The sequence below is a fragment of the Emys orbicularis genome, chromosome 15, assembly GCF_028017835.1.
Source record: "Emys orbicularis isolate rEmyOrb1 chromosome 15, rEmyOrb1.hap1, whole genome shotgun sequence".
NCBI lineage: Eukaryota > Metazoa > Chordata > Testudines > Emydidae > Emys > Emys orbicularis.
This window is the reverse complement of record NC_088697.1, coordinates 28,394,567-28,510,923: the sequence shown is the minus strand read 5'-3', so window position 1 is coordinate 28,510,923 and position 116,357 is coordinate 28,394,567. Positions and strand designations below refer to the sequence as shown.

At 48.1% G+C, this 116,357-nt stretch overlaps 2 protein-coding genes across 2 annotated transcripts; one reads left to right on the top strand and one right to left on the bottom strand.

Annotated features, from left to right (window-relative positions):
- The first annotated feature begins 8,257 nt into the window (after positions 1 to 8,257).
- Positions 8,258 to 57,556, top strand: CBL (Cbl proto-oncogene). Its single transcript, XM_065417446.1, has 16 exons — positions 8,258 to 8,404; positions 17,779 to 18,026; positions 40,130 to 40,276; positions 41,913 to 42,069; positions 44,111 to 44,232; positions 44,766 to 44,903; positions 45,868 to 45,955; positions 46,534 to 46,665; positions 47,206 to 47,409; positions 49,053 to 49,184; positions 50,056 to 50,433; positions 51,338 to 51,432; positions 52,127 to 52,282; positions 52,795 to 52,898; positions 54,021 to 54,203; positions 56,989 to 57,556. The coding sequence occupies exons 1-16, from the start codon at positions 8,258 to 8,260 to the stop codon at positions 57,267 to 57,269; spliced, it is 2,712 nt and encodes a 903-aa protein (XP_065273518.1). The 3' UTR covers positions 57,270 to 57,556.
- An 8,338-nt stretch (positions 57,557 to 65,894) lies between these two features.
- MCAM (melanoma cell adhesion molecule) lies at positions 65,895 to 100,976 on the bottom strand. The gene is made up of 17 exons (XM_065417052.1): positions 100,904 to 100,976; positions 78,014 to 78,141; positions 77,385 to 77,595; positions 76,798 to 76,868; positions 76,457 to 76,544; positions 75,934 to 76,113; positions 75,356 to 75,483; positions 74,688 to 74,844; positions 74,212 to 74,333; positions 73,754 to 73,895; positions 72,048 to 72,169; positions 71,698 to 71,836; positions 69,137 to 69,175; positions 68,730 to 68,747; positions 67,678 to 67,819; positions 67,006 to 67,123; positions 65,895 to 65,924 (listed from the first exon to the last, which is right to left on the bottom strand). Exons 1-17 carry the CDS (start codon positions 100,974 to 100,976, stop codon positions 65,895 to 65,897), a joined length of 1,908 nt encoding a protein of 635 aa, XP_065273124.1.
- Positions 100,977 to 116,357: the final 15,381 nt, after the last annotated feature.

Here is a 116,357-nt window from a genome sequence, read left to right as displayed (position 1 = left end):
GAAATCAGTCTGGACTAAAGTTAGAGTCCAGACTCCCAGACCCTCGCTCTGACCGTTAGGATCCACTCCTCCTGCTCGTCACATGCAACCACTTTTTCCATTTGCTGCATTAAAAGCATCAGTATTTTGCTTCTATTTTTGCTTACGTGGATCTCAGCGGAGCTCGAAAGGGAAAAAGGCTTTTAAACAGTAATTTCCGCTCAAGATACAATTAACTCCCCCTGAATACCTGGAAGTGAAAGAGCTTATTATTTCTTGATATGCCGCAGTTATCCAACAGGAAATGTAACCGACTCTGTGTGAGTAGCCCTGGGCAAGCCAATCAGCGGTGAGGAAAACCAGTGGCTTGGTGGCTGGGAGCCTATCCTGGCAGTGCAAGACAGGAGCTTTGCTAGGCAGCAGGCCCATTTGCTGCTATGGTGACTAAGGGAAGCTTGGCAGAGATGAGCTCCAGGAGGAGGGTTAAAGCACAATCAGGAACTGGCCGATTTGCAGCCAGGCTGCCTGTGAGCAGTCAGAGAAAATGTGTCCTTTACAGCTAAGGCGGTGAAATGGGAGAAGACACAGTGTCGCTCTGTGTCTCGCACACACGTACACCTACAAACAGTCCAACAATGGCATACCGTGACATGCACTGTCACACGAATGCACAGTGTCATGCTCAGTCTCGCTCACACACACACTTTCTACAGTTCAACATGCAGCATTGGCTGGGGAAAAAGCCGACGGTTCTTGGGGCCTTTTGTCACTGCAGAAATCTCAGAGCAATATTGTGCAGCAGCATTAATGGGATACAGCCGAATCCTCTAGACCAGAAAGGTAACAGAGCTTGAAAGCCACAAAGAGGAATGGCCCTAATATCAAAGTCTAGAGGGATTTTTTTTTTTTTCAAACTGATTGTTCTTGTGCTAAAGGTGGTGGCACTTGCTTTAGGTCTTGCACGTAAACACAGCATTGCACCCAGGAGTGTGGTTCCACGAGGGGTGAACGTGCTTTGCTTTCCGTGCAATATGGCCTTGGTCAGGTCACTTCCCCTCTCTACCTTGGTCAGATCACTTCCCCCTCTACAGTTTCTCCATGTGTCAAATGAGGATCAAAGTCATTCACCACCCAGGGGAAGCGTTAATGTCCATGGCGCACTTAGAAGATACAAAGTTCGATGCAATCTCAGCCAGTTCTTTGGCTGGAGAAAGACCTAGGCGTACTGATACTGCCTGAGGCTCTAGCTCTAAGTGTATTACCCTCAGTAGGTCAAATCCCAAGCCTTTACTCTGGTCTGAAATCACAGGAGTTTTGCCTGAGTAGGGGCTTCAGGACTGAGCCCCACATTTGTTAACTCTGGATGTATTACTTTTGGCAGTGCCCCCTGAGCCGCAGTGTTGTCACTGCCCCAGAGAATGCAGGAACACTCCAGCTCTCAGCTCATTCCCTCCAATCCGCTTGTCTTGGTTTTACACATTAAAGGCCTAGCTCTCCTCTCTCCTACATCGGTGTCAAGCAGAGTAACTCCATGGATGTGAATGGAGTTACAGCAGGGTAAAGCCAGGGTGAGATCAGAATCCAGGCCTTGGCTCTGTCTAACCAATGGGCCAGTTCCCCAGCTGCTGTAGAATGGCCCAGCTGCGCTGATGATTTTCCCCTTGTTGAGGATTTGGCCCAATATATTCCGCTCTCACACTGATTTTGTATCAGTGTGACTCTATTCACGTCAGTGAAGTGATGCCTGATTTACAGCGGTCTAACTGAGAAAGGAACTAGACCCTAACTATTGAATGTAATCCAACTATTGTATCTAAATCTGTCCACCACTCCTCTGTCCTTCTGGAGTGCTCCTTCAAACAGGCTCCACCCTTCTCTCCAGCCAAACCCTATTCTCATTAAAACATACTCCTTCCCTTGACTTTTCCTTCTTGTCACCAATATCCTCTTCTCACCCTCCCGTTCCTGGACTGTTACCCTGAGTCTTGGGTTGTTTAGCTTTTGTCATAAGCTTTCTGGGGCAAGGAACATGTATTAGTCCATGTCTCCAAAGCACCATATAAATCCATGGCACTATATCAATCGTTAATAATACTTACAGTGGATGAATACATATATTGACAGTGTATTGAATGCTACTGTAAAGTACTGCAGCAGTTTAATAATTGTGCTTACAAAGTCCTTTTCAGATGTAGATCTCCAGCACTTTACAAGCATCATTACCCCTATTTTACAAATGGGGAAACTGAGGCACAGATAAGTGAAGTGACCAAGCTCACAAAGTAGGTCAGTGACAAAGCTCTACCCTCACTTTAATTCTGGTTAAATGATAAGACCCTTATTGGAGATCTGAATGATGCCGGAGGCAGATGTGCCAGTAACACAATCACTCAATGTCTGCAGGGTTTGGCCTCTTTGGGTTAGATCTAAAACCCATTCCAGTCCACAGGAGTCTTTCCATGGATCTGAATGGGGTTTGGATCAGGTCCATAGTGGTTGTTATGTTTTGCCCAACAAAGAGAGCCTAATCCCCACAAGTTCTGTCCCTGGGGAGTGGTGGCATCATTGGGTTGCTCGTGACACCCTGTGGTGGTCACATGGGTTTGAGTATTAGCCAGAATGCATTAGTATCTATGGGGAAAAGCCTCAAGAACATGTCACTCAATTGATGTGGAAATATCTGAGGTCAGTATAATCCTTAGGAAAACTCTCCCAGGTAATTAAAGCCAGGCAGGGAGTTGCCTGTTACAGAAATATTTATCAGCCCCCGAAGGGCAATGGAATAAAGTTTGTGAGTTTCATGTTAATGTGCATTGATTTATAGGAGGTTAGCTGGCATATCCCCCCCCCGCAACTGAAATGTTTGAAAGCAGTCCATTGGCCTGTTGGTACAATGCATCGGATCAGGGAATGAAATGGAATCTTTACAAGGAATGAACATCCCCAGAGCAGAAGGTCAACGTGAGGTTAGTGAGAATGAAGTGGTGCTTAGACCGTGAGCTGATCTTCTGGGCAGGGGGAATTTCACTTACCGCAATGAAACCGTTGTAGCTCCAGGTTTGGTGGAAGGAATTGCACAATACATTGCTGCTAGATAAGCTGTGCACCATCATGCAATGTGTATGCAACACCTGTGGCGATATAAGGCAATGCACCACAATGTAGATCATGCCTGTGAAACGTTACTGTGGCATAAGACAATGGCGACACAATGTGGGCACACAACACAGTGTTGTGGTATAACCAAACGGCAGGGAAGTTGTAACCTGTCCTGTAACGGGGTGGCCTGCCCCTTTAAGGGGCAGGAGGGCTGCAGCCACTCAACCCTGTTCAGGTAGCACTGTCCTGCTATATGTGTGTGGGGTGTTGGTCTGAGGGGGAAAGCCTGCCCAGCAGCTGAGGCTGACTGGGGAGGAGAGTAGATGGACTGTGCCTGTGGGATTAGAAAGCCTCTAGGAGCTGTCTTCGGACTGTAGCCTGCCACAACGCTTTGTAGGAGGGGTGGGGGTAGACTGGATCCAGAGCCCAGGTACCCTTAAGAGAGGTTCTTGCAGCTGAGCCCTGCTGGTAAGGAAGAGGGCAGGGGCTGGGCTGGGCTGAAGAGTCCTTTGTTTTGTGCTTTCTGTTGTCTTTTGCCTGAGGACTCTATTACCCTGGAAGGGGTTGATCTGTCTAGAGGGGCCCCTCTGGAGCCAAGATATCTACAGTCGGAGTAGGTTGAAGAGTGTGGTGGGGATGCTAGGGTATAGTAGCTCCAATTTCACACCATGGCATGAAGGGGTGCTCTGAGATGGTGTGTCTTGAACATGTCCCTTGTACAAACTATGCAGCACTACATGTCCTTTCTATCCTGCAGGAAAGTTGCCGCCACTGCTAACTTGCAAGCAATTTCCACCGTTGCCATGGAATAGTTGAATTTCCAAGCAGAGGCAGGAGAAAGGAAGGTGCTGCTCTGAGTCATTTTTCCAGAACCCTCCAAAAGTGGACTTTACAAAGACAGAAGAGATCCACATCCCCAGAAAGGACACAATTTAATGTAAGCAAGCACTAGGATGTAAATAAATTATTTATTCAAACTAAGTTGCAAAAACTGCATTGCCCAGTTTGCAGTATTTGATGGGCTTTCCCCCTTAAAGCCTCAGCTCCTGGAGTCATGTTACTTTCTGAGAATCTCAGTTGTTATTTAAAAGTAAAAACTAAACTTTTAGCCCTCATGGCTGTGGAGAAAAACTTCCTAATGTTCCTTTAATGTTCAAAAACCAGAAGGCAAAGCAAAGAACCCAACTTTTAAAACAAACACATGATTATTTTTTTTTTAGCCAATTTCATGATTTTTGATTGCTTGCAATACTGCCAAAAAGTCACAGTTCTACCAGCTTTGTTCTTCTCCCCTCATAACTCCCTCGGTAATCTCCCTTGAGTGTTTTCAATTCTGTTTTGCACATATTCAAACCTGCTCTGACCCATTGCAGAAGGGGGTGGGGGAATGAAGAAAGAAGTTGTATTAATTCCAGAGGAGGTTTCGCTTTTGGTGCCATTGCGAAATAGAGCATCCTAAAAGAAACCAGTAACAGACTCCAGTATGTTGGTTTTAGAACACTTTATTAACTGGCCATGTTTATTACAGCTGGCATCACTCAGGAGCCATCAGTTTCACGTCTCCATGGCTGGCTTTTTTTGCTGCAGGAGGCTTTATTCTTTGGACATAGGTTTGGGAAGCCATTAGCTTGATTCTCATTCTCAGTGATGCTGCTGCAAATCAGGAGTGGTAACCCTATGGAAGTAAACTCCATGTTTTTTTTTTTTTTCTTTTCTTTTCTGGTAGAAAACTGCTGTAAAATGAGACTCGGGCCTGTGTGCTGTTTCCCAGATATACCTGATGGGATGGGGGGCAGAGGCAATCACCGAGTCTGTTCTCTGGAATTCAGTCATGCACCCAGCGCAGGATTTATTTATGTCTTGTTTAAAATTTTACACTTAGTGTTTAAGTGTAAAGATACACATTTTGTGATATCTGTGAGGACCATAGTGTGAATCCTCCAACCCCTGGTGACAAGAGTGATCTCATGAGCTTCATTGGGACCACTTGTCCTAATAAGGGCTCACACATAGGACTAAAGTAGTCACAGCTTGACCTGGAGTAGGACAGACTTCACCCATTTACACAAAGATGGGTGAATCTAGAGGGGCCTGATCCAAAGCTGTTTGACTGCATCAGACTACGGATTACGCATGACAATCCCGATCCTGCAAATAGGGTGACCAGACAGCAAATGTGAAAAATCGGGACGGGGGTGGGGGGTAATAGGAACCTATATAAGAAAAAGACCCAAAAATCGGGACTGTCCCTATAAAATCGGGACATCTGGTCACCCTACCTGCAAACCTACCTAACTTTGCTAGCATGAGCCGTCCCACTCACACTAATGGGAACTCTTCTTGGGAGCAAAGATCAGCACGTGTCAGGAGAGGAGCCATGGTCTCTTGGGACATGTGTGTTTTGCAGCTTGTCACAAGGTAAACCCAAGTGTGGTCCTGAAGGCTTCTATTTGCAGAAGATGCAGGGTCAGTGGTGTCCAACACACTGAAGGCCAGCTTCTATTTTTATACAATGTGTGGGAGGGGCGGGAGAGAAACCTCATGAGAACAGGGAAGTGTATGACTTTGACAAGAATGTCTGAGTATGCTGGTACCGTGATCTTTATTCTTTACAGAGGAATGGACAGAGATAAACACACCAGCAACGCCTGGGGGCCTCAAGGTGCAGGTTCAATTTAAGAGGAGGTAGCTTCTCTAGTCAACAGTTTCCCAAGGCAAAGTGAACCTGCAAGCCTTGCATTTCCCACACCCAGTGAGAGACTGTAATCTGCTTGCTTCATTTCCTGACTTTTCTTTATGTATTTACGCTGAAAATTTTCGATTTGAAGAAAAGGGAACCTGGCCTTTTGAAAAAGGGAAATGCTGCTCTCGTGCAATGGCTGTACAATAATTCTGCTCGCTGCAAAGGAAGATGGGGGTAGGTTGCTAATTGGGGAGGAGCGGTGGGGTCAACAATAAAACAAGCAAATCCTTTCTGGGTTGTTGCCTTCATAACACAAGTATAAGTGGGAGGGGATATCTTGGAGCCATAAGCATCAGGGTTTAAACCCTGAGTCCCTGGAATGTGCAGGTTCAGATGTTGGAGCCACTTCAGAAGCGGATGCATTGGGAACCAGGTGGTAATAGTGCAAGCCTCCTGTCTGCTCTGCATGGATATTAATGATCCCATGCAGCACTTTTTGGTAGGACGGGCATTTGCAGTTGAGTTCTTGGCCAACATTTCTCCTCCTCCTCCTCCTGGCCTGTAGGGTTCTATGTGCTGACTGCTGCCCTCCACCCTGAGGTCACTGCATTGCAGTCGTGCTGGTTATATGGGGCTCATGAGATGCTGTGATGGAGTGAAAGGTGCATTACATGGTGGGGGTTCAGCCATTTGTCCCTTGCCAGGGTACGGGGTGTGTCACACACACAGGCTGGGCTGGGTGTATAAAAATCAGGATTATTATTTTCAAATGTAAATCAGTGTTTTTATTTACATGTTGCTAGTTCTCTACTTTCCACTCACTTTGTAGTCAAATTGCTAACATGGATGTCTCATACTTGTTCCTTTCATTTTTCTAATTGTTAATACAAATTCAGGTTTTACATAAATTTATTTTCCTACTATGAAGTTTCACAGTTAAAATACTCATCAGTGCTGAAAAAGACAAGTGTGGGTCCTCTAACATCTGTGAGACTCCCACATAAGCAAATAGCCAAGGCTATATTTGCAACCAACATCACCTTCTAATGTATTAAATTTACCCAGAAAAACTAAGCTGAACTGCATTGACCAGGTTATGCTCCTTCATCAGGGTTTGTAGTTTAAAATCAAGAGGGCTTGTGTTCCCGTCACTCAAGCACTCTTGAAAATACATTTCTTGTGTACTTAAATAGGGCTTAGCCATCAGCAAGAGATTCCTGGTGCTTAGGCTGGGTTAGCCCTAATGTAGAGCTTGCTTCTTATAGAAGCTTCTATTACTTTTTGAAACTTAACATTGTAACTCATTTGTGTGTGTATGTTTAACCTGCTTCAACCTTGTAAATACCTCTCGTTTTCCTTTTCCTACTTCATCAATCTTTATTATGGGACTGGCTACAAGCATAGGTGCTGGAATTAGGGGTGCTGCTGCATCTCCTGGCTTGAGGTGGTTTCCATTACAGACAGGGTTTACAGTTCCGGTCAATGGCTTTCTGCACCCCGGCCTACGTGCATTGTCTTGGGTGTGAGAGCTAAAGTGCAATTGACCGGGGGGTAAGTGACTGGCTGTAATCTGAGCATTGCTGTGGTTCTCTGTGAGGGACCATCTCAGGCTCAGCTGGGGGGTAAGAGAGTACGCGGGGCACTCTCTGGGCTGTCATAGGGCCTAAGGAGGTTACACTCCATGACTGGTCGGTGGAAGCTCACTCGCCACCGCTTTGGGGTTTGTGCCCTGAGCCGGTACCGACTCCTGAGCCGCTGCGGGCACCACTACAGCATTATTTAAATCACCCTGTTCTAAACTGCTCCACCATGGGGTGTGGGGGCGGTCTGTCTCTGCTCCCCACACCAGGCTGCCCTACCTAGCTCCCCAGCTCCAGCCCTCCCACTTCCTTCTTTGCCCTCCCCCTCCTCCGGGCTCTTGCCCACACTAAGCATGGCTTCCTTTTTGCCTCTGTCACCACAGTGCGCATGCCACCCGGGTGGGAGCACGCGCAGTACAAAGCACCGGGAAATGGGGGCGGAGTCAGGACTAATGAGCTGCCGGCTGGGCGGCTCGCAAGAAGGACGTTCCCTCCCCCCCGGGCGGTAGCGGAGTGAGCCCTTCCCTCAATGCGCGCTGGGCAGGCCGGGGCAACCAATCAGCGCGGGTGCCTCCTTAGCGAGGGCGCGCGCCGGGGCTGTGTCCCAGCCTCCAATTGGCGCGCGTGCTTTCTTCACGGGGGCGCGAGTCGGGCCCCCTCCCACGGCAGCCAATCAGCACGCGGCATTGCGAACCTCTTGGGGCCGGGTCGCGCGCGTCCTCCTTCCGCCCCCCCTCCCCGCACCGAGGCGCGTCCCCGCTGTAGCCCCAGCTCCTGGTCCGGAGCTACCGCCTCCTCAGTCCCGTTCTCTCCGCCCGGCCGGGGAGGGAGCGGCCCGGGGGCTCAGCCAGGCGCCCTCGGAGCCAGCGGGCGGGGGGGCACCCTGACCCCCACCGCTCCCCGCAGCCCCCCACCCATGGCGGCCCCTCTGAAGAAGGGCCCGGGCGGGCTGATCGGGCTGATGAAGGACGCGTTCCAGCCGCATCACCACCACCTGGGCCCGCACCAGCCCGGCGCCGTGGACAAGAAGATGGTGGAGAAGTGCTGGAAACTCATGGACAAGGTTGGGGGAAGGGAGGGCAGGATTTGGGCTGGGGGGAGGGGGGCAGGAGTGGGCTGGGGGGGCGGGGCTAGAGGTGGGGGAGGGGCAGGAGCGGGCCGGGGAGGAAGTAGGAACGGGGTGGGGGCAGGATTGGGCTGGAGATGGGGGAGGGGGCTGGAGATGGGGGCAGGATTGGGCTGGAGATTGGGGAGGGGGCTCAAGATGGGGAGGGGCAGGATTGGGCTGCAGAGGAAGTAGGAAGTGGGAGGGTTGATTGGGCTGGAGATGAGGGAGGGGGTGAGAGTTGAGGACAGGAATGGGCAGGGGAGGGGGCGAGAGATTGGGGACAGGATTGGGTGGGGGGTGCGGAAGGGGGCTAGAGATGGGGCAGGATTGGGCTGGAGATGGGGGATTGGGCTGGAGATGGGGGACAGGATTGGGTGGCGGATGGGGCTAGAGACGGGGGACAGGATTGGGCTAGGGAGAGGGGGCTAGAGATGGGGGAGAGGAATTTAGATTTTGGAGAGGTATGTGCTGTCGGGAGAGGCTGGGGCAGATGGTAGTGGTGTTCAGGAGAGGAGCAATATGTCAGAGGGAAGGCTGGACTTCAAGGGGGTGGTGGTTAGGGCGCTGGGGAAGATGGAGAGCTTGTTGAGTGGTGGGGGGGCTGGAGTGGTGGTCAGCACCATGGCAAACATACATTGCAGACATATTCTTGCCTCTGACCTATTTGTGGTAAACAGTACCCATGTAACTAGAGGAAGGATTTTGCTGAGGTTGGCCCACTTGCTTGTGAGTTCCAGCCCACTGTTGAGCATGGTCTGCTCTCTTGATGGCAAGATAGAGGTCTGGGATACCTTGGCAGTTTGGAGAGCTCTATTGAATGAGTAGTGACAATGCACTGGGACTCAGCATAGAGGCTTTTTATTAAAACAGTGAGTTTTGAGTACTAGTCATGACACCCTGTATAATTCCCTCTGTAATAAAAATGCGGAGTTATGCTAAAATAAGGGATATGAAATCTCATGCTTCATGGCATAAAATGATTGCTGCAGGAATCAAAGGAATCACTCCCACAACTTCCAGCACTACATATCCAAGTTCATTAATTTCTTTTGCCCCCAAGCATCAGGGAGGTGGCATGCTGGACTAGTTGGCTTGATGGTCTGACCGAATGTGGTAAATTAAATCCTAGTACTGATGGGTATATTAGTAGAGGAGCCACTGCTTTAAATAGCCCTAGTCAGTGCTTAATTTTAATTCTAGAGAAATGTGCCATCCTAGTTTATACCTAGATGAGTGATACTGGCACTATTCTTCATGCCACAAATGGGCACAGTAATCCAGGAGGTAGGCTTAATGGGAATATATTTTCTTTATTATATTTTTCTGTAACCTTCGTTGTGACATTTTACTTTTCTGTTGTTAATTTCCATGGATAAGTGATGAGACTAAATTTGTATAGGATTGAGATATATTCGTATCTAAAATGAGTGACATATTTCATAATGCTAGGTTCAGTTGAAAGAATAGATTAGTGCACAATGAATGCAGTTAGAAAGCAGGTGGCAGTACTTTGGGGAGTGCTACACAATCCACCTTCCCCTCCGGGACAGGATGGGTAGGGCTGATGGGCAACCCTGCCGACCCATGCATTTCAGCTTTCTTCCTCTTTTAACAGACAGCATTTATTTATTTTGCCTGAACTTATGTTGGCTGCCAATTCTACAACCTCATTTTGAAATGCCTTTGTTAGTAAATAGTGGCTGAAAGCTCTAGTTATGTGCTTAATAATAGTTAAAATATTAAAATCAGACTAAGACCCTGATCTTGCAGACTGATCTACATGCCCATTAACTTCAGCAGTTCTGTATAGACGTAACAGTCTGTTTACACACATTCTATTACAGGATTGGGCCTGAAATAGAATATCTGCTTCTTAAGACAACAAATTGCCAACTGTTAACTAGGAATTGGTTGGGGAAAGTGCGAGGAGGTGGGGAGAACTTGTGAAAAATTTTGTGAAACTTTTCTGTTGTCAATTATCTGGCCATTTCAAATACGCACAAACTCAAATTGGTGTATAAGAAAATAGTTGATGGGTGCACGTATGGTAAGGGATCTTACAGATCAGACAGATATGCTATATTTGCATCTGTACAGTGACCTAAATTCATTAACCCATAAAATTAGTTGGTATCCTGCAAAAGCATTCAGGCATTGCTGTTCTTCAGGTGTGGCTAATGAATTTCCTACACAAGCGAACAGTTGTCCAAGAGCTGTATTCCATTCTCTCCGCACATTTTGACATGTGCCCAACTTCCATCTGAAGAAGTTTTATTTTTGTTTCATATTAATTTTGTCCCATGTTCTTCCCACAGTTGCCTTCGGTGACACATAATGAGGCCAAAGCTCCAGTGTTGGGCAGCGCTCCTTCGTATATCCAGTGGGATGTTCATCTTCAGTTACCTCTTTTTACTCTTATTTATGCCTTGGCTGTTGATGTGGGGTTCCGTAGTGAGGCTTGCATTCTTGACTTGTGACAAGGGCTTCATCAACTAGGATCCTCAAATTTTAACGAATAGCATTGTTATCTGTTAGAATTTGAAATAAATACTGTAGTTGTAGAGCTAATTATTTGACTGGTTACTGCACAGGCAACCAGCATATAATCCAAGTATTTAGAAAGTTCTGTTTTCAGTAAATCTCAAAATTTGACAGTTGCAAGAATAAATAAGCATGTCACTTTAAACAAAAATTGGACACTGGATAATCTCTTTCCAGTTGTTTAGATGGATCTCATTCATGGTATTCTGAGTGCATCTAGTATGTCAATGTTAGACGTTGTCTACACTGGCACTTTACAGCACTGAAACTTTCACGCTCAGGGGGTGTCAAAAAACACCCCCCTGAGCAATGCAAGTTTCAGAGCTGTAAAGTGCCAGTGTAGACAGTGCCGCGTTCCCAGTGCTGGGAGTTACTCCCCTCGTGGGGGTGGTTTTTTTTACAGCCGCGGCAACGCTTTAATGTTGGTAGTGAAGACATACCCTTAGTTGTCAGTGAAATCTTATGTTGGTTTGCCATCTGCACCCTCATAGCTTGTTTGGACTTCACTTCTGCAGCCCACTGCCTTATGTGAAAGCAGCCATTTAAATAACAAGTAAAATCACTAGCCAGATAAATGGTTGGTTTGGGTGTGGTGTTCAAAGTTTAGTTCACACTTTCGGGGAAAGTATACTCATACATTCCTTTTCAGCCCTTGGCAGGTCCTTTTGACACTTGAGTGCAAGCTGTGGCTTGTCTGAGTTGTGTGGCCTGGTGCACCTTGTTTAGGAGCTAAAATAGTGTTTGGGCTGTGCTAGGCCTCTTTACCCCTTCCAAAAAACCAAACCAAAAATGACTTTGTCCTGACATAGAGTATCACTGATTGGAACAGTTTTGTTCCCCATTGAAGGCCGCTTCTGTTCTATTTCATGAGGATAAAACAGTCCTTTTGAAAGCTGATGTATCTTCAAATATTTGGCCACTTTGTAGATTAATATTTATATATTAATTGCAGCTGGAGTCCCTGATCAGGCCCCTGTCATGCTAGGTGCTGTGCAGATACAGAAGTAGGTACAGTCCATGTCCCAGAGAGTTTACAGTATGTAGGTCAGACTCTTTAGGGCCACGCCACCTACAGTTTTGTTAGAGTATCTGCCCCACTCTGGTAAACATTAAAATAACAAAACCTTGTACCTTTAATATGTTTCAGTGCCTTTTGATGTGATTAAATAGGATCCTGGAATATGAGGTTGTAGTACAGTTTTTGAAACTTTGCTAAAGTAGGACAGGAAACCTTTTAAGTTCTTTAGGCAAGTATTTTGTCTTTGTTCTGTAAGACAAGAACTAGAGTATGATTGATTAAGATGGTTATAAACACAGTTTGCCTATTCAAGTATGCAAGATTACACATGCTGCTATATTATATGCAGTTCTGGCATATAGCATCTGTTATATTGCACATCTGTATATTACCGACCACCTTGAAATTTCACTCCTTTGTGTATTCTAGATGTTTGATGGCAACTTATGAACTTCATCTAAATCCAGCAGTTTGCTTTCTTATCTAGAGGTTGAATCATGCCTTTGAGGCTCTGCTGTTAGATGTCTTATGAGCCTTCAAAGTGCAGCGACAAATAGCACACTAAGCATCTCAGTCACTTCTTTGCACTGGCTGTAGCCATCCTATACATTTTTACTAGGCTAAAGTGGGAGGAACTGATTTCAGTCTCATTTATCCTATTTCCTCATCTTTTCACTGTGTTAAGCCATTAAAGCAGGGCTTAATATCAGAAAATTTATTAATGTAGTAAAGAAACTTGTTAGTGCTGCGTCTTGGCAGGAGGGAGTTGCTTTATATATTTTTGTCGATAATGCAATTGATAATTTATCTTCAGAACCTAATCTAGGCAGCAGAATAATACAAATAACATCCAGGGTATGTCTACACAGTGTAGCTCGGAGTGAGCCTCCCACCCCAGGCAGACAGACTTGTGCTAGCAGGGCTCATGCCGGCACACTAAAAATAGCTGTGTGGAGGTTGCAGCATTGGCAGAGGATTGGGCTAGGGTTGGCTTGAGCTAAGGTGGCTAATCCAAGACTCTGCCGATACCATGATGTCCACACAGCTATTTTTAGTGTGCTATCGCAAGTCTTTCTACCCAAGCTGGGAGGCTTGCTCCCTGCTGCAATGAAGACATTACCTAACGCTGTTCTTGGGCATTTGAGGAACTGGTTGTGGAAATTCTAAAATACTTAGAGGGGTTTTGTAACTGGATGGGACGGAAGAATAGTAGATTTCACATTACAGGATGGAGAAGAAACTGGTGGCGGCTGAGCTAAATTGGCAAACACCTCTCTAACCTAAATATGGATGTAATTCAGCACATTTTTATAATTAACATCTGGAAATTTTGTTGCAAGTCACCCCAATAGTAGTGATGTGGTCAGGTGTGGCTTTGGCGGAGGCTGAGAAGTTGATAGGTACTGAGTTGCTGATGTTTCAAAGAAAAAGTAGATGCTTGACTTTGGGGGAAAATGGAGCTATATAACTTTGTTGTTTAAAAGGAAGAAAACTTCAAACTCCTCATAGGTCTGTTTAGGAAAACAGTGTTGGCAGGGAAATAGGAGTTGGGAAGTCAATAGAGAGAGATTTATCACTCCTAGGTTGTTTGGGGTTTTTTTGTTTTTGTTTCAAGGTTACTGTCAAATCATAACTTGCAAACAAATTTTTGCACCTATGTTGTTAACCTCCTGAACTCTTTTTACTTACCCTTGTTACAAGTCCTAAAGAATAGAGAAGAAATTATTTTTTAGTTTTTGTTTTTTTTTACTTAGTGCTTTTGACAGCACTTTGTGAAGTCGGTTTCACTGTTTCCTCATTCTAGTCATAGTTCCCCTATTTTTGTGAGTCTTTAACATAGCAACAAGGAAGAGAGAAAAATTTAAAAAATAGGAAATGTGATGGTAAAACTACAGTGTCCCTTTTACAAGGCTAGAGGAAAATGTAGTTATTTATGCTCTTTGTTAATGTTTTTCATTTCTTTCAGCTTGGAAACGGAAAATCAATTTCAGTACTGTTTGTAGTCAGTTTAATTTTCAGGCGCTCCTTGCTGAGAGTTTAAAACATTGCAAGGGAATGTGTTTGATCACAAACAACTGTTTTAATTTAAATGATTAAAAATATAGAAACATTTCTGTTGGTAAAAGCTTTAGTTTTAAAATAGTTTTACAGAGAGACCAAATTTCAGTTGACAGTGTCCATTTAAGACCACAGCTATTTTTAAGTCACTTAAAAAAACAGAAATGACTTCTCTTTACTCTGAGCACACCTAATGTAAGGTATTTGTTGTCTTTCTGGATTCACTGTGGTAGCTGCCAATCATGGGGAGAGAATGAATGGAGTGCATGGTAACTTGCTAATACTCTGCTGGTTTCCCAGAGCTGTGAACATTCCTTTTAATGTTCTCATGATGCTGCAAGTGCACAGGTAGAGAAGTAAACAAAGTGCAACTTCTTTTTTTTTTCTGATGTATTAAGAAAAGTCAGTTTGCTAAACGACAGTTCGTAGGCAAGTAACTTTATATTTGAGTGCTGATATTGGTTGCTTTTAAAACCACGTATGGGGAGTTGTGAACTTCAGCTCTTGAAATAGGTGTCCGTTTGGTGAATAATTAAACTTATTTAAAATTCATCAGGTAATAAAACCAAAGTTTTTCAGCTTTTCTTGTCTGTAAACCATTTACTTTGGATATTCATACGGGGTATTTTAATGAAAAAGTTTTATAGAGGTTGTGAGAATATGACCTGTCTGCAGAATTTGTTGCTTTTCTGAGAAAACATGTCAGATATTAATATCAATATCAAATAGGTCTGTATAGTTACTGACATGCAGTAGGTCTGCTTCCTACATAGCTGGATAGTTTCAAGAGATAACAGCCTGTGCCATTTCCTATTATAGCTGACCCAGAGAAATGACTGTTCTGTGTTTTTGACTTGTCTGCTTCCTTCATGTGGTTTCCCTACAACACACCAAGAATAGTTTTAAACCCAATTGTTTAAATAACAAACTAGATCTGTAGGAGCAATAATGGTGCTATCTGTAGCTTGCTTTGGGGACATGTTTAGGATCCTTCCATGCTGCCAAGTGAAACTATGGTCTCAGAAGACAATTGTGTCGTTCCCTGATAAGGTTCATTTTACAATGTATGAAAGAAGCACCCTAAAGAAGCACCAACTGCAGCAGCAGTCTTGTGATAACTCCTCTCCTTGTGTAGATCTCCTAGTATTTGTCAGTTCAGAATGGAGGGGAAGTTTATTTGGCTAGATTATTTCCCACCTGTACATTTGGTGCTCCTCCAGAGTATAATTCCTTCTCATTATGAGAATCATATTCACCTGTCTGAGACTTGATGCAGTCAGTCAGTCATTCCTTTGATGGAAATTGAAGCCTCTCAGTGGAACCATGCATTATTAGAAGACGTGTAACTTCTCCACACTGTGTTTCTTGCACGTATCCTAGAAGGCTGAGTGAAATGCTAGAGCTCCATTTCAGACTAAATTAGTTATTTGGTTTAAATATTTACTTTTCAGTCACGGCTTGTGAGGCAAAAGTAATGGAATAAGTGTTTAAGTGTGTAATAAATATAGAGATCCAGTTAACTTTTTCAGAATGTTACCTGATAGCATCTAGTAGTTTTTTACCAGGTTTTGTGAAGGTGATGTTCTGCATAGTGGCACCGGGTTGTTCTTGGGGCTTTCTTATCTACCTTCCTAAAGCCTTCTGAAGAAAGTGATCTTCTGCAGCATTTTGATGAGATCTGCTTTGTAATACCTTTTGCACATCACTGGTGTCAATTTAGACCTCAGTCATGCCTTTTGATATTAGGAAGTCAAAACAGTTTTGACTGTTTTTACACTTCAGTAGAAAGCTTTAGGAAATTATGGCACCAGCCTTATTTTATGTTTGAGGTAAACGCTCCAAAGACTAGAGCTGTTAGTTGAGTCTTATTCCCAATTGCTTGTTTTTGTCTTTTTGAAAAGATGGCTTTAGAACAAAAGCACTGAATATTGCTTTGTCATGCTAAGCCAGTATTTCAGCACTTTGTTGGAGCTCAGAGAGCCCTAATAACTTAGAAAGTTGCATTATGTCTTCTGTAGCTAGCTTTCTCTCTCCCTTGACTGGGTAATAGAGAATCTTGGCTGTGATGGATACAGACAAGGCCTTTCTCTGTGAGGTGTATGATCCTTTTTTAATACTGTTTTTCCTATTGATTAAACTTGTTTTCATGAGCTTTGTCATGTAGTCGCTCTATTGTAGAGCACTAACGTTCAGAGAGCTGTCTGGTCATATACGGTTACAGCATCAGCATTCTCTTTGCAGGTTGAATGAAATTTTTCTATTCAGTTATGGTGCCTAACCTATTAAGTAGAAGCAAAAATAGATGCATATAAAATGGCAAAAAGTTTCCTTTCTGATAAGCCTATTAATTTGTTTTGCACAGTGTACTTGTGGAATAATTGACTCAAATTCTTACTAGCTAGGAATGTGTAGATAATCTTATTGCTGTAATACAAATTAGAAAACCTTTCCATTAGAAAGAGTAGGTATTAAGGTAGTAAGAAAAAATTAATCTCCAAGACATGCAAGGTAATTTGCTAGAAAGTAGGTTACCATCATCTAATTAACTTTCATTTCATCACTGACAAGTAAAACTAGAGCAGCGAGTGCTTTTGTGAACAGATTCTCACAAGGGAGAGAAATAACTGCAGAGGGTCAAATTCTGCTCTCACATTTGCATGCAACTTATGAAGTCAGTGGAGATGCATATCTGGGGACCCAGAACTATGTTCCTGTCAGTAAGCTGTTTACCGCTAAAGTTAATAGAGTATTTCAAATGAGATTTGGGGGTCTCTGCTTTCTGTATAGAAAACCTTTTTTTGTGTTCACTGTTGATAGCTGTATAGTTGCTTTTATGCTTGTCATTCATTGTAAATGTATACATTCAGGGTCAAGTTTTTCATTCAAGTGGACCCCAGTAGTAATGTATTCTCCATTATAGGGCTTGTGTACACAGGGAAATTTACTGGAATGATTATGTTTATGTCACATATAAACTAAACTGGAAAAAGACACTGTTATTCTGGAGCAAGAGTGCCCACGTGGGGAGTTATATCAGTATAGCTACAGCGGTATCATTATACCAGTACATTTCCCCAGGTAGACAAGCCCCAAGTCTGGATCATATCTTTTTGGCTGAAGTATCTGGCAAGACAGCAGCTTCGTCACCAAAGACTACCTAAATCAGTGGCTCTCAAATGTTTGTACTGGTGACCCCTTTCACACAGCAAGTCTCTGAGTGCGACCCCCCCTCTTATAAATTAAAAACACTTTTTTATATATTTAACACCATTATAAATGCTGGAGGCAAAGCAGGGTTTGGGGTGGAGGCTGACAGCTCGTGACCCCCCCATGTAATAACCTCGTGACTCCCTGAGGGGTCCCGACCCCCAGTTTGAGAACCCCTGATCTAAATGATCTAATGAAATATTATTGCATCAAATATTTTAAGATTAATTTTGTGAGAGATGTAACCTTCTGGAACCTAGACGTCAGTGCTCATGAAAACATGTTAGTCTGCAGATGGCGACTTTTATAATGGGAGGAAATCTGTTCAGGGACTAGTGCGTTTGGGCAGATGCAGTATAATGTGAAATTATTTATATTTCAGCGTATCTTCTTTTGCATTTCAAGCCATGTCACTGATCATCTATTTAAACAATATTTACTTGTAATTTTTAAATAGTCTTAAAATCTCAAAATGGTGACTTTTCCCATTATTCATTTATTGCAGGTGGTGCGTTTATGTCAGAACCCAAAACTGGCACTGAAGAACAGCCCACCCTATATTCTAGATCTGCTACCTGATACGTATCAGCATCTACGAACCATCCTGTCACGCTATGAGGGGAAGATGGAGACCCTAGGAGAAAATGAGTACTTCAGGGTCTTCATGGAGAACCTGATGAAGAAGACCAAACAGACCATCAGCCTCTTTAAGGAAGGGAAGGAGAGGATGTATGAGGAGAACTCTCAGCCTAGGTAATGGGGAAAAGTTACTACAAATACTTGTAGCACAAGTCTAGCTGAGTGGGTGAGACCTTGAATTGAACAGCTTGGTAGTTGGTATGTGGGAAGGAAGAATTCAGTGGTGAAGAGATTTAAGGTTAGCTGGAGAGGGTAAAGTTTGAAGTAAAATATTATTCTGTGCTGGAATGAAGGCAACGAGAGGACATGAATATGAAGAGAGATTCATATTCCAGATCTGATCATTCCTGGCTGTGACTTAGCTTTCATTTGAGTCACACTGGTATAAAGAATAAGATTTATGTTCTGAATCGGTTTTCAATTTTATGTATGAGATGTACCTGAGTACAGCTCCATGCCAAAGTAAAGAGCACCAATAAGGTTCTTTTGTATGTAAATCTGTAAAGACTTCAGAATAGCTTGTTCTGTGGTTTAAAAGTAAGTACTTAATATTGAAAGACTTAATTTTACAAACTTTAATTGTTGGAGTCGTGACCTCTCTCTGTTAATTTGATTGTAGTTCTGGAGGTTTGATGAAGGAAAAAAAAACACCCTGAAGCGTAGGAGGCAGAGGGAAGGAAATCAAGAGATTGTCCTACAATTCTCTCACTTCTCTTTCATACCATACTAGAATTTGAAGTTAGGGTGAAGCTCTGATTTGCACATAATTGATCTCTTTTGAAATTAAAGGAACCTGAGCATATTCAGAGGTCTCTGAGGGAGAGGCGTGTTCTTTTGGCAAGTCACTTTATCAGTGGCTTAGTAATGTCCTATTACTAAAAGTAGTATGCATATATGGCCGCTACTTTAGCTGTTTGATACAACTGAGAGCAAGGTTTTGTTGACTAACATCAACAAAGTAGAGATAGACAGGACTGCTCTTGGGTGCCTCCATTTGTTTTTCGTTGAAGATTCTTAAAGGGTAGCGGTGGGGAATTTTTCTCTTCCCTGAGAGTGCGGTTCTATAGGTTTCCATCTTGTCACCCTTCTCATTTAATCTGCATACTTGGGTGTTGCAATGTTTATTGGGGAAACATGGTGTTTTTGGCATGCTGATACTTTACATCTCATCTGACCCAGCTATAGTAGTTCAGTTTGCTGCCTTACCTAGTGACTTCTTGAGATTGGAGAAAAGGATGGAGGGCTAGACTCTGTCTGATAAAACATGGCGGTGGCTTGGAAAACAACCAGAAAATGTGATGAGAATATTTGCTCCTTTGTCAGTGAGGATACGTCTGTTTGCAGTCTAGGTGGCTGGTTAGACTTCTAGCTGCTTTTACATGGTCAAATGTCGGTAATACAGTGACTTCTTTTCGTCTACAGATGACCATGAGTTTGACTGTTTTGGATTCAAATGTTACACTTGTCATCCATGCCTTTATTACCTCAATTTAAACTACTTCATTACTGAAGCTGGTGCAGCATTTGGCAGACCACTAATTAAGTGAGGTATCTCACCATAAGCACGTTACACCAGTGCTCTGTGATCTGCATTGGCTGCCTGTTGGTTTCTGGGTGGATTTTAAGTGGTTGGTTTTGAATGATAAACTCTAAATAGACTGAGGCCTGCCTACGTGTGAGGTACCTCCTCCTTCCTTGTGCCCAGCTGTCACCGCTGAGATCAGCAGACACTTGAGCTGGAGTCCCCTAAGTATAAGAAATGGGAGCCGGGGATGGGGGTGGAAAGGTTACCAGCAGGAGGTCCTCTTTGTGGGCACTTTGACATTGGAACTTGCTCCCCACTTGGACCAAAATAGCCTGAATGTGAAGGGCATTGCAGCATGCTCAGGAGGTTATCTGTTTTCTCTGGCTTTTAGGGAGGGAGGAGAGGTATGGTCACTTTAAGTGGCAAGAGGTTGATGGAGGGAGGGAGGGGGAAGGGTTAATTCTAATTTATATTTATTTAGCCACTGGTGGTACAAGATAATGGAGGGAGTCGTAGAAAGTGTATATTTGTATTGAACTATTTTCAAAGGGCACCTAGGGCAATGGAATAGGTGCAGTTTATTTTTTATGTACAAACTGAAGTAAGTAGAAAAATGTGGAACTAGCTGGATCAGTTGAATTTAGTTGCAACTGAATGACTTAAGTGGATGAAGCCTTTGCAGCTATTTGCTTCTAATATTTTTGAAACCAAAATGGGAAGTGATGGAGCCACTTTGCATAAATGTTTCTTGATGATTTTTTATTTTAATGTATTCATGTAATATGGCTTCATTATTACTGTTTTGATTTCCCCCTTTCCATGACCACTCGGGGGTTTAAGTAGTATTCTGTTAAGTTATTTTACTTTTAGATGGTGCCTCACTAAAAATCTCTTCATAGCGATTTGAAGTTTTCAGGTAATTTCTTGAATGTGGGAGGGGAAAATGGAACTAAAAGCTGCTGTTTAGTATTGCTTTTTGGCAAATTTGTGATTTTGATTAGCAAGGATTATGTTACACTTCAGAGTTTGCTTCAAAGCTGTAAATCTATCTGCCTTTAAAATTTAATTCCAATTTTCTGTAGAAGGATTTCAAGGTTTGCGGCCAGTATAATGAGTGAAGCCAAATTAAACTACTGGATTGTCCCTTAAGGGAAAATTGCTGCTTCTATAGACTCTGATTCTCTCTTCATAGATATCAGAATTGAAACGAGGGGTAGGGCAGGGAAGACTTCTCAACTGGAAACACTTGAATATGTATGAAAAGTTAAAAAAAAAAAAAAAGTGGATGTAATGGGGAGGGGGCTTGAGCACGCATGCCTAGGGGATAACTCACTTTTAGCTTGACATATTATGGGAGTGAGAGTGTTCAATGTAAACCTGCAGTCATTTCGGCTTAGCTCAAATCAAAACGTGCATGATGCAAGAAGCATTTGTCACCATGGATTAACTGTGTAAACTGTATTTTAATTAAAACTGGCCTTTGGGTCTTTTGCTGGAGTTTTCTATCTTGCTGGAAAACCTTTTGGGACACTGGGAACCCAAGGTAAGACTGTAAACTGCTCTGCTGTGTAGTGAACTGCACAAACACTTCAATGTAAGGTTAATTTTAAACCTTTTGTTAAGAGCTTTTTGATTGGAAACTAGCTTGCTTTGGGCTCCTGTGCCATCACAAATGACCTTGTCCAGATCAATCCACCTCTAGTACTAGGCTCAGAAGTGGTACAGTACTGAACATACACTAGAGTACGCTAACCTGTTGATTGTTTCAGTACTCTGATCCATCATCTGAGCAGATGCCAACTGACAGGCAACATCAATTGTTTAAGTCCAAAATTTTAGCCACAAGAATTGATCTTCTGACTTCTGTTCCCCAGGTAGTTCCATAGCACTGACATGAGAGAAGCAAAGAAGAAAAAAAATAACTGTACCGAGTTAAAACAAAAATGCATATTTCAGCTAATATTCAAAGCACGTTAATTGACAAGAGGGATATTCCAAATTGGTACATATGAGCTGCAAAACGAGTGCTTTTGCAGGCAATTTTACTGTCTGCCAGATGGGATCCGACTAGCAGTCCCTCTCTAGAGTTGTGTTTCTGATGGATTGACAATCAGACACTACATCTGCAGAAGTGAAAATTTTTGGCCTGTCAGAATTGGTAAGCATGCTGGTATAATTAAATCACAGCCCTGCTTCTTTCACCTTCTCCTTCCTTACTCTCCATCCATCTCTCAACCCAGAAAGAAGTAGTCACTGTTGTGTGAATTAAGCAGTTTTCCTCGGACTACACTTTAGGTATGCTTTAGCCCAGGGGCTGGCAACCTTTCAGAAGTGGTGTGCCGAGTCTTCATTTATTCACTCTAATTTAAGGTTTTGCGTGCCAGTCATACATTCTAACGTTTTTGGAAGGTCTCTTTCTAGAAGTCTATAATATATAACTAAACTATTGTTGTATGTAAAGTAAATAAGGTTTTTAAAATGCTTAAGAAGCTTCATTTAAAATTCAATTAAAATGCAGATCTTATCAGTTTAGTGTGATCCTTGCCCTTGCTTTTCCTTGCTGAGTTTTCCCATGTCTGGCACCTATTTGGATACTTTAAGCTGCACACAGGCTTCTGAGTGATCAGTTGTTAACTGGCTCCAAGAGGGACAGAGGACAGATGTCATGTGTGAAAATACCTGTTCACACAGGTATGTGGATCCAAATGCTGAAAGCATCGCGAACGCAATTTTCTTCAAACAATTAAATTTCACTGGCAGGGACATCCAGCAGGTCAGAATAGAGGCCCCATGATCTCTCTCGGTAGCTTCAAGTGCCCTCTGCAGATCTCCAAATGTTGATGCCCACAATCCTGAGTTTTTTAACTGAATGAGCTGCATTTCGAAATCTTCAACACCCATCCACTGAAATACAGACCAATCCAAGTCACTTTTTTTGAACCAGGTTTAATTAGAAAAGAAAGCATTGGGCCAAATAGGTGGAAATCTTGAAATCTGTCAGAAAATTATGATTCCTGTTCTTGCACATACCTTCTAATCTCAACGTCAAACGCAGTGCGCTGTTCCACGTGGTGTGATAGTGATGTAAGCAGCAAATCTGGACTTAAAAATATCCCAGCACAGTGACGCTGCAACAATTTTTAAGGTGGGGGTGCTGAGCTGCGCCCCCTCTTGCCCCGTCTGTACCTCTCACTGCCCCAGGCTGGGGCCAGCTGCAGAGCCCCGGGCCGGCGGCAGAGACCCCTGGACTGGTGGCCGGGACCCGGGGCCGGCAGACGGAACCCCGGCTGGCAGGGGGCCGGCGGCCGATACCCCAGGCCAGCAGCGGAGCCCCCCGGACTGGTGGCCAGGGCCCACGCAGTGTGAGTGCCACTGAAAATCCGCTCGCGTGCCGCAGGTTGCTTACCCCTGCTTTGGCCAGTGGGCAGTCATGAGCATGGTAGCTCTCTCACTCTTCCCATATTTCTTCAATGGGTGAAAAGGCATGGTTGGTTAGAATAGTCTAGAACATATGAATGATTCAGGCACTAACTCAAGATATCACATGTGTACAGAATATGGATTCTCTGGTTCAGATGGGAACGCTTTCTGATGTGCTTGTTGAACCTTCCGTCTTCAGCAGTGTGCTCCAATCAGGCCAATTATTGCGTTCTAGCTTGCTGTCAGGTGTCATTTAGGAACTGATTACTGTAAATTTTGGAAATCAACCACAAAATCTTAGGAGATTTAAGGTAAACTGATTGTGCTTTAAAAATAAGCTGAGCTCCCCAAATTGTTCTAGAAGTTTGTCATCAGCTGTTTTAGAACAAGCCAAGAACCCTGAATAAGAGTCTGGCATTCTTGTTTGTACTTCTTGATACAAGGTAGCATTATATACATCCTCTTGGCAAGGAAAGATGTTTCTTATTTTGTTCTTTCTTTGTTTGTTTGCCCCGGACAGTTATAACATGTTTGAAAACATTCTGTTTTTTCCTATCTCAGTTTTGCTATCGTTCAGCCTATTAAATGTTGTTGCTTTCCATATTCTCCTTTACCCTGGTTTGCATGTTTCCTGTTTCCTGTAGTCCTCAATTTAAACATTTATCTTCCTTCCCATCTTCTGAATTTAGCAATCACTTTGTTTCGTTCCCCAAAATTTCTCATGGTTTAGAACAAATGAATTATTTGGACATTTGCACAACTAGTGTGCAAACTGTGCAGATGTTCCTTACCAATAAATGCAACACTAAGTGGCAAATGACAAAATAAGTCACTCTTTTTGATAAGAGAACTAGGTTTTTTTTAAATCTTTCTGAATTCAAACTATTTTTGATCTCCAAACCAAGGAACAGGTTTCCCCCCCAAGCAACTTAAAATGATCCCCAATGCATTCTTCCAAGAGCTGGACTGAGGCAGAAATGAAGAGGGCCTGTCTGGTTATGTGCCATTCAATAGAGTTACAGTGGCTGCAGATGTGTGCTGCATTATGACTTTATGCACATTGTGGTGTGTAATGCTTGGCTTTCTTGGCCAGATGGGCATTTTCCCTTTCGTTTGTTAAGTCTTTTGCTGACACTCTACAGAGCAACTTCATTGTGTGTCATCTAGTGCGGAGTCACTTTGCATTTCATGGTACACTGTACAATATATGATGCTTACAACAGAGTTGCGTAGAAGCAGAATATGGCTGCCAATTGTTAAGTGTTTACTGTAAAATGAAAACTTGGCTCAGTTTTTAAAATGTAGTAGCAGGAAGTGAGGTTAAATTTACATCTTAAGGGTTTAGAAAATTAAGTTTCAAAGATCAGAGCATGAACCCTTGATGTATTTATTATATCTAACCTTTTTCTTTGATGCACCTGTTCCTCTGTTGTGTTCAGGAAATCATAATAGACTTGTAGAAACACTCTGTTTAGGGATGGTGGCTGAATGTCTGGGCTCCATTAGATGTGATCAGAAAATCAATCAAATGGAATTTAACCTTTCTACACTATATACTAACAATTGTTATGCAGAGCGTATCCTCCTATGGTGGCTAAAACCAAGGTGAGGTTTATCTGACTTCCAATGCTCAGTGTTCATAGCACTTTCTTTTCTTAGGACTACAACGGCTGTTTTTTAGCTTGCAGCAATGTGGTTTGGTATAAAGTGCTTCAGTGGAAATTGCTGTTGGGGCTTCCATAAACTGTTGTACAGTATTTATATATTTGGTGTCATTTTTTTAACTCAGCTATTTCATGCTGACATCTTTAAAGATGTCATCTAAATTCTGCTTCAATTTACATGCCTGTTTAAAGATTACAGCAAAATCATGGCTGCTTTTTAAACTATGCAAGCACTACTTAACTGTGGTTGATACAAAGCCGTGAATATTTTTGAATTGGCACTGATCATGGAAGCAATGAACAATAGCTTGTGCTTCAATTTAGAAATGAGAAATCCCTAAGTATACTTTTAATCTTATGGGGATGTTACATCTCTCATGCATATAGTCAATCAGTTGTGGGAAGTGCGGCCTATGTGGGTTAAGTTTGTACTTGCTAGTCAGGAACCAGGTTTCTAAGTTCAGATTATGTATTTGGGAGTTCAATAAAACACAATTGCAGTATCTGCTGGCCCCTGATTTTGGAAACCACTAGACTTTGAAGGTTTACTTATTCTGGATTTTTTGGTCATATTAAACCCATGGGAAAATAAGGGTGGATTGCTAGATTTTTGTGGTTAATATTTGTTCTTTGTGTTCTGACCAACAAAAAGTTCCCCGGGATGGGAGTTGATCATTTTTTAGAAAAAAGTCAGTTCCTATTCTGTCTGAATATACAATATCTCCTGGTCATAGATGGGGGGAAGTTGGAGTCTTGTGGGGCCATAGATGGTGGGGGGGCATTTCAGTTATAGTGCATTGTTTAGTGGAATGGCATACTTTTCTGATTATATTTGTTTTCAGTAGCACACACAAACAAAAAGGCAGAGCTTAATCTAAAAATTGGAAATAGAGTAGTGGGTGGAGTGTATCGTACAAGTAAAGTGATCACAAGGTGACTGGCCACATTTTAATACATTTCTAAAAATGTAGCCTGTCCTAGGTACCCCACAGTCTTGCTGTAATCAGCCTGTTAGTCTCATATTTCACAGTAGAAGTGGGTCTCCATAAGGGATATGAGTGCAACAGGCTTTGTGGCTGAGTTCAGAAAGGTTGTTCCATGCATAGAGGGGATATGGAAGAAAACTCAGATGCTTGTAGGAGAAGCAACTCAATGAGGTATCAAGGTTGGTATAATTGGAGCAGAATAGATAAGGGCAATGTGAAGAAAGCTATCTACAGGTAAGTAGGGATGGGCAGGTCCTGAAAGGGGGGAGGGATAGCTCAGTGGTTTGAGCATTGGCCTGCTAAACCCAGGGTTGTGAGTTCAATCCTTGAGGGGGCCACTTGGGGATCTGGGGCAAAATCAGTACTTGGTCCTGCTAGTGAAGGCAGGGGGCTGGACTCGATGACCTTTCAAGGTCCCTTCCAGTTCTAGGAGATGGGATATCTCCATTAATTATTATTATAAAGCAGCTCACAAGGAGCTTAAACTTATCATGGTAGAGGGTGAGAAGCCAGTATTGAGATTTAGAGAGTGGCGTGTAGATCAGAATCAAGCAAGGAAGATAATTTTAGAAATTGTATTTTGTGGGGACTGGAGGGGGTCCATTAGGAGTGACAAGGAGGCCAAAACAGAAGTTTATAGTAGTCAAGGTGGAAGAATGAGAATTTTAATTATAGTGATAGAAGGAAAAAGGGCATATCAGTTGTACCATCCTGCAGTGTGTTTTCCCATATGTCTCCCTTCTTTTTTGTGTGTGTGGAATCCTCTTGAAGTGACTGTGTTTGAAATAGACTGAATTGTGTAATGAACACCTAGTGGGTTGCATGTTATATATCTGGACATATGGGACCCAGGAGAGTAAAGAAAGCTGGGGTATGGTACATCTGTGTTATTAACAACTTTAACCCTGAATGCCTAATTTGTATACACAATAGCAAATGTACTGCTTCTCTGGGGGCTAGACAAGCATGGAAGCGCACACCAAAACATTCATGTTCCTTTTATTTGGAAGGTGGTAAGCAAAAAAAAAAAAAAGTGCATTTCCTGCAGCAATGCAAGGTTTAGTGATTCCAGTTAATCTAATAGAATAGTACCTCTTCATGGCAATGCTGAACTTGCTTAACTGTTCATGGTATAGTTTTAACTCGCGTTAACTGCGGTTCATGTTGGAATGCTCTTATTTTTATCACAGAAAGTTACAGCTACCTGTTGTAGAAATGAAAGCTATAGTTTACACAAGAGTTGCTATTCATAAACTCCCCTTGCTATGTAAACTAGAAATGTCTGTTAATGAACTATCTTTTTGCAGTTATCTAATATCTTGCTTGGTTGAGAATATAAGAGAGGCAAATAATTTACTCCTCTATAAATATAGTTACGAAGTGTTTCAATTTGCTGGGTATTAATATCCTCTCTAAGTGGTGGAAATGGGCTGCTTCTATCCTCTGAATCAGTTGGTAGGACAGTCTACTGCAGATATAATTTCCATTTTATCTTTTTAAACAAAATTCAGCCTTCAAACCATGTCTAATACAAGTGCCACACTGTAGCGTAGACAGAAGGGGGTTTTCCATCACTGTAGTAAAGAGGCGATAGTTAGATTGACAAAAAATCTTCCTCTGACCTAGCGGTGCCTGCAGTAGGGATTAAGTCAGTTTAACTACATCTCTCAGGGGTTGACCTAAACTTTAGGTGTGGACCAGACCATAGTCTCTCCGTGGCTGAGGCTGGAGATATATATAGACTCTGTGGTGAAAGGGAGCGTTAGAAGTTGAGAAGGCGACTGTAGATGATATATTAAATAACTTGAGTATTATTTGCTTTCTTTTTGCTATTTGCATAGGTAGGCTATAAGGTTAAGGTACGTTAACTAAAAAAAAAACAACCCTGCTCTTCTGTGTGAGAATATATATTGATAGATCATGTGCTGACGATGCTAAAATTCTCTGAATTTAACATCAAGTTGCTGACTTGAGAAGTTGGAACATGTTTAATTGTCATGCCGTCTGACAGCAAGACTTAGGTGATGCTGCCTCAGTAGGATTTCATACTCTACGCTTGCTCCAGGGTATAGAATTACTAATCCATGCAGGAAGAAAGCTGTAGATATTTACTGTCTTTTGTAAAGGAGAGTACTTACATGTGTCTAAAAGGGGAAGGAAACAGACCCCACAGAAAGATATAAAAAAGCTTAGTTTGTTTGCTTTAAACCATTGATTCTTAGATTCTGACCCACAAAAAGTCCAACAAGAAAACTTCCGACTGGACCAATGGACTTGTCTCCTAACACTCAGGGGGAATGGGAAAGAATGGGGGGGGGACAGCTAATGAATGAGGTGTGAAAGAGGCCTCCTTCTGTCACTTCCTTCTGATGCAGCTAACACTTCAAAAAGAAAGAAAAAGGAAAAAAAAAAAAAGAAAAAAAAATACTTGTGGAGCCTACATCTGCATTTAAATGAGAACATCTTAAAGACAAGAGCAGGCTCAAAGGCTGTCCACAAGAAAGGCTTCCTTGCCAAGCTGCAGCATATAAGCCCTAATTGCCTGCTTGCAAGGAGAAACCATTACCATTTAAATTTCTGGGGGGAAATATTAATCTTTTCCTTACATTTGGGCTTTAATAGAGAGATTAGGTGTTGAATTTCATATTCAAAACTGTAACCAATTACAGCTATTGCCAATGGAATAGCATAAACTTTCATTATTTTCACTTTCCTCCCATTATAAATAATAACATTTTCATGCAGATGCAATTTTAGAAGTGAAATTGAGCTTTTGGACTATTGTACAGTAATAAATAGATGGGATTTTGATCTCTCTGGATGTGTTTCCTCTGTGTATCTGAGTCTAAAATAAGTTTTCTAGGAAATTAGTTTACATCATGGACTCTAGTTTTATGGCTGCCACTGCCGAAGCAATCAGCCAGTTTATCACAAAGCATTGGTTAAAATGTTGATCAATTTCTTGGGGTTTGAACCTGTTCAGTTAGCTGTCTAACATCTGTATTTTGTACATCTTAACTACTTTTGTGGGGCATTGTATCATGTTTTGGATTGTGCTGCAAGGTACTTCTCAGTTTGACAACAGATTGTGTCTTTGCAAGGTGAAGTTTACTTCAGCCTGATAGGATGCTGCTGAAGAATTGGCTGAGCTTCCTGACAGGTGGTAAGCTAAACTAGAACGGCTCCTTTCTAACATTTTGAAACACTACCTTGTGAGCTATAGAACAAATTCATGAGCCTGCAGACATTTTGCTTTCTTCATGAAATGGGGATAAGGTTGCATTTTCAGTTAGCGTACCACTGATTTGGCTGTGTGATTCATTGGCCACTGGCTGTCTCTAAAAAGCGTGGCTAGAAGTATAGTGGTGGCGTTAGCAGAGGTGGTTTTTTTTTTTTTTTGTGAAAAGTATAATGAACAAAAATGGATTGTTGATTCCAAACCTAGTGCAGGGGGAGGACTGTAGGTTGACACAGGCGCTAGGTTTCTGTACCATCTTGATTCTTTGTTTTCAGGTCTTCAGAGCTTTCCATTCAAAGACATAAAGTAGATTTAAATTTTTTGGGAAGTTTTATCCTTGTAGCAAAATGTTTTGTCTTAAGTTGTTTGGAGGTTTTAAGAGTGAAGTTGGGTAAAGAAACTTTTCAATGAAAGCATGACGCTTGCATCCCTCAGGCAGTCTGTTAATGGTATCGTGCAAGAACAAGGAGATACTACCCATCCTCAAGTTCAAGGGAGGGCAGAAAAGATTGAGAATCTGGAGAAGCTTTGGGCAGGAATAGGAGAACCCTATTTGAATTGAAAGTGGAGGGGTTTGGGTGGGGAGGGAGAAGATGATCCAGAATTGATTTTAGCTATAATGACTTATTGCATTGTAACACATAGTCAACATTGTGGTATGGTTCCAACTGTAATCCAGAGGGTAAGTGGCCTAAGATAGGTATATTGAGGAGTGTTGCTATTAAGAGATAATACAAGCGTCAGAGGTCAAGTCTTGCTATTATAATTCAGAGATCACCATAAAGGAATACATTTGTTAACTAGATATGCTATTGTCCTTTATCCTTGCAAATCCTCTGAGGAAGTGTTGAACTCCCTAGTCTAGTCTCTGATTTAGTCTTTTTAAACACTGGCTCTTCAGCACTTGTATAATTAAGCATTTTAAATATCCAAATCCAGCAGAAATGAACTGGTGATACGTTTTTTTTTCTCTTCACCATAGAAAGCGCAAAGTGGCCTGTTAAAAGTGATCTAAACATCAGGATTAGAATGTCAGGAGCTGAGCTTGTTATTCCAGGCAAAGCCAACCCAATGTTGTGGTTAGAATACTGGGTTGTTCAGGAGTCATTAAAAGCTGATGTCCTGTGTAGGCTCCAGATATCTCATGTCCTTATGCATAAACATAACATGTGAGCCAAAATTTTCTCACCTCCATCGTTTCACGGTATTTTGTGTAATACGTTAAGGGAGTTGTTGCCCTGTACCCCAATAGAGAGTTGCATTTCAGTGTTGCTGTTTATACAGTTTCTTGGATTGCTTTAGGAGACTGAATTGAAAGGGTGCATGCATGTATAGGGATAAATGTATTTAATATGCGTTTCTCTAGAAAGTTTATTTTATTTGCACATATGTAAAATTAAAGGCATTAGCCTATTTAAATTTTTGTAGTCTTTTGAAACACAACTTAGGAAGCTATAATTAAACGCTCAGTGGGGCTATCTGTAGCTTTTATTTTTGAGTGTTTTTTTCCAACCGCACTAAAACACATGCATTGTAGGTGTTAAGGTTTTGAATGCTGTGCGTAAAGACAAAGCTTTGAACTAGTAAACAGTCACTTTTTTTAGCCAGTTACTTTATTATTTAATTGCTAAATTAAAGTTACTTTAATTTAGCAATTAAACTAAGATTCCTTACAACTATGGAAATTGGTGACCACAATGAAAAGGGGGTTGTATGAAAAGGGAATAGAAATATAAAGTGTTACGCTTGTTAAATGTCCCCCCTTCAAGTCTTGTCCGGCACAAAAAAACGAGCATGTGACCAGAAGGAACAAATGCAGAACAAATTGTTACTAACTGCTTTCTGTAACTGTACAAAGAATGGAACAATGAATATTCAACTTTAAATGTATCTTTTGTGAAAACTTTACAAGAAAGTGGAGAGGGTGTTTTGAGCTATACCTTTTCTTGATAGCAGGTTTATTGCATCTAATTAACGTGCCAGATCCCCTTTTCCCATTGGTGCCTTAAAGAATCAATCCACAAAATCAATGCGATGTTAGCTGACTCCTTCTGTTAGTCTTAAAGGTGCCACAGGACCCGCTGTTGCTTTTTACAGATTCAGACTAACACGGCTTCCCCTCTGATCCTTCAAAATGGTATAACATGGGCATATAATCTGCTGGTTCTAAGGCTATGGCTTCACTACAAGGCTTTTAGCAACACGGCTGTACCACTAAACCTGCGCGCAGTGTAGCTGCTGTTGTCGGCAGGAGAGAGCTCTCCTGCCGACAAAGAACTTCCACCCCCCAGGACCGGCAGCGGCTTTGTTGGCAGGAGAGTGCTTCTGCTGACAAAGCGTTGTTCCCACTGGCATAAAACTTTTGTCCTTCGGGTGTGTGTGTGTGTGTGTTTTAACACCCCCTGAACGACAAAAGTTTTGCCGACAAAGTGCCAGTGTAGACAAACGCTTAAATGTCTATCTTGGTGGATAGTACGAGTAATACAGCAGCCGGTGGAAGTACTTCTAATTTTAAAGATCAGTGGCTCAACATTATTCTGGAGGTGACTTGTGCTGTTGAGTCAGTAGTAGTTAAATGGAATGTCATTCACTTCCTGCGCTGGAAGCTGTGTTGAAAGTAGTTCCGTTGTATCTATTTTTAAAACTGATTACTGTGTGCAGAGGACTCTGAAGCTGCCACTGAGATATAAATGTCATCTCAGGCTCTCTTTAAGCATTCCTACTCAGCATTTGTGTGTAAGGGTCAGTTATAAGAGCACAGTTGTTGGCTGACACAGTGGTAGGGGGTGGCATACTGCTATTCTTCCTGGAGTTCTGTGCAGCCATTTATCTGAGTCTGACTGACTGTTAATATCTGGCATATAAGCAGTAAAATATGACAGGGTATGGGCTATGTGATAGCCTCCCATTTTGGTGGCATCTGTAAAGTGCATTTCACACTCTTGCATGTTAGAGGTTTAAAAAAAGCCATTTCAAATGTTTGAATCCTTAAATTGTCAAAATATCAAATTGCAACATAGCTTAATTCCTAAAAAAAAAAATTCTAGACTAACTTTTCTATACTTGTCCAAACATATTAGGGTCTTGAACCCACAAGTATTAACAGAAGACTGGAAGTTAGGGAGACGTGAATTCTATTTTTCTCCTTGTGTAACTTGAGTCAAGTCACTTAACCTCTGTGTGCCTCAGTTTCCCCCAGCTAGAAAAGAACAACACTTACCTCATTGGGGTGTTGTAAAGCTCAGCTGATGCAGTTAGGGTTTTTTTTTTTAAAAATGTTGGGATCCTCTGATAAGTTTCTCTAATTGCAAAGTATTTATTAAACATTTGGGGAGAAAGCAAAGTTTTACTATAAACCTTCAATACTCTGTTCTTGTCACAGGAAAATCCAATTTAGTCTTAATTTTTCTGTAAAGAGTAGCTTTCTCTCAAGCTGTGGCAGAGCAAAGCAGTCTGCTGATCCACCAACTGACTACTTAAAATTGCTGTGCATGATATGAAGCACAGCAGAGTATGAGTTAACAGCACATGTAGGCAGTGTTTACAGCACCCAAAAAGACAGAGTACTTTTTGGATACAGCAGTTCTAAACTTGAGTGTGTGCTGCTGCATACCCATATTACTTGTTGAGACTTCTTTGTATAAATGCCGTCTAGTGTTCATTGTGTGGTGCTGATCTAAATCCCTTGAGAACTGCAGAGTTTCTTGCAGTACTTGCCAGAAGTACCTCATACTCTGGAGGAATGAACATGCAATTAGGAACCGGAAAGAGTTGTGATTGTACTTGACCACTAACTTGCTGTGTGGCCTTTGCCAGGTCACTTCATCTCTGCCTCAGCTTTCCCATCTGTAAAATGGGGAAAACGCCACCTTGTCTCACAGGAATATTGGGGATAAGTCAACTATTAGTTATTTGGACATGTAAAGTGATGACTAAATTCTTACCAAAGAGCTGTTTAAGCAAAACTGTGAAGGAGCAGGCAAGAACTTCCCAACCAGTGAAATAATTACCAATGAACTTGAACATCGCATATTCTTCTATGGAAGCAGAGAAAATGTCACACGCATTCGATACTTGCATAGCAGTATTTCAAAACTGAGCAGGAGCAGCTGGGCTGCAAGAAGCTGTTTAAAATGCAAATCGTCAGTAATATTGGGGAATAGCACAATGACTGGAAAGTGCTGTTACCTCTTTGTTTGGCTAAATGTTCTTCTGGTTTTCTAGCCATCCTTTTTGATGATGGACCCTTGTATTGTGTAAACAAAATGCTTGCAGGAAGGAAATCAACTAGATGGGCTGTCCCCAGTATATGTATCCGTGTCTTCCTCACAATATAAATAAGGAGCTAATAAATCTTTGTTTTAGAATTGCATCAGGTTTTTTTTCAAGAGCCTTCATTGCCTTTAAAAATCCATTAAAGAACTTAGTATTTAGAGATCAGGCTCCTCCAGCATTTTGTCAGGCTTCTTTTCTTCACCTTTCATTAGAGTAAAGAAGTGAATATTTCTCAAGTCTCATTTCTTCTTTTCTGGAGCTTTTTCAAAAGCACCTCTTTATTCATTGCTTCTAATTGGTTGTCATTAGCCACCTTTCCAGGTCATGCCCCTTTTTAATGTTCCACTTAAAATATGGCGCCTCCCCTTTCCCTTTCAGTTTTGCATAGACAGGAGTTGTACAATAACTTGGTTTTACTCCTCACAATTGTTTCCTCCCAGAGAACCATACTCTCAGGTCAGAATTATTGACTTATGATCTCTGCCAGCCTCAAAGTTTGTTGCCAATTTCATGAAATGACTTTAAAGAGAATTTTATCCTAAAATACGTTGTAATTATGATGTAAATCAAGTTATTTTTAGTTTAGATTTTATTTGACAGCCAACGTTGGTATTGTAAGTACATATTACATTTTGATGTGAACTTGAACATTGCTACATGTAAAAATGCACTCTGTTTATTGAAGCTGCTGAACTTGGTAAGTATTTTAATGTCCCTTGGTGGGTACTCGGAGTGCAATTTTCAGCGGTGCTGAGCACTCACAACCCCAGTGTACCTCAGTGGAAGCTGCAGATGCTTAAGCACCTCTGAAAATCAGGCTGTAAGCAACTGTTAAGTCTAAAAGAAAATTTCAAAAAGGAGAAATGAAGAGCTCTGGAATTGGCTAATCTTATGCTAAAAGAACGAGGGGTCCTTGTGGCACCTTAGAGACTGACAAATTTATTTGGGCATAAGCTTTGGTAGGCTAAAACCCACTTCATCGGATGCGTGCAGTGGAAAATACAGTAGGAAGATATACATATACACAGAGAACATGAAAAAATGGGTGTTGCCATACCAACTCTAACGAGACTAATCAATTAAGGTGCTTAACCTTATGCTGCATCCTTTAACTCCTTTCATGCTGCAGGAACTTTGGTGCACTTTCAATGGAGTAAGCTTCCCGGGATGATAGTATTGTATGCACACTTCAAACTATTTTAGCATTATAGCTGTGCGTAGTAGTGCTAACTGTATAAATCATCCTCTGGAACAGTCTTCCTGGTGCAGACTGCTGCACGCGAAACATAATGTTACACCAGTGCCAGGCTCTTGTTAGCACTGAGGGAGTGGAAGAAAGTAGCAAGAGGATAGCGATACCTTAGTTTTAGGAAGGCTTGTATAAAAGGCAGTTTATGAACTGCAGCAGTCATTGGCTATTTGTGCAGAGAGGTGGGTTTTTTGTAACTCTGTGGAATTTAAATAAGCGTAAAATGTAACTTAAAAAAACCACTGAGATTAAAGTCTGCCTCTACTATTGACTGTTCTGCAAGACTGAGCTCTTACAGTGGAAAAGTGCTTTCATCCAACAAACAGGAAACCGGAAAGGACCAGCCTGCTACAGGTCAGAGGGGACCAGCATCAGAAAACCAAACTGGGAGAAGCTGAGGCCCATAGAGAGGCCACTGTGAAGGATTTCAGTAGGACTGGAAGTACTTGATTGACCTGTTGACTTCCTGTGAGACATGTGGAGCAGAAACAATCATTAAGTGGGAAGGAAGTAGCATAACCATAGGGGAGGGGGAGGAGAAGGAGAATCAAACAGAGTATCTGTTCAGTCTTCAAAACCTTCCATGGGCTTAAAACTGGCTCAACACATATTAATTGTCTGACTTACTCAGTTATCTGATCACACTGTATTTCGCTATGCTATTTCTTTTTAGTCTCTCTACAAAAGTTACTTGAGGCTTGCCCCTTGAGAGACTGGACGCTATTAAAGGGAACAAAACTAAAAGCACAGTTCACACTGCAACTACCCAGTCTGCATTTAGTAATTCTTAAATGTAATTGTATGTATTATTAAACTATCTTTAAACATTCTGTTCATGCCTAAAGAATGGAGGCTCCAGGCTACAGCTGCAGAAGTTTATTAGCTAATAAAATACTTGAAGCTTTTTTAGTAAGTGCAGAAGTTGTTAGTTCTTTGAACCTTCCTTCTTTCAGTCTCTAGATTGCTTAATTTCCCAGCAATCAACTGTTCTCTGTCTCTGTCTCTCTGTATAAAATCTCACTAACAGAAGTCTGGAGTCCTATCTAACTTGCAGACACTTCAGTTTGAACCTGATGGTAACCACTGAACAGAAGCATCATGCAAATTTACTTCTGAAGCTTAGTTGTACTGTTGCAACTGAATCTACTACGAGTAGTGGAGAGATCTGACTTCTGCAATGTTTGCGGGCTTTGGGTGCCGTTTTCTAAAATGCCTAACTGAGTGAGATACCTAAATCCCATTGACTTTCAATGGGACTTGCACACTTGAGTCGCTTTTCTTTTAATTTCTTTCTGTAACTTCTTTGTGGAATTGCAAAGCACTGGCGGTTGATATATTTCAGCAGTTGGTCACCACATGTCAAAGAATGGCAAGTTTCAGTAGGCTCTTCAGAGAAGCTGTTAGAAGGGCTCCCCCTCCCTTCTTTCATTTTGATGTTTTAAGTGATGCTTGTCTGAAAGTGACAATAACTTCGACTGCAGCTGAAATTATAAATCCCTAGACCTTGGTAGAATTGTTTTGGAAACAATTTGTAGATCAGAATTTGAGAGTAGAATTGAAAAGTGTTGAAACTTAACTTTATTCAGCTCCAAGGCCTTTGTTATTCACCCCTAAGCCTGTCAGGATCCTTTTCAACATTCATAACCCTGCCTGCCAGCCACAGGGAGGTCAGTAGTCTTTGGGGACATTAATTTCCCCCCAACCCTTCATAAACTTCAGTGTGTATGTCCTGAGCCATACTTATAAACTGTGCTGTTTTAGTAGCAGAAATCTAGCATTACCAAGCTAGCTCATCTAATCATCTTGCTCAACTTTATGGTGTTACTTTCCTGGAAACTCTTTCCATCAGTGACGTGCAGTGAGGTGAGATACCGCTTTTCCTGTTACGATTTACACTTAACTTTACAAGAAGGTTCCCTGTATTTGCTGATGGTTTGAGTTAATTTGGTCACTTCTTCCATGTCAGGCTGTGGCGAAACTGACCATGTTGTTGGTTCAGTCATAGAATCATAGAATATCAGGGTTGGAAGGGACCTCAGGAGGTCATCTAGTCCAACCCCCTGCTCAAAACCTTCACTTTCCATTTGCTTTTATTTATTCAATTGGTTACATGCTCTTCTTCTCTAGCAACTGGGCATATCCTCGATAAAATGCAGATTCACACGGAACAGTACAAGCACCCCTTTCCTCCACACGCTGCTCCAATGTATGATGTAAACAGATACATGTCTTTAATCATGCGTTTGATCAAAAAGATGCTGTGTACCATCTGATGAAGATCAGTAAACTCAGTGGGCAGTCGGAGGGAATAGGTTGCATGGCTGGGGCCCCTTAACTCATTATGTCTCATGTCTGATTACAGTTTTTAGGGTCTGTCAACAAAAGAACCCGTCATGATCGTTAATAGAGATCCAAATCCCAAACCAAACCGTTCTTTATGGACTCAAACCAAGTCCCATTGCCCCTGGTAGCATATAGGAAGGCATCTAGTTTACAGAGTCCAGCTATACTTGGTTCTTCTGGCCTGCTGTAGAAAGCATGAAAACTTTTGTAGGAGTATATATTTTTACCCAGTGGAAATGAGGAAATTTTTCAAAAGCACCTGAATGGTTTAGAAGCTTAAGTCCCAGGCACCTGAGTTACTTTGGTGCTTTTGAAAATTTTATCCTTTGTGGGGGCTATGAAGTACTTTTCACTCTCTTTTGAGTACTTGTAACCTGACATTTTTACAGTTTCATGTATGTTGTTGAATGCAGTATGTGAAACTCTCAAACAGCTGAAAGGAGACACATTGCATTAAAAATAAACCTTCAGAACTTTTCTTTGTGTATCACTTAATACTTGTAACTTGATTTCAATTATATGAAACTTCCACTATTTACTTGGTTACAAACATGATTCAACTAGTGAGCAGCACCTGAGCAGCCAATATCTTTATGTACTGCCACAACATTTGGCATATATTTCAGACTTTCACTGACAATCTTCCTTTCTTAGAAATGCTGCCAGTAAAATTCTCACTTTTGCAGAGGCAGCCCAGCTTTCTAAAAATGCAAGGTTGAGTTACTGACGCTGCTGAATGTTAATGTAAGTTCCCTGCACTTGCCCCGCCTTCTGAAAGCATACTGCACTACTAAAGCAAAATGCACACACTAACAGTCTTCGCTTTAATAAGTGAATCTATATTCCCCTCTAATTGTATGCTTGTTCAGGTATCCTTTACCCAACCTCTGTACAATAAAGAAAACTGTACAGAGACTTGCAACATCTCGAACCATATGGTCAGTGTGTTTGTGCTACTTGAACATAAATCTTGGATGTTGTAATATGTCTAAATAAGACTCTATAAACTTGTGAGACTACTATTAAAGAGAGCTGCTTCTTGTAGAGCATCTGAGTGTACCTTCCCGCTGGTACTTGTGTTCAGCCTGAGCATCTGCTGGGATCACACCTGAAAAAAAGTGGAAGAGAGCAGATTCCTTTAATCCCAAACTAGCATGTTCCGTACATGTGCCAAACAACTCCATTAGCAGAGGCAGAAAATGAAATGCTTAGGAATGAGAACAAGACAAAGTGGCAAAAAATGACACTTTCAGATAGAGGCTCAAAATGTTTACTTTTTATGGCTATGTGGAATGTGAAATACTCTTTCCAGACTTTACAAAACTCCAAAATATTGGGGATTAAAAAAAACAGGTGAGTGAATATGGGGGTAATACAGAGAGCACAGTTTGGCTCCAGTTTGTGTTTGAATTCTGGGAATATTCGAGGAAAAGAAAACTCTCTAACTCGTGTTGAAATTGTCTCCCTCTGCATTTTGGTGCACAGGTTGATGGAGAAGTGTTTGCAAATGGGAATAGAAGGGAAAGTGAAGAAGTAACTAGCTCTCTTTATGGGCTGAAGCTAGAGTCCAGTTCTGAAGTGAGCCAGGATGGCAGAGCTTGCACTTGAATGAGTTTATTTCATCTAGGAGGGCAACATGAGCAGAGTGGGGACATCTGGCTGAAAACTACAGTTCCAGCTTAGTGACCGCAGATGGCATCGTTCACAGAACTAATCAAAACAATGAGTATTAGAAATTAGTGAAGAAGTAGCAGGTGCATCCAGACTAATACTGCATTCAAGGATGTATTACCCTTCAATAGTGTCCTTAAAGATAACATGTTTCAAAAATTGTTCCATGTGAGTGAATCCCACGCCCACAGTGGGTCAGTAGTCAAGGCATTTTTAGTGCTGAGGTGGGGGAGCTTGTTGTGCCACCTCCTGTGGCCGCTGAGCAGGCTGGGCAGCTCTTCTGCTGCTGAATCCCATTGATCGTTAGCGATCTGCCTCCATTGTCTTTCGAAAAAGCATTAAACAAAGCAGCACTCTCCCTGTTCTACCTGACACCAGCATTTGTGCCAGTAGTTCTTTACTGTCTCCCATGTGGAGGGGGACAGAAACTACTGGACTTCCCCCGTTCCTAGTCTGCAGCTCTGTCCTTCCTACCACCCAGTGGTGGTGGGGAGGAGGAAGAGAAAAGGAGCCTTCCTGCATAAAGTGTGGGTGAGGGAAGAAAGCAAATAAACACCCCTTCCATCCAGGAGCAGAGAGCCATCTCTCATGTTTCTATCGTGCCATCACGATCAGTTTAATCTAAGCTCTTGCTCTCAGCCAGGAAGAGTGTTATTTTGACCTTCTTTGGGGGTTGGAGGAGAGGGTGTGCTCTCCTACAAGACTTATGACTTTGGGGGTAAGGCTGTGCCTGAGTTTAGTTTTGCCTAACTAAAAAGTAGCATCCCTTACAGGCAACATGGTGTAAGGACTTGAGCACGAGACATGCACATGACTTATGAGGAGAGGCTGAGGGAACTGGGATGGTTTAGTCTCCAGAAGAGAAGAATGAGGGGGGATTTGATAGCTGCTTTCAACTACCTGAAGGGGGGTTCCAAAGAGGATGGAGCTCGGCCAGGGCCGGCTCCAGGGTTTTGGCCGCCCCAAGCAGCCAAAAAAAAAAAAAAAAAAAAAAGCCGCCATCGCGATCTCCGGCGGCAATTCGGCGGGAGGTCCTTTGCTCCCGGCGGGAGTGAGGGACCATCCGCCGAATTGCCGCCGAATACCTGGACGTGCCGCCCCTCTCCAGAGCGGCCACCCCAGGCACCTGCTTGCCAGGCTGCTGCCTGGAGCCGGCCCTGAGCTCAGCTGTTCTCAGTGGTGGCAGATGACAGAACAAGGAGCAATGGTCTCAAGTTGCAGTGGGGGAGGTCTAGGTTGGATATTAGGAAACACTATTTCACTAGGAGGGTGGTGAAGCACTGGAATGCGTTACCTAGGGAGGTGGTGGAATCTCCTTCCTTGGAGGTTTTTAAGGCCCGGCTTGACAAAGCCCTGGCTGGGATGATTTAGTTGGGAATTGGTCCTGCTTTGAGCAGGGGGTTGGACTAGATGACCTCCTGAGGTCCCTTCCAACCCTGATATTCTATGATTCTAAGTCAAGGCCTCTTGAATTCTAATCCTGCTATGCCACCTGACTTGCTGTGTAGCCTTGGGCAAGTCTCTTAACCTCTTTCTCCTAACTACAAAATAAAGCTTAAAATACTCCCCTACCTCAGAAAGGTAGTGAGGGTTAGTTTATTAGTCAATGTTTATCCAGCACTTCCAGAATGTAAATCTCTTTAAGTGCTATGTGCTGGACAAAATGTGCTGAGAACTATAAATGCATGTTTGAAAAGTCCCCCATTTGGGAGCATTTTTCAATCAGGGGGATAGAGTTTCTGGATTCCTTCAAGCTACTTCTGCATCTGTCTGACTTACCCACAAACAGTGTAAAGTCACATTTTTCTTTTTAAAAAGAAACTTCTGCTTTTGTAATCGTTTGCAGGCGTAACCTGACAAAATTGTCCCTGATATTCAGCCATATGCTGGCGGAACTGAAAGGCATTTTCCCAAGTGGCCTCTTCCAAGGAGATACGTTCCGGATCACCAAGGCAGATGCTGCAGAGTTCTGGAGAAAAGCTTTTGGGGAAAAGTAAGTTTCTAAATGTGCTTAATATGAGAGATGCAAGAACAAAATTCATAGGTGCATTGGTTTTAAATATTACTTCTGTTTTATGTATCAGAGGGGTAGCCGTGTTAGTCTGAATCTGTAAAAAGCGACAGAGGGACTAACAGAAGTATTGGGAGCATAAGCTTTCGTGGGTAAGAACCTCACTTCTTCAGATGCAAGAAGTGAGGTTCTTACCCACGAAAGCTTATGCTCCCAATACTTCTGTTAGTCTTAAAGGTGCCACAGGACCCTCTGTCGCTTTCTGCTTTATAGAGTATGATGATCTTTTGTCAAATTAATCATAAAATTAGTGATGGGAAAGACCTATTAGATCATCTAGTCTATTCTCCAAGGTCCAGTACGGGATTGTTCCCCACATTATATTTTCCAGTTCTTTGTCCAGTCTTTATTTAAATATGCCAAGTGATGGGGCTTTCCCCACTTTCTCTGGGGGATTATTTTATGTTATGAAGTTTCCCTGGACATTCAGCTTCAACTTTCCTTTTCTTAATTAATCCCATAACTTCCAGCCATCCTAAATAATTCCTCTTTCTTCCTGCCTGCAAATGGTTATCATGTTTCCCACATTAGTTGTCTGCTAGCCAGGCTGTTCAAATTAAGTTCTTTTAACTTTTCCTTCAATTAGTCTTTCCAGTCTCCTAATCCCTTTTTTCTTTCTAATAATATTTTAGCATTTATGTATTGCTTGTCTTGCTCAGTTTGCAAAATGGCCAAGTTAAGATGGAATAAAGGAGAAACTTAAGTGCAATGTATATTTAGGTACAGGCCAATGAAATGTCAGATTTATTTTTTAAATCTAATAAAACACTGACTATTAATTTTAGAAATAACTATATTAGAGGAGAAGGCTTAATGGAATGGGACAGTGACTTCAGACTAAAGACACACCATGTAAACAGTGTAATTAGTACATCACAGATACTAAATTAATAGGTTAACAGTTGGGAGTCAAAAAATGAAACCAGTTGGACTTGACCAAGAGATAGGAGTCTGAAGATTGGTAAGCTCTTTTCAGGGATCTTTTTATAGGCTTCCACTATATATTTCAAAAGGGAAAAACGCTCAGTTATACAGAAGGTTCAAGTTTTGGTCTCCAGCTACATTCAGGCAAATCATCTCTCTAGATAGCTGTGTGCTGTCGTTTGACTGTCTAGGTCTCTGCTCCAGGGAGACTTAAATTAACTCTTCCTGTGCCTGCTGCTGAAAGATGAAATGGCTCAAATGATGACATCATATAGCAAGTGCTGTATGTGCTGTTTTTCATTGTGAACTGTCGGTTGCACAGGCGTTAACGGGATGGGGGGGAAGGGAGATCAGAGCTGGGCTTGCAATTCCAAGATTTTACTTTGTGCAGAGCAGTGAACTGAAATATGGCTGTTTTGCTGCTGCTTGCTGGTGAAGCAGGGAAGTTTCTCCCTCATGCTTGACGAGAGTAATTTTCTCTCTGAGTTCAGTTGGATTTGTCTTTCTTTCCTTTTCTAATTGGGGGTGCCTGTGTGTGGATATATAATATATAGAGTGTAACACTGTGGCATTGCGTGATGCTGTTTCTGAGCTCCTTTCACACTTGCGGATTTTTCCCCTCCTCCCCCACCAGGACTATTGTCCCATGGAAGACCTTCCGCCAGGCCTTGCATGAGGTGCATCCAATCAGTTCAGGACTAGAGGCCATGGCCCTGAAGTCGACTATTGACTTGACATGCAATGACTACATTTCAGTGTTTGAATTTGATATCTTTACCCGACTCTTTCAGGTAAGAGCAGAGGAACGTGAGTCACTTGAAACCCATTTGAAATATATGTAGCCTACTGCTTAGACCTTCATACTAGAGTAAGCCATGCCTTAAATAACACTGGTAATACTATACTGACTTTTCTTTTCCCCTTATATGTTTTTTTAAGATTTAGAGCTCTGCTGTTCGGTAGCATTGTGTGGTATTTCTTGCCAAAGGGGGGGAAAAAGCTTTCCAAAAATAAATTGTAATTGTAGCACACTTTCAATATCCCTCCCCGAATCAATTTTTCCCACTTTAAAAGTCAGTTTTAAACTGAAGTTGTGACAAACTTCCATGAGCCAGGAAATGTGAAGCTCACTCTATCAGTCCATCCCTAACTCTCCCTTGTGCCCTTTTATTGTTGGATTTTTTTCTGTGGGGGCGTATTTAGGTCGGAATGACACTATGGAACTTCAGATTTCCTGGCTTTTGAGTTGCCACAACCAAAATGTTATATAAACATATCGTGTTTTCTTTATGAAATAAACATCTATATTGTTGAATGGAATCAATATTAATTTTGGGTGAAAACCTAAAAAAAAATCTGAGTCACCAGTAGTACTTGGATAAAGAGTGTAGCTTCTGATGGTGCAATTGGATATTTACAAGAACAAACACTTACTTCTTTGGCTCTGACCTGCCTTTTTCCCATGTGATAGGGTGGGTTGTAATTAAGATGTGTTTAACTGAAAAATTCCCATATGCAGTGTTGTAGTGCAGCTGGTCACATTGTGTACTTCTTTCTACTCAAGTATGTGAAGAGTGGTTTAGGAGTTGTTGTTATAGTTATTAGTGTATTGGAAACTGCTAAGCTTATTCTCTTTATTTTGTGTACATTAATAATAATAACACTTAGTATTTGTATATTGCTTTATCCATTCACAGCATTGTACAGACAATATTCTCACCACACCCTGGTGAGATTAGGTCATTAGGTATCACTCTCCATATTTTACAGACAGAGAAACTGAGACAGAGAAGTTAAGTCACTTTCTTGAGGCCATGCAGCATGTCAGTGACAGAGACGAGTCATAGTTTCTAGTTTGTAATTCTTTGCTTAATCTTCTGGATTCCTCGTCTCTATCCCTGTCTCACCTCTCAGTTAGTTTCCCCAGAATGGTTGTGGGAGTGGTAGCCATTCCTGGGCTGTCTTCCTTGTGAGCAGAATGGCTAATCCCTTGGTATTTGTTAAAGGTATATTGACTGGGATTTCTTTCCCAATGGTGTTTTGACTACTACATTGATAAATGTCTCACTTAGTGGTTTCTTCCCCTTTTTTCCCCTACTTGTTAAACCTTCTGAATTATCCATTCTTCCTCACCTTTAAGGTTGCCTATCCTTCCATCTATCTAAAGGGGAGACGGAAAGTGTTCTTTGATTTTGTGTTTTGGTCCGGTTGCTAGTTGAACTGAGTACACAGAGTTGCATAGTTTCCTTTCTGCGAGCACTAGTAGATAACAGCAATATTTATACCTCATTCTTCTCCCCCCCCCCCCCCCCCCCCCAGGGATGGCCACCAATCATAGCCTTGCATGGGCAGACTATAACACTGTTATCCCCAAGCTTTGCGATACTTTCTCTTGCTCCATCGCCTTACAGGCAACTCCACTGTAGCCTCTCTGACTGAATTATCATGGAGGTGTAGGGGAAAGGGGTTCTTGGGATGCCAAGACTTGGCTAAGGACACTTTTCCTGTGTGGTTAAGGGGAAAGGGCCAACGTCTCTATGACTGAAACACCTTGCTATCTACGTTTCTGGCTTTCACTGCTTCCTTTTTGTTGCTGCTACACTTTGCATGTTGGCAGGGTTTGTCACCCTCCTGCTGCTATTTTGTGTTGTCTCCATGGGGTGATACTCAAATCCGAATGCTGTTTGATTGTAAATTTAAATTTTAGCCCCTGCAGTGGAATAAGAACTCCAGTTTATTGAAGAACTGACCTCTTTAGATGCAGGACAATCATGTGCATGGGTACACCTCGGAAGTGCATGGTTAATGATATTTCTTTTGTTCTTTCTTTAGCCATGGTCCTCTTTGCTCAGGAACTGGAATAGCCTAGCAGTGACTCATCCTGGTTACATGGCATTCCTAACTTACGATGAGGTGAAAGCACGGCTTCAGAAATTCATCCACAAACCTGGCAGGTTAGTGCTTGGTAGCAGTTACCTTTTTGAGGACTCTTGCTAACTCCTCTAGTTAGTTACTTTTGCAGCACCTACTGTGTCAGTGAAGGTTCGGTCTGACAGAGGGGCCTTACTTGCTGGTCGCTATTACAGTGCGCTGTGGCAGGGGAGGGGATTACTGCCTCTCATCTCTGGAGACCACTGGTTGCAAGCTACTTTTAAAAATGGAAACCTTGTATAATCTTTTTAAAAACTTAATTTGAAACAGCAAGTGAGTGTGAGGACACTCATCCTTATCGCTATGGATTCTGTGTTTAATAGAGCACACACACGAGTTTTTAGATGCTTCACTCACTTGTATCAGACTGCAGGGTTCTCCCTTTGAGCTACAAGTGAGTAAAGTGGTAAAAGCTGGTAGAAATCTTCCAGCTACTTCAGCTTGTCTTTATCTTCCATCTTGACATAGCTAGATGGAGGCTACCTACTTGGCACTTAACTTTTTTTTGGCCGATCGAGCCCAAACTTGGAGTTTCTGTTCTTTTGTCTCTTTTCAGTTACATATTCCGATTGAGCTGTACGCGACTTGGTCAGTGGGCCATCGGTTACGTCACTGCAGATGGGAACATTCTCCAGACTATCCCCCACAACAAACCTCTTTTTCAAGCGCTGATAGATGGCTTCAGGGAAGGCTTGTAAGTAACTTTGCATTAGCCTGTAGCATGTTGTGCTTGTTCAGTCTGCGGTGAGTGTACAATGCACCCTGTTGCTGTGCATCCTATGATTTATCTGCCTTAATCCTGTCACTGATTAATGTATCTTTTGAAATGAGTGAGATGATAGAACATACCTAGTGGATTCTGTCACGTGTCACTGTGTCTGGTGGCAAGTGCAGCGTTTTGCAGCGGTCATGCAGTTGACAGTGACATTGTGTGGGTGGACATTGCGCAGTTCTTCCTCTTTATTTAAGCCCTGAATCAGCAAAGCACTTTTAAGCATATTAGTTGACCTGTTGAGGTCGATGAAACTGCTCATAAGCTTAATTGCTTTACTGAACTGCGTTCTAAAAGAGGGAATTTGACTCTTGAGAATATTCATAGAGAGCGCCATTTTTTTCATTGCTTGTCTCTCCTTCTCAGTGCCACTGTTGAAGGTACATGTCTGGCTTGTAGTTTCCTGTCAGCCTAGCCTCTTCTTCGATTTGACCCTATACTGATGTCACAAAAATTAGGATTATGAGTTATGACATCAGTTTTCTTTCTTCGGGTGTTACAGTTTCATCATTAAGACATAACTGCAGGGTGGGTCATATAAGAAGAGAAGATTGGGGGCTGAGGGTGCCTTTTATTTAAAAAAAACAGAATCATTTGATCATTGGCAAAAGGGAAACCATGACAGACTTCTTGTTTGCATATTGATAAGTGTGGTATAATAGGGGGCTTTCCCTGGTCCGAAAGTTCTGAGCTGCTCGGTCTTTGCATGGTAAAGTGCCCCTACGAGGGGATACCAAGCTGAACCTATAGGCAGACTTTTCTTTTGTTGAGTGATCAGTGTTCAAGCATAGTTGACTTCTGCATTTTTTTAAAGAGATAAAAAAGGGTTTTAGAAAGAAAGAAAAGTGCCTTTCTTTAAATCTTACGTTTTGTTTACTTGTTGTAGTTATTTATTTCCTGATGGTCGGAATCAGAATCCTGACCTGACCGGTTTATGTGAGCCTACACCTCAGGACCACATTAAAGTTACACAGGTGAGCAAGAGGATTCTGTCCTGTCAAACTAGCACCACTTCTCTCCATTTTCAGGCCTCCTCATCTGCTTAATACACTGGTTCCTTGTGTACGAAGCAGCTATATTAGGTCTTGTAAGACACAAAAAAATCTTTGAGTGGTTGGGTTGGGGAAGATAGATTGAAAACATCAAACAAAGCTTCATCTCTGTCTAGGGCTGATAAGTTTTGGGTTCCTTGTTTAGAGTAATATGATAGTGCTGGCAGAAGGACACACTAACTCATATGTCTTTTTATCCCTGACCTATGTGACCTTAAGTTGAACTTGAAGATCTATACTGAAAGGCTGCCAGGCTCTTTTAAGATAGCTTCAAGTCCATTTTTTTCAGAGCTTGACAGAAGCATTGCTTACAGAAGTCTCTAGCACATAAAATTGCAATGTAACCTTTGCAAACGTCTGTTTCTGTTGAGCTGTGGTTTGATGCTGTGATTTTTATGATTTTTTTTTCTCTGTGAATATTGGGGTGGATTTCTTGTAGTTATGACTAATGAGGTACATTATATTCCAAAGTGAATGATCTCTGTTTGCCTTCCCTCAAGGAACAATATGAATTGTACTGCGAGATGGGCTCCACGTTCCAGCTGTGTAAAATTTGTGCTGAAAATGACAAGGACGTGAAGATTGAGCCATGTGGACACCTGATGTGCACTTCCTGTCTCACTGCATGGCAGGTAAGGAATTGCCCCATTTGTGCACTCTTTTTGAGTGAAGTTGGTCTGTCTTTGGGCCGGGGTGATGTATCTTTTCCTTCCTTCCTTCTCAGAACTGTTTAGACCCTTATGGGTACTGATAATTTGGTAGTGGAGCTGAAAGCCTAGCTTGAAATTCATATCAATATATCTATTGTAAAGGATGCTAGAGTCTTGTCCCCGTAGGGTGCAGACTTTGGACTCTGTGTTCAAAACTGGTTCTACTCACTAGACTCTCCTACCTTTTCCTCCTTGTTTGTGACATAGTGACTACTTTCTTGCCTTAAGAATGGTGTGTGTGGGAGGGCCTTTTAAAAACCCGTTTTTTTTTTGTTTTACTCCAAATGATAAGGATCATGCTGTATTTATAGAGCAGTCTTAATTCCTGTTTCCCTCCTTCCCTCCACCAAAATACACCTGCTGAAAAGATACTAAACTTCTTTTGTCTGATGAGTTACTGTCCATTTTACTTGTTTTCATAACAGTGGTTGTTTTAATAGGCTTCTTCCTCTCCTCCACCAGGAATCGGAAGGTCAGGGCTGTCCTTTCTGCCGTTGTGAAATCAAAGGCACGGAGCCCATTGTAGTCGACCCATTTGATCCCAGAGGAGGAGGAGGATTGTTGCGGCAGTGTGCAGAGGGAGCTCCCTCCCCAAACTATGATGATGATGAAGATGACAGGGCGGATGATTCCCTCTTCATGATGAAAGAATTGGCTGGTGCTAAGGTAAAGGCCCCATTAGGCACATACAGCTGGATGTGGCAATAGACACAGAGTAAACTGGTTTTTGTCTCGTTGACTGTGCACATTGGAGTTGTTGAGCCCCAGAATGGAAACTGCCCTCGGTATTTCCAGGTTGTGGTTAGTACAGAGATGGTAAGTGCCCTACTATTGAAACGTAAGTTCAGCCAGATCTTACCAGTTCAGTCAGGTGATATTGTTCTACATACCAGTATCTCTGATATTGTATATGTTGTCCTGGAAGCTGGGGCTTTGTCCAAGCCATTAGCAGAGTGACATAACTCAATTCATCTACTGAAATGCAAGACCTATATTTATAATCCTTCTCAGCATGCCGAGCAATGCTGCTTTTGATTTATGATCTGTAATCCGCCTTATCAGCAGAAATTGAGTCATTTTCCTCAGGGCTTGAGTATAAACAACCAGCTAGAGAAGGCGTTTTTCCAAGGTGCTGATGACTGAACTAAGTAGAGGGCAGTCGGTTTTGCTGAGCAAGTCAATTGGATGGTCGTCTCTGAATATGTTGTTTGATTAATCTGTGTAATAAAGGTCTGATTGCCTTCCATCAATGCTGCTTCCTGCCAGGGAAGTGTGTGCAAGTAAGGCATTCTTTATGAATCACTGCACAGTGGTTTGTTGTTGTTTGTTTTTTTTCATTGCTGCCCCTTGCCCATCAGCAGTTAGTTGTTCTGGTGCCTAGGGAAAAAGATTTTGAATCTGATCTTTTTTTTTTTAAATAATTAGTTTCACTTTATATAAAACAGGGCCTTCTCATAAAGAATCCTCTGTTCAGATTTAATGATAATCCACCTTGATTCATCCCGGTTGTAAATTCTTTTGTAGTCAGCATTTGAAGTTCCAAGGCACCGTTTTGGAGATGAGTGCGGTACAGCTTGTCATTTCTTGGGGTCAGGACACAGTTCCCTTGACATGACCTGACTCCCATTGTGGTTTGCAGTAGGCGAGTGCTCCGGATGTGCCAGCACCAGATGCTTACAAATTCTGTCAAGCTGTTCAAAGTTACCATGCTCTTGCCTGTATCATAAAGCAACTCTTTTATAAAGATAAGGAAAAAAGGAGTGACTGTTCTGATTTGTCAGGTGGTGAAACAGTTCTCCAAGGACAAGAAGGAAGGTTTTGACACCGCTCCTGGTGCACGCTAATGATTGCTGTAAGTGCCGTCATGGCAAAGGGACAACTTGCACACCTCTATAATATAACTATGCTCACTCACCATGCTCTGCCGTTAATATAATGGAGCATGCCCTCTGGTGGTGAAAAGAAAATATGCCTACTGCAAATCCAGTACCAGTATTAAAGATAGTTGGTCCAACCAAACAATTTATAAGCCTTTTAGAGTGAGGTTTTTAGGTATGTGCTCATGTGGCTGAGTGCCAGAGTTGGGCCTGTTGGTGATTCACGAGGTTTGTTCCAGACAAATGCTGCAGTGCTATGAAACAAACATGACCTCTTATTGCATGCTTGGTGTTAATGTAGTAATTTCATTACAAGCTGCAGCAAGGTAAAGTGAGGTGCAGAGCTTGAAGGCAGGAGGGATGTGGTGCTTTAGATAGGATGGCTTCTCTATGGGTTGACTCTTGTTCATTTGCTTAATTTTCTCTTTCCAGGTTGAGCGCCCTCCTTCTCCATTCTCTGTGGCTCCACAAGCCTCACTTCCCCCAGTACCCCCACGACTAGATCTTCTGCAGCAACGTGTGTCCATCCCTTCTGGAGCTTCCAGCCCTGGGACCACTTCCAAGGTGAAGTCTTCTTTTTCACCGTCCTCCAAGGTCCTTTATTGAGTGTGGGGGAGCTATGGAAAAGTGGTGGACTGTCCTGACTCTCTCTTCAGACTCTACCTTTTCTTCCTTCCTCTCCGCAAGTCATCTCAGACCAGCTCTTTTCTTCCATCCAAGGAGGGCCCACAGTTCCCCCAGGAAGCAGTTTGTCCTTCTCAGTCTTCAACCAGTACATCTCTGACTACTCCACATGGAGCTGCATTTATGGAACTGTTTATTCCAGCTAGTAGCCTAGCTGTGTGAAGTTGGTTCTTGTATTCCCTTTACAGTTTCCCCTCCTTTCCCAGTTTTTCCACCAAGCATTTTTTTTCCAGAGAGAAAATTAAGGAAGGGGAAGGGAGTTAAAAGGAAAAGATGGTCATATTTCCTTAATGATCAGTAGAAGGAGGAAGCACAGTATTGGTAGCATTTCTAGGTGGGGTGTAATGGTGGTTGTTGGGTTTTTTTGGAGTGGGTGGGAGAGGCTGAGGCTTGGTGCTGAAAGGTCAGGTGGGAAAATAACCAATCTTATTAATCAGTGCTTGATAAATTGACTTGTGAAATCAATCTGTACAAGAAGTTTGATGAAATAGTATGAATTCTGGTCGGGATCCTGTATGGTGCCATGGTGGGCAGCAAGAAAGCAAACCTGGGACTTAGTATATATTCCTAGCCATAAATGGTTAAATGTTGTATCTAAAGGTCTATGGAGGATATAGCTGGGAGTTATTTCAGGTCTTCAGCTGCCCTAGAGTTTATTTCGTGTAAGAAGCCTCGTAACTGGGGTATGTGCAGTGAGCTGGACTTCCTGCTTGTTAAGCTGTGGTTTTACATGTCTGATGTTGTCTTACAGGCTGCTCCTGGTCCCCTCCACAAAGATAAACCTTTGCCGGTACCTCCAACGCTCAGAGATCTCCCACCACCGCCCCCACCAGACAGGCCATATTCCATTGGGGCAGAGAGCCGACCTCAGAGACGTCCTTTACCCTGTACACCAGGAGACTGTCCTTCCAGAGACAAATTACCCCCCGTACCCTCCGGCCGTCAGGGGGAGCCCTGGCCATTGCGGCCAATTCCAAAAGCGCCGTCTGCAGCTCTCAGTCCTAGTGACCCTTGGGCAGGAAGAGAGTTGACGAACCGGCACTCACTCCCATTCTCACTCCCATCTCAGATGGATTCCAGATCTGATGCTCCTAGGCATGGGAGTACGCTCAGCTTAGACACCACAGCGGTAAGTCACCGGGTGTGGTGGCATCCTGCTTTCTAGTGGTGCAGGACTGCTTCCCGTGAGTGGGAGAGACGGAATGCTGCTTGTGTAAGACTTCTCTGAAATGATGATAAAGCTGAGCTGTCATTTTTGTTCACATTTTTCATACAAATTCTAAGTGCTGGATCAAGAGCTGTGAGCAATAAATCCTCCTATGGGATGTCATTGCCCTGGGATTATGCATCACACCCAGCCCAGAGTGGTCTGTAGGAGAGGAGACTTCAGTCCCTATGGCCCATTCAGTCCTTTGGCCTCTCTTTTGAGACAGCCAGGAAGGTGGTCAGGTAGTGCTGGTTGTGGTGGGCTTTTTTGGGATGTGGTTTCTTTGTCCGTTGACAGCTGGACTAAGAGCCCAGCTCGTTTTAAATGGTTGCTATCAGTTGGCAACAATTTACAGTCACTATTGACTTTGGATTTTAAACCAGTGATGATATTTTTATATTTGGAGCTGGTTTGGGGGAAATGCATGTTGTTATTTTTATACATATACATATACATATAAAAAAAATTGACACGTACCAAAGTCTGTGTTGAGTTTGGGGACTGATACCCCAACCACCACCTGTAACACATTGTGATGCAGTATGTTTCAGTCAAGAAGAAATGCTTCCCAGAACATTTTACTTTTTCATTCTTTAACCCTTATCTGTTGCTTCCTCCAACTCCTTCAGAGTTTGAAAGCCAGTGTACTTTTTAGATATCAACAGATTCTTTTGCAGGTGCAAGGTTTCTTTAAATGGATGATTCAGAATGTCAAAGAAGCTCTCCTTTCTCAGACGAGAATTGGTGCTTCGGTGATGGGACATTGATGTCTGTTTGAATCTGCTGACAGTCGTGCTATTTCTAACCTATCGTTTTTTCTTTGCAGAACTTGAACAGTGGTCCCCCAACAGGCTCAGACTATGAGCACCCCAAAATAAAACCCTCTTCATCTGCCAATGCTATCTACTCTCTAGCGATCAGGTGTGTTACTTTCGAATGAAGGCTCTTTTCTTGTAGTAGAGATAATCAGTTCCAGGACTGCTGTAGAGAGGGCAGAAATGTACTTCTGGGTCTGTAGTCGCATCTCGGTACTCTTTGGTACCAGGGTTAGAATTTGACATTATATAGATGGCCTGAGTTTAGGATTCAAGCTCTGGATTGTTAAAAACATATGAACAAGGAAAAGTAAATCTCTCCGCAAGTATCCTTAGTATTAGATCTATAACTGGTCATTTCGAGTGGTGATGGAATGGTAATTACCCAGAACTGTTGCCGTCTCAGACAACTGGTGTGCAGTGTCCTGTGCCTTAGACACAGCAGTACATATGGCATGAGGTTGAAATGTGAGGTCCTCCAGTGGCTAGGATATCTGTATGTCACTGTTACCATGCACCTTGGACAAGACTTTTGCTAATTATTTCACCGGCAAGTCGGGTCTCACAATTACACAGCTCAGAATTCCAGGAAGCCAGGTTGTTGCTTCAGTCAGAACCAGTTTGAAAAGTCTTGCTTGACGCTTTGGCTTTCAGCGCTTGAGAGCTGATGGGTGCTATTTTGTTGTTTGGATTAACCGTTGTTTGTTTTTATTTGCATTAACTATTTTTCAAACTGATGGTGTTTTTGTTTGGATTAACTGTTTTTCAAATGCTCTTGATCCTCTTCCTTCTGCCCCCAGACCACTGCCTGTGCCAAAACTGCAACCCGGGGAACAGTCTGAAAGCGATGAGGATACTGAATACATGTCACCATCCTCTCTGCCTCTGGTGCCACCTGGTCCTGCCCTACAAAAACCAGAGATCAAACTGCCTTTGGAAATGACTCCTGGTTTACGGTGAGACTACAGTTGTCTCTGCTGCGTTTACAACCCCACCCGTCTAAGGAGGCTTGTTCATTTATTCTGGCTGAGGTTTTATTCCCGTGGTTTACTTGCTGTCTGTTTCCCACTGGTATTGACCAGAACTAGATTAGAGTAGTGGGGTAAATGAAATGTGAACATTGCTCTGGTCTCAGAGTCCTTTATAGTGGAATCAGTTCACCCCTGCCCCCAGGCCATTTTTGTTGTTGGTCCTTTGACACCAGCAGACACAGAAATGTGACATTCCATGTACAGCTTTGTTCCCTCACTTTCCAGTTATACCAGTTAAATGTTGATCTGTTATGTTGCAATGGAGACAATGTCAGAATGTGTATGAGAGCAAATATTCTCTGAAAGAAAGTAGGTAGCAGAGCTGTGCTTCATATCACAGCATGCGTCTGAGAGGAATCTAAATAGCAGATTTTATGCGAGGAAGAAACTACTGTTGCATGTCTGAAGGGAACATTTTTTTCCCACTTTTCATTCAGAGAGTTGGAGTGTGACCAGACAAATAATGTCTGTATGTATGAAGCTATGTACAACATTCAGTCCCAGGCAACATCCTCTGACTTGGAGACCACCAACACTTCTGGTGAGTGGGCATGAATGCATGTTATAAAGCACCCAGGAGAGAAATTGGGTAGGAGTGAATTGATAAGATTCCCAGTTTAAATAGCATTTAAGCTATCATTTAACAGAGGTGTCACTTGCTGTTCAAGGTAAATAGTTTGTCATATGCGTAAGTGATCAATTGGCATTGCCTACAGACTGCGAACTGGGATGTCAGTAAAGAGAACCTGATCTGACATGGGTTTAAGACACTCATCAGTTGCTTAAAAGAAATCATTGTTATGAAGATTTTGTATGAAGTGGTAGTTGCTGTAGGTAGCTGGGATGGAAATTGTCAGCCCAGACTTGTCATCTTTCTGTTTCCAGCTGTTCCCATTAATTCTCATCATAATTATTGGTAGTTTTCACTGAATTTATGAATTCCTCCCTGTGCGTGTATCTGACACACTCCTTTTCTAGTGCGATCCATTTCAAGTCGCTGATTCTCAATGGAGTAGGCAAAGGCCTATGTGGCAGTTGTGATTAGTGGGGATATCACACAGCATGTCTCTAGGGCAAATTTTTTTGGCGTGCTAGCATTCTCACTGATGTCCTGAGACACTGGAATTTTCTGCCATTGGGGGATCAAGGTGAACCCAAATCTTGACCCTTTTGGGGATTGATGCAAGACGTGTCTCTTTTCACAGCCCCTGCCCCACATTAACACAGCTTCAAAATGACTTTGCCATTGCTTCTTGGAAGGGAATAGCCAAGAATGAGCATGCTCAAGATAGCGTATATATATTGAGGGAGGGATCTTAAAGGCATCTGCCTTGCTCCGCAAGCATAGTGTAAAGTTTTTAAAATTAAGTAGGAAAGCTGAAGTGCGTGTGTGCATGTGTGAGAGAGAGAGAGACACACGGGTTTTTAAAAAATAATATACCACTTGAGGCAGGGGTAGGCATTTACAACTCTTCCACTGTGATACTTTTTACACACTGCCTCCTGGAAAGAACTTCCTCTGGACTAGGGGTTTCAACAAGAGACCCGTAGCTATCTGCTCTGCGAAGGCATGTGGACTGATGTGAATGGAATGTACAGCCTGTCTCAAGAAAGAGAAGGCTCTGTTTAGCACTTGGAGCTAATTGTGTGTGTATTTTTCTAGATGAGGGGGATATGGCTGCAGCCAATGCCAGCAATGGCCCAGAAGAGTCTGAGAATGAAGAAGATGGATATGATATCCCCAAACCACCTTTACCAATTGCCACAGCTCGTCGCACGCTGTCTGATATCTCTAATGCCACGTCTGCCTTCAGCCGAATGTCTCTGGATTATGATCCCATCACAGGTGAACACCCTTACCTCCTGATTTTACAGTGGTATCTGATAATTTGGTACACATCTTTGAAGCTTCTCCATCAATAACTCGATATTGCCTTTATGCTACAGAAGAATCAGTTCTGTATTACAGAGGTGCTCCAGTCCTGAGGGGTTAGATCTTAATTTGTTGATTTAGATCTTAATATGTGCTGCACTAGCCATTTATACCATTTGGTGTTTGGATTAGCAGTTGGCAGAACCCACCGTATTCACCTGGTCATCGAGAATACTCCTCTATGGAAATTAGGTTTACCTGTAGCACTCACTGGCAGGGGAAGTAAGACACAGACTCTAGCTGGACTTAAAACTGAGCTTTCTGATGTTATTGCCCCTAAAGACATTGGTAACTCTGTAGGCAAAGGCAGTAAGAAAGACCAATCTTCGATCTTCTGTGCTAGGTCAGACTCTTGGGTATAGTTCTTTGCCAGCAGATGGAGCTAGTGTTCTGAAACTGTTTGGTGATATCCACCCTGTAGAGAGAAGGGACTTGCTGGTTTTCTGTCTCCAGCCAGTAGAGAATAGTGCTGTCCTGGCTAACACAGACTTGAAAAGAGAAAATCAAGGCTCACTCTGTCAAAAAATCCTGTTTGAGCCTGGGACTTCTCATTCTGCAACTATCTAGTCACTTCTGATGGAGGCACTGACCACCTTGGGGTTATGTCTTGCATCTTGTGGGGCTACTCTGCTGAGGAGTTCAGCATGCCTGATTCCCCCCAGGAATCAAAGGCTACTCCCAGAGGAAGAGGATGTGGTAAGGGGCTCAGAGGGACAAGTAAGAAACGGTGCTTCCTGCTCCCAAGCCCTCTAACCTAGCAGAGACTCTAAGCAAAGAGCAGCTCAAAGTAGTACCTTTCCTCTCAGATTCTCCAGGCAGCACCTTCCAGAGGGTGTCTTCCTTGCCTTGATCAGTGCCTTCCAGGTCTTTGCCTGGAAGTTTCAGATTCCAGCTTTCCTTCCTGCAGAGCCTCCAAGAACTTTTCCCTGAGCTGCTCTGCAGACTTCCAGCTCCCACTCCCTCAGGATGCTCTCCTCCAGTCCTGGGAAAAGCAGCAGGACTTTAATAGGTTTGCCACACATGCCCTTCCCTGCACCTCCTCTCATTACTCCACAGTGTTCATAGAACACCATGGGTGGGATAAAAGAGGAGCAGAATCTGCCATCTTTCTGTTTCCAGCTGTGCCACTGACTCACTGTGTAGCCATGGGGTTAAGGGACTTCCTGTATCTGTGCCTCGGTTTCCCCATCTGTAAAGTGGAGATAATGGTACTGTCCTTCCTTTGTAAAGTGCCTTGAGATCTACAGATGAAAAGTGCTTTAGGAGGGCTAAGTATTATGATTTTGGGAGTTTCCGTTGCTGTCTGAATCATGGGATATTGGCTCTTGTCAGAGGCTGGCTCCTAGGTGGGATGGACCATTATGGCAATGGCTGTGCTCGATGTCCTGTACCATAGAACGTAGCTTCCTTTACACTTGTAACAAGGCTACATACCCATGGCTACTGTTTCAGCGTGACCTGCTGTCTCTGAAACATGATCCAGCTTATGGTGAACTACCTATTTCTAAGGCAAATTGTGGAGGGAGTTCCTGTTCACAATTGTACGAAAGGCTTTTTGGTTATTTTTAAGCTGCTTGTTTTTCCTGGAAGATGAGCAAGTTGAACTGCATGTTGGTGGATGAGGCAGCTTCAGTGAATTTGTTGCCTGTTGTGCTTTTGATATGTTTTCCAGAGAGCCTGCATCATGGTGACTGCTTCCTTCCTGACACCAGTGCTGGCTTCTTATAACTAGATTGTTTGGGAGTTCTTACTCTAAGGTCTTGTACACTTTGCAGACGTTCATCCTCTTGGAAAATGCCATCTTCAGGCACCTGAGGGGTTACCCTGAAAGGCAGATCAAACTTTCTTAAGATGTTCAACATTCATGTTGAAAAGTTTCCAGTGATTTGAAAAGTAGGACAAAATGTTTTCTACAGCTGTCAAAGGTTAAAATGAGAAGACAACTGTAAGGAACCTGGGATAGCAAACAGTGATATCTGGAGGGGTCGTGTTCCTAGACACTGGGCAGATTTCCACTGGCAAATCAGTGACTGGTGTTTTTGTTACCTTTTCACAAGAGGATACAACGTGGCCTTTGGGAAGGTAGACGCTGGAATAATTCATTGTGAGGAAAGGCTGAAGAGGCTGAGTTTGTTGATCTGCTATAGCAGGGTTACTGTTACTAGGTAGGGTACCCTTCCACTGGCCCTATTGCAGAGGGAGCGGGGGATGTGGTGGTGAAGTGCAAAAGCAAGAGCAGACCTGGCCCTGAGACCAGAATGGCCAGGTCTCAGTAGAAAAGAGCGGTGCCTGATAAATTAGGTAATATGTGAGTGGTTAAACAGGGGTTTTTCCCAAGCCTTAGAAACACATTGGGATGTTCGGTGAAATCTTTTGCATATGCATTGTTTTTCCAGACCTCTCTCTTACTCTCATTTTGATATCTGAGGTTTGCTCACACAGACTTACCCAAACAGCTCCCATTTGCTTGATCTTGTTTCTATAAGCAAAACCAGTAGGGTTTACTCATTATTTATTAAATCTCTGTAACCATTTTTGTGCATCAGGGAAGAGGAGATGAGATAAACTGAAGTTGAAAGGACAGGCTGGCTGAGAAAAGTGGCTTGTGGTCCAGTGCTACAACAGTGTTCTAAAGCTGCCTGTTAATGCAACAAGCACTTGTTGTCTTCCAAAATAACACAGTTGTTTCTCCTTCTAGGTTCTTCCGATGGCTCTCAAGTTCCAGAAAGGCCGCCGAAGCCCTTACCGCGGAGGATAAACTCTGAACGGAAAGCCGGGAGTTGTCAGCAGGGTGGCGCTGGCGGTGGCACCAGCACATCGCCCCAGCTTTCCAGTGAGATTGAGAACCTTATGAGCCAGGGATACTCATATCAGGACATTCAGAAAGCACTGGTCATTGCACATAACAATATTGAAATGGCCAAGAATATTCTCCGGGAATTTGTCTCCATTTCCTCCCCTGCACACGTGGCCACATAGCACATCACCTCCCTGCCTACAACTTCAGTGGACCAACTGCCTGGGCAGCCCACAGCCCAGCTGCAACCGCAAGGAGGAAGGGGTTCCTTGAGAGACTTTGTGCTGAATTCAGCCCTGCCTCTTAAGAGAATCAGTTATCAGGTTTCTGTGGTTCCAGATTTCAAAGCAATGGAATGAAACCGAGCGGATAGATGTGTATACAGCGTGTGTCTTGGCATCGTTTTGGAATCCTTCACCCCCGCCTCTTGTCTGGGAGTACAGATTTGTTTCAAAGGGCATTGGTAGAAATCGGTATCATGACAAGTGATTCCAGAGCTGATGCTCTGGCGGTGGGGGAGTGTTTTGTGCTGTGAATTCTAACTGAATGCTCTGAAAATGTCTCCAGGTTGATGTGGTGTGTCCTGTGGTTCATGGTACTAGATTGGGACTTGTTCACTGCTGTGTGTTTTGGCTCAGGCTTTTTAGAGCAGTCTATAGGTGGCCCTCTGCTGGGAATACCTAGGAGATCTAGGAAGAAATGATTAGATTGCTTCCGTTTACTGTGGCATTTCTCTTGTACCCATAATTATTGGTCACAATTTAAGTCCTCCCCTTTAGCCGGGATGCAAGTGTGACTGGCAGCAGTCAGGTATTTTTAACTCCTTAGTGCTGGGAGATGGATTTCTCTCACCATGTATCGCATTGCCGGCACTGGATTCCAGGGAGTTAGTTAGGTTGAACTTTGGAAGGGGGGGGGGGGAGAGAGCATCTTTTGGAGAGAGTAGGCATGGAGAACTGGCTGCTGCTTATCCTTTTAGCCCAGAGCATTCTGTGCTTCAGTGCTTCAACTTGCTTACAGCTGTGCTGGACTTGAGCAGCTACCACTGGATACTCCCATGCACTCTTTCTATAGGAATGTTGCATCTGGTAAATATGATGATTTATTTATCTAAATTGCATGGCGGCTATAGCACACTAGTGGCCTTCACACACATTCCATCCTCTCCGTTAGAGAGCGCTTGTGGGAGCCACTCACCTGTGTGCCAGGTTTTTGTGGAGTAGGTAGGTGCAACCGATGTATCTCATCAGTATCGTGTCTGCTTTGTAGTAAAAATGCAACAAAATTCTCTATGAGGCTGTCTGCCACAATAATATGGGGCTTGCTTTCCCTTTCTTACACCAGGGAATTGTCAGAGCTTGTGTCAGACAGGAGATCAGAGGAAATTGTGTAGTTATGAAACAGTCAAACTGGACTTTAAAAGTTGGTGTTCAACTATTATTTTGGAAAAACCTGACTTGCTAGTATCCTGCTTAGTCAATCCCTTTCAATTTGTGTCTCTTTGGTGTTCACAAAGTGACTGATTCCGTCAGAGAGGAATTAAATCAAATAGAGATACAGAGACCATAGTCTGACAAATGGACAAAATGCACATGTATTCAGTGCACATTAACTTTTCAGATTGTGCCTGCAATTATTTGGCTCGCTGTTGAATGTCAGTAGTATGAATGAACAGCAGTCGTGACTAAATGAATATTGATGGCTTGAAATATCTGTAGGGGGGTGCGAGACTGTTTGATGTAGTTCGTCCCTTTGACAGAATCTGGTAATCAGATCAGCAGCCCGAAATTGACAGAGGGAATTTACCAAGAGTAATAGCAAATGTTACAGAAGGGAACAAAGTACTAGATTCTCATTTTAGGTGGAACATAATGATTCTCTCTGAATCTACAGCCTTATCGTTGTAAGTGCAGTGGGATCCAGGTGACATAAACGCATGGACTGTCCTCTTTCCTCCCTTCTTTGGTAAAGAAAATATTGTCTGGAATGCTAGGGAGAGCAACTCTCTGGGCGGTACAGTCACTGCCCATCAGTATTGCTTCTGTTTCATTGCCAGAGGTATAATTTGCAAACACAGCCTGATGCTGTGGTTTGAGTTGGTGCGAGCTGTGGGAGATGCTGACTGTTCACTGTAATAGTGCAAAGTCAAGTCGTGTGACTTCAGCGTGAGTTTCATGTGCATCGCTGAGGGCAGAGTCCAGCCCTAGTGAAGTTTTGAGCTGTAGAGAGAAGGGTGATGGTCTGCCCTCCATGGAATATACCTTTTCTCCTGTTCCTCTGCCTATGCACGTGACAGACAGCAACTAACATGTCATGTCTTGTTTTTTGTGTGAAATGCTGTGACAATAATACATAGCAGGCTCTGGTCAGCATGTCTTTCCGACCTTGTTGAAAAGCAGGTCTAGTGCAGGAACAGCTGAGGTTGGTACAAGGGCAGCTCTATTCTCTTATTACATCTGCATGACACAGTGGTAGTTTTGATCCTGACCAAGCAATTTCTGGAGTATCCGAATCATTTCCTGGTCTGTGCTTGTTCAAAATGTGCTTCAGAAGCAAATAGCGACCCTTCTGATGTGAAGACTACTCTTTTCTACCCCTTCTTGGTATCTGTCTCCAAAGCTGCCACTAACACGTTGGTTTTGCAGCCACTTCGCTTATAACTTTCTCTGCCAGGTCAGCCTGGATGTTTCAGTGTGCACGGTGGCTGTATTTTCAACAGGGTGGTAGTGTTTCTGCCGTTGCTGCAGAGCAGTTAAATTTAACCAGCTAAAAAGCCTTAACTTCTTGTCCTGCCATGCAGAGTGCATGTTGTTCAAACTAGCAGTGTCCTATTCCTTGTGGACAGTCCATTTTCACAGGCTCGTCCTGTTGCTAATTAGATCATGCCTAGCAAAGCTTTGACAGACCTCTTTTCAGGGGAGGTTCATTGCCTGTGGACATCATTCCAGGATTAGAGATTTAAAGGCAATCCTTGTGGTGTGGATCTCTGACGTTGTTTTTATGCATGTGCCCACTGTTTGTGTCTTAAACTTATCTGAGAAACTTAAGTGGCTTTTTCTCCTTGAACACGTGAATGTTTGTTACAGTCTGCGAGTGTTGCCGAAGCATAGCCAAGCCAACGGCGCTTCCTGAGGTTGTTCTCTGTGGAGTAAAGTCAAGCACCTTGTGGTGTATTTTCCTTGCTGCTTTTCTTTTGCAGAGGTAACCTTTATGATTGCCCCATCCCACCCCTGTGTCTTTATTCCAAAAGCTCAACTTCTTATTTTACTTTAAAAGAAAGAAATGGGGGGGGGGGGAGCCAAATGTCTAGTGCCTTTCTTAAGGGAATGCTGCATCTCCAGGCTGGATCCGAGTACTCTCTTGTGAAAACGTAGAGCCTCAACTAGACTAGCTTTACAGATGCCTGTGAGTGCAACTGCTTTGAAGGGGACGGAAGGGGGGGGTGGGCGGGAGAAGGGAGAGAGAGATGGGCAAGAGTTGCTTCAAAGATGACCCTGTGTTTTGTAGCATTTCAACTGTGGAGGTTTCTTACCTTATCCCTGTTACTAACAGTGACTTGTCTGGATTGGTGCTGTAATAAGCTTGGTGTGAAGACAGTAGAATTGTAATACAGGATTCTTTTTGCTTTTAACAAAACCAATCAGAGTTCTGGTCATAAAAATGCTGTTTGTCCCCCACCTCTTACCCCAGGAAACAAAGCAAGCAAAATACAGTGCAGTGAGAGAGGAGTTTCACCAAGTGACAATCGGCAGGTAGCTGTGGCTGCAGATGTGTGTCCCCTATTCCGAGTTTCCAGCCACTCCCTCCCAATTGTATGGGAATCTACAAGACAACCAGTTCCCACAGGAGGGCGGTAACAGCCATGCTGTGACTCCTCTAGCTGGAGAAATCTGCCTGCTGACCTGCACTTGTCTTGTTCCTCTCTGCAGGTGCTGCAGATTTAAGCCTTAAGCAGTTAGTGCCTCTGCTGGTTTGCAGTGGCTTTTGCTTTCTTTGTAAACACAGCTTTCCCCATGTGTCCCTAACTGCTACCCAAATCCCAGGGCAGCTGGATAGGTTTGGGGAACAGCACATTGCTTTATGCACTAAGACCCTGTACATCTTTCCAGCTAATCTAGGGGCAGAGTAATTGCTGTACATGTGCATTTTAGCTGACTAAGGACAAAAATGCAATTCCTGTGGCTTTTTTTTAAATGTGCCCCAGTTTAAAATCAGAGCAGGAAACAAGAACATTATTATTTTTTAAATTCCTAATATAAATCTTTTTTTTTTTAAATTCATGGTGGGGGAGGAAGAGTAGCTTTATTTCTCTTGAATAATGAATACCAATTTATATAATATCAGTGTTAAAATGTTGAGATTTTCACAAAATATTTTAAGAAGTATAATAGTGTCATTAATATAAAACAAATTTATATTCGCAGTATTTAATCCTTTCAGACCTGTAAAGAATAAGAAAAACAGAAGGTAAATATTCTTACAGAAAGTAGCTGAGCTTTAAGGTTCATTTGATTTAAAGTCCTCATTTTGTTTTGCAAATACATTGTTAATGTTTAGAAGTTATACTAATGTTATTTATTAATTTTTTTCATTCTTGTATGCAGCCCACTAAAGAGCTTTTTTGTTTTGAATTTCATGCACCTGTGTCAGTTTAAAAAAAAAAATACAAAACAAAACAAAGTTTTATTTTTAAATAAATTTCCTTTGTTGTAGCATATCAGTGAGGTGGTCTTAATGTGATTCATGGAAAGTACTGCTCTTGAAACTATCACAAGCATGTTCTATGTAACAGGGATGCACATTAAAAGCTGAAAACTACTGACTGGGTGTTCTTACCAACCAAAGGAACTGATAAAAGGTACCTGAGACCTTTTAAAGGTTATTTGGTACATCCTAATACAAACTGGTTTTATTAGGGTGGACAGCTAAGGCCTGGTCTACACTAGAAAAGATATACCAGTATAACTGTGTCTGTTACAGGTGGATTTTCCCCCCACTGGCATAGTTATACCAGTACAAACCCTAGTGTGGATGAAGTTATACTGGTACAGAAGCTCCCTGGGTTACGCAAACCCGGAATGGAACGCTTGTGTAAGTCGGGGAGCGTCTGTATATGGTGTATTTTGCTTCCTGAACTGGAGTATGGTATAAACACTTATACCAGTATAGCTGCATCCACGCTAGGGGTTTTTTCAGCGTCAGTCATACCAGTGTAGTTAAAGCTGCAAAACTCTAGCGTAGACAAGCCTTGAGACGCTGCAAGTTTGTCTTAAACTGCACAGCCCTACTGAGTGAGGATTGCTCCTCATTCACAGAACTTTGGTCTCCTGCTAACTCCTGTTAACACTGCCTCTTCTGAGCAAAGGTGGGAAATATAGGAAAAAGGGCCTGTCGCCAGCTGCTGGGATTCTAGGAAAGCATGTGCTTCTTAGGCAATGCAAACTGGTACCTGAGAGACCTCATTCTTATAAGAGACAAATGAGAAATTCCTCTCTTGAGTTGGGGGGGAGGGGGACGTGACGGACTCTTGACCTCTTATGAGAGATGACTGTCAATAGATCTTTCCTGAAATACTTGTCTGCTTCCTCTATAGCAGCAGCACAACTAGGGAGTTAAGTCGGGGTGGGCAAACTACGGCCCATTGGCCACATCTGGCCTGTCAGACTTTTTAATCCGGCCTTCGAACTCCTGCCGGGGAGCAAGGTCGGGGGCTTGCCCCGCTCCGCATGGCTCCTGGAAGCAGTGGCATGGCGGGCGTGTCCCCCCTTCAGCTCCTAGGCGTAGGGGCAGCCAGGGGGCTCCACACGCTGCCCCCACCCCAAGTGCCGGCTCTGCAGCTCCCGTTGGCCTGGAGCCAGAGGGGGGACATGCCACTGCTTCCGGGAGCTGCTTGAAGTAAGCGCCAGCTGGAGCCTTCTCCCCTGGCCACCTTCTGCACCCCAATCCCTTGCCCCACCCTGATCCCCCTCCCCCCCCGAACCCCTTGGTCTCAATCCAGGGCACCCTCCTGCACCCCAAACCCCTCATCCCCAGCCCCACCCCAGAGTCTGCACCCCCAGCCAGAGCCCTCACTCCCCCCTGCACCCCAGCCCGGAGCCCCCTCCCACACCCTGAACTCCTCATTTCTAGCCCCATCCCCAGTCGGAGCCCTCACCCCCTCCCGCACCCCAACCCCCAATTTCATGAGCATTGATGGCCCGTCATACAATTTCCATATCCAGATGTGGCCCTCGGGCCAAAAAGTTTGCCCACCCCGTGTGAGGTGGATATAAACCAAATTCAGTCCAACAAACGAGAGCTCCAGTTCTTGTGTCGAAGGGCTGGTCTACATTAGGGGGGGGATCGATCTAAGATACGCAACTTCAGCTGAAGTCTAAGTATCTTAGATCGAATTACCTGGGGTCCACACGGCGCAGGATCGATGGCCGCGGCTCCCCCGTCGACTGTGCTACCGCTGTTCGCTCTGGTGGAGTTCCGGAGTCGACGGTGAGCGCGTTCGGGGATCGATATATCGCGTCTTAACGAGACGCGATATATCGATCCCGGATAAATGGATTGCTACCCGCCGATACGGCGGGTAGTGAAGACGTACCCTAAGTGGGAATGCAGTAGTAGCGCCTGACCCAGTTGCAGGCATATATTATAAATGCAGGTTTCAGAGTTGCAGCCGTGTTAGTCTGTATCCGCAAAAAGAACAGGAGTACTTGTGGCACCTTAGAGACTAACAAATTTATTAGAGCCTAAGCTTTCGTGGGCTACAACCCACTTCTATGCATCCGAAGAAGTGGGTTGTAGCCCACGAAAGCTTAGGCTCTAATAAATTTGTTAGTCTCTAAGGTGCCACAAGTACTCCTGTTCTTTTTATTATAAATGCAGTAGATGAATGAGGGGTGAAGAGAGGAGGAGGTGAAAGCACATGCGCTGAAGTCATGCATTGGACAGTCCAAGTGTACAATCCACACTTAGGGAATGTCACCACCCCTAATTTAGTTTCTCACTGCACCATTGTGAATTGAGACAAAGTACAGCCAGTCCTGGAAGTATTTTGGCTTTTTATTTTCACATATATAAAAAAAACCCTGCAAATATCAGACAAAATCTTAAATTTACACACAAACCAACAAAAATATATATATATATATGTAACAAAAGCTTTTGCTTCTGATATTTCTAGCTCACAAGTACAGCTCACCCTTTTTGTTAATGAGTTGGTTGCATCTGCTGCTGCAGAGTCTCATTAACCGCTGAGGAAGTTGGGTGCATAGGGAAGGAGCTGCTATTGTTTTGCCCAGTGTTAATGTAAGGCTGTTTGTTGCTTAAGTGTTGGAGGAATGGAAAATAAATGGCTGGTTAAGTAGCAGCTATGGAGGGTGTATGCCTAGATGAAACAAGTTCTACAACTTGGTTTACTTCTCTAATAGGAATCGAGAAGGAAAAGCAAGGGGCTCATCTCCTCAGTGTTCGCCTGGGGGTGGGGGAGAGGTCCTAGGGCTGATGGAAGCAACAGCAGTATATGCTTGCAGGCTGGGTGTTATCAGTGAGGTGGTGTTCTATTGGATATCTCTGAGATAGCACCAGTTCAATATTCTGTGGGAGCTCAGTTCTGTCAGTTTCCCTTCTTGTTCACAGTTGTTACCTGTCGCCCCGGCCTAGGCCAGAGACTGTTATTTTAGTCAAGGATCTGTAATGTTTTATCTAGAGAGCATACTTAAAAAAAAAAAAAAAGCCCTAGAGAGGTGCCAATTTCTAAGCATGGCATAAAGCTTCTCTTCATCAGCCTTGACTTTAGACATGGTCGTCTGGAGGGCCTGCTCCTTTCAACAGCGGTACAGCTTAATTAGAAATCTGCCCAGGGTAGCCACGTTCCTCAGGGAGGTGGCAGGTAAGAAACTCCAGCTAAGCAATGCCACATCATGCAGCTTTAAAACTTTCATATGAACGTACTGTTGGGTCCAGTCCCTGCCGAAACCTCAGAACGACTGGGAGGCCCTGCTTTTTACTGCACGTAGAACAGAGATCCTTTCCTTTCAGCTACTTGTTCTCAATAGAGTCACTTGGGGAAAAACAAAATCAACTCTTCCAAGAATGGAGCGCTCTACCTGCATTTCACTGGTGCAAGTTGAGAGGCTGTGAATCTAAACCAGCAAAACAAGAACAGTTAAGGGAAAAGCTAAGAGAACTAACCATTTGGCATCCTACAATCCACCAGGTAAATTCCACCCCCTATCTGTAATTCATACTGTGCACCCACTATTCAGAGACTTAGCTGGATGCTGCTAATCTAATACGGGTTGTGGGGTTGGGGTTTTTTCAGTTGGAAGGAGCTCCAATTAAAAGCACAACTCTAGCCCTGACAAACCCAGACTGCCTAGCACTCTAGCCTACTTTCAGGAGGGCAGGGGGGACTTATCTGCTGTGAATTTTAGGTAAAAGGCTTCTTGACCCCCCCCCCCCAACACACACAACTGGAACAATAAAAAGCTAACGGTAACATTCCTGATAAGGCCTTAAATTCTTCCACCTATCAGGGCAATGTGGATGTTTTTCAAGAATTGGTTTTTGGCCTCTGAAGCAGTAAGTCAGTCCAGATTTGCCGCTGCTAGCGTGGTATCTTTCAGACCCTTGGCTAGTGTAATGGCCATTGGGCGGGGGGGGGCTGAGGTATTCCTCCCTGCAGAGCAGTCTCAGGGCTGTGATGCATTTCAAGGTCTCTGGCCATGCTCCCGGGGAGCTGGAGCAGGGTTGGGAGGTGGCGATCCAGGAACAGGAAAGGTTTGAAGGAAAAAACACACGGCGGGTCCCTCACTCTAGTTCCTCAGATCGATGTATTTCTCTGCCTTTGGACAAGAAATAAGTCATTAGAGGTAATCAGAGTGCAGGTTCTCCCTCCCCCCACATGTGAAAACACCAGCTGCTCAGAGCCAACCCGGTGCAATGTTCCTGGGTAAGTGTGACTCCTGGAGCAGTGGAGGCCCCTCCTTACACCGTTCTGTGGTTGAGTGATGATCTGAAGGCTACCGGGGCGTGTGCTCTCATATGCCGATTTGCATTAAACAAAGGAATATGGGAGCTGAACTGGAACTGTCCAACTGGAAACCTCTGCATATTAAAACTAGACAAAGCGCTTTAGGATAAACGGCAGGAACAATCCTATATTGGTGGGGGGGGGAACTGCCTCTTTAATTACTTATACCCCGTGGAGCAGCTTCCCCAGGGGAGAGGGAGAAAGCTCTCCTGCAGCAGAGCCCAGGAGTTAGGGCTGCTACCTTCTTCTCCTCCTCCTTGCAGTCCCATAGCTTAGGACGCCCCCTGCCCTGGTGTTGGTGGATCCCGTTCTTAGGCACCTACCTAGCATCTAGGGAGTCTAGGTCCCTACCCGGGCTTCGCGGAGGCCAGAGATTCTCTAGCCTGGAACGCCTACACCCCTTAGCTCCGGGACAGGCTGACCGTGAACGAAGAGGGGACAGGGAAACCTAAGGGCCGGGATCTGTGCTTTCTCCTGGGAGCCAGGGGAAGTGGCCAAGTTCACGGGGAGAGCGCTGAGGAGCGGGAAGGGAAAGTTTAGAGCAGAAGGGAAAGCAGTTTCAACACCGCTACTTCCCACTAGCATGCAGCAACACATCCCCATCTCAGCCCCAGCACTGACTGAGGTGAAATGAAAGTCTGGCACCACGAGGTCCCTCCACTTCCCTTATTTACTGCTGATGACGATGGATGATGAAGGCCCATGCAAGATCAGGGGTGCTGGGGACAGCAGTTGACAGCTGCTTCCCCAGCTCCAGAGGAGGCCTGCCCTCTGTGTGAAAGGCAGGGCAGAGACACCCCCTGTGCCCGTCAAGCATCACTGCTGCTCCTGGCCAGAGGCTGCAATGGGCCAGGCCAGCCCCCGGAAGGTAATTGCATGGAGAGCTGTCCTACCTGGTCACCTGCAGGTCTCTTCTCGCCGTTGGCACCCTGCAGAAGCCCCGCCTCTTCGGGAAGTTTATCTGACTTAACTTCAACTACAATCTCGTCTTTACGGGCATCTGGCCTGGTGCTAGGGGGAGGGAGGTGACAGTTTTCAGACACGTTTGAGGTACCCGAGCGCCTACGGGCTGAGGCGTGGGAGTCCAGGCCCTTGGGCTGATTCCTACAGGCTCCCAGAGGGCAGAAGGAAAAGGAGTCGGAGCAAAATCAAAGTACAGGCTGAGGGAAGCTTTCAACGACTCCAGCCTCTGCCAGTAGGAGGTGCTGTAGGGAAAGGGGCAGGAGCCCTGGGATAGCAGCCATGCTCAGTGCTGCTGGAGTGTGGGGATCGGAGCTACTCTGGTCACACACGGGATGGCTGGCTGATGGGGAAACTCAGCTGTGGCTCCCTACAGCGCCTGCTTCGGGAGCCTTTGCTGGGGGGAAGCTCTTGGCTACTCTACATCCAGCCCCCCCCCCGGCATGAGAACGGCCGTGAGGCATCCTAGCCCTTCCGGGGGTGTTCGGGGGAGAGCAAGGCGCCTGAATGGGATGAGATGGGAAGCGTGAATGATTTGGTGCGTCTTTGAGCCAAGCCCTCGCTAGCCGGGGGGCGCGAGCGCTGCGGGCGCAAGCTATGCTTACATGTCCTGCTTCCCGGTGCGGTTGCAGGGGATCTTGCCTTTCTTGTGCAGGAAGTAGAGCACGGCGCCGAGCACGGCGATCACTAGGATGCACACGATGACCGCCACGATGATCACGCCCTTGCTCTCCTGGGTCTTTTGCTCTGCTCGCAACAGACAGGTGCCGTTACTGCCTGACCCCACGGCTTCCCCGAGAGACGCCCGTCGCCTTCCACTCGCGGCAGTAGTAGGCAGCACGCTTACCTCTCCCCGGGCTGCATCGGAAGTGCACTGAAGGGGCAGGGGGTAGGGTGGGTAGCGGGGGAGGCACCAGGAAGAGAGGGGGATGCATGCAGCACAGCTAGCACAATGCACCGGGGGCACCTCGGGTTCTGTTCCTAGCCCTGCTGCTGGCTTGCTGGGGGTAACAATATGGATGTTTGTAACTGTGCTGTGTATTAGGCGGTAACTCCAGTGATGGGAGATCCCCTCCCGTTGACGGAGGTCGTGTCTTCACTGGCGCACAGCCGTTGTGCCGCGGGGTAGCGTGTCAACAAGCCGTCAGTGACTTCAGGTCCTAAGGCTCCAGGCGACTTGGCCTCCTATGTGCTTAAGCCACTTCTGGAAATGAGCCTTAGGCACATTTCACCCATCGTCTAAAGCCTCGGTCGGCTTCGAAACGCTCCGCTGACATGGAAGCACTTCTTATCCAAATACCGGGTTTCCGGCTCTAATTTAGACCTCCCTCTGCAGCATCTGCCCCCCAGTGCCAAGGACTGAGGGCATGAGAGCCCAGCTGAGTGAAGGCCAAAGAGTGGGGTGGAAACTAGGGGAAGAGTGGCCTAAAGGAGTCACATTCTAGTGCACGTTTCTGGGGTGTAATGGGAGGGCCGCACTCTGCAAACAGTGGGGGACCCAAAGCCATCAACACAGCTGTAGGCAGAGGGGAAGGCTGGGAGTAGGTGCCTGGAGGGCGCAAGAAGCGGTGCGAAGCGCTCACACAATGAAAGCAGGCCGGGGGTCTCAGGAGGGAAGGGACCAGCTGGAAGACAGGGGGTCCTGTGGGCTACTGACCTTTCTTGATGGGTTCCGCTAGAATGGCAATAAAGAATGGAGAGAGAGCACTGAATGAAGCCCATCCCTCCCCGGGGTGGGAAGGCACTGGACAGACATTCACCCCATTGGCTCCGGGACTTAACCGCCCACCCCCATGCCCCAGGGCAGCTCACAGGGTCTGAAGTTTAGCTCTAGGTGCCCATGGCATCTCTCCGTACCAGAACACCAAGGGGTGACTCGAAGGGATGCGGCTGCTATTCCCCATCCACCCCCATCTTCAAGGGGCCTGGGCAGCACTGCTTGGCCATTCTGGGCGCTCAGTGTCATCCCTGCCCCTCCACAGGGGTGCTTAATGTGTGGGTGAGATCGCCTCCCTTCGACCACGGCCGGGACCATTGTTCAGCACTGTCACTGGGGGCACTTACCGGTAGTGTTGCCAATAGGAGGAGGCATCGTCGTCGTTCCTGTAATGAAGACAGACATAGGCTGGTTGATTTGCTTCCTCCCCTCTCTCTCTGCAGAGCTGGGAGTGAGTTAGTATGAAGGGTGCCCCCAGCAGCATCCCAACCCAGCGCGCTCCAGCCTTGGACCATCTGTCTGTGCAGAGTGTCATTGAAACACCAGGGGCTGGAGCGGGCTAGCATTCCCTACCCCTATGCACGCCCCCGGGCAGCTGTGCAGACATGCTCACTGGCTTCCCCCAGCCAGTTACAGATTCACCCGTGTGCACAGTCCTCTCCTGCCACAGGGACCCAGGTCTAACCTGGCCAAAGCGGTTGGGGGGAGGAACGAACGAGATGATGAATCATCTTTTCGACTTTCTAGGACCTAAATGTCCAATACAGACGCCTCCAACGAATCGTGCTGAGAACGGATCACGCAGCGTGCGCTGCAGCTGGGCTTACTCTCCAGCCCAGAGAGACGTGAGGAAGAAACGTGCAGGAGACTTTGCATTTGGAAATTATCAGCCGGCACGTGGGGAAGGTCAATGAGTGTTAAGTGAACTCAAGCTGCCCTCCCTGAAGCCAGGCCAATGGCCATCAGAATTCCCCTCCGTCCTTTGGCAGCTCAGATCGGAGAGCTGTGTGCATTCAGCATCCTACCTGCTGATTTGAAGGACACGAATAAGCATTGACTGCTTGGTCTTCCCCATAGCCCTGCTTTTGCATTATCAACAGTGCCGTTAACTAAGTTCCGACTGCCGAGTCTCTGCTCTTAGTCGTGCCTGGGCCCCAATCAAAGCCAGCAGCTCTTTGATTCCAGGGTGAACTTGCAAATTAGGAAAATCACCATTTTACAATGAACCCCCATGACTACTCTTTCACGGTCACTTTTCGAGTAGAACTGAGCTTTATATCTTACAGTGCAGTCTGTCACCTCTCCTGCTTAGCTCACCCTTTGGAGTGAGGCAATCAAGGAAATATACTCCTTCGGGGCAGGGAATGTCACTTTGTGCAGCACCTAGCACGCTGGGGCCCCGATTCTGGATTGTGGCGCACAGCAGCTCCAGTAATAACCTATGGAGGCTTTGTAAACACTAGCCCTAGAATTCACATTTTGCCCTTATGGAAGAATTTGTGGGTGGGCACGTCATACCCTGCAAAGTGGACTTGGCGTTTAGATTTGTAATCCACAGGGAGTTGAACCCCGAGCAAATGGTTAAGAACCAACATGTTCTTCCATCCATGCAGCAAGAGACCAGGGAAATAGATGAATCCTACCACTGAAGAAAGAGATTCTCTCCGCACGTCTCTTCACAAAGATGAGTTCTCTTCAAGTGAACACAGCTATGAGTTAGAACTCCTTGTTGCTCAAAAGTAAGTAGGTACCCAGTGGGTTTGTGCCGCAATCACAGTACTTTTCCTACTAGTTGTAAATAGAGAGCAAGTGGCCCTCCCTGTTCTGGTATTAATGATCTCTTTTCTATGTACATTTAGGTTCACTGCAGAGAAGAAAACTGACTTTTACAAAGAGAGACGGAAAAGTTCCTCCTCCATTGGCAATTCGGGTCTTGTCAATCCTGCTTTCCCTGGACCCGTCTCTCCTGACTGGCTATGTTCGGCGACCAGTGACACTGGAATAAGGCTCCCAATCTGATGTTGGAGCATGTGAGTAGTCAAAGGGAATACTAATATACTAAGAACCAGATCTTGGGAGGTGCGGAGTATCCTCAACTCCCATTGACATCAACCTGAGTAGAGGATGCTCAGCACCTGACAGGATTAGGCCTTGACAGAAAGAGGAAGAGATTATTGTTAAGACTTGAAAAATGGCAGAGAAGCTCAGAACTTCCTCAGCAAAATCAGATCAAGCCAGACTGGCTACTCCTGAAATGTCTCAAGTGGAACCACCAGCTTGGACAGGGGCACATGGGTGCTGTCTGTCTTTCTCCATCACGGCCAGAGCTTTTCTCTCCAAAAATATTTGGAGTGGAATTTTCTGATTTTTGAAAATTCGAGGGACCCAGCAGGTAGAAACACTTTCATTTTATGTGCCCCGTCACTGCTTTCTCCAAAAATCAAAACTTTGTTTAAAAAAATTTTTTTTTGAGATGGCTGATATTTTGACAAAACGTATTACTTTTTTTTTTTTTTTTGTACCAGCTCTGATCCTAAAGAAGGGCCCAATTCTCCTTTACGCTGAGGCCCATTTATACCCTGCCAGTGCTGCATGAATGACTATCAGGCCTGGAGAATGCAAAGCCCCTTTGCAGATCCCCTATTCTAACCATCTCTTCACAGGCAGGCTGAGATCTATTGGGGTTGTGTGGGCCCATGCATTGAAGGCTACATGACTGGTGTCTGATGCTCGTGATATATTATGTATTTTGTTTCTAATCAGAAATTTTAAAAGAAAATCATTAAGAAAAAATGGTCTCCTTGTTTTGTGAATTAGAGCAGGAGGGGAGGACTCCAGTCTGGTCTGGAGTGAGAAGGGGATTTCCTTCATGGGGCACTTCCCCCGTCAGTGTGGCCAGGAGACTTACTCAGCTTCAGCGTAATGTGATGACTGCTATTGCCAAGCTCGTTAGTGGCTGTGCAGGTGACTCCTGACTGCAGCAGGTCTGGGGTGACCTGGACGGTCAAGTTGCTGATGACGCGGTGATGGTCTGTGTGGTTTTGGACCTGGGGGGAGATGGAAGAGAGTGAGGGATGCTGCTCAGGAGGGGAAGAAGTGATCAGTAGCCCATGGGTTCCCAACCAGGGCCTACGACTGCCCTCCCTATTGTGGGTTCCCCAAAAATATGTAACAGGAGACGCCTGAATGGAAGAGGTCAAGAACCGCGCCTAGCCCCCGGGTCCGTTCCCTGCGCTGCATCCAGCAGGTGGGTCTCACCTTTCCATTGATGCTCCACGTGATCTTGGGCTCAGGGAGGGCAGCAGCTTTGCACATCAGAGTCACCAGCTCGTTCAGTTGCACGGGCACCAGGGAATCCTTGGAACTGATCTGCGGCTTTGCTGCAGGGGAGGAAGAAACACAGAGCAGAGGGGTCAGTGTGGCCTGGGACAGATGGGACAATTTCCTGCAGTGTCCTTGGGAGACTGTATTGAAATAGGTGTATGTATCTTTGGGGGCCCATTGTAATTGATGAACGGTTTATGTCTTATTGTGGGCTGGGATTGTGTGGGGAGATGTGACAGCCAGGGGGGAGGGGTGTTTCAGAGGACTAGACTGAACAATGGGCCAGGCAAAAATGGAATCTGGGAACAAAATGTGTTTAGTGCTTTTCCTGGGGGGAGGAAACCAAATTCCCCACCTCTGGTTGTGCAAAACCGCAGCCTTCTGAAGCTATGCCCTTCTGCTGATCACCTGGTTCACAAAGCCAAGGTCAAAGGCCCAAGCCCTACAAAGGAATGACTGAGCTATTTATGGCTGTTTCGAATCTAAGGCTAGGTCTACACTGCAGCGGGGTTCCGACCTAAGATACGCAACTTCAGCTACGTGAATACCGTAGCTGAAGTTGCGTATTTTAGGTCGGCTTACCTAGCGGTGAGGACGCGGGAAAGTCGACCGCTGCCGCCGCCTCCGCTGCCGCCTCCTGCCGAGGTAGATTTCCGGAGTCGACGGCAGAGCGATCAGGGATCGATTTTACCGCGTCTTGACTAGACGCGGTAAGTCGATCCCCGAAAAACCGATTGCTACCCGCCGGATCGGCGGGTAGTGAAGACAAAGCCTGAGACGCTAACCGTGGGGAGGGATAGCTCGGTGGTTTGAGCATTGGCCTGCTAAACCCAGGGTTGTGAGTTCAATCCTTGAGGGGGCCATCTAGGGATCTGGGGCAAAAATCTGTCTGGGGATTGGTCCTGTTGTGAGCAGGGGGTTGGACTAGATGACCTCCTGAGGTTCCTTCCAACCCTGATATTCTATGAAAACCCAGTTGTGGGGTTTGAAGAACCTGAGGCTGCAGTCGGGGATGACCACTGCATGGAGGCTCTTTGCTTGTTTGTAATCGGTTTTCTCGGCTTTCACCTTAAGAATCAATGGGCTTGCTTAGAAAGAGCTGTGCGCAGACTTGTGACTACTGGCAATGACAGCTGTTCACAGCCTCCATCGAGGAAGTGAAGCACGGATGCTGCCCTGTTCCGGCAGCCTGGCTTGCTGGGAATAAACTGCAGCCTGGAAAAACTCCAGTCAGGAGGGAGAGAAAGGTGAGTCTCTGCCCAAGAGAGGTGACAGCTGAGGAGCCAGGAGCCTAGAGTGGGTGCACTCAAGGGCCCACGGAGGGGGAAATCCAGGTGCAATTATCCAGGACTGGGACATGGTCTCCCTGCAGCCATCTGCCCAGGTGGGGGGAGATGCACCCCGCCCCCCAGGCACAGGGCACACTTGCATTTAACAGAGGAGTAAAGAAGTAGGGAGGCTGCATGTCTCTCTGCCAGCTCATTCCTCCCAGGCCCAGGGACTGGCAGAGCTCAGGTGGAAGCAGTCAGGTGGGGACTGCGTGAACCACCAGGGCAATTCCACGGGCTCCTTGCTGGATTCTCCCCCTCCCCCAGCCTGCGCAGGTAGGGGGTGGGGATACGGCGGTGGCTGGCTCTTACCGTGAACAGCGACGTACACTTGCTTGGAGCGGGAGAGGCCTGGCACCCCAGTCACAGCCACCTCGCAGCTGTAGTTGCCTGAAGATTCGAGGGTGACGTTGCTCAGTTTCAGTTGCTTTCCTGGCCCCAGCAGTTTCCCCTTCTGGAAAAGGAGACGAGCAGGCTAGTGTCCGACGGCCGCGGCCCCGCCTCTCGCCCGGGAGCGGCACGTGGCCGAGGGAGCAGCTGGGTCTTCCCAAGCTTTCCAGCTCCACTGTTGGGGGGCAGGGAGAGAATCTCAGCCCCTCGGGGTTAGCGGGCAGGGAATGTCCTGCCCCGGGGGGAGTATTAATGAGGTTTCATCTAACTCTACAGGTCACTGGAGCACGGCCAAGGCCTCTCCTGCACGGTGCCCCGGTCCTGGTGTCACTGGAGCACTGTGCCATTGCCTGGGAGCAGCCGTCCACATGGTCCGTTACCTTTTCCTTCTTCCACCGGAACTCCAAGGGCCTAGAGCCTCTGGCGTCACAGGTCAGGGCTAAGACGTCTCCCTGCTGCAGCTGGATGGGCCCCTCGGGGGTTATCTTGAGCCCTTCGAGGTCTAGGGAGAGAGCAAGCGTGGGGATGAGATGCGGCGCCCTTCGTGTGGCCGAGGGCTCGCTGACGCTGGTACAGAACAGAAGCTGGTTCCCAGGAGCCAGCCCGGAGCATGGACACAGACGGGGTCTGGGTGGGGGCTGCCGGAAGCGGCCATTCTCGAATGCCCCCTCCCCCCAGCTGGGGAACCACTCCTCCGGTCAGCTGGCATCATGGGGCCCTGAGTCACCAGCCCATAGAGCTGGATGGGGGCGGGGCGTGCCTCCGCAGACGGGGGCAGGCAGCTGTGGAGCTCAATGGGAGAAGGGCTGGGATGGCCCAGGGGAACCTCCCTGCCTCCCCCCCGGCCCTCCCTTACAATTCACAGACAGCTCCACTGTGTCTTCCAGGTTCTTCATGGAGTCGAGGTCGATAGTCCGGCACAGGTACCGGCCGCTGTCCTCCTTCTTGACCTTCCGCAGGGTCAGCACCCCGTTGCTGGCGGTTAGGTCTTTCTCCTCAGGCTGGGCACCCTCCTGAGGGGCACAAGGCAGACGGGAGTGGGGGTACGTGGGCGCACACCTGGCTCGTGTTGGCACCGGGAGCAGGGGCGGAGCTGCTGGAGGTCTGTGGCCCCTTAGTCCATTTCCCTGCCCTGGGCTGGGCTGGAACTGGTGCCCTAGTGGGGGGGGGGGGGGCAGACTCTGCCTCCCATCTCTTGATCAAGCCCACTCTGCATGGGGCGGGGCTGGAACCGGTGCCCTGGCACAGCGATTATCCCTTTCCTTGAGCCGTCCAGCCCTCTGCCATAGATTCCCAGACTGGGGCAGGTCCAGGTGTAGCAAGTGTGTGGAACCCTCAGCACCCCCCCCCCACACACCCAGCGCAGGAAGGATGAGGATCCCCGTGCACAGGGGAGCACAGAGACAGCCTGTGGGGAGCTCAGACAGGGACTGTCAGGCAGCCCCACATTCAAGGCACGCTCTGTCAGCCCCTGGGCATCCAGAGCCTGCCTGCCCTGGCCTGCCGCCCCGTCCCTTTGCTCACCTGCACTTTCAGCAGGCTGTACTCGGGCGGGGGGTTCCCGTCCCCCTCGCAGCGCAGCGTCACCTCGTCCCCTTCCCGCACCTGCGGCTGGGGAGAGTGTATCACCAGAGTCAGGTTCTCCGTGGAATCTGGGGTGCAGAGAGAGGGAGACAAGAAGAGCTTCTGCTCAGCTGGGACCGTGGGGCGGGCAGACCAGGGGGCCCATGAGAAACTAGCAAGCGGCAAACAGGAGAGCGGGAATCTGATAGACACTCTGGCTGGAGAGCGCGGGGAAAACAGAGTTACTCCACCTACGTCCACGCTCAAGCTTCAGCATGAGGGGCTAGGACTTGAGCAGATGCCACATGTTGCAATGTACCTCCGGCAACACCTGGAGCTGGGGGGGGGAGGGGTGTGGATCACTGCAGGCCCCCGCTACCATCCCCATGCAGAGCAACAGCCGTACGGAGTTCAGGCGGTGCCATGGAAGTTACAGCCTGGTCTATTGCAGCATCAACCCCGCAGCGCAGGGAGTGTTATCGCCAGTATGGAGAGTCATTCCCCTTCCCCTGGGCGTGGCTGATCAGTCCCAGACTCACAGAACACGGTGAGGTTGACCTTCTCGGACGTGGCAGTCTGGTCGGCCCCCAGCAGGCGGTAGCTGACCTCGCAGTGGAAGCGGGACTGGCGGTCCTCGCGGCTCACGCGGGCGAAGAGGGTGCTGCTCACCGTGTACAGCCCGCTGGACTCCTTGGTGAGGGTGGAGAGGATGTTGACTTCTGCTGGGCGAAAGCAGGTGATGGGGGCAGTGCCAAGAGGGATTGAGCACCTGCAGACCCTGTTGGCTCCAAGGGACCCCCCCCAACCCCAGGATTGCTGGAAGGAAGGAATGGGGATGCACAAGCTTCTCACCCCTGGGCTGAGCAGGATTGCTGTGAGCTTCCTCACAACAGTGCCCATGGGCACTCCGTCACCGTGAGCTTCCTTGCAGCAGGATACAGGATTATCCTGAGCATTGTGATCCTGGAATTGCCTGGGCGGGCCCCTTACCCAAGCTCCGGCCTCCACAGGCTACAACGTACCTAAGCAGCCCAAGGGGAAGGAGCTGGCCCCAAAACTTACGTGTGTCGTCCTGCCACAGGGGGCTCCCGTTCTTGTACCATGTGATGTTGGGGGCCGGAAAGCTGTTCTTGCTGACGCACTCTGCGATCTGAGACAGCAAAGGGAGTGCTTGGTGCTGAAAACCTCTGGGTCCCCGCGCAGCACCCCCGTTTCCCCCCCCCCCACATGGCACATGGTGCAGCTTGCACCGGACAAGGCAGTTAAGGTTCTCCCCACCCCTGCTGGCACTGTGAGCGTCTTGCCAGTAGTGTCCCACCTTCTTCTGGGTGCCTTCCCCCCAGCAGTGCTCTGGCCCCCTCGGTGCTAGCCAGGCTGGGTGGGGTGCGGCTGGCTCCCCTCACCTTTGGGATCTCCTTACTCGTCACTGGGATGCCCGCGTCGTTCACCTGAATCTCAGGAGGCTCTGGGGTTTCTGGAAAAGAGCAGCAGGCCAGGCAGGCGTTTGGGGCCAGGCAGACTGAGAGGGAGGGGAAAGGCAAAGTCCCCGACCCCTCCCCAGGCTGAGCCAGCGCCACGCAAGAGGGAACCAGACCCAGCCCTTGTTCTCGGTTCTGTCCTCCGCCGTGAGCCTGTTCCTGCCTTCCCGCTGCAACCCTGGGAATGGCAGCAGGGGCGGTAGCCTGTGAGTGTCTCTCCGCCTGCCGTAGATCAGAAGGCGTGGGGATTAGTCTCTCTCACTAATGCCCACGCCTTGTGATCTACGGCAGGCGGAGAGACACTCACAGGCTGCCCTGCCCTAGGCTGCCGGCTTAAATCAGCCTCCATGCCCCTGGGCCAAGCCCTGGCAGGGGCAGGCAGTCCTGAGTGGGGGAGGGGAAAGGAACATGTCAGCAGCATCATCCAGAGCAGGGGCTCGCGCAGAGATGCCAATCATAGGCTGTTGCCCTGCCTCTCCCCCCACCCTGGTTCTGGGCCCAGCGGCACTCACTGTAAATGTGGAGCTTGGTCCGGTTCTCGCCCACCCCTAAGCTGCCCGCCCCGACCTGGCACACGAAGGTCCTGGCGTCCCGCAGGGTCACCCTGCTGATGGTGAGGGTAAAGTCGTCCTCCATGGCCACCCGGCCCTTGTACTCTGGCTCCGCCTCAAAGACCTGGCCGCGGACCATGTAGTAGATCTTCGTCCGGTTGCGTTTGTTGATCTAAAGGGGAACGAGAGGGACTCGCCACTCCAGCCCAGGACTCACCAGGTGTTGGGCCCTCTTTGTGCCACCAGGTGGTGGTGGAGGCTTTTGTTAGCACGGCGCCAAGGTGGCTGGTGGCGGGGAGATGTCTCCTCCAGGGGCCAGGCAGGGAGATGGGGCAAGACTGTGTCGCTCTGACTGCCCCCCCCCCCCCCACCGCCAGCCTTTGCCAGGCCAGCGACCGAGCTTCTGCAGGGACCTTATTCCCCCTCAAATGCTCCCATGCGAGCCCCTCCTTTCTGCCCCCCACCTACATCTTCCAGTGCCCCCTGCTTTCTCCCCCATCGCTGTCCCCAAGGACCCTTCCCGCTGGGGGCCCCCGATCCTGCCCCATCAGTCCCCCAACCCGGGCCCCCCTGCAGGTGTTGGTACTCACATAGAACCAGTTGATGTAGGCGTAGTTGCTCTCCTCGGGGATGGAGAAGTTGCATGGGATCCTGGCCGTCTGGCCCAACTCCACCTCCACTGTCTCCAGCATGGAGACCTCCACCTTGCTGGCCCCAACTGCTGAGACAGGGCACAAGGTGATGGGGGGGATGCCACACAAACACTGTGCTTGAGGCAAGGGGGGGCAGGAGAAGGGATCCCCCATTTCCCCTCCCCACCGACACAGACAACTCTACATGTGCTGCCGTTGGGCCCGAACCGAGCAAAATCGGCCCCTCAGGTGAGATGTGGGGAGCTGAAGACCCCAGCAAAGAGCAACAAGGGACAGACCTGCCCCCAGGAGGTGCCCTGTCTGCTCCCCCCCATGCTCTGGAGCCCTTGTGGGCACCATGACCATGCCATGGCCTGGCACGCAGATCCCACTGTCCACACTGGAGTGGCTCCTGTTGGCGAGATGCCTGTGCAAACACTGGCCGGCCTGCCAGTGCCCCTGAGTGGGCTCAGCACCCCCAGCCCACCATGGTGAGGGCAGCTGCTGGGGGCGCCCAGGAGGAGACCATTAGTCGAGGGCCAGAGTGGGGGAGAATTTCCAAGCACTGTACAGACCTTACCAGCCCTGTTTCCCCCCAAACCAGCACAGCCGCCCCCATGCCTGCAAGCCAGCACAGCCCCACACCTCCCAGGCACACCCCCCCCCCCACCCCCGCAGCCTGCTCAGCCCCATCCTCCCCACTCCCAGCTGCTCCACCCGCTCTGCTCCTGGTTCCTCTCCACACACTGCCCCAGATGGTTCCCATTAGGCAGCAGTCACTGCTACTGTCCAGCTACCCTGCCATGTGCAGCCAAGTCCCCAGCCCCCTCCCAGTCCCACTTTTCACCCCAGACCCAGCCCAGCCCAAGCGGGTATGTGCGGGGTGGGATCACTGCTTGCCCAGCGAGAGCTTGTTAACCCCTGCTGGGCCGGCTCAGCCTTGCCTGTCCACGTGCAGCTGAACACCTTTGTGGCCAAGACAATAGCAGCCGAGGCCAGTAAACTCATCACACAGCTTGGGGAACACCCTGCTTCCTTCCCCTCTAAGGGGCGCTGGCTCCGATCCAGCCCAGGCTGCAGGGCCTGGCTGCTGGGGGAGTGGGATGGGGCACAGGCCTTTCCCCACTAGGGACCCAGCTGAGGCTGGGGGGGAGCAGAGCTGTCTGGGGGCGGGTGGGACAAATCTGGAATGTCGCTTTCCCCATGGCACAGGCAGCCACAGCACTGGTTGCTCCATTGTCTCCCCAGCCAGCGGGGCCTAGAATCTGAGCTCCGGCCCTCCATGATACTCCCTCTGCCAGGGCCGAGGAAGCTGCCTGCTCTGCCCCCTGCAGCTGCCTCCACCCCCCCCCCCCCACCCCGGCACCCTTCCCCAGCTCTGATTGAGTCAGGAAAATCGTCCCACAGGCGGGAGACGCTCGGTGCAAGCAGCTCCCGCTCTGCTCTCCCCCAACCCCCCAGCGTGGGGAAGGCAGCTGAGCCCAGTAAATCACTTTCCAGATGCCGATTAGAGCGGAACGGGTGGGGATTAGGCAATTAGCAGCACAAAGGGGACAGTTATTGGGGGGGGGGGGCTGCCTCCTGGCTGCCTCGCTCCCCCCCCTCCGGTCTCCCCCAATGTTCTCGGCTGACTTCACTTCTGGTGCAGGATGTTGTGCTCGGCTGAGCACGACGTTGGAGGCTGCAGCCCCTTTGTTAGGACATCTGCTGGGTCTGAGGTGGCCTGGCTGGCAGTGCTGGCGGAGGTGGGGACGGGGGGGGCATGCAGGGCATCCGGGATCATGACACACACACCCCGGGGGGAAATCCCTGCCTCCTGGTCACATCCGCAGCTTCATCCGGCCCCGGCAGGTGGAGGATCGCTCAGGAGCCGCCACTGCCTCATGCCTGGGGAGCGAGGGGGCCCGGGCTCCGGCCAGAGAAGAGGGGGCTCCCGGCTGAGACGGCACCCGTCAGCTCAGGGGGCTGAGATGGCACGAGACAGCGCCTGCCACAACAGAGGGGGGTCGTGACCGGCCCAGCTCGGGCCATGGTGGAGGGAGGCTGCTGCATCCCACACACGGTGGAGGGGGTAGCGCGGTTGCGTCTGAGCCGCCGTGGCCCTGGCTGCTCGTGGAGCAACCGGCAGAGGAATCACCAATCCACCCCTCATGCAAGCAGGGCTGGAACCCCCTGTTCTCCCCTCGGCCCTGGGAGCATGGACCATTAACCCTGCCCTCCTATAGGGACACTGAGGCACACAGTGCGGGAAGGGACTCACCCACAGACATGTGGGTGATCACTGGCAGGGCCAAGAGTAAAACCCAGGAGTCCTGATTCCCCATCTCCTGTACTAGCCCCTGGATCTCAGCCTTCTGGAATGGGGAAGAGAACCCAGGCGTCTTGGCTCCTCCACCTCCAATTGTGAGCCTATGCCCCCTCCCTGCCTCACATCCAGCACCCAGGGGTCCTGGTTTCCAGCTGCACTACCAAGGAAATTCTACCCGCTTCCCCTGGGCACAGAGCAATGGGCTAGGTGGGGCAGAGGTAGAGGATGGAAGGGAGGGGGTGTCATGCTGGGGATCGAGGTGAGGACCAGAGACAGCCCAAGGGACCGGTGGATGCCCACAGCCAATCCTGCCTCAGCCTTCCCCAGCGCTGATTCTGATCTGCCGGGGAAGGAGCTGTGATCTGTGCCATCTGCTGCCTGCAGGACCCCATCTGGTCTAATTAATCTGCCCAGCAAACAGAGCCTCCTCTCCTTGCCCCGGCCTTTGTAGGGCAGGGAGAACCTGCACAGCGCCAAGCCCTGCAATTAACAAGAGATGAGAGGGCTCCCCTGGGGGGTGAGGGGGTCAGACAGCAAATCCCACTAATGCTGGCAGGGAAGACGCTTGGGGAGGGCGGGCACAACACCAGGAATCAGCCCAGCCTGCCCCCCACAGTCAGGGGGCCCAGAGGGGGGTCACTCCACAGTGAAAAGGGTCATGAAGGACACCTGATATGAGTGAGGACAGCGACCGTGGGGAGCAGAGATGGAGCTCCCTGTACCTCCAAACGACCGGGTCCTCAGAATGTCTATGGGGGGCTCCGGACAGATTTCTGAGGCTTCAGCTGCCCATGATGCAGCCACCAGCTCACCCACGCTGGGGGGAAGCCCCATGGCACCAGTGGGTCCAGTCTAAGCCAGTGATGGATGATGACAGCCTACGCAACTGGGATGAGCCAGCGATGCTGCTGCAGAGCCTGGCACACGATTCATGCCAACAGCAGCTCCCGACACGGGGGGCAGCACGGTGCCCAGGTCGCCAGCTTGCTCAGCTTCCCAGGACCGACCGAGGCACGTCTCTCAAAACTGGGTGTCTGGCAGGGAGGTGGCCACGAGGATTCAGCCCCCCACAGGCGAGAGACGGGCAGGCGTGGCCCCAGAGAGGTTGTCCACAGGTCACACCCTGCCTCCAAACCCCCCCAGTTCAGAGCCCCTGCCCAGGAGCAGAGACGAGAGGGCTGCGGGCAGGAGCTACTCAGCGATTCACCGCTATGGGCCAGTCTGCTTTCTCCTGGCGTGGGGGAGGGGGGGTGTCATCCTGAGCCCTGCTGCAGGGGGTGACCCATGGTCTTTGTCGAGGGGACCCCAAATGCCAGCAATACCCTCCGTGAGATTGCACACCCCCCGCATCAGCAACGGGCTGGATCCCAGCTGGGAGGGGCCGGCACCACGTGGGATCCCAGCTGGGAGCGGGCTGTGGGGCTGAGCAGGGGAGTGGTCATGGGGCAGTTAAAGCAAGAGGTGAGAGCACCCTCTGTAACACACACACACCCCCGCGCAAGGGCAGGAGGGGCTCTGCAGCTCCGGCACTGGCCACGCGCCTCGCACAGGAAGTGGTTTCAAAATCTAGCCACGCAGCTCGAGATAGGAAGCGCCTTGTCCTGCACTGGCCCCAACACAAGGGACCTTTGTCCCATCCCAGCCACTCACGTTTCCAGAGGGGAGCTAGGCAGGGCGGCTGCTCTGAACGCAGGGGTTCCAGGGTGCACTGGTCACAGACCCGGGAGTTCTTATGGGGGGGTTGGGACAGAGCAAGGGGGAGGTGGGGGTCGCAGGCCTGGGGGAGAGCCGAGGGAACGCAGCCAGGGTGTGTGCGTGGGGGGTGGTCGCTTATGAAGAGTCCCAGAGGCGCATCTTAGGGCCAGAGGTCCCCAAGTGCCACAGTACAAGGGACACACCCGGGGCTACAGCCTGGGTGCTGGGATCACAGAGCAAGGGACGCCGCCAGGGGCCAGGCCAGGATATAGCAGGGGATGGGGGGTCGCAGTGGAGGGGACGTAGAGGGGGCCACCCCCCATGGCTCCTAATTGGAGAGCGAGCACGAGGTCTTTGAAATCGCACCTGCTTGGAGCGAAACTTGCTAAGAGCAAACCCGAGTCTCCTGCCCGGGGCCATGCCCCCTGCCTTTGGCACCTCCCGTGCCAGGCCCTTGTGTCCCACACCACATCGCCAGCGTCAAACCACAGAAGCCTAATGCTCTGGTCCAGGGCAGGGGTGTCATCGCCCCGTGCTCGCCTAGAGCACTGGGATGGGAGAGCGTGGGGGTGGGGGAGCCGCAGATAATCCCCCTGCAGGTCTCTCCCTGCCCCCATCTCCCGCTGGGCTTAATCCTGATCTGTGGAACGGGACGGGAAACTGGATAGAGCTCCCAGACCAGCCTCCTCTCTGCCCCCCAGAGCCATCTAAGCCTGTCTCACTCTCTTCCCAGCTGGGGAGGGGGTCAGTAAGAAGGGCCCCAGGGAAAACTTGCACCTGGGGCTCCTGGAAATGGGGCCAGGCCCCTCCTGAGTACTGAAGGAAATCCCATATAACAGGGCAAGGGACCCCCCCCGCACCTGGCAGCCACTTCGCCCACAGGGCTGTCAGTGGAGGATCTGGCCCAGATATGGGGCCATGGCTTAGCCAAGCGGCATTGGAGGTTGTGTCTAAGGGCAGACGACCCAGGAGCGTTACAGACTGGCGGTGCCAGCACCCGCCCTGGACTGGCACAGCAGGAGACGCCTAGCAGGAGGCACCCTGAGCGTCCCAGCACCACTTGTTTCTTAGCAGGATCGATCCCCGATAATGCTGGCAGCCAGATCCCACCTGTCCAGGGCTGTGTGTGCTCTGCCAGCCGCCCCCAGAGAGGAGAGCTTAACAAACAGGGCTGGACAAAAGGCCACCTGGCTCCCTGGAAATGCCTCTTCTCCCCGAGCTGGAGTCAGAGCGCCGGGCCAAGCCAGAGGCCTGGGACATGAGGGCAAGTTTCAGGCAGATCAGCTGAGATCACACACCCTGGGTGGGTAGGAGACAGTGGGAAGAGACAATGGAGCTGCAGTATGCATCCTCCCAGCCTGGACCCAGAGTCGCCGCCCCTGTGGAAGGGGGCTGACAAAGGCAGGTGCTGGAGAACTAGCAGACACCGTGAGAGGCCCAGGTGTACCTGCACACCTATTGGACACACGGCTGGCTGAACAGCAGCTGTATTGATTTAAGCTCACGTGGAAAGAGATTAGCAGAGGGCACAGAGGGGGAGATTGGAAAGGGTACAGGGGCCGGGAAGCCAGAGAAGTGCTATGTTTGCAGGTGAAGGACATGCCTAAAAAGAGAGTGGCCCTGGCTGTATAGGGGAGAGAAGCCTTACTCAGAAGGCAGGGAGACAAGAAACCCCAAAGAGTCCAACGTGTGGGGAGAACAGGGAAGGGAAGGGACGGGCGTGTTTTGCTTGTGGTCAGCGGGGGCCCCTAAGAAGGAGATGCCCATTTATGAACTGGGACGGGAATAGACAAGGCTGAAGCACGACCTATTGACAAGGCAAGGACAAGCAGCTGGTTTGGGCACCGTGAGGTTGGCCCTATAAAAAGGCTCTGCCCTCTTAGGGGGTAGCAAAGGGGAAGGCATGGGGAGGGGGGTGCCTGGGGACTGGCGCATGCCGGAGACTGTCAGGGTAGACGGGGGGGGGGGGGGGGGTATGGGATGACCGTGGACCTGGCAGGTGGTCAACCCTGCACCCAGCATGGGGTGGTAGAGTTGGAAGATAAAACGCTTGGGACGGAGAGGGCCCAGAGGGACGTAGGAACTGCCACTGAAGCGAAGCAAGCTGTGGTGGGAACTCAGGCCCTGAGGGAAAGCGGGCTGCGGGATCCTGTGGGGCAAGGGAAGGTGCTACCGGAGAAATGAGTAGCCACGGAGCAGGCCCTGCCAATAGCTGATTGGGACCCGGAGTACCAAAGGGAAAAGTTATGGGGTGCTGTGGAGGACCAGGATAATGTGGGTCTCCCTGGCGGGTGAAGCAGAACAAGAGACGGATGCCCTGCCGGCCCCGGTGAAGCAAATCCCAGGCAGGAGGCAGCCGCACCCCCAAGGCTTATAGGCTTGAGGGTGTGGGGATGATTTGAGGTGTCTGCTCCACACAAGGCCTGAAGAGGTTAAGGTTGCTAGCTAGGCCAATTAACTGCCCAGGCTGCATCTGGAGGAGCAGCGATTAATTAGGGAGGAGGTTCAGCTGGACAGGAACAGAGACAGGAGGGGCCTGTATAAAGCCCAGGAGCTGAGCGCAGCTGGGGCCTATAGGGAAGTAGCTTGCAGTCACTTGCTGAGGGAAGGAAGGGATGTTTGGAGCCACAGAGGAAACTAGCCTGCAGTGACTCCTTGCCAGGAGATGTTTGGGCTGGAAAATCCAGAATTGGGGGGGAGCCAGAGAGGTAGCAAAGGCTCAGGGGAAAAAAGCAGCCAGGGATAGAATAGTTCAGACCTTGGTTGTTGATTGGAGGGTCCTGGAGCTGGCCCTTGGGGTAGAAGGCAAGCCTGGGTTCCCATGCCAGCCCCTGGGAGTCTCACCGAGCAGGCAGTGGAGACTGGCCCTGAAAGACTTTGCTACCCTGGACCGCTGTGACCTGGCTGGGGGCCCAAGTCACAAAGAGGAAGCAGCTGCTCTTGGAGGATGGTGCATTAAGGGCTAGTAGCAGAGCAGGGATACAATGCCCACGCTTGACTACTGCATGCATTTCTGGTCACCCCATCTCCAAACCGATACATTAGAACTGGCAAAGGCACCGAAAAGGGCAACAAAATGATTCGGGGTCTGGAACAGCTTCCAGATAAGGAGAGAATAAAAAGACTGGGATGATTGAGCTTGGAAAAGATGACTAACGGAGGGATATGATAGAGGTCTGTAAAATCATGACTGGAGTGGAGAAAGAGAATAGGGAAGGGTTATTTACTCCTTCACATAACACAAGAACCAGGGGTCACCAATGAAATTAACAGGCAGCAGGTTTAAAACACCTATAAGTAAATATTTCTCAACTTCAGCACCTGGAAATGGAGCAAATAATCAACCAATTTGCAAACATCTAAAAGATAATGAGGTGATAAGTAACAGTCATAATGGATTTGTCAAGAACAAATTATGTCAGACCAACCTGATAGCTTTCTTTGAGAGGGTAACAAGCCTTGTGGATGGGGGAAGCAGTAGACATGGTATATCTTGACTTTAGTAAAGCCTTTGATACTGTCTCGCATGACCTTCTCATAAACAAACTAGGGAAATGCAACCTAGATGGAGCTACTATAAGGTGGATGCATAACTGGCTGGAAAACTGTTCCCAGAGAGTAATTATCGGTGGTTCACAGTCATGCTGAAAAGGCATAACAAGTGGGGTCCCGCAGGGATCAGTTCTGGGCTCCGGTTCTGTTCAATATCTTCATCAATGATTTAGATAATGGCATAGAGAGAACACTTACAAAGTTTGCAGACGATACCAAGCTGGGAGGGGTGCAAGTGCTGTGGAAGATAGGATTAAAATTCAAAATGATCTGGACAAACTGGAGAAATGGTCTGAAGTAAATAGGATATAATTCAATAAGGACAAATGCAAAGTACTCCACTTAGGAAGGAACATTCAGTTGCACACATACAAAATGGGAAATGACTGCCTAGGAAGGAGTACTGCGGAAAGGGATCTGGGAGTCATGGTGGATCACAAGCTAAATATGAGTCACCAGTGTAACACTTGGGAGGAAAAAGTGAACATCATTCTGGGATGTATTAGCAGGAGTATTGTAAGCAAGACATGAGAAGTAACTTTTCCACTCTACTCTGTGCTGATTAGGCCTCAACTGTGGTATTGTGTCCAGTTCTGGGCACCACATTTCAGGAATGATGTGGGCAAATTGGAGACAGTCCAGAGAAGAGCAACAAAAATGATTAAAGGTCTAGAAAACATGGCCTATGAGGGAAGATTGAAAAAATTGGGTTTGTTTAGTCTGGAGAAGAGAACACTGAGAGGGGGGAATGATAACAGTTTTCAAATACATAAAAGGCTTTATAAGGAGGGGGGAGAAAAATTATTCTCCTTAACCTCTGAGGATGGAACAAGAAGCAATGGGCTTAAATTGCAGCAAGGGCAGTTTAGGTTGGACATTAGGAAAAACTTCCTGTCAGGGTGGTTAAGCACTGGAATAAATTGCCCAGGGAGATTGTGTAATCTCAGTCATTGGAGATTTTTAAGAGCATGTTAGACAAACACCTGTCAGGGATGGTCTAGATAATACTTAGTCCTGCCATGAGTGCAGGGGACTGGGCTAGATGACCTCTCAAGGTCCCTTCTAGTGCTATGATTCTTCATGCAATGCACAGTCAACCTGTGGAACTCATTGCCAGGGGATGTGTGAAGGCCAAAATTATAATGGGGTTCAAAAAAAAAAAATTAGATAAGCTCCTGGAGGGTAAATCCATCAATGGCTATTAGCCAAGATGGTCATGGACGTAACCCCATGGTTGGGTATCCCAAAGCCTCTGACTGCTAGAAGCTGGGACTGGACGACTGGGGATGGATCACTCAATAACTGCCCTGTTCTGTTCATTCCCTCTGAAGCACCTGGCACTGGCCACTGTCACCAGACAGGATCCTGGGCTAGATGGACCATTGGTCTGACCCAGCGTGGCTGTTCTTATGTTATGTTCTAAGAGCAGCAGTTCCACTTCACTGTATTTCCCCCCGTCATTTCAGGAGCCACCTACAAAACCGACCTGCCCTTTCAGAGGCAGTGCTAGTCCTCCGGGGGCCCTAAGCAGGAATATTTGGGGCCCCTCACAACACATACTAAAAAAGCAAATAAGCGGTTGCTTGAGCTGCTCAGGGCCCGAAGAAATTGTGTCGTGGGTTTATGCCCAGCACCGGCTCTGCTTCTGGTATTTAAACTCCTCGCTCTGCTCTGCTCCCTTCCCAGCCGCCTCCCCATGCAATCTCGGGACTGCGCACACAAGAGCTGCCTTCTCCTCCCCAGCAGCCTCTGCGCTGCCGGCCGATTTCAAGTCTCAGCTGAGGCCTTGCTCTCCCCTTCGCTGGCACCTCTCCGCAGGGCAAGGGGCACCAGCGCAGCTCCATGCAGTGCCGTAGGGTTACAGCTCACGCCAGTGTGCCCTATACAACACAGCCGGATTGTGGGAGGGAGGAAAGCCCGACAGAGACCCTGGTATGGCCCTTTGGGGGGGCAATGCCCCAGCGTGACAGCCGTTCCAGGCCCCCTGACCTCCTCCCCGCTGGTGAAAAGCAGCGAGAAGGAAGCAGCGTTGGGGAGCTCCTGGTGACTCAAGCAAGCGGCACAATGACTGGGTCTCTGCGGCCGGAGTGGGGGGTGACCGAATCCTGATGTCACCAGCCCCTTGCCGCCCACGGGATCCAGGGAGCTCAGGGAAAGGCCAAGCATGAATGGGGCATTATGTCAGCAGCAGAGGGCACAGGCCAGGGGGACAGCCTGCTCAGACAGCACAAGTGTGGGGGCTGTCCTAGTCAGACACCAGCCTGGTGCTAGGGCCCTGGGCTGCTGGGGGCAGTACAACCGCTTCACCCTCTGTCTCCAGCACCTAGCCTGGCATTAGGGGGGAATGCAGCCCCTTCATACCCATCAGTGCTCCCCCTCTGAGCCTGGTGCTAGGCACTAAAGTAGTAAGTCCCCAGGACCAGATGGTATTCACCCAAGAGTTCTGAAGGAATTCAAAGATGAGATTGCAGAACTACTAACTGTGGTATGTAACCTATCGCTGAAATCAGCCTCTGTACCATATGACTGGAGGATAGCTAATGTGACGCCTATTTTTAAAAAGGGCTCCAGAGGTGATCCTAGTAATTACAGGCTGATAAGCCCAACTTCAGTACCAGGCAAATTGGTTGAAACTATGGTAAAGAACAGAATTACCAGACACATAGATGAACATGATTTGTTGGGGAAGAGTCAACACGGCTTTTGGAAAGGGAAATCATGCCTCACCAATCTACTAGAATTCTTTGCGGGAGTCAGCAAGCATCTGGACAAGAGTGATCCAATGGATATAGTGTACTTGGATTTTCAGAAAGCTTTTGACAAGGTCTCTCACCAAAGGCTCTTAAGCAAAGTAAACTGTCATGGGATAAGAGGGAAGGTTCTCTCATGGATCGGTGACTAGTTAAAAGACAGAAAACAAAAGGTAGGAATAAATGGTCAGTTTTCAGGATGGAGAGAGGTAAATAGTGATGTCCCCCAGGGATCTGTATCGGGACCAGTGCTGTTCAACATATTCATAAATGAGCTGGAAAAGGGGGTAAACAGTGAGGTGGCAAAACTTGCAAACAACACAAAATTACTCAAGATAAAGTCCAAAGTGGACTGCAAAGAGTTACAATGGAATCTCACAAAACCGGGTGACTGGGCAAGAAAATGGCAGATGAAATTCAATGGTGATAAATGCAGAGTAATGCACATTGGAAAACATAATCCCAACTACACATACAAAATGGTGGGGTCTAAGTTAGCTGTTACCACACAAGAAAGAGATCTTGGAGTCACTGTGGATAGTTCTCTGAAAACATCTGCTCAATATGCAGCAGCAGTCAAAAAAGAGAACAGAATGTTAGGAACCATTAGGAAAGGGATAGACAATAAAACAGAAAATATCATATAAATCCATGGTACGCCCACACCTTGAATACTGCATGCAGTTCTGGTCACCCCATCTCAAAAAAGATATATTAGAATTGGAAAAGGTACAGAGAAGGGCAACAAAAATGATTAAGGATATGGAACAGCTTCCGTATGTGGAGAGATTAAAAAGACTGGGATTGTTCAGCTTGGAAAAGAGACAACTAAGAAGGGATATGACAGAGGTCTATAAAATCACGACTGGTGTGGAGAAAGTGAATAAGGAAGCATTCTTTCCTCCTCCACACCACAAGAAGCAGGGATCACCCAATGAAATTAATAGGTAGCAGGTTTAAAACAAACAAAAGGACGTTCTTCTTCACACAACACACACCTAGCCTGTGGAACTTATTGCCAAGGGATGTTGTGAAGGCAAAAGTATAACAGGGTTCAAAAAAGAACTAGATAAGTTCATGGCAGATAGGTCCATCAGTGGCTATTAGCCAAGATGGTCAGGGATACAACCCCATGCTCTGGGTGTCCCTAAGGCTCTGACTGCCAGAAGCTGGGAGTGAACAGGGGATGGATCACTCGATAATCGCCCAGTTCTATTCATTCCCTCTGAAGCACCTGGCTTTGGCCACTGTTGGCAGACAGGATCCTGGGCTAGACAGACCACTGGGATGACCCAGTCTGGCCGTTCTTATGTTCTAATGTACTAAAAACCTGCGAGGCAACTGGGCCTGTTGCCCAGCATGTGGCTTTGTGCCCAGGTTGTGTAGTTGGCTGCAAGGCCTTGCCCTGTTCTCCCTCCCTAGCCCCCCAGACTGGCCAGTCCCTCCCGCACCCCATCCAGTCAGGCTGGAGTTTCAAAGCCCCCGAGTGGGTCTTTCTCTTCCTGGAAATCAGGCTTGGTGAAAACAGAGGGTGTGAAACTGGAAATTAACAGCCGAAAATTGGTGTGTCCCATATCAGGCGTAAGTGATGGCCAGGTAATGAGGGGATGGGCTATTCCACCTATCACTGCCTTTGCGGGGCCTTAAAGGAAGAGACTTGTGGGGAAAAAGACAACAGATGGAGGTTACTGGTACAAGCTTCCCCATCAAGCTCCACCTGAGACTAAACAGGGTCAGACTTTAACAGCAGCAGCAAGGACGACAGCTCCAGCCCAGCTTCTCTTTTCCCCCAAAGGCCAGCTATCGCCGCCTTTGGCACCAGCCAAGGGACTGTGTGGTTCCTTCTAAACACTCTCCAACTCGAGGGGAAGGAAGCCAGGGCCATTGTTGCAATGAAACCTCACTCACTACCCTATATTTCAAAGGCTGCCACCGTTTTTCCTTCTTTTCTTTATCTTTAATCAGAGGTTGAACGGGTTTTTAATGGGGGCTTTGCCATGGCACTGAGATCTCTGGATACTAAACCCCGAACCTCGTCTACCACTGGACAGTGACTGCGTTACATTAACAGCTTTAGCACATTTAATCCAGCTAAATGAATACAACTGAGCTGCCGATGGGGATGGGGGGAGCCGCCCCAGTACCTCCTGCCCTGGGCCCTGACTTTGCCAGGACCAGCCCTGGGTGACCTTGGCAAGTCCGAATCTGTGTTCCTCAGATCGTCATCTGCAAAACGGGGCCAATCCTGATGGCTCAGGCCGCTTGGCACTGCTGTGAAAGCAGCCTGACCAAGGCCCAGCACCTTGATGGATGACACCAGAGAACGGGGGATGCTGGCAAGGTGGTGGGGCGGGGGCTGGGTTCCTCGGCACATGTGTTCCCAGCCTCATAGCAGTAATGGAGCGGCTGGCTGGGCTCCAGAGCTCTGGAGAAAATGTAATGGCTTATCGACCCGGCGCTGGCAGGAGCTGGGGAACAGAGATGCTTCCCGAACTGACAGGCCCGGGGACGGTAAACAAACCCCGCATGTAAACAAGGGGGCTCGGCCCAGTGTGAGGGGCCCTGGCACTGACCCCCAGCCCAGCCATTCCAGGGCGCAGACAGAGAACCCAATGGGCCTGCCAGCAGGGCTGGATTCGGCCCAGGAAGGCAGGGGAGGCAGCCAGCCACAGGGCGAGCATGCCACACGGGAGAGGGACTGCAGGAAGGAACAGGAGCCCTGGGAGTAATCCCAAGAGCAAGAGCTCTCCTGCTCCCAAGGGAAGGGGGGGGAGGCTCTGTCACTTGAGACAGCCCAGCGGTGGCGAACGGGGAGCGATCCTGCCCGGATTCTGGGACAGCCTGGTTCTTAGGGACCCCCCCCGATCCCCCATGGAGCCGGGATGAGCCATTGCAGGCTCCGCCCATTGCTGGGTTGGGGGCACCCATGCTGCTAAACCAGAGCACCCCCCTTCCCCCCCGGCAGGCAAACAGAGAAGTTTGCTCAGCAAATACTCCACGGCTGCTCTGCGCTCTCAGCCCCAAGCACCAGCTGCCCCCGTCGCCAGTTAACACTGGGTGGCTTTTCCTGACCCACTCCCCCAGCCGAGCATTAACTCAGCTGACCCAGACAACGCCCAGGGAGAGCACTAGTCCATCTCGCTGGCCCATTCCAGCCTTGGCCTCTTGTGCCCAGAGGCCAGTTGCGCTGCTGGGTTGTGCCATGTCTACATCTGCCCACTAGGACCTGAGTCGAGACCCACCAAACTCGTTACATACGTAGCAGCCAAACAGATGTCAAAGGGAAGCCAGCCACTCACTTGCCACTGACCAGGGCAGGATTGAATGAGCAGCCCAGAGGAGAAACTATATCCTCTCCCGTATAGCCTGAGGCAACCCAAACCCAGGGGCGGGCAGGTGCAACTCCCTGCAGATCCCCTGTCCCCACAGTTTGGAGAAGGGGCCCAGGTAGCCCCCAGAGCACAGAGGCCTTGGGAGACCTGTGGTGCTAAGGATAGGGATTGAATGGGACCCCAGGGCTGTTGGCAAAGCTAGCAAAGTGGGCTTCACAGCAGCCCAGGAGACTGTGTGGTGGGGGGACAGGGAGCAAGACCAGGACAAGGGAAATCCAGGGCAGATGACAATGTTCCTGGGGCTCCCCATCTTCCCTTCCCCGATCTGGGGGGATGGGGAAGCACCCCAGGCATGGAAATACACGGATCTGGAATAGGAAGGGGCCATGCATGCTGAGTGCACATTAAGCAGTGAGGGCAGGTAATCAGCTGAGGTTAGTGAACGAAGGGAATCATTAACGAGCTGCAGAGGAAGCCTAAGAGACTGACCATGCCACAGAGCTGGGATGTGTGTGTGTGTGTGTGTGGGGGGGGGGGTAATGGACCGGATGGAGCTGCTCTCTGCAAAGGGACAGCTCATTTACCTGCTGCCCATGGTCACACCGCTCCCTGAGCCCGGCAGGGGACCCCGGGTGATGAGCGCATCAAGGCACAGATCCTGCACCTTTGAGAGAGCAGCCGGCTGGGGCGGCAGCCTGAGGAGACTCCATCCATGTCAGGGCAGCCTGCTGCAAAAACCCTAATGGGGAGAGGTGGGCCCAAGCCTGGATCCAGATCTCCTGGGCAGAGATGGGCTATAAGCTCTGCCACCGTGCCAGGCACCGCCACCTAACACACAAAGAAGGGACGCTGGGGGAAGCGGGAAGGAGCAGACCCAGCTGGTGCTGCTGGCCAGAGGCTGAGAGAGAGAGAGAGAGAGAGAGAGAGAGACAGCTGCCCCCTGCCCCCCCCCCCACCCCCTCAAGCTCCGGCACGGATGACAAGTCCAGCCAGTGCCATGAGCTCAGAGCCCAAGAATGCCCGGAATCTGCCACCCGCCACGAGGCAAAGAACGTTCCTTTTGTTAGAGCCTTGGCACACGTGCCGCGCCCCACTGCCGGCAAGTCGGAGTGCCCACTGCCCTGGATCCTCCCCAGAGAGAGGCTGAACACCACAGCGAGGGGCTGAGCCGAGAGTCTTTATGGCGGGGAGGGCAGGCTCAGGGGATACCTCTGGATGTACCCTGCCATCTCCCCACCTCTTCTCTCAGCAGCTCCCTGGCTCAGGGTGACAACCCCACCCCCTACCTACTGTTCAGGGTCCCGTCTGACTCACAGCTTTGATCCCTTCTGTTGTGGAGGGGGAGTGGCCCAGGGCTTTGTGTGGGGCAGACTCTAGGCCTGGGCTGTGGGGAGGAGGAGGGGCCAGGCCCTGAACACTGGAGGGGGAGCCTCGGGATACAATGATTGCATTGAGGGAACAGTGCCGAGGAGCCCAGAGAACTTTCTGTGCCGGGGCAGAGGGCATGGCCGGGGCGGCCCAGGAAACAGAGAGACCTTTCTCACAGCAGAAAGGGAAGCTCCCCACTCCAAACCCCCAGCAGCCAGAGAGGATCCATCGTCAGTCTAACGCCCCCTTCCCCCCAACCTCAGCCTGGAGAGGCGCTGGGCATGACTCCACTGTCACTCAGGGCCACTCCGCTGGACCAGCCTGGTGTCTCCTGGCTTTTGGGGTCCACACTCAGTGGGGAGAGGGATTTGGAGTAGTCGTGGTGGAGAACGGGCTAATGGGCATCTGCCTGGAAGGGGCCGGCAGGGGAGAGGACAAGCAGGCACAGCTGGCTTTGTTTGCATTGAACCAAGCTCTCCCTGCTTTGAAGAGTCAGGCACACAGTGGAAGGTGGCTGGGGACTGGAGATCCAGACTCCCTTGCCTTGGACATGTCTGCCAGTGGCAGGGGGAGGGAGGGGGACTTGCACTGCCACAGCCTGGGCCGGGGGACAACAGGGGCTCATGGCCCCCCACCACTCTTCCCCATGGCGAAGGCAGCCAGGAGCCCGCACAGAGCCAACCTTGGGGTCCCTCTTAGGAGGAAGGTCCCCAGCCCTGGGGAAGAGGCCGGTAAGGGTGGGCACTGCATAGCCAGAGCAGGGCCCCTCAGGCTCAGTGGAGGGGCGAAGGCAGGACTTGGAGCCCTGTGGGCAGGGCCAGATGCACATCTGTTTGCCATCAGCGGAGGTAGAGCCCAGGAAAGGAGCCCCAGAGAAAGGCTTTGTGGGCAGTGAGGGGCAGGAGCCATCACGGCTCGGGCAGCGGGGCCACGAACCAGGCTGGGGACTGGCTCAACTGGAACATGGCTCCTGGTGCCTGGCAGCCCCAGAGTGCGGACCCATGCCCATCAGGTTCTACCTGCCCATGGCAGAGAACAAGGGGGCGGGGATGGCTCCTGCACCAAGGGGCCTGGGATTCAAGCCACACCTCCCCCCCCCCCCCACGGAACAGTAACTTCCCAGAACCCACCCCCACGCCCATCCCCTCCCACGGCAGAGAGAGGGCAAGAGAAGCCAGCAGGCATCGGGCCAAGGAGGCCACCAGCAGACCCTAGGGGAGACTCTCAATCAGCCAAGGGCATGGTCCAGGGGAGGTGGCTCCTCCCCCTCAGAGCTGCACAGATAAGGTCAGCCACCACTGAATGTCCTGGACCCTCTGCGCAGCGAGGTACCAATCTCGCTTGCCCTGCACCATGCACAGGACCGCCCCCCCCCCCAGCTGTCCCAGCCTCTCTTAAGCACCTCCCGCCCCCTTGTTTCTACCCCAGTCCTGCAATCGGATGCCCCCCTTCCCCAAGGGAGAATGTCTCACAGGGTTGTGGCCACCAGCTCAGAGAAGCCCAGGATGCTGTGCCCAGGGTTAATCTGCTCAGTGCCTGCATAAGAGGGGACTGGTCACCAGGAGGCGCTGCAGGGCAGCTGGTGCCTAGTGACTCGGGTATCAGCCTCCTGCAGGGAGCCCCCAGCTGCCCCAGTCCCAGCTTCTCCCAGCATTGGGTGCTGTAGGGTGCAGGGGGAGCTCCCAGCCCCTCCCAGACGGATCCTGCACAAAACACATGGGACCAGCATGGCTAAGAGGCAGATAACCCCCAGGAAATGGCCTGTCAGCTGCCCACCAGCAGCAGCGCTATCAAGCCTCAGACCCAGCCAGCACTTTGCACCCTTTGCTCCCAGCTGCCTGGCAGGGTTTCAAAGAGAGCCCTGCAGATTTACAGCTTTCTATTGCAAGAGAGCGGTTAGCTCCTGCGCCTTCCAAGCTGGGGCCTGGAGCCAGCACTGCACACGAACAAAGATCGGCCTTTTACACCTCAGGAGGAAAACGTACCCCCCCTCCCCTCCTCCTGCAGAGCCCAACCCCCACCGGCGGGGCTGCGGTGGGCTGGCAGGGGGGCCAGCTCCATGCTTGGAGCCAGCCTTGCACTTACAGGAGTCGTAAAACACTTCACCGTGGCCAGGCTCGCCCACAAAAAAAATATTCATGAACCAGAGCCCTGATGGATGGGCGCCGGCCCTGCCCCCGCACCCTAGCTGGGCCTCCTCACCTGGGTCATTTAAAAAACCCAACCCCCCAACAGTTCCAGGCCCGGGAGAGCAGGGCGCGCTGGGGGCCTCGGGCCAGATGGGGGAGCGGAGGTTTCCAAAGCGCTCCTGTTGCTGCTATGAAGCAGCTGCTGGTCCTTTCATGCTACTTGTCAGATCTCTGTCCTTACTGCTCCGCATGGCTCAGCCCAGGACCTCACACGGGGGGGGGCGGGATCGCTGTGCCCCGTTGCTCAGAGGGAGGCGCAGAGAGGAGAGGCAATTTGCCCCACATGCCAAGTCAGGAGAAGATCGGCGTCCTGACTCCCACTCCCTTGAATCAACTAGTTCCACCCCTACTGCAAGGGGTGGAATTCACCCCCCCACCCCCATTCCAGCGTCAGCCCTTTAAATCTGCCCGGGCCCTGCTAACTCTCTGAATGTACATGCAATGGCAACAAGCCACACAAGGGTAGGGGTCCTTCCAGCTGCAGGCCTGGAGAGCCTGTATTGGGGGTTCTGGAGAGGCGTCCAGGGCACTGCAGCAGCATTCAGTGCTGGGAGAAGGTGAGATATCGCAGAGGGCACAGCCGGGCAACCTTCCCCGTAGCACCCCTTGAGGAACAAGCCCCTGCCCTGACCTGAAAGGGTGCCCCCTACTGCGGGAGGAAGAGTTCTGTCTCTGCTGCTTGTTCAGTCTTCAGCCTCCCAGCAACAAAATGCAGCAGAATACTGCCCAACAAGGACCGGACTAGGACCCATCCGATCACTCTGCCCATGCTACTGAATGGCCGTGAGACAGTGACAGCTCTGAACTGGGGAAAGACTCCCTATCCTGTTCCCAGTCCACCGGAGCCAGCCCATCTGTCCCAGCCCTTGCACTGCTTTGGGTGACCGACTAGCCACGATGTGCAGAGATGCAGCTCCGATGGCTCGGGGGCTGGCGGTGGGGTTTCACATGGGGTCGTGGGAGCAGTATGCAGCCTGGGAAACCCTGAATCACAAGGCGGGTTCACGAGGCTGTGCCTTGATTATTCACATTTAGCTCGCCTGGGAGCAACATGGGACGTAAACTTGGCCAGGCCGAGTGGGACAGGACTTCACAGACACGGCTAACTGTCTCTATGGAGCCCAGGGAGTGGGCTGGATAACAGACTACCCCGACACAACCTGGGGAGGAGATCGGCTCTCGGCTGAGTGCTGACCCGGGGACGGGGCAAGCCGGCCCAGTGGGAACTGCTGAGCTCTGGCTGATGGGAGAAGAGGCAGCTGTGAATGGAAAGGGAAAAAATACACAAACATACACAGGCTAACAAAAAAACAACCAGCATGGAGAGAGGATAAAAAAAGAACAAGTGAGAAAGGCCAAGAGAAACACACGGCTCCGGGGAAAACTCCATAGAAGGGAAAGCTATGGCCGGCTCCCAATAGACCCGACCAGCCCTGGATGGGAATCAATACAGATTCGCCATGCTCCGGCCCACCACAGCCTCTGCTGCCCACACTGCCACGCCTCACCCCCATGCCCCTCGTGTTGGCTCTCGCAGCTCCCCTTTCCATGAGTCTGAGGCTGGAAGCTCTTCGGCCGGAGTTTCTTGCTTTTGCAAGCTGGGTAAACAAACAAGCGCAGGAGCCCAGCAGGATCATGGCCAGCCCTCTACACCCCCATAGCACTGGGCTGGCATGAGCCACCCTCCTGGGAGGGGCAGAAACCCCCTGTTTTACAGGTGGGGACAGCAGGCGTACAGAGAGGAGAAGCAACGTGCCCCAGGTGGCTGCGTTAGTGCTCGGCGGCTCCTGGCTCCCAGGCCTGGTCTGTGACCTCACTCCCAAAGCTTTGCTGGGTGCCTCCAGCCCCAGAATGGGTCAAAGACACTTCGGGACCATCCAGAAAAGGGGGTGAATGATAGAAAGGGGCTGCCCTTATTCCATTCCACCCCCTCGCCCCATCTCCAGACTGAACTGCCTACCATTCCCGGCCTATCTGAAATAGCCCGTTATCTCTGTGCTCTGCCTCCCCCCTCCAGGAACCCTGTCTGGGCAGCCCATGCTGTGTATGGCTAGGTCTCTGCCCCAAGCCTGGTATAAGCCTGGTATTTCGCAGCCCGGCGCTTGGCTTTCTAGAACTAGGGGAGACGCTTGTGTGTGCTGGGGGGGGGGGCCCAGGCCAGGCCAAGTAACACTTGCCTTCAGCACAGCACCAAAATTTCAGCCCCGTGCATGCCACCAGCTCAGCACACGCAGCTCAACACCCTGGTGGCGGCAGTCATGCCCGTGCCCACCCTGGTGCCGGAGTTCAAGGCACCAGGTTTACAAAGAGGAGGCCAGCAGCAAGAGAAAGATAAAAGAGGAAGCTGCTTCCCTTTCCCCCCAGATTCGTTGTCTGGGTGGCCGCGGCAAAAGCACCCAGGAGAAGAAAAGCCAAGCCCTGGCATGTTTCCTTTGTAACATCGCTCTCTGCTGACTCCCCCAGCAGCAGTGGCGGATTAATAATTTTGCCGCCCCTAGGCCGGGAAATAATTGCCGCCCTGGCCCCGCCCCGACTCCGCCCCTTTCCCGCCCCATTTCAACCCCCTCCCCAAAGTCACCACCCCAACTCCATCCCCTCCCTTCCCCTATTGGATCCCTTCCCCAAATCCCTGCCCCCGGCCCCGCCTCTTCCCCCAGCGCGTGGCGTTCCCCCTCCTCCCCCCGCCCTCCCTGCCCCGCGAAACAGCTGTTTCGCGGTGCAAGCGCTGGGAGGGGAGAGAAACAGGACGCGGCGGCGCGCTTGCAGAGGAGGCGGAGGTGAGCTGGAGCAGGGGGGCGGGGCGCGGAGGGGAGCTTCCGCCCCCTGCAAATTTGCCGCCCTAGGCCTAGGCCTTGGCCTTGTCGGCCTAGGCAATAATACGGCACTGCCCAGCAGTATGATAGGAAGGAGGACCAGCCCTTCCCCATTATAAGAGGGGGATTTGGGGCGGGCAGCGGAATTCAAGTTGCTGCTGCTGCAGACAGGAATCCAAAGCTTGGGAAGTATTTTATAGCACAGCTTCAGGGATGAGGGTCCCATTTGCCATATGGGAAGAGCCTTCAAATTCTTCTCTCCATCTAATGAAAGGGATTTCCCCACTTCCCTAAACCAGCAGGGTTTGGGGAAAGGGCATCACGCCCATCCCCCTGCCAGCTCCGACATGTCAGTGACCCTAACAGGAAAGCTCAGGAGGTCACATTGGCTGGGTAAGAAATCAGTCTATATGGTTGGAGGTGATGGCTTAGTGCGAAACTCCTGGGTTCCTTGGCACCAGCAGTTTGAATCCCAGCAGGACTAGACCGAGCCCTCCCTCTGAAGTGGTTTAGGAGACTCCAGCATGTGGGGTCTCCTAAACCACTCTTCAGAAATAATCACAAGGTTTGTCGAGTCTGCATGGCCATTAAGACACCCCCCCCCCCATCATTTCATAAGAGCAGGGGTTAGCTCTCATCCCCTTGGCCAAAATTTCCTCTCTTATTGTGCTGTATAGCTGCCACACCCCACCCCAGAGGTGGCTGCATGCCAGCAGTGCTGTGTGGATGCTGTTTGAAATGCGCACTTTAAAAAGGACACCGTTAACTGGCATTTTTTTTTAACTGGTTCATTGTTAAGAAATGCATGTATCTGAGAAGAGGCTCCTTTAAACGGTATGTCCTGAGTGGCGGTTTATAACCATTCACAGAGGAGCTGCGGCTAAGGGAGAAACTGACCATACATGTGAAGCAGTGAAAATAACTCTATATAAGGTGGACAAGTAACTGCAAGAATATTGTTCTAGGTTGGGCATTAAGCTCCTTTATGTGACCAGGTCACTGAAACAATCGCAGCCTCCACCCAAAATACAGTCCTGTCACCACCCAAATCAAAGGCACCCAAGGCACATTTGGGCAGAGGGATTTGGCTAGCTATTGTTTTGTGAAAGTTAGTGTCTGGGGAAGAAACAGCAGAAAAGACCAGAGAAGCTGAGATAAAAGGCAGCTAGGAAGCACCAGGCACAGTCTGAGCAAGCACTGCGAAAAGCCAAGAGACTGAGCTTTTGGGCAGAGTAGAGGATGGACGAGGGGCTTGGAACTGTGAGCAAAGAAACTGTCTCCTGTTTGATTGTTGCTGTGTTCAGGGAAACGGGACTTGGTCCATTCTTTGCAAATAAACAGAGTTGAATCAAAGATCCCTGACTCGATCATCAATTTCTCCCCCTAACTGGAACAACCAAACCCAAGGCTTTTGGCTACCCACTCAGGCCAAAGGGGCAACACGATTGTTTTTCCTCTCTCTGTGTTAAGCACTGAAGACTTGTCTACACATAGAAAGTGTACTGGCTTAATCTACATCAGTTTGAAAACTGCTCATATTGGTTTCAAACCGGTTCTCTTGGTTTAGCCTGAACCTGTACCTCTACAGCTAAAAAAAAAAAATGAAGAGTTCAGTGGTCCACCGGGCTCCTCGTTGTTTTTGTGGATACAGACTAACAAGGCTACCCCTCTGATACTTGGTTTCCAGCTAAACTGCTCTAAATCAGGTTCAAACCGATATGAGCATCCAGAGTCGCACCAGATTAATTCAATCACTATCAAATCACACCTTTCATTACTCTACTACAGCTCCCTGTTTAAACCAGGCCCGAGTTTTCAGATAGAAATATGATTTACAACCCCCTATGTCTCCTTTGGCCCTAGCTTAGGGGGAGACACATATCATCCCTGTACTTCCACTGAAACTGGCTCCCGCTAGGCACAGGCAGAAACCCTCCATTTATCAGTCCGGTCCAGTGCCCAAAAGCCACGCCCCAAGAGGCAAGGGCTTCCATTCTCTAGCCCCAGGGTCACTCTGCTCCTAGCCCCTTTCCCCACCCTCTGGGCCAGCCAGTCGCTCTGGCTGCACAAACCCCTTCCTGAGCACAAAGCTGTGAGGAGCTGGCACTCCCGCCCCCTAAGCCCGGCTTTGCCCAGATGCCCCTCAAACCAGCACAGCTCCAGAGCCAGGGGAGAGCCCCCCCACCGTGGAAACTGAACACCATGGAGCAAAACCTGGCTGCAAGGGGCACTTACTGCTCCACCCAAGCTGGTGCAGGAGAGGGGTCAATTTCCATCCGAGCCCCCCACCCCCTCCACTCCACTCCCCCAAACCCATCCAGACACAGAGCCCCGCCCTGCGCTGATCCCTCCGGATCAAGGAGAGGCGCCAGGAGGACCTGCATGCCCCAGCCTCGTGCTGCAATCCGGGATGGGGCTGCAGAGCTGGGGGAATTGGCACCCCGGGGGCAGGGGGCTGGCTGGGTTCGGATCGGCTTCTCGACACGAGCCCAGAGCACGTGGAAACTCCCAAGCCGAACTGGTCCCAGCCCCCTCCCCCCCAAAAAAGCAGCCCCCCCCCCCATCGGATCCAAGGCACAAAGAGTCGGATCTAAACCATTGGGGCGCAGCCCCTCCGCACCAACGGGGGGGGGGGGAGAGAAGCCCGCACGGCTGCCTCCCCCCACAAGCACACCCAGCCTTGGGAGCACGAGCAGCGTCCCGCCCCCTCGCCGCAAACCTGTCCCCGAAGTCCGGGGGGGCTGGGGCCACGAGCGCCCCCTCTCCCGCCCGCCCCGCGAGGGTCCGATCCGCTGCAAACAGCCCTGGGCGGTCGGTCGGGCGCGCCCCGCTCCGGCTCACCTGTGGCGCCCCAGAGCAGGAGCCCCCAGCCGAGCAGCAGCCGCAGGCTCCCCGCCGCCCCGCTCAGAGCCATGGTCGGCAGCCGCAGAGTGAGGCCGGGGAGGCTCGGCGGGTTTGGAGAAGCCCAGGGGCTGACGTCAGGTGGGAGGGAGGAGGGGGCTGGACTGGGAGCTGGTCCAAGCAGGGGCCACCGACTGCGCCGAGCCAGCCCATCTCTCCAGCCCCTGGCACACAGGTCAGCGCTTCTCCTCCACTTCAGCGGGGACCGGCCAGGGCTGGGGGCACGGGGGGGAAGGCGAGAGAGGAGCTGTCCCAGGGCAGCTGCACTAGGGTGACCAGACAGCAAGTGTGAAAAATCGGGACAGAGGGTGGGGGGTAATAGGAGCCTATATAAGAAAAAGCCCCAAATATCAGGACTGTCCCTATAAAATAGGGACATCTGGTCACCCTAAGCTGCACAGACTCTGCTCCCCGGAGGGCAGCGCTGGGAGATGGGGGGATTTATTTCTGTACCCCTTTAATGACACAGAGGTGCCTGCACTTTATCAGAGCCCCCGGCTGCTGCTTTCCCTCCAAGCAGGAAACCAGGCATGGTCCTTTCCCTGCAGTCTCAGCAGCTGGTTTGCTCCGTCTCTGGGACCCCTTCCCCCACAAGTGAACAGTTGAGTTGTGGCTGCAGATTTGGTTGGGAAGATGCAGGTTTTTCTCTCCAGCCCCCCCCCCCCCCACACACACACTGGCTTTTGTTCCAAGCCCAGATGACAGCTTTCCCTTTGCCATGTGCAGACACCTATTTTATTGTTGCACTGGCAGATTTGCCTTCCAGAGGCTCTGCACCTTAGCCTGCTGCACATAAATAAACACAGAAGGGCCCATACAGGATGGTTTCCTGCTGAACTTTTGCTGGTCTAGAGGCTTCGGTTTTTGAGATTTTGTGTAGTTTCCCCCTCTCCCATCCTATGTCTATCTTGTCTACTTAAGCTGTCTGGGGTAAGGAATCTTTCTCGTATGTTTGGGCAGCACCTGCCACAATGGGGCCTCGATCTGGATTGGAGCTGTTTTAGTATAGCCATGATTTGAAACAGTAAATAATCCAAGCAATGAGGCTTCCACTGAGAGGATCCTACAGCTGAGCAGATCTTGCTGCTTTTCCTGTTATCCAGCCAGTTTTTCTTAACTTCATCTCATGACTCCTTATTACCCACCCTGCTCCGTGTACCACCTTAAAACATTCCTCCCCTTTGGACGCAGCAGTTAGCTGCAGACGGTTATCATGTCGCTGCTATAAGTAAATAACATCAAGCCCATGTCTCTAGGTTGTTCTCGAGCCTCATAAATAGCCCTGTAACTGGAAACTTAGAGGAAATGCTTTACTGGGTCTGGGCACAGTCCGTTTTTCAAGTGCTTATAACTCTGTTATTGGGGGTTTAATTCCAATTTAGCCTGAAGAATTGCAGCTTGTCTGGTTCAGCCGGTTTGGGGTTACAAATGGACAGGGAAAGTTTGTAGCAGCCGGCTCCTAGGCATCAGAGATGGAAGAAAAAAAACCATTGGGGTGCCCTGGCTATCCAGCTGAGCCTAATGTAGACTTGTTTCCTTAAGATATGTACATCTGATTTTCCACCCTGGGACTCGTCCCATCAAGCTGGGACCCTGCTACCATTTAGTAGTATGGGAAGGATGGATGCAGTCATGATCCCCGACAACTGGTTTGCGACTCCCAGGTTGAGAACCCCATTGCCAGTGGTTTGCCCAGTCTGGTTTTAAATATCCTGAATGTTGGGGCATCTGTAATGATCATCTCCCACCATGGGTCATCAGCAGGATCCCCAACACTGCCTCTACCACCAGAGGTAAAAGGCTAGCTGTGGTAGCAGTAGTAGGCTGTTATCTTCTATTGAGAGAGGGGATATGGCACACAAAGCCAGTGTGTTACATTCTGACCCTTTCCCTTGGGGGACTGTCCCCCTGCCTATTATACCTCTTTGCTGGGCCATTTCTCCTGATATTCAACCTCCTTTCCCTTTCTTAATCCTTGTTACACCTAACTCATTCCTCTCCATCACTATCTATCTGTATTACAGGGACGCCTTGGGGTCCCAGATGAAATCCAGACCCCATTGTGCTAAGTGGAAACTGAATGCTCTTCCCTGTGTTACTGAGACCAATGTATGGGACTTGAGTGACCCTGGAAGCGTTTGATTTAACAATGTTATGTTGTTGGTCAGTGGGAAGTTCTTCAAAACCACAGAGCCTTGTCTCTTACCTCTATGGATAGGAGTAAACTTAAGTGTCCTCCAAAGCTCTTGGCTAATTTCTCTGGACACACTGACATCAGCAGAGCTGCACCTGTTTAGACCAGCAGAAGTCCATTGATCCAGATCTTCAGAGATATTTAGGCCTTAACTCCCACTGCCTGACACTATCCCAGCCGTTGGATTGCAGACAGGTTCTTGCCCACTTCAGCGAGGTACCTGGGCATCTGCCTACCAGTTTGACAGGTAGGATCGTGTTGAGAGGCCAGGGTTGAAATCTGCCTCTTGCTGTCTCTCTGGGCATAGAGGAGTCTCTGTGGGCCAGGGCAGAAGCTACGCAATAACTGTGCATTGGACACATGCAAGGCGCTGGGTTAGCCCTTGGCCCTAAAATCAGAAGGAACGAGTCCAGAATTTATCTGGGGCGGGGGGAGGGAGGGGGTCAAAGCAGAATCAAATAAGTTTGCTCTTCCGAGGACCTGTCTGTACACCTGGAGTGATGCAAGATGACATCACAAAGCTCCTGTGTTACATCATAGAATTGTGATGAAGCTGCCAATCTTTGTCTCCCCATTGAAGGTGCCTGTCCCTGGGTCGAGGCAGCCTGGAAAGCAACGGCAGATTGGCTGAATTTCTCTTTTTCACGCTCCTTTGGCAACACACGGATTCCAGATTGGAAACGGCCAAGCACAATGGCTCTGTAGAAAGCCCCTTTGGCTCTCGCCCCCTCCCCCACCCGCCCTGCCACCCCCTTCAGACGAAGCACAAAGCTGCCCATGCAGCTGTTGAATCCTGTGCAGCGCAGCGGCTGTGGGAAAGCTGTTCTCAGGCCTGTACGGGTAGGGAGAATGCGCGGCTGGAGGAGCCTTTGATCACTGCCAGAGCTGTGCAAGGCGGTGATTACCCAGAAAAACTGCCTGTGACCTCTATACCTACCTGTCTTGGGAGCCCCCACAGGGCACGGCTCCCCCTGCCACGTGGCTCCCTCGCTCCTGGGCACCACCCTGTCACTTTCTGTGACCGGTGTGTGTTTGATTCGGCTCTCGTAGCTGCAATGTGGCTCCTGCGACAAAGGCCAGGGATCAGTCTGTGGGGAGCTGGGAGATCAAAATGGGCTGAAAGGCTGTCCTGCCTTGAACAGCTCCCCCACAGTATGCTCTAGTGGCTAGTGAGCCAGGACTCCTGGGTTCCATCCCTGGCTTTGCCATTGCCTCGCCAGGTGACCTTCGGCAAGTCACTTCCCTGCGCTGTGCCTCAGTTTCCTCATCTGGGAAATGGGGGTCATAAGGCCTAATCAATGAGATGCTCTGTAAAGCACTGCCAGACCCTTGCCTGGATGGCGGTAGAGCAGGGGACGGCACCATGACTACCCTGCCCTTAGAAGCTCTCCCCAGCTTCCCCCAGCTCTGAGGGGCTCACCCTGGCCCCGAGGACAGCACCTGGCTTTACTCAGCAGCTCCTGGATGTAGTAGAAAGCCCCCCCTCTGCCAGCCCTCAATGCTTGGTGTCTCAGAGTGTTTGCTTCATCGGCCTTTAGTCTCTTCCCAACACTGCAACCGGGATTCGTACCCCACCTGCAAGGCTTCCCTTGGCCTTCCTCTCTGCAGCTGCAAAGATACATATCGGCGTCCCTCTGAAAGAGGGAGGAGGGGCAGGGGAGCGAGAAGGAGAAAGGTCCCAATGGATCAGGGGACTGTGGAGTGGAGGTAAAGGATCCACACCTGCAGCTGAAAAGGAGATGGTAAAAGGCCAAAAAAACCAAACAGTTGTCCAGCAGTGAGAGCTGGGGTTCCGGACTTCTGGGTCCTCTTTGCAGGTCTCAGACACGACCTGTTTGATGATGAGAGCTAGGTCCAGGACTCCAGGGTTCTGCTCTTGGCTTTGAGACTAATTCATTGCCGGGCATTAGGCAAATCACTTCCCCTCTGCTCTGTCTCTTCCCCCTGCCTGTGGCTTTCTCTTCAGCTCTCCTCTTATTCGTTCCCCCCTCCTTCCCCTCTCTCTCTCTCTCTCTCTGTGGGTCACACACAGGGCCGGCTCCAGGCATCAGCTGAGCAAGCTGGTGCTTGGGGCGGCAGATTGTTCGAGGCGGCATTCTGCCCAATCCTAGGGCGGCACGGCCGCTTTTTGTTGTTGTTTTTTTGATTTTTTTTTGTTCTTGTTCCACTCCAGCCGCCCTGTAGGGGGCGGCGGCACGGAGAACCAGAGCGCCCTGCAGGGCAGTCCTCTTCCTTCCCTCCCCCCGCCGACCGGAGCAGAGCCCTCGTGGCAGGCGGCAGGAGGGGGTGCAGCGGGAGAGGCCGCGTAGCAGCGCCCCTGCTGTAGCCTGGCTGCCCCCTTCTCTCTCTCTCCCGCCCGCTCCCTCCCCCTCCCCCGCCCCCCCCAGCCAGTCCCCCTGCACCCGCGCTCCAGCCGCGCCGCAGGTTTTTTTTTTTTTTTTGCTTTGCCGTTCTGGCCGCCCCGTTTTTCTTTTTTTTTTTGCTTGGGGCGGCCAAAAAGCCAGAGCCGGCCCTGGTCACACAGCAGTCCTTCCCCTGCCCTTCTTCTCTGCTTCTAGATGCATTTCTGATCCACTGTCTCTCTGGCCTTCCCCCTCCTTTCCAGGACGAACGGGTTTGGATGATTCATCAGAAATGAACCATTTATTCCAAATTAGATTAGTTGCTTAAAATGGCATCATTGGTTGGTTTTCGATATGATTCCAGGTGCTGGCTGGTGATAGCAGCTGGAGCCTCAAAGGCAGACCAGGAGCAAGTTAGATTGCACAGAAACAAATGGAAGAGAATTTATCTGACACCTGGGGGGAGGCAGCTGCAAACATTACATGCAAGTACTGTTCCAGCCATGCACTTCAGACACCCTCCTAAGGACATGCTCAATCAAAAAACAAGGTACAGCCAGGTATTGTAATGCAAGCAGGTGGGTGGACACAGGTACGCAAACAAGCACGCACACAAATGTGCCCAGACATACGAACATACCCACCCAGGAATGCCCCCCCCCCCAAGTATGCCTGCCCGAATAAACACTCACAGATATATGTACAAGCACACGGACACAAATGTATATATATATATATATATACACACACACACACACACACACACACACACACACAAAAATGCCCTCATAGAAACATGCACACACAAATGCCTCCCTACACACACACGCCATGCAAATATTGCACAACTAGGTGCCCACACACACATCTCCACACACAAAGGAGGTGTCTGAAACAGCCCGTGGCTGAAGGCAATGTTTTGGTCACATCCACCTCCCCCTTCCCAGACAGACAGATGGTGCTCTCTGCTGTGCAGACAGACTGGGCTTCCAGAAGGCTGATTACCAGCTCAGTTTATCTTGACCAAGGGCCAGTTGCAGGAGAGGTGAAATCATTGGTGCTGGTGGATGGTGGCAGGGCTCTGCTTTGTCTGTTGCTGGAGCCAGCGGGCATACCTTGGAATCCCAGAGGAATACACTGCTCCGGGGCAGGATTCCCCCCCTCCCCATTGTTTGCATGCTTGGCTGAGCCCCAAGAGAGACAACGGGGTGCTGCAGCAATCCAAGGCAGGGGCAGTGGGGTAGCAGTGAAGGTCTTGGCTGAGCACAGGCACTCGGGCTGGCCAATGGTGTCAGCTGTGGCACAGCCCAGTCAAGGCACGGGGAGAAGGCATCTCCAAATTCTGGGACGAAACCCTGGAAAACCGCTGCCTGTCCACAGACAGCATAACACCAACTGGCTGAACCCCCATTAAACCACCAGGAGCCCTTCCTTCTACATCTCCAGGCCAGGGGCTATGTAACTGGCACACCCCACAGCCCTGGGGCAGTATGAAATGCCGCTGGGTTCCTGGGAAAGACCGGGGGCGCATGCAGGGTCCCAGCACAGGCCGAGGAGGATGCGTCTCACTGGTGACCAGAACGCTCTGAGTCTCTTGGTCTTTGCTCCCTCTCCCCTTATCTCGCTCCTTCTGTTTTATTTGCTTGTTTAATGGATTTGCCTGGAGCCCCAAACAGACAAAGCTGCGGAGAAGGGGTGGGCCTTTTGGACCTGCTTAGACAGCTGGGGATGGCACATTCAAGCCAGACTCCTAGGTCTGATCCTGCTCTCGCTGAGGTCAGTGGCCACAGGAGCTGTGCTGGGATACGCTCGGGAGACGCTGCGAAAAGAGAGAGGAAAATAATTTGCAGGAAAACCTCCACAGTCCAGATCTCATCCCCTGACATCCACGTGTGCCAGCTCAGCCTATGGGGGCCTGTCCTGCCCACACAGGGCCTGATTCTCCACCAGTGGCACTCCATTATCCAATGTAATGGAGCAGGCTTTAAAGGGGAGGGTAACTAGGATCATGAACTCAAGCTAGTCTTTGATCCCTTCAAAAAATTAGCCTGAAAGAACCCAGGAGTCTGAAGTCCCGCTGAGCCCCAGCTCGAACCAGTGAATATGCTGGGCCTGATCCACTGTTGTCCTGCACCTCGGACAAAGGATACATCAGCACAAAGTGGGTACATAATGCAACCATTTAAATCGAACTCAGCACTGGTATAAGTGGCTGCACAAGGTGCAGCGCAATAGAGAATCAGGGTCACGATGTCCCGGGCAAGATAGTGGAGCAGCTGATATGGGACTCGGTTAATAAAGAACTAAAGGAGGGTAATATAATTAATGCCAATCAACATGGGTTTATGGAAGATAGATCCTGTCAGACTAACTTGATGTCTTTTTTTAGAGGAGATTACAAGTTTGGTTGATAAAAGGTATTCGTGTTGACATAATGTAAGGCGTTTGACTTGGTACCGCGTGATATTTTGATGAAAAAGCAAGAACGATATAAAATCAACATGGCATATATTAAGTGGATTAAAAACTGGCTAACTGATGGATCTCAAAATGTAACTGAAAATGGGAAATCATCATCAAAGGGGTGTGTTTCCAGTGAGGTCCCTCGGGGGGTCAGTTCTTTGCTCTGTGGTATTTAATATTTTTTTATCAATGACCAGGAAGAAAGCATAAAATCATCACTGATAAAGTTTGCAGAGGACACACAAATTGGGGGAGTGGTAAATCATGCGGAGGACAGGTCACTGATTCAGAGAGACTTGGATTGTTTGGTTAACTAGGTGCAAGCAAACAGTGTGTGTTTGAATACAGCTAAATGTAAACGTATACATCTAAGAACAAATAATGCAGGCCGTACTTACAGGATGGCGGACTCTATGAAAGCATTGATGCAGAGGAAGAGTTGGGGTCGTGGTGGATAATGACCTGAACATGCGCTTCCAGTTTGAATCTGTGGCCAAAAGAGCTAATGTGATCCTGGGATGTATAGAGGGGAATCACACGTAGGAGTAGGGGTTATTTTACCTCTTTATTTGGCACTGGTGCCACCGCTGCTAGAATCCTGTGTCCAGTTCTGGTGCCTGCAATTCAAGAAGGATGTTGATTAATTGGCGAGCGTTCAGAGAAGAGCCAGGAGAATGACTGAAGGATTAGAAAACCTGCCTTATAATGATAGATTCAAGCAGCTCAATTTATTCGTCTTACCAAAGAGAAGGTTCAGGGGTGACTTGATCCCAGTCTATAAGTACTTACGTGGGGAACAGATATTTAAAAACGGGCTCTTCATTTTAGCAGAGAAAGCTAGAACATGGTCCAATGGTTAAAAGCTGAAGACAAAGTAGACAAATTCAGACTGGAAATAAGGTGTACATTTTTAAAAGGGAGAGCAACTAACCCTGGGAACAATTTACTCAGGGTCGTGGTGGATTCTCCATCACTGGCCATTTTTTAAACCCCGATGGGATGTTTTTCTAAAAGCTCTGCTCTAGGAATTACTTTGGGGCGGGTCTTTGGCCCGAGTTACAAAGGAGGTCAGACTAGATGATCACAGGTCCCTTCTGGCCTTGGAATCTACGACTCAGAGCTGGGCACAGAACCCCTGTTCTAACCACCACACACAGCCCCCCCCCCCCCCCAATAAAGCCCAAAGCTCTGCAAAGCTCACCCCAGCTTCCATAATAGGCATCGTTCTAGCCTGGCTCAAAAGGCTGTAAATAGCAGAGGCAAACCCTGATTCAAACTGCCCTGAATTTCGATCAGATCAGAATTTACGACTCTGCCCCATCTCTCATAAACAGAGATTGAAGCAGATGTTGCAAAACCCCACAGGCAACTTGGGAAGAAGCGGGTGAGCCATGAGCTTCATCCAGTCACCTTTTCAGGGTGCAAGACCCCCCTGTCCTTTGGTTGCACTCCTGAACTATATTTGGACCAGCACAATTGCAGCATGCAAAGAAACTACAGCCAAGCGATGGAGTGCTGATGTCACAATCCAATCACCCAGTGTCCTGCCATGCCCTCCAGAATTGTTTGGAAAGGGAGCTGTAAGTGTCAAACATTTAGACAATTTTCCAGGCTGTTACTCTGGCTAATGTGGGTTTGACAACATTGCTGTTTATGATTTTCCTTAGAAAAATCCCATGGTTTCCCCTCCTCCTTGTTTGTCTTACCCCCTCCGTCAAGCAAACACCAGGTGGGAAAGCAGTGATTCAGGCAGCAGACTGGACTCAGGGTTCAGCTAACATTGTCCACAGCTGGAGACTCATGGGCCTGGATACCTTGGTGTTATCTGACCTTCCTGATTTGCGGGCGTAGCCTCAGAGCTGGTAATTACACTTCTCTCTCTCTGACCATCTGCACAGTGAAACTGACGCTTGTTGTGCAGAGTTGTGTACTGCAGCTGGGGGAAGATCAAGGCTAGCCTGTGTGGGGTTACAATACACACAGGCAGAAGAAACAAATGGTTTTTTTTGGAGGCCAAACTCCACCTGTGTTCAGTAAATGTGCTTAAACATGGTCAGCTTCACAGCTGCCATAAGTCAATGGGAACATTCCAGTGGGGACCGGGTTTTGAGCCCCAAGAAGAGGCCTGGTTTGGGGCCAGGAGTGACCAAAATATAGGTTCTCTTTGTATGGCTTTTGGACCTGCATGTGTTTTGCACTTCTTTAGTCCTATGGGTTTCTACATTCACCTGAATGGCCCAGGGCTCAAACCTGAGCCTGTCCTACACCAAGGCCACCCTGCTCCATTCAGCTCAGGGATCTTGAAGATAGAGATAAGCGAGATCGCCCAGCAGAGGCCTGGATGGAATGTGGATCTTCTGCTTACGCGGAAGCTTTGTTTCTGTCTGTGACCAGGGTCCTAATGGATTTACAGCTATCTTCCTCATACCAACATTTGGAGAAACCCTCCATAGGCAAATCCTTGCCCCTAGTAGACACAGGTTCAGGGCTATTTCTTTCCTGCGGCTGGTTTAGGTCACCAACTTGACTGAACAAAGTGTTAATATCATCCCCAATCAAAAGATCCTTAGGCAATAACTTCCTTTCACCAGCTATAACTTCATGTTTAACACCATTCCACTCAAGATGGATTGTGGCTAAAGCCACACTTAAAGTAAAGTCAGAGGATTACAATATTTACACTGATTTGGTAAATATAATCTTCCTCTTTGACAAAATCTGTTTTAACTAGAGTGATGTTAGAAGCTAATTTGCCCTAAACAGCTTTTCCCATTGACTTACACATTCTCTGCACAAGTTACGGGGTTACCTTCACCTGAGCTCACAGTAACAGCATTTACATAAAAAGTGGCAGTGTTGAGGTAAATTTGGTTACACATAGACAACTGCTTAGAGTCAAACATACCAACATTGTTACAAACTGGATAGATTCTATCCCCATCTTTGTTGAGGGGAACTGTTTTTTCAGTATGACAGTTCCTGTTCCTTTATTTTTTTGAGTTGGAACTTAAGTCTGTCCACTTTTGCCTTAGCTTCTTGTTCCTGCAATCGAATATATGCCATTCTTTGTTAATGTTCAAACCACAGACCTCTTTCAGCAGCTTCTTCCAGATCAGCTATTTTTTGCTTTTGTTCAAGTTCTAGCTGCTGGTTTCTCACCGCAAGCATTTTCGCCGGGTCTGCTTCCTCATCACTGGCTATTAACAGATTTTTCGGTTTCTGGTCTGGGGCCTATAGGATTAACCTGCTTGCTTATATATTTTTTTCTTATAGTTTAAGTATTTTGATTTATATTAAAGTAAATTTTGCTGTAATGCAAAGGGACCTACAGGCCATATCCTGTATGTTATGCTAACTTTACCTTAGCTTATCTCTATTAAGATCTTTTACCTAGATAAGTACCCACCAATATGTCTGTCTAAGACTTTAGACAAATAGCTGATGGGAAAATGGTCTAGGGGTTTCCAAGTTTGTACCCACAGACTTGACTTGGCTACACCACAAGGAAAGAACTGAAATGACAAAAACACCACGTGTATGTACATATCACTATGCACAAACATACTAGCCTATGGAGTAAGCATGCCCTAACATTTTGTGGGTGAGGAATGAAATTTGGGCATAGGAGGAAGGATTTCTGGCACTCGTGCCTTATAAAAGAGGTGACCCACCTTGCTAGAGTATTCTATTTCTACTCTCTCTCTATTCTATTCCTCTTCTATGCTATCTACCTATGACACTACTAACCATTGCTGGCCGTAGTCATTTTCTTTCAAACTTTAAGTTCCAAGGGGACTAGGCTAAGCTTGGTTTCCCTAAGCTTTTGTTTAGTTTTTGATTTTAAAAATAACAATCAAGTAAACCTTAAGTTGCTGTGATAACTCTTAACATTAGCTTCTTCTAAGCACTGCATCTCTCAAGAATTAAGAAACCTGAACCGCAAGGCTGCTCCTGTGTCTCTTACCACCAGGTTATTGAGGAAGGGTGTGAGTAGATTAACCAAAGCTTTGTAGCATATAATACTATATTACATATGTATCTTTTGATTAGCAGTAAAAGAAGTGTAACTTTGTAATTCTGATTTTACCATTTACTTACTATTTCATGGATAGTAATAAAAAGTCTTTATGGCTATTTCTGTCTCAGTGTGAGCTTCCTGTCATACCCTCAAGGGTCCTTTGTAAATTCTGTGGAGCCTGATCCAGGACAAGAATGTTTATCTTCTGATCAAACAGATTGGCAAGCCTAAAAACCCCATACTATCCAATTATTAACACACTAAATCAGGCAATAGGCCTTTTGCTTAAAATACATCCCTCTCTGTAAGCACAATTCTTCCAGGCTTTTTCTGTCAGGATCTTGATCATGGGTCACACAGTAACTGATTTTTAACCCTTAAACTCTCCAATATCAGTTAAATTTTGACAAGTGTGTGGTTCTGATCCAAAAACCCAATTAACCTGTGGTCATGGGTATCCAAGCATGACTATGCCACTGTGACCAGGGTCCCAGTGGGGGCCAGTTGTGGTCACTCAATTAGGGCGAACTGCAAAGAATGTGGCAGCCAAACCCCCAAAAGCTGGTGGATATTAAATACTTAGATTCACCAAGCTAGCATAAAACAGCTTCTTATTTACCTTACTGGTTACTCAGAAGTCCAAACACAGTTCCCTTAAAGTGATCCAGCCTCAGGCCTCCATCCAGGTACCCATGTCAAATATGATAAAAGTTTCTGTAAATCTTATCATATAAAAGAAAAGGTTCTACCAGTCCCAAAGGATTGGACACATTACCTCCCAGGTTAATGAAAGTTTCAGATCTTACCCAAATACACGCTACAGCCAATTCTTAACAACTAAACTAATATTTATTAAAAAACAAAGAATATGGTTAAAAGATCAATATACATACAGACATGAGTTCAATTCATTGAGGTGCAGATTCACAGCAGAGAGGATGAGCTTTGTAGTTGCAAAGTGTTTTCAGAAATAGTCCACAGGTCATAGTCCAATGTCCAAGTCTCATATTCAGGGCGTACCAGCATAACTGGGACCTCAGTCTTGTAACTCAAACCTCCCCTGAACAAGGTTAGGCAGATCTGAGATGACAATCAGGATCCAAGGATCTTTTATACAATTTCATGTCTTTTGACAAGTTGGAGTTTCTCAGGGAACAAAAGGTAATTAGGATGACTTTGAAGGAGGTCCATCAGGATATTTAGCTATAGAATTAACATAAGGCCATTTGCTTGTTCCTCTGCCATTCACAGAACATTTCAAAGATGTTTACAATTGATTTAAATGCTTTTGACCTCTGAATTATCAGAATACAGCATAGACAAGGACTGTTGATTACATTGTTGACCCTACTCATACATATATAAAGACAAAACCACAAACGTTATCTTCCTACACATCTTTTGAGGGTTATTTATTTTGCAGGATGTTTAACCCTTTCTAGCCATGTGTCACACTGTCCCCTGCTAAAAGCAGGCAGATCAGCTGGGGAGGGTCAGACCCGCCAGCTTTCTTCCATCCGAGGTTCATGCTGCTCTTTAGGAGTTATGAGGTCAGCGTGATGAATTATTCAGCAGGACTCGCTTCCTGCCCAGATCTCACGGCTGACGAGAGGCAGATGTTAAAGGAGGAATCTGGACACTGTTCAGTCTTGGACCTCTTCACACGCTTCTGCCATGGGAGGGGGAAGAGTTGCCCTCTCCTGGGACACGAGAGGAATTTGGTCCCTCTGAAGTAAGGCCGGGGGCCTAGTCCTGTTCCTCCCCAGATGGTGCGCTAGCCTGTCTCCAGCTTCCACCCACTCCACCTGGCACTGTGGCATGAGAGCACCAGGTCGGATTCTCATTCACTCCACTGCTGCCAGCGATTGCAGGGAGCTAAGGAGACTTTAACCCACCTTTGCACTCTGTATTCTGGGGCAGGGCTGGGCCCTGCCTGGCCCCATGTGTAACTTAGCGCAACCTCAGGGCTCCTCTAGCACACTCTCTGCTTCCCAGGCACCATAGGAAACAGCAAATAGAAGCAGTGCAGTGCACTTGGGCCATGCTCCCTGCACCAGGGATCCTTAGGCAGTGGCTGGGGAGGTCTCCTGTGGAGAGGTACACAAAAAGGCCATGGTGTAACTAAGATCAGGCCTGCTGTGTCATCCTGGGATGAGGGCCCTAAAGTCACCAAAATATGGGGTCCCCTTGTGCAGCTTTTGGGCCTATTGGAGCAACTGGGTGTCCTGCAAGTTGGGCCATCACGGAGTCAGAAACCTATACCAGAGTGGGGAGAGACACCCTCCACCAGTGGAGAAAGGGGAATTCATTCTCTGGGCCAGACTCTCAGCTGGTGTAAATGGGTGTCACTCCTCTGACTATAGGGACTTAGACCAGCTGAGGATCTAGACCTCTACCTTCATTCATTTGATCCTGGGGTAACCTGCCCCAGTCCTGGAACATCCCAGTCCTGCTGAGTCTCCGAACCAGTTCACGTCGCTCCCCTTTCTGGGCTCCGATCCCAGCCAATAGTTTGTGTGTGTTCCTCACTCCTTCCTCTCTCCTTTGCTTGTGCTTTATTTGGGGATTATTAACCATGGCTACAATAGCTTTTGTTTATACAGCAGGGATGGCGTCTCGGAAAAAATCAAGATTGGGGAGCGAGCAGGAGGAAGGAAAGACGTGAGCTGTGAGGGAAAAAAAAGAGATGAGTTTAAAATTAAGCACCATCTGGATTTTCAAGTTGGAGGAGCCCAAGATCTTGGGTGCTGCCTCGGGCCCACCTGCTTCTGTGCCACACACGGTGCCCATAGGAAACCAGAGTTCCCACGCCAGGGACAAAAAATGCTCCTGGGCCCTCCTACAAGTGGGAGCTGTGGAACAGGACTCAGCTGCAAAATCTGCTTCAACCAGCCTGTTTGGTGCTGCAGGGCAGGTGGGGTGCGGGGGGAGCCAGGAGCCCACTTTGGGAAGCAGGACTGGGCAGAACAGGTGTCTGGAATGCTGACTCGAGGGGTGACTGGGGCAGAGCCGGTAAAGCCATTAGCCCAGTGAGCAAACCGGTTCCTGGCTAATCTCAGCCGAGCAGGCACAATGCAAAGGGGAGGCTGCTCAGTTAACCCTAGATTCCATCTGAAATGCTGGGTGTAGCACTACAAGGCGGGGGTGCCCTGGAAAGGGGCTAGCTGCACTGAGAAAAGATAAAACTTGCCTTTGAGCGCCTTCTCAATAGATAAAAGGAGGTTTTGATGTGACCTAACCTCCCCACAGTAGCAGGTCTATTGAGTAGAGCCGACTCCTGCCCCACTCTGGAGGAGAGTAGGGTCTAGTGGTTAGAGCAGGGGACTGGGAGGCAGAATTTCTAAGTCCTGTTCCTGACACTGCCACTGAATTGTTGACACCTTGGGCATATTACTCCCTCTGTGCCTCATTTTCTCTGTCTGAGAAACAACAACAACACTGACCCAGCTATGTAAAATGCTTGGAGGAAGGGGACAGGGACTAGCCACCCCGATGAAGGAATGACGAGACTATGAAAAGGAGAAAGCTTGGGGGAAAATTATACCATATTTTCCCTGTTGGTGGCACATCTCTCTGAAGGCACTCACAATCCCACAACAGAAGAAGAAGGCTGAAGATCTGGTTACAAAACTGACCTGGTTTAGAGGGCTAGTGAAGGTACCTATAAAAACATTATATATAACTGTAGCAGATTGAACACTCACTGCCACAGCACCTCCTGCTGGTCAGCCAGGAATTAGCTCAATTCCAGCCCTCAGAGCACCTCCTGCTGGCTAGTGTCTCTCCTGCCTCAAGCCCCATGTCCCTCCCTCCCAGACCCCAGTGCCCCTTAACCTGGGGTTTTGCCCCACAGCAATCCCTATGCTCTGGCTCTCCCCTCCCAAGAGAACCCCCAACCCTCTATGCCCACCTTGCCTCAGTGGCAACTGCCCATCATCATCTAGCCCCCATTCTCTAGGGCAAACTGCAGTCTGATGGCCACTCATCATTAGCAAAGGGGGTTGGACCTGCTGTCTTTCTTGACCCAGCTGTCTCCCTATAGTCCCAGTACCTCCTTTAGCCTTCAGCAAGGCCTTAGCCTGGGGACTCACCAGACCATCCCAGCTTGTCTCTGCTCTGCATACCTGGTGCACCTTCACACAGCTAGGACCTTCCCACTCAAAGGCTGGAGTAAGACTGACCCAGTGCCTCCCTTAGCCCTTATATCAGAGCCAGTTGTGTCCTGATTGGGTGTGGCCACAGCTGTGGCTGCCTCCCCAATCAGCCTACCCTTTTCCCCTAGGAGCGGGGTAACCGCCCCGCAACAATAACAAATGGAAGAAGGGGGAAGTTGATAGTAATGAATAAAAGAAATTAGGAATTATAGAAAAAATGGAT

Excerpts from the sequence above, each read along its gene's own strand:
- CBL (XM_065417446.1), top strand. The coding sequence starts at position 8,258 with ATGGCGGCCCCTCTGAAGAAGGGCCCGGGCGGGCTGATCGGGCTGATG. Across the intron at positions 8,405-17,778 it reads GCTGGAAACTCATGGACAAG|GTGGTGCGTTTATGTCAGAA; the intron begins GTTGGGGGAAGG and ends CATTTATTGCAG. Across the intron at positions 46,666-47,205 it reads CCTGTCTCACTGCATGGCAG|GAATCGGAAGGTCAGGGCTG; the intron begins GTAAGGAATTGC and ends CTCCTCCACCAG.
- MCAM (XM_065417052.1), bottom strand. The coding sequence starts at position 100,976 with ATGGCTCTGAGCGGGGCGGCGGGGAGCCTGCGGCTGCTGCTCGGCTGG. Across the intron at positions 74,845-75,355 it reads ACAGCCTGCTGAAAGTGCAG|GAGGGTGCCCAGCCTGAGGA; the intron begins GTGAGCAAAGGG and ends TGTGCCCCTCAG. Across the intron at positions 73,896-74,211 it reads TCCGGTGGAAGAAGGAAAAG|AAGGGGAAACTGCTGGGGCC; the intron begins GTAACGGACCAT and ends CTCCTTTTCCAG.